The sequence below is a fragment of the Leptodactylus fuscus genome, chromosome 8 (genome assembly GCF_031893055.1).
Source record: "Leptodactylus fuscus isolate aLepFus1 chromosome 8, aLepFus1.hap2, whole genome shotgun sequence".
NCBI lineage: Eukaryota > Metazoa > Chordata > Amphibia > Anura > Leptodactylidae > Leptodactylus > Leptodactylus fuscus.
The window spans coordinates 33,605,560-33,730,267 of NC_134272.1; the positions used below are offsets into that span (position 1 = coordinate 33,605,560).

Here is a 124,708-nt window from a genome sequence, read left to right on the forward strand (position 1 = left end):
TTTTTTTTTTTTTTTTTGTGAAATGCCTTACCCTTAGGTAGTTGCAGGATCCTTCTTTATTATTCATATATCAGTTTAGCACTGACTAATCCTTAAATATTAAATTTTTCCATCTATTTATTAGGTATTCATTCACAATTTTTGGTTTTACTGCGTTTTCTAACATGGTTATTCCTTTTTATACACAGTAGTTATATTACATTTTTTCTTGTCAACTTCATCAGACTTAGACAACGCCAAAATAATAGTGAAGGCGTAGAAGACTGTGGAGTAGTATAGAGAGCAAGGAAAATTGGGTAGTTTATCTCCAGCCCCTTCACTGCCGTGGGATAGTGTGGTTTGATCCATTTAGTGAGAGAAAAAGGGGGAATAGGGGTTAATGAGAAGTGAGTTGTGATTAAAGGAAGAGCTACTGATGATTAACCCTCACCTGTGATGTTTCAAATGGTAGAGTCTGGAGAGTTATAAAGGCCCGGGATGGCTGGAATCGCTGGTGCAGAAGCTGCGCCCCATGCAGGCAGAGGAGGCCGGCGGTGAGTGTTCCGGCGGCACGCGCAGGTCTGCCCGCAGGACGCGTCCCTCGCAGCGTCTTAGCCCTAGTCCCTCTCCCTCTCCCTGCCAGGTTAGAGCGGCTGCTGTGGGTGGGCGGGGCCTGGTTGTGTCGGCGTCGGCTCGCGCTGCTCCTGTGAGCCTGGATGCGGCTCACTTCCGGCCTGGCAGTGACGCGGCTGGCTCCACTTCCGGTCTGGCCACACGTGGTCCGACCGGCCTCCCCCTCCCAGCGCAGCAGTCATGGGTGGGCAGTCCAGCTCATCCTCAGTGTCAGGATGCCCTCCTACCCCCCCTCCGTCCCAGTTACAGGCACCTGAGGTGCAAAGCTCCCTCCCTCCAGCTCCAGCCCCTGGTCCAGTTAGTGGGCTGGCTCAACTTTCTGCCGTGCAGCTAATGTCTCCTCCCCCCTATGGCAGGTGTCTTGGTGCATCCTTCTCAAGCCTCCATAGCTCATCACCCAGCGCCTCCTGCGACCGGTTCTGAGTCCTGCGTCATGCCTGCTCCTGCCGTTCCGGAGTCAGTAGGGAGGAGCAGAGTGCAGCGCCGTTCAGGTTCTTCCTCTGGTTCCTCCTCCCAGGGATCTCATAGGCTGAGAAGGCTGAGGTCCGCTGGGCACAGTGGCGGTCAGTCACGGGATCGTTCCAGGAGCTCCAGGTATAGCCGCAGTTCCAGGCATTCGAGATCGTACAGATGGCGATCGCCTTCGTGCAGCGAAGACTCCTGCAGCTCGGGGGAGAGCTATATACTCCCGAGTCGTCGTCATCGCCAGCGAGAAGTGAACTCGCCTCCTCATACAGCTTCGCTTCCGGCTAGTGCGGTTTCTCAACCGCCCTTGACAGTGGCTCCGACGGCTTCATCTGCAGGTTCCGGTGAGTTCAACTTTGCGGGTGCTTGGGGGACGGGTTCCAATGTGTCATCTTGGGGTCCTGCTCTCCAGGCCTTGCTCGCGTCTGTGTCTGCTAAGCCTGCAGTGCCAGTGGTGGCGAAGTCGCCTCCGGGGGCTAGTGTCCACAAGGATGCTTTCTTTTGTGGCATCAGCCCTCTGGGAGCGCACCTTAGTGATGAGGTTAAACAAAAAATTTGGGATAATCAGTATGTAGATATATGGTCTTTAGTGTCTGTGGACCAGCATACGATCGATCGGGAGAGGCGTCAATTTTCGGATCGCCCGGTTGATCGTAAGCCAAAAGTTGCTCGTACCATGAATAATTGGCTTCAAGCCTTTTGTGTTTTAGGTTGCGTTATGGGCGAGAAACACCCTCAGAGGAGTTCCGAAATGTTTATTTATATGGATGCTATTTACAATGCGTATAAGTCTTATGGGGGTAGTGCGTGCTGGAAGTATGATGATGACTTCCACAGGCGTTTGGCTGCCCAGCCGGATATCGGCTGGGGCGTCAAAGCCACTGAGGTGTGGATGCGTCTTATGCTGTCACAGCGTCAGTCATTTCAGTCCGGGGCCACTGCACCAGCCGCTTCGGCAGGAGCAGTGGCCGTCCGCCGACCAGGGGCGTGTTGGTTGTTCAATGAAGGTCACTGCCGGTTTTTCGGGTTGTGTAAATACAAACATGAGTGTTCTTCATGTGGAGGTCCACACGCTGCCGTTAAGTGCACCAAGCCAGTTAAGCCCGCCGGTTCCCAGTCGAGCTCCCCCTGGTGGGAAAGACCCCGGTGAGTGTGTCCGTGGTGTCCCTGTGGCTAGACCGGTATCCTAACCGGTCCGCTGCAGAGATGCTCCGGGAGGGCTTTACCTTCTGTTTTTTCATCCCCTTTAACTATTCCCCTCATCCCTTGTTTTCTGACAATTTGAGATCGTGCAAGGAGAATCCGGCTGCGTTGCGTGAGAAGGTAGCGAAGGAGGTGGCGTTGGGCAGGTTTGTAGGCCCCTTTGATTACCCCCCGTTTAGTAACCTCCGGGTTTCCCCCCTGGGTATTATCCCAAGGAATGAACCTGGGAAGTTCCAACTGATACACCATTTATCACATCCCAAAGGTTTATCAGTCAATGACGGCATCCCCCGGGAAGAAGTTTCAGTGTCATATGTTTCTTTTGACAAGGCTGTTGCTTTGCTTAGGGTGACAGGCCCGGGCGCCCTTATGGCGAAATCAGACATAGAGTCGGCTTTTCGCCTTCTCCCTGTACATCCTGACTGTTACCACCTGTTGGGTTTGTGCATGGATGGCCAGTTCTACTATGATACTTGCCTTCCCATGGGCTGTTCTCTTTCGTGCCAGCTGTTCGAGATGTTCAGTTCCTTCCTTGAATGGGCGGTTCGTTTGGAGACTAGGTCCAGGTCGATCATCCATTACCTGAATGACTTCCTCTTCGTGGCTCCCGGTGGGGATGATAGGTGCCGTTTTTTGTTGGATTCGTTCCTTTCATTGATGGATGCTTTCGGTGTTCCCTTGTCCCTTGAGAAGACAGAGGGCCCGTCTACAGTTCTGTCCTTTTTGGGGATAGAATTGGATTCCAATGCTATGGCCTTCCGCCTTCCTCGGGACAAACTAGACATGTTGGCGGGTTTGATTGACGGTTTTTTGTCGGTGTGTAAGGTAACGTTACATCAATTGCAGTCGTTGCTGGGTTTATTAGTCTTTGCTTGTCGTGTTATGCCTATGGGTCGCGTTTTTTCTAGGCACTTGTCCTTGGCTTCCCGTGGTGTTTCCTTGCCTTCTCACAGGATTAGGGTCACTCGTGCTATCAAGGCGGACCTGTCGGTCTGGCGCACGTTCCTGGGCACTTACAATGGCAGGACTTGCGTTCAGGCTCCGGAAGTGGGCAACCTGGAGTTGTCGCTCAGTACTGATGCTTCTGGGTCGTTCGGCTTTGGAGCGGACTTTGGGACGGACTGGTGTTCTGCCCCTTGGCCCGATTCTTGGCGCTCGGCAGGTTTTTGTTCTAACTTGACCCTTCTTGAATTGTTCCCGATTGTTGTCTCTGTCGTTTTGTGGGGTGATGCTCTTCGTGACCGCTGTGTGTGTTTTTGGTGCGATAATGAGAGTGTTGTGCATGCTATTAACCATTTGTCTTCTTCCTCCCCTCCTGTTTTTTCCCTTCTTTGTTTCTTGGTGTTGAGATGCTTGGAGATGAATGTGTGGTTCTGGGCTCGGCATGTTCCTGGTGTTCAGAACTCTGTTGCTGATGCTCTTTCCCGCTGTCATTTGCAGGTTTTCCGTCAGTTGTTGCCGGGGGCGGCCCGGGAGGGCCTGCCTTGCCCCCCATTCCTGTGGGAATTGCCGATGCAAGGGTGATGGCTCTGGTGCAGCAGTCAGTGGCGCCGGCTACATGGACGGGTTATGGTAAGGCGTGGGAGGAGTGGTGTGGCCTGATACAAGGTGAAGACGTCGTGGGTTCAGCACAGGCTCGGGTGGAAGTGTCCTTGCGTTATTTATCCTTTTTGCGAGAGGCGGGGGTGTCGGCGGCGGTTGCCCACCGTAGTTTTTCCAGGGTTAATTTTCACTGTCAACTGCAGGGATGGGTGAATGTTTTTTCATCGTGGGGGGGTCGTCCCGTTTCTTATGATCTTCTGTGTCGTATGGTGTCCGTTATGCCGGCGGTCTGTTCGTCGCCTTACGAGGCGGCGGTTTTTACGACGGCTTTTTCTCTGGCTTTTTTCGGCGCACTGAAGGTGGGTGAACTGGTTTCTCCTTCCAAGCATAGGTGGGGTGGGTTGCGTTCGGACGATGTGGTATTGGCTAATGGTGCTCTCTGTTTGCGGATCCGATGGTCAAAAATGGACCAGACTGGTAGGGGTTCGTGGCTTCCGTTAAACGCAGTCGGCGGTGCAGTGTGCCCCGTTCGGGCAGTGTCGGAGTATTTGCGGGTCCGCCCTACAGGGTTGGCCTTCCTGTTGCATTTGTCCAGGGATCCGGTTACGGTTTACCAGTTCCGTACTGTTCTGCAACGTTGTTTAACCGAGTTGGGTGTTCCACCGGGGGAGTTCGAGACTCACTCGTTCCGAATCGGAGCGGCGACTGAGGCGGCCCGTGCGGGATTGTCGGAGGAGGTGGTGCGCAGAATCGGTAGATGGCGTTCAGATTGTTATGCGGGTTACGTCCGCCCAGAACTTTTGTGCTAATGGTTTTTGTCTTTTAGGTGCTCGACGTCCAGTGGTGTTTATCCTGGGCCACGTGTTCTGGGCGGCCCAACGTGCAGATGTTCGACCTGGTGGAAAGGCGCTTGGATTTCGTGACGTGGACGTCTCTTGGAGGGGAATCCAGGGCCTGCGATGGTGTCAGGTTTTGCCCGAGGCAATAGAAATTAGTAGGAGCACTTCTTTGCCAGTCGTTTTAGTGATCCATGCCGGTGGCAATGACATCGGTACTTTGAGTATGGCGGAGCTTATTACTTTAATGAGGGCGGCTATTGATAGAATGATGGGTTATTTTTCGGAAGTAGTGTTGGTTTGGTCTGAGATGGTCCCTCGGGTGAAATGGCAGAGTGCTAAGGAGGCTGCAGCGATAGAGAGATCTTGCAGGGCTATTAATGCGCGGTTGTCCCGTTTTGTCAGGTCTAAAGGCGGTGTTGTAGTTCGACACCGCCAATTAGAGGGAGATAATAGGCGCCTTATGCGCCCTGATGGAGTTCACCTTAATGACATTGGCCTTGACATATTTTTGTCCGGCATTCAGGACGGGGTCGAGCAGGCGTTATTCCTTTTGGGTGGGGGTCGGACCCCTGCGTAATGCAGGGCTCCTCCGTGGCGGTAAAAGTAAGAATGTCGGGATGATGGCGGATTTGCCCACAGGGAACACATCCCTGCGGCCGGCATAGCGCGTCTCCCGGGTCAGCATGACGTAGCCGCGTAGGCGTGGCCTATTACGTCACGAGTTATTTACATAATTTAAAGTTGACGTTGATTGGTTAACGTAAGAATTAATAAAGCTGTGGCCGACCCCGTCCACTTGAGTTTTATATGGTTGTCGGAGTCGTTATTTCAAGAAGGGGGGAGATCGCAAGGTGGGAGGTGGTTAGTCTACACAGTCTGGTGTTAGTGGCTGGTATTTCTTTTTTGTGATAATCATTCCTTGCTGCAGCGCTGTGTGCGGGATTTACATCCTTTTTTTACCCACTTCTTTATCTTTGTGTGTACACTGACCATTGCCCCCCTACTCGATCGAATACTACTCTACTCATCATAGTTCAGGTAACTTTAATGTCAACAGGACAGCATCAAGCTTATTGTGTCTTATGGAAAGTCATGTCAGCCAGCTGCCCTCAGCATCATGGGAGCCCAGCTTGGACTTTAGTCAGACTGGTCCCAAGTGTCTAAAAACCAAAGTTATGACTAGACGCCAGGGACTTTTGCATTAAGGCATGAAAATGCCCATTTTAAGTCCTGAAAGTCAATGGGACTGTGCTGGATCCCATTAAAGGTTTCTCAGGGATAAACTGTTCATTACCAATCCTTTGCTGTTCAATATCAGATATAATGTGTTTGACAATCAACATTTTTATAGTTATGCACTGCCCCCTGGAGAACATGGTCCACAGGTTGAGAATCACTGCTATACACTCTGTGTGTGTATATGCTTTACTGTGAGTAGTTGCCTGTTCTTGACTGTGTATATGAGTGTTGGTGAGGTCACATTTATACACGGACAGCCATATGGTAAGATCCCTGCTCTATGACATTCTGGCCGCCTACTTGTAGACCAGCTGTGGACAGCGCTAGAACCTGAAGAGGTGAGTAACTACTGGACACAGGTTCTGGACTCATTACCATTCTGAAAGGATTCTGTGGTGGGAAAAGAGAGCACACTGTCATATATTTGCATCGAGAATAAACATGTTTTAACCCTATTACTGGCACCGACATCTGTAAATCTGACTGCACATTTGAGAAAATTGAAAGTGACTAAAAGCTTATAGTGGCTCTGTCACTAGGAAAAGTCATTTTTAACTAATCACATTTTTGCATAGCCTTTAGAAAGGCTATTCCACACTTACCTTTAGTATGTAGATTGCCTCAGTGGTTTCTGAATAAGTCCATTTTTATTCATATGCTAATTAGACTGGTGCACGATACATCGTGCACTCCTCTCCTGTTGTTTCTGATGAGCACAGCACAGGCTGCTGCTGCTGATGATGATGATGACTCAGCTTCCTGTTTGCACACACATAGGAGATAATAGGAAAGAGAAGGCTACTGGGAACTTCCTGTGCTGGCTGGTAACTCATTAGCATATGAATAAGAACGGACTTATTCAGAAACCACTGAGGCAATCTACATACTAAAGGTAAGTGTGGAATAGTATTTCTAATGCCTATGCAAGGATGTGATTAATTAAAAATGACTTTTCCCAGTGATAGAGCCCCTTTAAAATTTCCCCAAAGTTGTCAGATTGTACGATGGACAGGAAACATTCCAAAGAAGCAGAGGTTTACAATATATGGAATAACATACTGACTGCTATACATTTTAAGCCCTTGTGGGTTGGGCCCTCTATCCCTCTGTGCCAGTTGGTCATTGTTAGTATTATATTTGTCAAGTATATTTTGTGTACCTTATATAAACCCTCAAATGTGCAGCACCGTGGAATTAATATAATAATGTACAGCACTGTGGCATTAATATAATAATGTCCAGCACCATGGAATTAATATAATGATGTACAGAGCGCCATGGAATTAATGGTGCTATATAAACAATAATAATAATACATTATATGGGATTTATAGTCACTTGCAGCTCTATATGATCACAAAACTCCACAGTGATTTCTAATACTCTTTCCTAATTTAGACCAGGGGATACATTATCCCATATATACTATACTAGCTTTTACCCGCGACTTCGTCTCCGGTGATTTGAGAATTGGGCGGACACAGACGTGTAAAAGTGCTTTAAAAAGTTTGGTGGGCTAGCAAATGTGATGTGTTATATTGTGTATGTAGTGATACAGACAATGTGATGTGTTGTATTGTGTATGTAGTGATACAGACAATGTGATGTGTTGTATTTTGTATGTAGTGATATAGACAATGTGATGTGGTGTATTGTGTATGTAGTGATACAGACAATGTGATGTGTTGTATTGTGTATGTAGTGATACAGACAATGTGATGTGTTGTATTTTGTATGTAGTGATACAGACAATGTGATGTGGTGTATTGTGTATGTAGTGATACAGACAATGTGATGTGACATCACTGCCATTTCTTGAGTTGATGCTTTTGCTGATACTTTCCTTTGGTTGTGGAAAAGCGAACTAGTTTGTGTTACATATCTAGTGATTATTTCCATTGCTTCTTACTGATCTTTTATCAGGGCCCAGTATAACCGGAGCCACCTGAGAACTTAGTTCTCTAATATTCCATCAGATCCAACTTGGGTAACTAAACCATGAGCGCCCGAGAGCTGCGTCAGCTGATAGCTGACAATAATACATGGCTGTGTTGATCGGCAAATCAAGGTAAGTGGAATGTTCTGGGAGAGATAGACAATATTCCCTCACCCTAGGAGGAGCTTTCCTGGGAGGAGATATCCCTGGGGTCTGCTGGGCAATGTTTCCTTGGGGTTGGTTTTACTTTCCTCTGGTTTCCACCCCTGCCTGTGATAGAAAACAGAAGCTCTTTGCAGGTTTACTTAGCCCACTGTTAAACCAATCTATACTGGGATCCCTCTCCCTAGACCCTGGGCTTCATATTACAGATACTGTCACCCCCGATCTCGCTGTGTTTTGGGTTTGAGGGGGGACAGCATCATCGCAGAACCCTTTGGATGTTGCGGTCATGTAGGAGGGGTACATAGGTGTGCAGGCTGTATGTGAGAAAGGAAGGAATGGGGGTGCAGACTTTCTCACACGCAGCCTGCACACCCATGTGCCCCTCTTCCTCACAGCCTATAACCCATTCCTCTCATTGTACACTGACCTGTACAATCCGGGAAGCTCCGCCCACAAAATACACTGAGTCTGTTAGTAGATTAACGGACCGTGGATGACGTCATGTCTCAGGTCCTTCAATCTACTAGTATAGATGCCAGCACAGGGCCTGGGGACAACGGGCAGGAGATAGAAGTTTCTCCTGCCCGCTGTCACTATGCAAGTGCCAGGAGGCAGCAGGGGCGGCTCCTGCTTGGGTACAATAGTAAAGCCAGCAATTGCTAGCTTTACTATTGTTAAAAGATGGACTGTGGAGGAGACAGCTCCTCTCCATCTTCAGGCAGCCCCCGGCGCTGCAGTAAATAGGGCCCGTTACGTGTTGGAGGTACACCAGCAGGTAACGGCCTATTTTTAAAAAAATACATAGCAGTAGCAGCTGTCACGGGGCCCCCTAGTATCCCGGGGCATGTAATTGTGCTGTGTGTGTGATGTACATATAGTTGAGCTGTGTTGTGCATATAGTTGCCTGTTTGATGTGCATGAAGTTAATCTGTGTGTGATATGTATGTAGTTGAGGTTCGTGTGTAGCTAGCTGTATGCATGAACTGTATGTAGTTGAGCTGTGTGTGTAATATACATGTAGTTGTGCTGTGTCTACTAGACAAAGATTCTTGTAATCAAGATCACATTACAATTAGAAATTATCCGTGTACTTATTGTCTGGTACATTGACCTAGTACACACATGATGATTCCTTTACTAGCCAACAAAAGGAACTATTCAAATCTATATTGAATTTTAATTTCCAAAAATACGGAAAATAAAAATGTATGGCTGACATGGCACAGAAGGTCTCACTTCACAGGAACAGCATCCAAAATCTCACACTAGTACACCTGGCTTTACTATGTATCGGACGCTGTCCCTCTTAAGTGAGATCTTTGTCACCAAGGCAATCGAGCAACAATGGGTGCGCTTAAAGCTCTGACTAGAGATGAGCACATCTATTCCTAACAGACATCATTCGTTATAAATCTCCCCAAAAGTTTGGATTCTACATATTGATGACATCATTACTGAGGTCTGTGCTTGGTCTCATTGCTCACGTGGGAGGGAAATGCTCTGAAACTTCAGCATCATCACATCAACATTAACAGAAAGGTGCGGGGAGTTTTGGGGCATGATGATGGGCATTTCTCCCCACGTAACCATTGAGACCAAACACAGAATTCAGCAATGAGGTCAACAATATGGTGGACGAAACCAAGAAGGGAATCAGAAGTTTGGTGACTGCTACAGCGGGAGCTAGAACTTGTGACCTCAACGTAATATAATTTGGGGTCTGACCAGATATTTCGAAACATTATAAATATTTCAGGAAACAATAGATTCAGATAAATTTATTAAGTCCAAAACTCATTTTACACCTAAATCAAGTGAATCTTCACAAAAATATTTGCTTATCTCAAGCACTCTAGCCCTTTGTCCCTAGGATGTGACAATAGCATGAATATGAAGCTAATATAGAGCAATCTAGAAGGCTGGTGAAGGACATACAATTATGATGTGAACAATATAAAAATACAGGATAAAGACAACTGTCTGTAGCTTTAGGCTCGACTGCCCCTTTCTTTGAGTGGTCCCTCAATGTTTTGGAATCGGGCGGAGGACATTGTCTTCATTAGAATGGGCCCCCTGAGGTGCTTTATGCAGTTTGGAGTCTTCCACGACCTGAAGGTCTAGAGGAATAGTGATGTCCGTGACCCTAGACCTGGTGAGGACTCTGTTCTTTACCACCTCATGGCGAACTGTATTTCTAAGTTTAGATTGTGAGCCCTAATGGGGACAAGGAGTAATGTGAATGATGATAATCTGTACAGAGGTGCATATAAGACACTCTATGTTAGTATGCCATGAATGGATTGTAATAATGTCAATGCGTTTTATTAGCAAGCCCTGCCAAAAAGAGCTGACCTGTTAATGGGATGTTCTGAAAGAACTGGTAGTTTCCTATCCAAAGGATAATATAATATTGTGAAAATTATGAGAATAGACATACAATTATGATGTGAACATCATAAAAATACAGGATAAAGATAACCATATGTAGCTTTGGCTCGACTGCCCCTTTCTTTGAGTGGTCCTTCAATGTTTTGGAATCGGGCGGAGGACATTGTCTTTATTAGAATGGGCCCCCTGAGGTGCTTTATGCAGTTTGGAGTCTTCCACGACCAGAAGATCTAGAGGAATGGTGATTTCCTTGACCCTAGACCCGGTGAGGACTCTGTTCTTTAACACCTCATGGCGAATTGTATTTCTGAGTTTAGATTGTGAGCCCTAATAGGGACCAGGAGTAATGTGAATGATGATAGTCTGTACAGAGGTGCATATTAGACTATCTGTGTTAGTACGCCAGTGAGGACTCTGCTTTAACACCTCATGGCGAACTGTATCGGGTCAGTGTCCTCGTCGTCCACCAACTCCTGCTCCAATTCATCCTCCTCCTCCTCTTGCACACTGACGATGGCAACAGGCTCCCCTGATGGCAACTGTGTCTCGTCATCGTCATCACTGAGGGCCGATTGCTGGTCAACAACAACAACAGGAGATGGCGGATGTTCCAGTGTTTGGGCATCAGGACACAGAAACTCATCTGTTACCTCTGGTGATTCAGGACATGGTGGGACAGAGAGAAGGACAGTGAATGGACCAGAAAACAGCTCCTGGGAGGTGGGAAAGGTGGGATTACTTTGATGGGAAGATTGGCCATGTGAGGAAGGAGGACCAGACTGTTGGGTAGGAGGAAGAATTGAGGTAGAGGATGACTGGCTGGTGGAGAATGTGCTGGAAGCATTATCCACCAGCCATTGTAACACCGATTCCTGGTGCTCAGGCCTGGTTGGTCTTGTACCCTGTACCCTACTTAATGTGGCCATCAAGCCGGGGACTGTGGGAAAGCGCAATGCTTGCTGCCGCAGAGCAGTAGGCACGGTAGACGCTGTTGGTTGAACGCAACCTTGCTCCCCATCTGCATTTCCATGCCCCCGTCCTCGTCCCAGTCCTCATCCCCTTGCGTTAGCCTTACATTTTTAGATGAATAGTAATGCCCTTTTTATGGTCTATACACCGAGGAAAGCTGGGTTTGATGTATATAGCAGCCACTAATTGCTCTGTATTCCTGCTATTTTGTGGGGGGAGGGGGGGACACCCCTTGAAAAGATGGGTTGAACGTATACAGCAGCCACTAATTTCTCTGTATTCCTGCTATCTTGTGGGGGGAGGGGGGGACACCCCTTGAAAAGCTGGGTTGAACGTATATAGCAGCCACTAATAGCTCTGTATTCCTGCTATTTTGTGGGGGGACACCCCTTGAAAAGCTGTGTTGAACGTACATAGCAGGCACTAATTGCTCTGTATTCCTGGTATTTTGTGGGGGGACACCCCTTGAAAAGCTGTGTTGAACGTACATAGCAGGCACTAATTGCTCTGTATTCCTGCTATTTTGTGGGGGGACACCCCTTGAAAAGCTGTGTTGAACGTACATAGCAGGCACTAATTGCTCTGTATTCCTGGTATTTTGTGGGGGGACACCCCTTGAAAAGCTGTGTTGAACGTACATAGCAGGCACTAATTGCTCTGTATTCCTGCTATTTTGTGGGGGGACACCCCTTGAAAAGCTGGGTTGAACGTATATAGCAGGCACTAATTGCTCTGTATCCCTGTTTTGGGAGACACACTGTCCGTGGAAAGGTCGACTCCTCTCCCTGCAGTGTATAGCTCTGAAAAGAGCTGTTTTTTTTCTTCAGTTTTTCCCTGCCTACTAGAAGCGAATACCTATCTAGCCCTCAGCAGATCTCTCTCTCTCCCTTTTTTTTATGTAGATTGTGAGCCCCACATAGAGCTCACAATGTACATTTTTCCCTATCAGTATGTCTTTTTTGGAATATGGGATGGAAATCCATGCAAACACGGGGAGAACATACAAACTCCTTGCAGATGGTTTTATGCCCTTGGCGGGATTTGAACACCAGGGCTGTAAGGCTGCAATGCTAACCACTGAGCCACTGTGTGGCCCCACTCTCTCCCGCAAATGAAGATGGCGCTGGCTATTCTTATAAATGGGAGGTCACATGTTTTCAGCAGCCAATGGCCTCCGTTGTCGTAGTTCCTGTCCCACCTCCCCTGCACAGTTATTGGTGCAAAAAAAGCGCCAGGGAAAATGGGAGGGGATACGAATTTTTACTGCGTTTGCCTCGTGGTATTCAATTGGAAACAAATACCTCGAACGGCCTGATATTTGATCGAATACCTATTCGATCGAACGGTGTTCGCTCATCTCTACCGGTGAGGACTCTGTTCTTTAACACCTCATGGCGAACTCTATTTCTAAGTTTAGATTGTGATCCCTAATACGATTAAGGAGTAATGTGAATGATGATAATATGTACAGTATTGTAAAATATGGTGCTGAAATAAATAATAGTCTGTATGTGAGTCAACAAGGGTTGGACCTTGATTGTGATTGACTTACAATGTAATTGTTTAAAAGTTGATACATTCTTAAATAAACTGTTTGTCTTATTTTTTTGTGTCTGAGTTGTATGTGAACACAATGTAGCTTGAATGCACACCACACTCATTCTACACCTATATGAGTTTATGCTGTAACACGAGGAATAGCCCATCACTGCCATGTCTCTAAATATCTTGTGGTTACAGTCTTGTTTTCTTGTTTGGTTGCCAGTGGATATAACCATGAATGCAGGACTTTTATTAGGGCAGAAAATCAGCCTTGATTTCCTTATAGTAGCTGAGATATCTTCTGATACATGAAGTGTCTCTGCCTCATAACCCAGGTACAATAAGAAAATCATGGCTGGGTTCCTGACAAGTCCCAGACCACAGAAAGTTTCTGCATTTGTGGTCGTATCCATTGGCAACTGATCAAGACAACAGACTCTCAGCACTAAGAAAGTTAGAGAAAATCTTTAAAACTCTGCAGAATTTTTAACTACTTATATTTGTAAAAATGCTTACCTTTTAATCATCTACAAATATAGATATGATTATATTCATGGGAATACCCCTTTATGGACACAGCCCAAAAGTATGTTAAGGACCAGGCCTTGTTTTTCAAAATTGACATTTTAAATTTTTCGCCATACAGCGTACAGCCTAACATGTCACCTTTATTCTGCAGGTCGGTATGATTACGGCAATATCTCATTTATATTGTTTTTTTTGTACGATACTAATTTTGCAGAACAAAAGCTCATTTGGGGACATATATCAATGAATTTTGCATCGTCATCTGAGAGGTGTAACATTTTTATTTTTCGATTGACGGTGTCGTTTGAGGGCTTATTTTTTGTGGGACAACTTATTTAATGGTACTGTATTGGGGTACCAATGACACTTTGATCACTTTTTCCCGGTTTTTTTTTTCCCCCCAATGTTCACCATGTACATGAAATATTGCTTCAGTTTTGTTGTACAGGTTGTTATGGACGTAACAATATCAAATATGCATTTTTAAAAACAAATTTTTAGATTTTTTTTTAATAATTCATTTTCTGTAGAAAAAAGGGAATTTTGAGGGCTTTATAACTTTATTAATTTTTATCAACACCCTTTTTTTCTTTTAATTTTTCACATGTCCCCTTAGAACACTTCAATCAGTAGATTTTATCTAGGCGTATAGTGAATAGGCGGATGTGGCTGGAATAGTTTTCAGGTGCCATGTTGCATTTGCAGAACCCCTACCCCTCAAAGGTGACCCCATTTTAAAAATTACACCAATCAAGGAATGTATCAATGGGTATTATTATTTTGAACCTAAAAATGCTTCCCAAAAATTAATGTACAAAGCTTCATGTTGTGTATAGTACAGTTACCATTGGCTTCCCCATACAGCTGATCTGTGTGGGGGCCACCTGTCAACTCCCCACATTTTAGATGTTTATGGCTTATCCAAAAGACAGGCCATAACATCCTGGACAACCCCTCTAAATGTATGGTTTTAACGTTATAGCTAACCAGTATAGATCATGGTAGAGCTCACAGGGAAACCGTTTTAGGCTAGGACAATTTTAGCCGCCGCATCTCCTGTTGCACGACCAAAGATCGCTGTGTCACCTTGTGATTCCTTCTCTCATGTGAGTGAATGGAGTCACATTGTTGTGCTGAATCGTGACTTCTAGGCGCAAAAAAGTTGAACATTGCTCGACTTTCTGGCGATTGTCATAACACCCTCAAATTGCAATGAGACTAACATGAGTTAAGGAGTCGTAGAACAACCCAATGATCGTTGGTGACGCAACAGGACCTGCTGCTAAAGTTGTCATGTGTCCTTAGGCTTAAAATGAATGCCCTCCTCAAAAATTTAGCTGTTTGGAGAAGTTTCACGGTATATTTCCTTAGTAGAGATGAGCAAGTAGTGAAATATTCAAAATTTCTAAATCTGATTCGAGTAGACATCAATATTCGACTATTCGTTCGAATAACGAATCCCATTATAGTCTATGGGAAAAACATGCTTGTTTCAGGGAAACCAAAATTTGACGATTTGGACTCTGGAATGCAACTGGGACAGCAGGGGAAGCATGCCTGGGTGCATCTAACATGCCCAAGTCCCTGTATTATTATTGTTGTTGCTGCTGGTTGGTCGGCCAACCAATGACTGTATACTAGAGATGAGCGAACAGTGTTCTATCGAACTCATGTTCGATCGGATATTAGGCTGTTCGGCATGTTCGAATCGAATCGAACACCGCGTGGTAAAGTGCGCCATTACTCGATTCCCCTCCCACCTTCCCTGGCGCCTTTTTTGCTCCAATAACAGCGCAGGGTAGGTGGGACAGGAACTACGACACCGGTGACGTTGAAAAAAGTAGGCAAAACCCATTGGCTGCCGAAAACATGTGACCTCTAATTTAAAAGAACAGCGCCGCCCAGGTTCGCGTCATTCTGAGCTTGCAATTCACCGAGGACGGAGGTTTCCGTCCAGCTAGCTAGGGCTTAGATTCTGGGTAGGCAGGGACAGGCTAGGATAGGAAGGAGAAGACAACCAACAGCTCTTGTAAGAGCTAAATTCCAGGGAGAAGCTTGTCAGTGTAACGTGGCACTGACGGGCTCAATCGCCGCAACCCAGCTTTCCCAGGATCCTGAATGGAATACACTGTCAGTGTATTCCCGTATACCCGATATATACCCCGATACCCGTTCCAACGGTGTGCCCCCCCACCTTCACCCCAGAAATACCCTGCAAGTCCCCTAGCAATAGAATTGGGGCTATATACACCCACAATTTTTACTACTGGTATACAGTGCCATTGTCTGACTGGGAATTCAAAGAATATATTGGGAATACAAATACCCTCATTTCTTGCTACTGCCATATAGTGCCAGTTTCTGACTGGTAATTCAAAGAATATATTGGGGTTACGTGCACCCACAATTTTTACTACTGGTATACAGTGCCATTGTCTGACTGGGAATTCAAAGAATATATTGGGAATACAAATACCCTCATTTCTTGCTACTGCCATATAGTGCCAGTTTCTGACTGGTAATTCAAAGAATATATTGGGGTTACGTGCACCCACAATTTTTACTACTGGTATACAGTGCCATTGTCTGACTGGGAATTCAAAGAATATATTGGGAATACAAATACCCTCATTTCTTGCTACTGCCATATAGTGCCAGTGTCTGACTGGGAATTCAAAGAATATATTGGGGTTACGTGCACCCACAATTTTTACTACTGGTATACAGTGCCATTGTCTGACTGGGAATTCAAAGAATATATTGGGAATACAAATACCCTCATTTCTTGCTACTGCCATATAGTGCCAGTGTCTGACTGGTAATTCAAAGAATATATTGGGGTTACGTGCACCCACAATTTTTACTACTGGTATACAGTGCCATTGTCTGACTGGGAATTCAAAGAATATATTGGGAATACAAATACCCTCATTTCTTGCTACTGCCATATAGTGCCAGTGTCTGACTGGGAATTCAAAGAATATATTGGGGTTACGTGCACCCACAATTTTTACTACTGGTATACAGTGCCATTGTCTGACTGGGAATTCAAAGAATATATTGGGAATACAAATACCCTCATTTCTTGCTACTGCCATATAGTGCCAGTTTCTGACTGGTAATTCAAAGAATATATTGGGGTTACGTGCACCCACAATTTTTACTACTGGTATACAGTGCCATTGTCTGACTGGGAATTCAAAGAGTATATTGGGAATACAAATACCCTCATTTCTTGCTACTGCCATATAGTGCCAGTTTCTGACTGGTAATTCAAAGAATATATTGGGGTTACGTGCACCCACAATTTTTACTACTGGTATACAGTGCCATTGTCTGACTGGGAATTCAAAGAATATATTGGGGTTATAAATACCCTCATTTCTTGCTACTGCCATATAGTGCCAGTTTCTGACTGGTAATTCAAAGAATATATTGGGGTTACGTGCACCCACAATTTTTACTACTGGTATACAGTGCCATTGTCTGACTGGGAATTCAAAGAGTATATTGGGAATACAAATACCCTCATTTCTTGCTACTGCCATATAGTGCCAGTTTCTGACTGGGAATTCAAAGAATATATTGGGGTTACGTGCACCCACAATTTTTACTACTGGTATACAGTGCCATTGTCTGACTGGGAATTCAAAGAATATATTGGGGTTATAAATACCCTCATTTCTTGCTACTGCCATATAGTGCCAGTTTCTGACTGGTAATTCAAAGAATATATTGGGGTTACGTGCACCCACAATTTTTACTACTGGTATACAGTGCCATTGTCTGACTGGGAATTCAAAGAGTATATTGGGAATACAAATACCCTCATTTCTTGCTACTGCCATATAGTGCCAGTTTCTGACTGGGAATTCAAAGAATATATTGGGGTTACGTGCACCCACAATTTTTACTACTGGTATACAGTGCCATTGTCTGACTGGGAATTCAAAGAATATATTGGGGTTATAAATACCCTCATTTCTTGCTACTGCCATATAGTGCCAGTTTCTGACTGGTAATTCAAAGAATATATTGGGGTTACGTGCACCCACAATTTTTACTACTGGTATACAGTGCCATTGTCTGACTGGGAATTCAAAGAGTATATTGGGAATACAAATACCCTCATTTCTTGCTACTGCCATATAGTGCCAGTTTCTGACTGGTAATTCAAAGAATATATTGGGGTTACGTGCACCCACAATTTTTACTACTGGTATACAGTGCCATTGTCTGACTGGGAATTCAAAGAATATATTGGGAATACAAATACCCTCATTTCTTGCTACTGCCATATAGTGCCAGTTTCTGACTGGTAATTCAAAGAATATATTGGGGTTACGTGCACCCACAATTTTTACTACTGGTATACAGTGCCATTGTCTGACTGGGAATTCAAAGAGTATATTGGGAATACAAATACCCTCATTTCTTGCTACTGCCATATAGTGCCAGTTTCTGACTGGTAATTCAAAGAATATATTGGGGTTACGTGCACCCACAATTTTTACTACTGGTATACAGTGCCATTGTCTGACTGGGAATTCAAAGAATATATTGGGGTTATAAATACCCTCATTTCTTGCTACTGCCATATAGTGCCAGTTTCTGACTGGTAATTCAAAGAATATATTGGGGTTACGTGCACCCACAATTTTTACTACTGGTATACAGTGCCATTGTCTGACTGGGAATTCAAAGAGTATATTGGGAATACAAATACCCTCATTTCTTGCTACTGCCATATAGTGCCAGTTTCTGACTGGGAATTCAAAGAATATATTGGGGTTACGTGCACCCACAATTTTTACTACTGGTATACAGTGCCATTGTCTGACTGGGAATTCAAAGAATATATTGGGGTTATAAATACCCTCATTTCTTGCTACTGCCATATAGTGCCAGTTTCTGACTGGTAATTCAAAGAATATATTGGGGTTACGTGCACCCACAATTTTTACTACTGGTATACAGTGCCATTGTCTGACTGGGAATTCAAAGAGTATATTGGGAATACAAATACCCTCATTTCTTGCTACTGCCATATAGTGCCAGTTTCTGACTGGGAATTCAAAGAATATATTGGGGTTACGTGCACCCACAATTTTTACTACTGGTATACAGTGCCATTGTCTGACTGGGAATTCAAAGAATATATTGGGGTTATAAATACCCTCATTTCTTGCTACTGCCATATAGTGCCAGTTTCTGACTGGTAATTCAAAGAATATATTGGGGTTACGTGCACCCACAATTTTTACTACTGGTATACAGTGCCATTGTCTGACTGGGAATTCAAAGAGTATATTGGGAATACAAATACCCTCATTTCTTGCTACTGCCATATAGTGCCAGTTTCTGACTGGGAATTCAAAGAATATATTGGGGTTACGTGCACCCACAATTTTTACTACTGGTATACAGTGCCATTGTCTGACTGGGAATTCAAAGAATATATTGGGGTTATAAATACCCTCATTTCTTGCTACTGCCATATAGTGCCAGTTTCTGACTGGTAATTCAAAGAATATATTGGGGTTACGTGCACCCACAATTTTTACTACTGGTATACAGTGCCATTGTCTGACTGGGAATTCAAAGAGTATATTGGGAATACAAATACCCTCATTTCTTGCTACTGCCATATAGTGCCAGTGTCTGACTGGGAATTCAAAGAATATATTGGGGTTACGTGCACCCACAATTTTTACTACTGGTATACAGTGCCAATTTCTAACTAGGAATTCAAAATGCGCAAGGCTCCCGGAAAGGGACGTGGACGAGGCCGTGGGCGAGGTCGGGGGAATGGTTCTGGGGAGCAAGGTAGCAGTGAAGCCACAGGGCGTCCCGTGCCTACTCCTGTGGGGCAGCAAGCATTGCGCCACTCCACAGTGCCAGGGTTGCTTGCCACATTAACTAAACTGCAGGGTACAAACCTTAGTAGGCCCGAGAACCAGGAACAGGTCTTGCAATGGCTGTCAGAGAACGCTTACAGCACATTGTCCAGCAGCCAGTCAGACTCTGCCTCCTCTCCTCCTATTACCCAACAGTCTTGTCTTCCTTCCTCCCAAAATTCCGAAGCTTTACAGAACAATAACCCAAACTGTCCCTGCTCCCCAGAGCTGTTCTCCGCTCCTTTCATTGTCCCTCAACCTGCCTCTCCACGTCACGATTCCACGAACCTAACAGAGGAGCATCTGTGTCCAGATGCTCAAACACTAGAGTCTCCTCCATCTCCGTTCGATTTGGTGGTGGATGACCAGCAACCCACCCTCATCGACGATGATGTGACGCAGTTGCCGTCAGGGCATCCAGTTGACCGGCGCATTGTGCGGGAGGAGGAGATGAGACAGGAGTTGGAAGAGGAAGTGGTGGATGATGAGGACACTGACCCGACCTGGACAGGGGGGATGTCAAGCGGGGAAAGTAGTGTGGATGTTGAGGCAGGTGCAGCACCAAAAAGGGTAGCTAGAGGCAGAGGCAGAGGTCAGCAGCTTAGGCGAAGCCAGGCCACACCCGGAATCTCCCAAGATGTTCCAGTTCGTACCCAGCCCCGAAAAACTCCCACCTCGAGGGCACGTTTCTCGAAGGTGTGGAGTTTTTTCAAGGAATGCGCCGAGGACAGATATAGTGTTGTCTGCACAATTTGCCTCTCGAAATTGATTAGGGGCTCTGAGAAGAGCAACCTGTCCACCACTTCAATGCGCCGTCATTTGGAATCCAAGCACTGGAATCAGTGGCAGGCAGCAACGGCAGGACAAAGGCCGCCTGCCGTTCACGCCACTGCCACTGCCTCTGCCACTGCCTCTGCCACTGCCACTGCTGACTGTGCTGGCGATGCACTCCAGAGGACGAGCCAGGACACCACTTCATCTGCCTCCGCCACTTTGTTGACTTCTACCTCATCCTCCCCTGGTCCTGTCTTATCTCCTTCTCCTGCACCATCAAAGGCACCATCAGGCGTTTCTTTACAACAACCCACCATCTCTCAGACATTGGAGCGGCGGCAGAAATACACTGCTAACCACCCACACGCGCAAGCCTTGAACGCCAACATCGCTAAACTGCTGGCCCAGGAGATGTTGGCGTTCCGGCTTGTTGAAACTCCCGCCTTCCTGGACCTGATGGCAACTGCGGCACCTCGCTATGCCGTCCCTAGCCGTCACTACTTCTCCCGGTGTGCCGTCCCCGCCTTGCACCAGCACGTGTCACTCAACATCAGGCGGGCCCTTAGTTCCGCGCTTTGCACAAAGGTCCACTTGACCACCGACGCGTGGACAAGTGCATGCGGACAGGGACGCTACATTTCACTGACGGCACACTGGGTGAATGTAGTTGAGGCTGGGACTGCTTCCCAAACTGGCCCGGTGTACCTCGTCTCCCCGCCTAACATTCCTGGCAGGGACACGAGAAGAACACCCCCCTCCTCCTCCTCCGCCACCGCCTCCTCCTCCGCCACCGCCTCCTCCTCCGCTGTTAGATTGACCCCAGCTACGAGTTGGAAACGTTGCAGCACTGGCGTTGGTAGACGTCAGCAGGCTGTGCTGAAGCTGATCAGCTTGGGGGACAGACAGCACACTGCCTCCGAGGTGAGGGATGCCCTCCTCGATGAGACGGCAATATGGTTTGAGCCGCTGCACCTGGGCCCAGGCATGGTCGTTTGTGATAACGGCCGGAACCTGGTAGCAGCTCTGGAGCTTGCCGGACTCCAACATGTTCCATGCCTGGCCCACGTCTTCAACCTAGTGGTGCAACGTTTCCTAAAGAGCTACCCCAATGTTCCAGAGCTACTGGTGAAAGTGCGGCGCATGTGCGCCCACTTTCGCAAGTCGACAGTAGCCGCTGCTAGCTTAAAATCTCTCCAGCAACGCCTGCATGTGCCACAACACCGGCTTTTGTGCGACGTCCCCACACGCTGGAACTCAACGTTTCAGATGTTGAATAGAGTGGTTGAGCAGCAGAGACCTTTGATGGAATACCAGCTACAAAACCCTAGGGTGCCACAAAGTCAGCTGCCTCAGTTTCACATCCATGAGTGGCCATGGATGAGAGACCTTTGTGACATCCTACGGGTCTTTGAGGAGTCCACAAGGAGGGTGAGCTCTGAGGATGCGATGGTGAGCCTTACAATCCCGCTCTTGTGTGTTCTGAGAGAATCCCTGATTGACATCAGGGATAACTCAGATCACACAGAGGAGTTAGGGATAGCATCCGATCCGTCACAGCTGGAGAGTAGGTCCACACATCTGTCCGCTTCACTGCGTTTAATGGAGGAGGAGGAGGAGGAGGAGGAGGAAGAAGAGTTGTCCGATGATGTGATGGTGATACAGGAGGCTTCCGGGCAACTTCGAATCGTCCCATTGTTGCAGCGCGGATGGGTAGACATGGAGGATGAGGAGGAAATGGAGATTGAACTTTCCGGTGGGGCCAGAGGAGTCATGCCAACTAACACTGTGGCAGACATGGCTGAGTTCATGTTGGGGTGCTTTACAACCGACAAGCGTATTGTCAAAATCATGGAGGACAACCAGTACTGGATCTTTGCTATCCTTGACCCCCGGTATAAAAACAACATCTCGTCTTTTATTCCGGTAGAGGGGAGGGCCAATCGCATCAATGCTTGCCACAGGCAATTGGTGCAGAATATGATGGAGATGTTTCCAGCATGTGACGTTGGCGGCAGGGAGGGCAGTTCCTCCAGTAGGCAACCAAGTTCTCACCGGTCCACACAAACGAGGGGCACACTGTCTAAGGTCTGGGACACCTTGATGGCACCCCCTCGCCAAAGTGCCGCCACGGAGGGTCCTAGTGTCACCAGGCGTGAGAAGTATAGGCGCATGTTGCGGGAATACCTTTCCGACCACAGCCCTGTCCTCTCCGACCCCTCTGCGCCCTACACGTATTGGGTGTCGAAGTTGGACCTGTGGCTTGAACTTGCCCTATATGCCTTGGAGGTGCTGTCCTGTCCTGCCGCCAGCGTCCTATCTGAGAGGGTGTTCAGTGCAGCCGGTGGCATCATCACTGACAAGCGCACCCGTCTGTCAGCTGAGAGTGCCGACCGGCTCACTTTGATAAAAATGAACCACCACTGGATAGAGCCTTCATTTTTGTGCCCACCTGTGTAAAGCACCCCAACATGAAACTCCATGTCTGTACTCAACCTCTCCAATTCCTCCGCATCCTCATACTCATCCACCATAAGCGTTGCACAATTCTGCTAATACTAGGCTCCCTCCAACATGATTTCCCCCAACTCTGCTGGTTAGAGGCTCCCTCCACCCTGATTTCCACCAACTCTGCTGGTTAGAGGCTCCCTCCACCCTGCTTTCCCACAACTCTGCTGGTTAGAGGCTCCTTCCACCATGAATTTGCCCAAACTGGGCTGTTTAGAGGCTCCCTCCACCATGAATTGGTCCAAACTGGGCTGGTTAGAGGCTCCCTCCACCATTAATTGGTCCAAACTGGGCTGGTTAGAGGCTCCCTCCACCATTAATTGGTCCAAACTGGGCTGGTTAGAGGCTCCCTCCACCATGAATTGGTCCAAACTGGGGTTTTTAGAGGCTCCCTCCACCATGAATTGGTCCAAACTTGGCTGTTTAGAGGCTCCCTCCACCATTAATTGGTCCAAACTGGGCTGGTTAGAGGCTCCCTCCACCATGAATTGGTCCAAACTGGGTTTTTTAGAGGCTCCCTCCACCATGAATTTGCCCAAACTGGGCTGTTTAGAGGCTCCCTCCACCATGAATTGGTCCAAACTGGGTTTTTTAGAGGCTCCCTCCACCATGAATTGGTCCAAACTGGGCTGGTTAGAGGCTCCCTCCACCATGAATTGGTCCAAACTGGGGTGGTTAGAGGCTCCCTCCACCATTAATTGGTCCAAACTGGGCTGGTTAGAGGCTCCCTCCACCATTAATTGGTCCAAACTGGGCTGGTTAGAGGCTCCCTCCACCATTAATTGGTCCAAACTGGGCTGGTTAGAGGCTCCCTCCACCATGAATTTGCCCAAACTGGGCTGTTTAGAGGCTCCCTCCACCATGAATTTGCCCAAACTGGGCTGGTTAGAGGCTCCCTCCACCATGAATTGGTCCAAACTGGGGTTTTTAGAGGCTCCCTCCACCATGAATTGGTCCAAACTTGGCTGTTTAGAGGCTCCCTCCACCATTAATTGGTCCAAACTGGGCTGGTTAGAGGCTCCCTCCACCATGAATTGGTCCAAACTGGGTTTTTTAGAGGCTCCCTCCACCATGAATTTGCCCAAACTGGGCTGTTTAGAGGCTCCCTCCACCATGAATTGGTCCAAACTGGGGTGGTTAGAGGCTCCCTCCACCATTAATTGGTCCAAACTGGGCTGGTTAGAGGCTCCCTCCACCATTAATTGGTCCAAACTGGGCTGGTTAGAGGCTCCCTCCACCATGAATTTGCCCAAACTGGGCTGGTTAGAGGCTCCCTCCACCATGAATTGGTCCAAACTGGGTTTTTTAGAGGCTCCCTCCACCATGAATTTGCCCAAACTGGGCTGGTTAGAGGCTCCCTCCACCATGAATTGGTCCAAACTGGGGTTTTTAGAGGCTCCCTCCACCATGAATTTGCCCAAACTCTGCTGGTTAGAGGCTCAATCCACCCTGATTTTCAAAACAAATGTTGGTGCCAACCTCAACTTACTACAAGGGCCAAATTCACTGCTGGTGACAAGCTCGCCTCACTGCAAGTGCCAAATACACATGTTTCAAGGTGTTTTCCTACTGTCAGAGAGGTGGTATTGAGTGTGTAAAGTGTGTAGTTGTTAGGCTGTAATGTTGGGGTAATAGAGGGTCTTTGGTGTGTTAGATGCCCCCAGACATGCTTCCCCTGCTGTCCCAGTGTCATTCCAGAGGTGTTGGCATCATTTCCTGGGGTGTCATAGTGGACTTGGTGACCCTCCAGACACGGATTTGGGTTTCCCCCTTAACGAGTATATGTTCCCCATAGACTATAATGGGGTTCGAAACCCGTTCGAACACACGAACATTGAGCGGCTGTTCGAATCGAATTTCGAACCTCGAACATTTTAGTGTTCGCTCATCTCTACTGTATACGTTTTTTTCCAATGCCTACGTTGTCCTACTTCCTGTCCCACCTCCCCTGCATAGTTATTGGTGTAAAAAAAAAAAAAAGCACCAGGGAAGGTGGGAGGGGAATCAAATATTTACTGTGTGGTATTCCAAGTACAAGTATTTCGAATACCGTAGTATTTAATCAAATACTACTCGCTCATCTCTATTCCTTAGGTATAATATATGTTTCTAGATGTAAAGTAGAGCTGGTCATTCAATATGCACTACATCTTCATGATGGAATGCTTCTTTTCTTTCTAGAGTTGCTGCACAGGTTGATGACTGTTAGTCTTTCTTGACTTAAAGGGGTTGTCCCATCACAAGGATCCTATCTATACTGCTTGTTAATGTGGCTGTAACACTTTTCCTAAATACACTGCTTCAGCAAAACTGCTTTGTTTGTCCACTATCTTACTTTATTCAGTTCATTGTTGACACAGCCCTTGACTTATCTGCTCAAAAGTCAAGTGATGTAGCTGCCTGCTGCCAGGGGGGAGGGAGGAGGGGCTAAGTGCACAGGAGCGAGCCTGTGTATCTAGCTATTCCTGTGTCTGCACCACGTGACCTAGGTCCTGCTTTCAGATAGGGGAGAGGAGCTGCTTTCATTTCTGAACTCGTCTTCTGTTCTCCCAGTTATCAGGCTAGCTAATTCAATTGTGTTCATTATGGCAGGAGACAGGCAGTCTCTGTATGTAACACAGAATGGAGTTGCTCCTGCCTGTACTTCATAGTCCAATATTGTGCATATAGTGTTGTTTGAGGACCTTTGATGACATCACAGGCACTTCAGCCACCCCATAGGATCACGCTAAGCAGTGGGCGGCCCACCAAATGACAGGAAACCAGAAAGATGATTTTACAGCAGTGAAGACTGGTGAGTATGCGATGTGGGAATACCCCTTTAACTTGCATCTTCAAAACTGAATTCACTTGACAGAGCTACAATACCCAGAACAACCACGACAAAAAGGCGGCCATTCTGCGCACAGCAGGTCTTGGCGCACAATGTGAACATGGCATGGGCACAATGTTGTTCAACATGGGTGCAGAGAGTTGGGTCACCACCAAAAATAAAGTGATGTCCTATCTTAAAGTAGTATTCCATTTTCAGACCACATGGGATATCCACAGGGTATGGTCTATTAAAGAGGTGTCCCACTTCCGTCCGCCCTGCTGCTTGACTTTGCAGCTCAGTCCCAATCACTTGACATACAGAAAAATGTGGAGGTAGTGGGAGGACTACAGTGCTATACAGGACTAGTAAACTACCTAAACCAGGGGTCAAGACAGTAAAATCCCCTGATATGTATGCAGAAGTCAGAATGTGGAATATCCTAGAATGAATTATCGTTTCACCAACTTCAATTTCTTGCTAACGGAAAAACAACTCGAGTAATTAACTTCACAGCAAGATTTATTAATACATCCAAAAAGAAAGAAAAGAATCATTTGTCACACTATATACAGATAATACACATTTTTATACACATATTACATTGGGGATTGTATCTTTTTACCCATTTTCCTTTTTTTCTTACACAAGAAAATATACATAAAAATGTAAACTTCTGTATACAAAACCCTTAAACAACTAAACAAAGACCATATAACAAAAGATTTTTTTTTTCAGCTATTTTTTGGGGGATTTAAAAATGGCAAGATGGTACATTCACTGCCAGAATAGTTGTGAAATGATCAGTAACTTGCATTGCAAAGCAAACTCTAGGAAGATTATTTCACACTTCCTTTACAAACAGTGTTATGCAGGCAGGTGCGAAAATGAAAGAGGACACAATTTACATTAACCCCATTCACTGTCAGCATGGAAACAAGCCATTCTCCAATAAAAGACCAAATAAAGCCAAAACAAGCTTTCATAGAATTCTCAATTATTTACATATTTTTATTTAATGCAGTTAAAGAAAGAAAAAAGTGCTTAAAGGAGTTGTCCAAGACGTCAACATAGGCCTCACATCTTTCAAGACGCTGTGGGTTAATACAGGCTGACATAAGTACAGATCAGTGATGTAACAAATCGCTTGGTGCTCACTTAGGGTGCATTCACACTACTGATACGCTGCCTGATTCTGAACGTTAAAACACGGTCAGAATCAGTGCGTATAAAGCAGTTCCCATTCATTTCAATGGGCGCCGGCATACTAGCGCTCCCCATAGAAATGAATGGGCTGCTTTTTTCACTACGAGCACTCCCATTGAAGTGAATGGGAAGCGTTCGCGTGTACAGCTCGGAATGAGCTGAGCTAGCCGTACACGCGAGCACACATTGAAATGAATGGGATCTGCTTTATACGCGCTGATTCTGAACGTGTTTTAACATTCAGAATCAGGCAGCGTATCAGTAGTGTGAATGCACCCTTAAAGGACCTTTTACATAGTCCAATGCAAGTTGTATGGGATCGAATAATCGGTACTACAGTCATCCGTTTGCATCATTGCTGGTAGCACAGGCCCGTTTGCACGGGGAGATGCGCTGCTGGCCATATATAGATGAAGTCAGCCAAGTAGGAGACTACTGGCTTATGTATAAGGCCCTTTAAAGGAAGTCTACATATAGAGCTCTATGCCTGAGGCCTGGGCTTTTGCTTCTTTTTTTCACTTTTATGGACCACATTTTCTCCTCAAAATGAAATTGCCAAAACTTACATTAAAAAAGGTAAAAAATATGCCAGACACGGCAGTGAATGGGTTAAGTAAATACAACCCCCTCACTTAGCCATCTGAATACATGAGTTTTTGTTAGAAAAAGGAAAAAAAAACATTTAAAGATTAAGCCTAAGAAACACCAAGCACATAGCAGAATGGTGCGTAATAGGCTACATCCAGAAACTGAATGGCGACCATATTAACTGCAGCAGACAAGTGTGACATAAAACATGAACCCATTGTGGTGTCCTTGCTACCATGCAGTTATTTCACAGAACAATAAAGACCTAGAAACCTAAACATGCCACTTTTCGTTGTGTGTCTGTTTCAGTGGATTGAAGCAAGTAGAAATTTTCCTTGTTTTTGCATAATATAAAACCCTAAGAACATTAGAAATGGCATAGTACAACGGATAGCAGTTGGGCTAAAACCAGCCAAAATGGAATGGGCAGTTTTTGGTTGAAGTGTTGGACGATCCCCATGATTTCTGCATGCCTCCTAAGCAATAGGGAGATAAGGGCAGAGAATGGCACTCTGGGGTCTGCCGTAACATGAACACTCCAACAGAGAATTTGGGGGATGCAGGCCGACACTCCAACAAAACTGATTCTGGATACACAGTTGACTTAAATGGTTTCCGAGAGTGAAGTTCCTTTATTTCAGGTAAATAAAATTAATTCTTGCTCCTCAATAAGGGTCAATTTATAAGAAGTAACTTTAGGCGTCATCCACACAGCGCGGAGCCTATACAGAGGCACACGAACAATATGGCGGTATATTACAGAGTTATTTTTCCCTACAAACAACGCTACTAGGGTAGAACAACACCATAATACAGCGCCGCAGGGTATGCCACATGTTATCTGTTGGCTACACATGGAAGCCAACAGAAATGAAACCCTCAATATGATAGTTAGGGCATGTTCACACGGCGGAATTTGTATTCTGCGCGGCTAGCTGCAACGTTGGTGCAGTACACCGGCATCCAGTCGCGGCATTCCACTCTGGATTAGGACTGAAGAATGGGCCTAATCAGGAGGGAGCCTTGCGCCGCGGCTAAGTCAGCTGCACAATCCACAGCAGCTCGCTTTTTCCCGCTACTAGCTAGCGGAAAAAAGAAGCGAGCGGCTCCCATTGAAGTCAATGGGAGCCGTTTTTGGAACTGAATTTTGAGGAGGATTCCGCGTCAAAATCCGGTCAAAAAACTCCATGTGAACATACCCTAAGATGTACATTAGGGCCCAGTGCAAGTCTAGGTGAAGTATTATAAGCTATGTGCATGAGGCCTAAATGCAACTGTGCAAAAATGGCGCTGTAACCTATAGCAGCCATTCCTTTCTACATTTTAGATGAAGAATAAAGGCAGTATATATGTAAGCCGATGCTACAGATTAAGGCACTTTTTTCTGCAGTCACCTATGCACCAGTTATAATAAATGCCCCCTGTCTTTAGATTAGGAACATGATCACAGAATACTGCCATGATAACGTGGGATATTTCAGGATTTGGCACATCTATGCAAACAGCGCTCTGGAAATCGCCTTTACAGATCTGAAGTCACATACACACAGTAATAGCTAATAGGTTCACTACTTAACACACACACACACACACATACACAAAATCTATGGAATCCAATACTTGTCTTTTATAGTAAAACATTTCACATACACGTTTTAAAGGATTCCATTTGTATAGCTAAATTTGGGTACAAAAAAAAATAAAATAAAAAACCCTCTCTTTTATAGGTGAAACTTTTTGTTCTATTATTACTCTTCATATATCTCAATTTCCACTAGAATACAACACATTCTTACAAAGCTTCTATATCACATTTAGAATTTGCATCCTTCTGTATATAAACCTCGCTACACCCCTACAGATGTGCTAAAAACTGATCCAAGCCACAAAATTAATGTCATTTTATCAGACTGTATATCCATACGTTGTGATAGGCACAGATTTCCGAAGCAGATCTGCAAGGTAGCAAGGAACGCGTTTACACCTTCGGCGCGGTCTCCCGCCATTCCAGTGTAAAGTTCTATCTCCTCTCTCAAAAGTAAAATAAAAAGCTTGTATATAGATATTTTTAATATAGCTATCAAATACACATATGCAACAAATTCAGTACACTCAATACAGCTTTAGTATAAAATGTATAATTTACGAGGCAATGTTAGCATAAATTAATATAACTTTTTTTTTCTTAAAATCTAATTTAGGTTATCAGAAAGCTCAAGACGGGTGGGGGGACGACGACATACAAGGGAGATCCTTAAATAAAACATTAAAGCTCAGAGGGGAAAAAAATTTAGGAACCTTTTGCTTACATATGTTAACCTGAAATCGAGCAATGGGTAAAAACACAGACACACTATGGACACACTCATACGATTCTTAATAAAAGGACTCGAAAGATTCTTGTTAGCATTGTAACTGCCCTTGTTTCCACCAAGGGAATCCCTGAGACATACTAAATTCTACGGCAGCTACTGGGGCACAACAGTTGGACCATCAACACCCTAGGAAGATGCAGATCATCGGAAAATGGAGAACACAACACTTTGGCCGTGGACAGACAATATTTTGTTGCAAATCAGGAAAGTATTTGACTCAGTGATTCCCATTTGATCTGTATATTAAGGCCATACAGAACTAGCAACGTATCGCCCCTGTCTAGTGTTATACTAGTGCTGCAGCCCTTCCCTCCGGCGGGAAATACTGATCGCCACCATCGCTTCAGCTTGTTCTTCGCTCTGACCAGATACAAGTCTGTCTTATAGGAGATTTCAATCCAGGATGTCTACTGGAATACATTTGTCTTGTTTTTAATAAGTGCATCAATTTTACTGCCATCTAGATTAGGTAATATGAGACAAAAAAGGGCTAAAAATATATGAATAACTGCGATTTTACTGCCTTCAACGTGGAAGCAACGTTGGGCTATGTTCACATCTGGCATCTCTGATGTATCCCATTACAAGGTAAGGGTGCATTCACACTACGGATACGGTGACTGATTCTGAACGTTAAAACACGTTCAGAATCAGCGCGTATAAAGCAGATCCCATTCATTTCAATGGGAGCCGGCATAAGAGCGCTCCCCATTGAAATGAATGGGCTGCTTTTTACTCTACCAGCGCTCCCATTGAAGTGAATGGGAAGCGCTCGCGTGTACGGTTCGCCATGTGAAGGCGCTCGGCTCAGTCCGAGCCGCACACACTTCCCATTCACTTCAATGGGGAGCGCTCGTAGAGTAAAAAGCAGCCCATTCATTTCAATGGGGAGCGCTCGTATGCCGGCTCCCATTGAAATGAATGGGATCTGCTTTATACGCTCTGATTCTGACCGTGTTTTAACGTTCAGAATCAGTCACCGTATCTGTAGTGTGAATGCACCCTAATGGGGTCAGTTGGTTGTAGTTGTTGTCCCCTGTATGATGAATTTAGCACATAGATGTAATTTCCATTATATACATTATTCACAGTGCAGGTGTGAACACAGGCCTACATTGCAACTTTCTTTACATTTTATGAACAGAAAGTATGACCAGAATAGAAACAGGAAAAACAGCATTACGTTCCATAAAGTGACATTTCTTCATATACTTACCATCCTAATGTCATCTCCTTTAGTAAACATTTTATTTGCAATACAGTTAACACAATTTATAAGTCTCCCGCCTCTTCTAGCTGCAGATCTGCCGTGCTGAGGGTTACATGGCAGAAGCAGAACTGCAGGTAGTATGTTAAGCTGCTACCCGTCTAGAACGGACTATGTGCACGAATGTCACAAGAGAAAGGTGTCCTATATCAGCCAATAATACAATTATGGTTCTCCGCTTGTAGATCGGATTCCATTCAAAGTACAATTGTACTAATATAAATGAAGATCTGCCTTTATTCCTTACACAGCTCCTCATAGTTACAGTCTTGGGCAGGAAATGCTATGAAAAAAATGCCTGTTTGTTCGCGCGCCTTCACACGCGGCAGATGGGGATGCAGAAGATTTGAAACTGAAAATTAGTATCATTCATGTGAACGGGGTCATTTAGCAACGCACACCCGGATGGCTCCATTTAGGTGAATGGATTTTCAGCACAGATGTGATACAGATGTGCTGTATTCTACTTGTACAGTACAGGGTATGCTGAATGTTATCAGACAATTACTGACATCATGGGACAGATTTACTAATCAGCGTAAGCTTAGACTAGATAGCCCAAAGATGTGCCCAATTTATCACAGGGGCCCATTGTCAAGCCAACCCCAAATCAAGGAATCAGGAACAAAAGGGTTCAACCACATATCAGTAATGTGCTACAAGTCATGGATGCAAGGGTTTTTTTTTTTTTTTTTGGTAAGGGTAAAGTATTATATGACCTATACACTAGCAGGGTAATCACACTTTATAGTAGGGCTCAATAATTAATCAAATTAATTCTATATTTTAAAGAATAGTGATTATGATATTGAGAAATTGCATTTAGCCCTGCTTTGGGGTCTGATTTCTTTCATTCAGGATTTGTCCTGTAAACTTGGTTTCTTCTTCATTGTAGTGAATAGTTGGGTAATATGGCGGGGGAAGCCTATAGCAAATATATTTGCCACTTCTCCCTAGGTTCAAGTGCATTGATATGGGTCTGAGCCTACAAGGCCTGTGTATTCCGGTTTGAGGACTTGAGGCTCTGGCTCCGCCCACTGCACTTCAGTCTCATTTGTATATTTATTGTGCACCTACTGGACTATCTAAAGGTACAATGGTGCTCGGCATAACGTCTCATACAATGGCTTGCAGCTGGTTTAATATCATTTCCTGGTAGAAGACTCCCTTTCAGGTTTTTTTTTTTAAGACTCTCTCTAATAAAGCGATCTCAGTGGGATAGACTTGGGCTGGAATCTTTGTCAATCAGAAATTTGTTAAATAACATAAGACTTTTGGATATGGATAGTGAAAGAAGGAGCCAACAGTTATACAGTTAGGCAATCCTGCTGGGTTTCCGTCTTCTGCTCGGAGAAACTGAACAGGGGACGGAAACCCAGCAGTCAGTTTTCACACCCATTCAAGTAATGGGTTTGAAAAGTGAGCGCCTGTGAGTGTTTTTTACCTGTCCGTGGCGAAACTGTTTTTTTAACCGGACACAAAAGTTGGACATGCATAACTTTGTGTCCCACCCTAAGTGAAATATAACCTTACAAGGGCTTGATCTTGAATGGGTGGACGGATTCAAAACAACAACCAAAAAATGATCCGGGGCACAGCAGGAATCAAATGCTTCGTCATTTAGCAATGATGATGGTAATTTATGAGCTATTAATAATCTGTTTATCTGTTTACAGCAACAGAAAACCAATAGAGGGTAAAAGACCTTGGATTACGAATTATAAGCTAATAAGTAAGGCTTCTCAATCATTAACACCCCTGACTCTCACGCTTCAGACCGTCCTTTGCTCGCCAGTGTAAGCAATGCCACCAACAAAGAATGGGTGCACTAGGACTGCAACACAATGTTCTGCTGTAGATATCAATCATTACTTACGTATGCATTAAAAGTAACTAAGACACTGAAAAGGAATTGCACATATGCCCATAAGCCATACTATACAACATCCGAAACTTACTGCTAAATATAGAATAACATCAGCGGGATCCCTAACAATTCTTAAAACAAAAACTTTGGATTCAGTTTAATCATTCTAGGATTAATTAAATGACAGTCTGTCACCAGAGCCCAACATATCAACCCAGTCCCACGCACAGATAGGTTAGGGTCACCCGATTCCAAAAATGTCTTCCCTTTGTGACTTGAGGCCTCTGTTGCTAAGAGATCACTATTGTGATTGTCAAGAGGCAAAGGAGCTCTTTGGAGCAGTGGGGGCATTGCTGTTGCTCCAAAGAGATGAGACTGGGCCCCGATTGCTCCAAAAGGTTCATATGCATACTGAAAGATACCTTGGCAACTGGTATCCGCAGAAGGTTCGGGCAGCCTGAATTTAATGACAGGTTCTCTTTAAGAAGAAACTTAAAACCATCAAAATCCTCTTCAACAGCAAACATGAAAGGCAAAAACTTCAGATATCTTCATGTCCAGTTTTAGATATTTCTATTCTGACCCACAAAGCATTGAACGGAGGAACTTTTCCATCAGCAGCTCGGGTCTACCTATTACCGCCATTCACTTGGCTCGGTGAGGATGATTAGACAGATGGAGTTCTTTTACTACAAGTCACACAGCAATACACGCGGCAGCGTCTAATAATAGGAATGATCGCCCTGACTGCCGCATAGGCACAGCGAAGCACTTAAGGTTTCTCTTTTTTAAATAAAAGAATCTGTCCTGGAAAGACAACCTGTCTATAGAAAACCGGTTCTCCCATTATGTGAGAGATGAAGACCGCCGCACCGGACCGCAAAGATTTTCTCGAAAATGACAAATTACTAGATTTTTTATTAAGTATAACGCTTTCAAAAAAACTTCAAAATTCATCTCGTGTCCCGGTGATTCTACTAGGCTTCAGTAATAGTGGAGTCATATGGTTGCCAAGAGGTAGAACGTCCCTACCATCATAAGATCACTACAACCAAAGGATGACACACTCATGGATGGACACGGGGAAATAGTAAATGCACACAACCAATGGGGATTGGGGATGTAAACTGAAATCAATCCCAAAACTGTTGTTTTTTTTTTAAGTTTTAAAAAAAAAATGTGCAAAAAAAATTGAAAAACCAAGTTGAAAATGAACATAAGTGTTTAGCCGACCAAATGTGCACACGGATTGTATGACGGTGACTAGGGAAAAAGTGAAAGAGTGCAAAACATCTGTGATGTGGATCTCAAGGGCTGTAATTTAGGATCTATAGAAGAGAATTTAATGGATCAAAGCTACTTGACTCCTTATGCAAATTATAATTGTATATACAGACAGTAATATTGTGATCAAACGTGAACATGTGTTTTATACTTAAGAACACGAGACAATAACGTGCATCTATAACAATACATCCTTTCTGCACAGCCGATATTGGAGCCAAGGTTGTAGGCGCATGTGTACTAGAATCCAACAAATTAAAATTGTAAATGTATATTCACATGTGCCAGATGTGCTGTAGGGATCGGTTCTATAAATCTGAACAGGTTGTTTCTGTAGACTGTGCATAAACTGTGAAAAGAAAACTAAGCCTGGAAAAATCAACAACAAAAATCCAACACTTCTATCCTTTATCTCCTTCCACATCCCAGTGTCTTATTTTGTCTCATATTACAGTTAGAGGATCTTTCATCACCTCTAACAACTCCAGTTCTTAGCATCCGTTAATCACCTTGCTCCTTTGCTTTCAGTGCAGTTGGAATATTTTCTCTAGCTCCCATCATTCCTGAGCAATAAGTGCAGTTAGTTTTGCTGACATATCCTTTTTAGGCTCCGTTCCCACGGAGTAACGGCTGCGCATTCAGATACGTATACAAGTGTCAGAGTGTGAGCACTCAAATCAGATCCCATTCATTTCAAGGTGTGCCGGCTTACAGGCGCTACACATTGAAATCAATGGGAGGCTTTTTAACCCATTGATTTCAATGTGTAGCGCGCGTGAGCCGGCACACATTGGAGTGAATGGGATCTGTTTTGAGCGCTCACACTCTGACACGTGCATACGTGTCTGAATGCGCGGTGCGTTACTCCGTGGGAATGGAGCCTTTGACTATGTACTGTCTGGTGAGCAGTGTCAGGCAGGGATAGACAGGCAAGGGATGTGACTGAACTCTAAGCAGAGGTAGCCAGTGTTGGGCCTAAGAATCACACCCCTTGTCTGCTCATGCCTTGCACCACAAACCAGACAGTACAAAGCCTAAACAACATACGAGGCACCAAAACGAACAGCACTTATTTCTAGGGAACAGTGGGAGCTGGAGAACAATTTCCAACTGTGCCAGAATGAGTTGAGCGTTGCCTATTAAAGGATGCAAAAACTGGACTTGGCTAACGTGGTGAAAGGTCCTGAAAAACAAAGAAATTTTCTGTGAGTCCCAAGAGCTCAGCCATGTCCCATCTTCCTATTGTACAGACTGTACAATAGTTTTCTGGATTAGAAGCCTCCCTGCGATGTTCCATCATAGAACAAAGCCACTGCTCACTTCTCTCTCCTAACTGCCTTTGAATATATACAGCATAGCCAAACTGATTTTGGGAGATTAAAGTCTGTCTTCGTTGACCGCTGCACTACTTTCTCGGGCATTTGTCAGCCAATGAAACTCTACAACGTGTATTGGACCTTTTGTATCTGGATCTTGCAGAAAATACTACAGATGAACTTTCAGGGCCAACGTATTTCTCCTTTACCTTTAAAAACCTTATCCCGATGTAAGGAACGGTTGAAGAATTTTGTACTAATTTCCCTTGCATGAACATGTCATAGCAAGCCCCTCCAACGTAATCCACCAACTGGAAGGGCAATAGACTATTACACAGCGGCCACCAGAGCTGCAGCTTGAGATGACCCTAACGGAATCCTTTCCTACGACAGTCTCAAAGTCTCCTTAGACCCAATTTGACTACCCAGTGCTCTATAGATATCTTGTTTTCAAGATTTGTCAGATTTCTCCATATTACACAGTGCATCTCACATCATGTACACAAACATTTTACTATCCCAATTTATTTTGTATCTAATGGATTTAAAAAAATCTTCTGTTCAAAGTGAATAGATTGCCGCCATCACTATTTTAGTGATGAACAGGGTGAAATATTGGCTCAGAACGGGTTAAAAAAAACATATACAAGAAGAGATACCTTAAAAGGTTCCCCTGCCACCCCATCCTGACACCACCTGGGGGACCTGGACCATAGGGGAGCCCTGGGCGGATTGGAATAAGATGGGCAGGGGACTGGTGAGGTATTGCTTCACTTATTTATTAAACCGCTGAACACCTTGTTGGTTTTTTTTTCCACAAAAATTTGAGTAACAGTATAAATTATACTATTTTTTTTTTCCATCTCCCTTACTATTAAACACGGGGGCTTGGCGTTTTGATTTCACACTAACTATATTAAGGATTACTCCAACCAGATAAATTTGATCCAACTTATTTAATTGAAAACAATAAATAAAAAAAAATAAAAATAATAATCTTGACTGGTGCAGAAATTACATATTTGAGATTAAACGGGATCACTGGATCTTAAATAAGCAACAAATTTAAGATTATCCAATATACTGATACACAGCAACCACCAATGTCTGCAACCTACGGAATAATAGGTTTCATTACATCTACCAATCTACCATTTGACGACCAATAAATTCAACCATAGACACTATTAATCTGCCATTTTATACCCCCCTCCCCAACATACCCCATGCAGGAACTCCACCTACAAAAAAATTCAAAAGCCAAAAGTTGAATCTTTTTGGCTTTCCATCAACGGAATCAGTAGCTTCCTCATTTTATACATGCGCCAGATATTATATTTCCAGGTCTCGGTTTATAGATAACGGAACCAACTAGTAGAGAATAGGCAGCTCCTGTCAATTATTTAGATCCATTATGCCCTATTCATACAATATCATTCTATTCCACATCATGGTCCACACATTGAGTGACGGCCAACAAAAACATGGAATGGAGCTACCGCAAGCAAAATGTCATGCTGATGCAGCCCAGATCTGCAAAACTTCTCTAGACTTTACTAAAAACATACAGAAACAGACACACTCACACACAAAGGAACCAAGACCAGAATAGCTTAAATTTCAAGAAAAGGACATTGGGTTCATACTGGATTCTCCTTAGTGGCTTAGTCTACCGGCCTACAACCCCTTCCTCTTTGCCCATAACTCGAAAGGAACTATGGGTATCAGGTAGTAAAAGAATGGGGCATTTATCCTGGTATCAGAAGGTAACGTAGGAACCCAATATCGCTCCTCAGGGAATAAAACAGTAAAGCGGACAGACAAGAATAGGAGCACCAGTGCTATTACAGCACAAAGAGGACGTTGTGGTGAGCCAAATCCTCCTTCGAAATGACAAAGGAACATCCCAGGGAAAATGTGGTACGAGCAAGAAGCAGAGAGTGGCAGTCACTTCCCATCCAGCCTGTTCGCTTATGCAACAAGGAAAGATATCAATTAGGATTCGTGAAAGAAGAGGTGGAGTTGTTGGTATTAGTAGCTGTGGCACCTGTTACAGCAAATCCTGCAGGAGGCGCAATTGAGCTATGGCTGGGTTGCAGGTCTTTGGGGATGCCACTATGAGAAGATAGCTGATGACCAAACGCTGCTATGAATTGAGGGAGCTGCTGTTTGGGTGACGTGGAATCCATGAGTTCTGTAGAAGGGGGGCTTAGGCCGCTGAAACTTGTCTGCGGTAACCCCGGAAGCATGTTGGAGCTATTAGGGGTCACAGTGGAGAAAGTAGGTTGTGTAACCTCTGAATGAGAGGCAGCTTGAGGAGTGGACAAAGACGTCGAGAGTAGGTGCCCATCAGAAGTGATGAAGGTGCTAAATGTTGATGGATCACTAAGGTTCACAGGAAGATTTCCCCAGTGAGTTCGGGGATTTACCACCCCACTTAGAGGTACATCCAGCTGGGTGGTGAGCAAGTGTTGAGCAATAATGGGCACCTCTGAAGAAAAGGTTAAAGTTAAGCCATCACCAGAGAAGGAGGTGGCATGTGGGGATGTCGTTTGGTCGCTATATGGTGATGGCACATGCTCACTATCATAATGGCTTCCATGGGGGGATGAATGTGAATGGTCACTGCTATATTGCTGTTGCGAGGCAATTCCATCTTCTCCCTTGCTCAATATCTCTCCTGGGAGAGGCCTCTGAGACGCATGGCTGCTTTCTTGTAGTCCATGGTATGAACCTGTGAAAGGCCTCTCCTCAAGAGAGCTGTGGCTTATTAGAGTGGTAGAAGTAAGGCCAACATTGGCAGAGGATGAAAACTGCCTCTGAACATGCCCGCTCAGAGGTGCAGATGAGCTAGATAAAGCAGCACGACCAAGGAGGTTTTCATCCAATTCCAGACTGGTAAAGTTTTCATGGACCATTCGCCCGTTGAGTAGCTCTCCAAGATCCGTGTGATCATCTCTGGTCAACTGCTGGATTTCTGAGCTTCCAGCACCTGAAGAGAATGATGTTAGGCCACGGTCTGAGAGGTCATGGCTACTAACACTATCTGCTTGGGCCAGCACCGCAATGGAACTCAGACATTCCAGAGATGTAACAGCCTGAAGGGCCCGCTCCAACTCCTCTGCCTCTTCTGTAGTAGGGAGAAGGTCTCCGTTCTTACCTTTTTAAAAAAAAAAAAAAAAAAAAATAGATTACAATTGTATAGTTACAATACACAAATTATCATTCCAATAAAGAAGATTTACTTTGTTCCCCAACCTTAATAAATTTGGTGTAGGATTTTTATAATTGTTACACATTTTGTGACTCCACAAGACATAAACCAGGATTGAATATTGACATATTGGACTTCGAACACAAAATACATATTCTGATTAGAGATGAGCGAACACTGTTCGGATCAGCCGATCCGAACAGCACGCTCCCATAGAAATGAATGGAAGCACCTGTGACGCCGGCCGGCCGCCGGCAAAGTCAGCGTCACAGGTGCTTCCATTCATTTCTATGGGAGCGTGCTGTTCGGATCGGCTGATCCGAACAGTGTTCGCTCATCTCTAATTCTGATCTTTACATACTTTTCTTTTGCAGTAGAGACAGTTTATAAAAAAACAAAAAAAAACAAAAACAAAACCACAAGGGTTGTATGCTTTTATCTTATTAAAACTGCATGTGATATCAATGGAACTGTATTTAATACACTGGACTGATTCCACTGATCAATGTGATTTTACACAATAAGTAAGCAGTACAGAATGAATACATTGCAGAACAATACCTTCAAAAAAATCAAAGTCTTGCAGATCATCAGGCAAACGCGGGAGAACATCAGAGAAGTCCTCCTGGTTCAGCTCCAAATCGTGGGGAATGTCAGTAATCTCACTAGTGATGTCATCAGGTAGCTCTTCTGTGCTCAGGTCTGGCGTGGATGGACTCCTATATAAAAGCAAAATACACATCTTGTATTACACTGAAGATATAACAATCTGGGCTCAAACATTACATTACATGTATAGACGCCCTAAGACTGTGCTTGAGGACTAGCGACACTCTTAGTATGACAGAACGAATGATGAATATGCGGTCATTTAAAGGGATAACTCCTAAACTGCACAAATTATTCTTACAATAAAAGCTGGAAGGAGAAGAGGCTTGAAGAGCGTGAGAAAAGTTCCGACACCATGGAAATAACCAAGCGGCTGTTAATCCTCTAGTGGATCCCTAATATATTTAATCCAGCACAAGGAACTTTGCAATACTTCTAAACTGATATATAGCATTATTCCCACAGTAATTTTGCCAAGCATTAGGCCCTGTTCACATGATAGTGTCTTGGAGCCAAATCCAGAAGCAGAGACTACACAGAGAGATAACATTTCAATGGAAAGATTTACTTACTGCTGGTTTTGGTTTACAAAAACTGCCCCAGAATACTGTCAAACACACTATAGTGTGAATAAGGCTTTACTCAGGTATTTTTTAATGTGGGAAGAGGGAAGCAGATCATGTATACCTTTCCTAGGAATGCCCCAGAGCATTGCTCCCTCTTAGCGGTGTGCTCTACAAATGACAGTGTTAATCTACTACACCCATCAAACTGGTATAGCTGGCACTCGGCTCATAGACTGTAGTAATACAAGTGTGGCTGGAGCCCAGAGTGCCAAGCTTAGTGGGAACTCAGCCTCAGAGTAGAGATGTTTTAAAATATCTTATAAGGGTTCACATAGAGATTAATAAAATAATTAAATCTTATTTTATATACAAAGTAATGAAGTTATAAGATAATTCAACTTCCCAACTTTACTTATAATTAAGCTGGCTTTACATCAGAATATCCTATCCTAATAATATTATAAATGTAAAAGTTTGTGGGTTTGGACGTGTGTTTGAATGGATTTGAAGTAAATTTGGCACATAGATAGTTTGTAACCTCGATTAACACATCGGCTAAAATGTGCATAAACTGCAGGAGATTTCAGTTATTTGCACTTTGTGCTGATGAAGCCTGCTCTGTTATCTGTCTAAGGGAACTCAGATCATTCTTTGATCTGCAGAAGTCTTCTGTGTCCTGTTCAGCCAGAGGGAGGAGGGGGAGACAAATACAGGAAGTGAGGAGCAGACACTCAAGGTAGCATGTTCAGATACTGAGCTTGGAAAGCCCTTTCAATCCAAATTGACGGTTTCCCAAATTTTAAACATGCTGAGAAAACGAAAATCAAGCTTGTCGTAACATTAGTGAAAAACTAGATCTATGAAGGTAGCCAGAAACCAACAGACTTCTCCTCAAGTGGAGCTGAGAAGGATTGGGTAAGCTAGGTGTCAAGCGGCTCTTATGCTTTGCATATGTAGAGATGTAGCAGAGCTGGGTATGCTGTAAATACGTACAAATGCCAGGCAACTGTAAAGCTGACCATACACGAGATGTGTCAGCCAAAATGGCTGATATCAGTCAATTCAGGTGATCCAGTATAGTTGGTAATGTTGATGCTGGGATTGTTCATACAAACAAACCCACCATGGATCAGAGGCATCATGGCTGACTTTCAATCCATGGACTTAAAGGGAACCTGTGAGATGGGAAATGAGGTGCGCTCTCGCTGTTCTATGTTGTTAAATCAAGGAGTGGGTCATATACGTGACTGCCAGCGGTCTCTGTATACACAGTCATACAAAGAGGGGTTCCTCTCAGTGACTGACAGCCTCCGCTCTACACAGAGAAAGCCGTCGGTCATTGTTACGGCAATGGTGCACATTTATTAATATCTACACCACTTTTGTCAAGCAACAAAAGTTGCAAAACTGCTGCAAGTGGTATATTTACACTGCACTCATACGTTTCCTGAATGAGGGCGCTAAGCGGGTGCGACCACTGACCAATCCAATTTATGATTATTTATGTCAGGTTACTGGTGTAAATGATGATCGAAATCTACGCCAGCAAAGATCAGTCGTACAACCAGTGGATGTGTGACTTATGCCTCAACATAAATGAAGTACATCCTCCGGCAACGCAGGCAGCACCAAGGGCGCACTAAAGATTGGTCTTGTTAATCCCCCAATGCTTAGAATATTTGGTTTGATAGTATAATATGGAGCAACCCCCTGTAAGACGTAAACAGTAATTCTCACATACAATCACTAAAACCTTCAGGTGAAGCTGCTTTATAACGGCACAAAAGAATTAAAGACTAGATGTAAAAAAAAAAGTGAGTCCTAAAGCAACAAGCTCTTTTCAGACATGCCTTGTATAAATGTCATTGTCTCTCTGTTAGAAGACTTTACCTAGCGGCTACTGCCAGCGCGGACGTGATATGGCAAATGCATACATGCCAGTAATGTTTAGCTTCAATCCACCAATTCTACATAAAATCCAAATACTGACCTTATACTAGTGACCTCCACTGGCAGTGATAGGCTGCTTGGCATACAGAGGTTGCCTTGGGGCACTGCAGGTGGAATGGGTTTTTGAGGCCTTCTGGGTCCCCGCCTTCTCTTTTTCTTATGTTTTTTGGTAAGTGCAGGAGGCTTGGTCTTTTTCCTGGGTTTCCTCTGCTGCTGGTGCTGAACTTTGCGTGAATTGTCCCCGCGCAAGAAGTTATCCTAAAAGGGCCACAAAAGGCAAATATTATACATTTAACAATATAAGAAATGCAATGAATAATTTAATATAAGAAATGTAATAAGAATTTTTAAAATATTTTTTAGGAATTATTAAAGACGACCAGTCACCACCTCCAGCTTTGCATCCCTTTAATAGGTGCCGACCTGCTAATTGTGGCACAACACCCAATATGCTAATTAGGTCCTTTACAGTCAAGTGGACGGTGCCTGTTTGTCTGCTCCAGCCCAGGAATGCTCACCTGTCTGTTATTAACATAATCGGTGCTGAAATGAACAGCACTGATTGTTTGGGGACGGTGGGGGCTACAGGAAAATTTCCGTCAGCATCGGAATCAGTGAAGTGGCCCCTACTGGCAGATGCAAAGATTTGGCGGAAGTGGTGAACAGTCCTCTTTAGAAATAAAGAAGTTTCAAACTATATCCTATAATTTCTAACATTATATTGTGAGAGATACTTATATAATATATACCGTATAGTGAGCTCCGAGAGGACAAAGCATTACAGTACTAAAACAGCAAAGCTGCGGTTTCGGTACAGTATCGGCCAGTCAGGATTTCAGCAAGTTATAACAGACTATGATGCCATGGTCAGTCCAGGAGATGCAGCTGGCACATGGCCATGTGAATTAGCCCTTAATCCCCTCTTTCCCTTCAATCCTATTTGGTCCCATCTCAGTTTCCTGATGGATAGAGATCACTGAGACAAATACCCAATTTGTACTTATTAAGAAAAGCTGCCCAAACCTCATTTAGCAATCATGGGTTTGTTTTTTCATTTTTTTTAGTTCTCAAATGGCAACAGATATTCTGAAATAGTTGTTCTTTTTCCCGTTTACTTTGTAGTATGAATGCCAGAACACCAAATAAATTTTGTATTTTAGATCTTTTTTTCAAAAAATATATTTTATGGGAAAAAAACCCATAATGCTTGGAAATACCTAATTTCCCAAAGCATTTTACCCAGTAAATGGTACACTCACTGGCAACCTATTAAGCCAGGACACTGACATGGTCTAAAAGGCAGATACCGGTGACAGATCTTGGGGCTTGCCATGGTGAGCAGTCTATACGCCACCATTCTCTGTCAAACACTTTAGATGCCACGGCTGCCATCCATTGTAACATATAAGGTTAAACTGCAGGCCAAAAGCGAGGTCTATCTTGGTAGTTCTGCCATAAACTCATGGACATTGGGCAGAGGCCGTGGATATATCTAGCACAATGTAGGTATTAGCATCCCTTTGTGACAAATATATCAATTATAGGTCATTAAGAGGTTAAGAGAGCATTGATGAACCCAGAAGCCTGACAGACCGGGTTGATAGGTTTGATTTTTACAAAGTCACATAGAAAATGGTTCTTGGTACAAATGTCCACATGCACCGTGTCTCATTACTTACCATTTTCTTGGCATGTTCTTCACATAAAGGGGTCTGATGAGTAACGTCAAAAACAGGTACAGAGCACTGTTGTCCATCTGCAAATTTTGCTGTGCAGCTGGTGAAAAGCTGTTGAGAGGTGTTTGACAAGATATCTGGTCTTTTATTAAGGAAACTGCAACCAAAAGTATTTCAACATAGAGTCCCCTAAAATACTCAGTACATGTGATGAACAACACAAGACAGATATAAAATGTGAAGTACTGGCAGCTGTAGGTTGCCCCAACAGAGAGTGGATCCAAATGCGAAAACATATAAGAATAATCATGCATTAGTATGCAAGGGAACCTCCAATGACAAAACAGGAGTCTGATATTGTAATAATCTACTAGGGCATCCTATGTTGTAGAAACTATACCGCCTCTCCAACTGGAAAGAAGCAGCAAGTGTGTTGAGTCACGAAAAGAGAGCCAAAAAGTAAAAAAAAAAAAAAAAAGAAAAAAAGCCTTATAAAAGGCCTAAGGCCTCACATTTTGGAAAAATAACTTTTTATGTTGTAAATTTGGCTGTGTTTTGTTTTTTTGAGTAGAGTGGTTACAAAACGAAAGGGAAATATATAGGAAGCTCTTCTATTTCTACCTACTGCTCAATCCATTCCTGGCTTTGGCTCGAAAAAACGGTAGCAAAATCCGCAACATAAAGCAACTTTATCGCAATGTGAAGCCAACCAACCCTTAGGATAGGTCATCAATATTAGATCAGTGGTGGTCGACTCTGATCAGCTGAGTGAGACAGGCACAGCTTTTTTTTTTTTTCTTTTTTGTAGATATAGAGTCACATATAGTGATCACAATGTACTTTTTTTTTTCTTCCTATCAGTACGTCCTTGTAGAATGGGAGGAAATCCACACAAACACGGGGAGAACATACAAACTCCTTGCAGATGTTGTCGAACCCAGGACTCCAGCACTGCAAGGCTGCAGTGCTAACCACTGAGCCAGCGTGTTGCCCCTCAGACAGACACAGCTTTGTGCATAGTGGCTATGAGTGATGGTGCAGCTCTCTCCAAGTCACTTGACCTGACTGTTAACCAATAACCTGCTGTAAACTGTCTAACCATTTGCCCTATGTATCTATGCCAGCCATCAGCTACGTTGAATCACAGAGCATGCAGTACTGAATAGAATAAGATCTCTCCTGTATCTTCCCCATTGACGCTCCACTGATCTATAAATGCAAAGAAGTAACAAGCATAATAGGCGTATATGAAGGTGTATCCCACCTCCGACCAATCTGATTCTTGTCTTTCACAGAGCTCCAAGATTAAAATACAAACGTCTCTTCCTAAGAAAAGGATACGCTGAAAACAGTGTCTTGTGTATGGGAGGGCTCTGTTTGTACAAGACACACTTCTCACAGTGGCACTGCAAAGTGCTGCTTCTGTTCCTCTGAGCTCTGGTTGAATCGTTCTGCAAGAAAAACAAAATGTTCATGTCAAGTTAAACTGTACAAGCGCTCACAACAACAACAAAAAAAAGTTTATTCAGGTGTTTCTTAGTCACATCAGTCACTAAGAAAGCAGAGTGACAACTAATATACCAATATTACATACACACACACAGCAAATCTGTCTTGGTATCTATACCCATTAAACTTTAATTCTCTATATCACAAACACTCCTCACTTTCCATTCCACTCTAATAACCTAATCTTACAGAATAAACATGTCTACTTGTGGGTTAAACATTTTGCCTTCCGATTTTCCAGTAACTAAGTCCAGTGTGTCTAATAGCCTAGTGCCACATCAGGTAGAAAAAATGATAGGCAAGAATGTGACTCCTTACCTGGACCTCATGCGCGCAGCTTTGCGCCATTCTTGCACTAGCTGCCCAGCTTTCTCGGGTTCTCTGATGGCTGCTTTCTGCAAATCTTTCCGGAATGCATGGCGGTATTTCCGCTGACAGGATTCTGCTCGCTCCAGGCGGCAGAGGTGCTTATATTTCTGTTGAAAATAAGTGCAAAGTTGTGCAACCCTGGAGCTCCTGCTGTGTGCTACCTCTGCGTCATACCTGAAATCACAAGGCAAACTACACATGATATTACATTCTGTAGCACATACATCTGTCCATCTTTAACTTTCCATATAGTTTGTGAAGAATTCCAGCTTCCTACTAAACAAACTTAAATAATGTAAAGCGTTGCAGAATATGTTGGTGCTATACAGGTAAAATAAGTAAGGATTTACTAACATTTAGCAATACTGTTCGAGTGACTGCAATTTACATCACAACCCCTCAGAGGACACATAATAAGTGCATTTTGTTAATTCCCCCCCAAAGAAGGTCATGTTGCTCCGTGTATTGCAGAATATATTGAGCCAGGAAAATAGACAAGGAAGGAAGTATCAGTACTCGGCTCATACTTACTTTTTGCAGTCATGTTGAAGACTCTCACGGAATGACCATGCGACTTGGTAAGGAGATGCTTGATCAGAGTCATCTTGTTCCTCTCCGCTATCTTCTGACCAGTCAAGCCCTATGTAGTACAAGAGTCAGAACCATTTTTTACGGTAAGGAAAAAGCTCTGTATTTATTGCAGAATCTGCTGTGGGATTCAAGAGTGACTTCAATAAGGAATGAGAAATATAAGGGAAGCTCTGCTATAGCCACAACAGGGTTCGACTCCAAAACCTACAGCAAAATCTGCAACAACAACAAAAAAAAATCCCAAACTTTTCCGAAAGGTGTGGCCTCAGTCTTGGAAAGGTCCTACATGTTGTAAGTCTCTGGTGGTGATCTACATCAGGCTCTATTCATGTAATATCGGAGAATCATCATCATTACTAGTCAGTGAATAAAGTGAGAGACAAGTCATTAAAATGTGAAACAGATACTTAGAGTCCAAGTTGGTTTTTTTTTAGCATAAGGACACACATCCCCAAATGTAAAGTAACATGGAATTAATGGTGCTATATAAATAAACAATAATAATTATTATTATTATTCAAGCTTTAGCAAAACCGTATTGGAGCTAAAACCATATATGAATCATAAAGGGTCAGCTTTAAAAACTGCATCAACAAAACCAAAATACGTTTTCTTACCCTTACAGAACCTACAACAGCAGATCACAAACCTCAGTCTTAGATGTCAAGACTTCAAATTTAAGTTCAAGAATCCACTCAACTTCTAACATAGCTCCTATTTTTCCCAAACCAGACTAAAGTCACTGCAAAGAAGCTACATCTAACAGTATATTTAGGACGCACAGGGTTAAAATACATTTATGTGTGTTACCTACACTAAGAGAAAAGTAACTAAAATCATCTGAGCCCACAAATCCACAGATGACCAGATTGTCATAGCACAAGGTGTTTGTGGTTTACAAAGCTTCAATGTAATTATTAAAGTCACCACAAGATGGCACTAGCTGCTGCCAAAGTAAAATAAATAAAGACAACTTAGTGTAAAATACAAGCACTATTATCAAATAGCAACCTAAGCTCAATGAGTCTATTCACATGTGGCAGATTTATTGCAGAAATGTATGCGAGTATCCCATTCAGCTGAATGGAGCTTGCAGAAATTCATGTGCTTGTCAACAATATAGCACTATTAAGATGGATGGAACGGATGAATCTGCCACATTAGCCATATACTGACGAAGTCCAGCTAGAACATTAGATTTGGAGAACTGCTTACAAAGCGCGTGCATATTGCATGGCTTCTGTCTGATAATATAAGGAATACACAGAAATGTGCATACAGATATCTACATGGTGGTGCGATTCATTATTTCACCTCCATGTACTTTTCTGGTACAAATCACAATATGTGTCTTTTGCAAATAGACATTATCTGGATGCTTACAAACAAATATGGAAATGCTCTAGAAGCTCAAAAAAATATTAAAGTTCAGACAAACAAACCATAAAGCCAGGGAAAAGCTAAGCACCGCTACACCAAAGCATTCAATAAGCCATTGTAATACTATGGGGGAAAAAAAACAGCGCTATAGGCACTGCTGTGAAGAAGGACGTTCCTGACTGACTGTCAGGAATGCCCTTCTGACTATGAAGAGCTACGGTACCGGCACGGATAGCTCTTCAGCTGGGGCACAGATCGTGAAAGCTTTCCAGGGGTATATAAAACCACATGTGCCCCAACTCATGAAAGATCCTCTTTAAGTCTCCCTTCTGCTCAATCCAATCCTGGCATTGGTTCAAAAAACCAGCCAGCCTTAGGGTGCATGCACACTACGTAACGCCGGGCGTGTATGAGAGCCGTACACGCCGGCGTTACAGCAGGGCTGCCGAACACTTCCCATTCACTTCAATGGGAGCGCTCGTAACAGCGGCGTTTACGAGCGCTCCCATTGAAGTGAATGGGAAGTGTTCGGCAGTCTGCTGTAACGCCGGCGTGTACGGCTCTCATACACGCCCGGCGTTACTCAGTGTGCATGCACCCTTAGGGTGTTTTTTTTTCAGGTGGTGACACATTGTGTACCCAGATGCAGCTATAGCAACAGTATTGTCACTTTCGTGTAAGTGTGACACCTATTAATTCCTGGCTGTGGTTTTGCTGTTACCCCATCGCCAGAAATTGTCACTGAAATTAGTCCGTGTTACACTTACAGAAAAGTGAAGGTAATGGCGGTCGCAGACCAGTTGCAGCATCCAGGTACATAGTGTGTCACCATCCTACAGGTGTCACCTCTCTCTGCTTCCAGTCACATACATTATCACTAATTACCTGTTACACATGTACTTACATTGCTTCTAATGGAAAAGAACATGTATATCCAGGCAAATAGCAGTAAACGCATGTGTCTAGGAGCACCCCTATGTTACGGTTTGTGCTATATGACTTTAGTATAGGGGTCGCCAGCCTTACAATTTTTGACCGGCACTCCGAGGACCTCATCTTTGATTATTTTAATTTAAATTGGGACACTGAACATAAAAGGTTGCCTACCCCAGCCCTAGAGTATAATAGTAGTTTATGGGTGGCGAGCCACACGAACTACAAGTAGGAGCAGGGGGAGCTCTCACAGCGGCATATACCCCAGGAATACGAGTACTGCATCTTGAGAACCACTGCTTTAGATCAATGTCACATGGACGTAATGGGAATGACAGAGATAGCAAGTGCTATAGTCGGTTTCTCTGTCAGTCCCCTGAATTTTGCCTATAGGAGGAGTATTGTTCACAATTCACGAAGTAATAAGTGTGTTTTGTGGACTTACCCAAATGTGGAAATAAATCTGAATCTAGTTGGTGTTTTTGTGTGCACAGTTTCATTAGTCTCTGCAGCCGGCTGACACAAGATGAGTACGTTGGTAAGGCAGAGGCTGTCACCTGAATCCTGTCTGAACGTGGAGGATCTGTGGAGGGTGGTGGGGCAGGAAGTGGTCTCTTATTAGACAGAGTCTTTATTTGTGCTAACGTGTGCGCTATGGGTGACGCTCCCTGTACTGGTAAGCTGGTATTCTGAGGTTGAGGCGACGTACAAGCCAGGCTCTGGGTTAGCCCAGTGGATTTCAGTGATGTTGGCGCTGGCTGCACCAGCATCTGCGGCTCCTGAAGAGACAGAGGTTGCAGCTGAGAAGGTGCAGGTTGAGGGCTAAAGTGCTCTTGATGAACTTTTAGAATCTCTGTCTCTTTTTGTCGCTGTCGATTCTGGGCCAACTTGCTCTGTAGTTTCTTCTTTATGGATGTTCCTTTCTTAAGCTCTTCTTCCTCCTCTTCATGCGTGAAGGAGTCATCCAAGTCTGTTTCCAGGTAGTGAAGAGGAAGCCTGGCTCCAGGAGGAGAAAGCGTCATACCATCTAGTCCATTGGGCATCTTCAAGGCCAAGGTGGGCACAGTTAAGCTGAAGGCCACGGTCTCCATTTGATGCCTCGCCTTTACTTCCTCCAGTGCATCGTTCTTTTTCTTCCTTTCTTTTTTGGGGATAAAACCCAGTACCTGCAGGTGACTGTTGCAGTACCTTGTAAAAAGAAAAAGTCATAAGCATGAGACTTAAACTAAAGCTTAAGACAAAACTTGACTCTAGGCTTTAGACCTTCTAAGAAAGATCCCGAGGCAGATTCTTTAAGACTGGCATATTATACTGCAATCTTGATGATCTCTGCAGCGACTGAGGACTTTACAAAAATTGATGCCAGCTTAAAGAAAAGTTATGGGTGGCATGAAAACTCCACTGCAATTAAAATAGCTGCAAGTGGTGTTAAAAAAATATGCACCCATCGTTTATTTTTTACAGTTTTTAACCCCCATAGTAATTCTCACTTACAGCACAGTATTCCCTTAGTATTTCTTTAATCTATTAAACCAAATGGCTTATTCAGATACACCCCAAAGACCAACCAGCACTATGAGCTCCCTTCTATTAGCTGCAAGGCCAAACAAAAGCACCCATATCAGCACACAAACTTATATCCTCTCATATAATGGGCATTGCTATCCTATCATTGTGCTAATAAAGCTTTAATGGCCTTCCCTGTAGATAGAACATTAAGGTTAACGTCTCCTATAATCCACAAGAATACTAATATAAAAGTATAACAGACCTCTTTTATATTACATTTATATTTTATATCACAAGTACACACAACTTTGCAGAAGACAATTACAGACAGACTTCACTGTAATGGCAATCCCGGATGAGCCACATACCTACGGTCCTCTGATTTCGGGATGGGATTAGTGCAACGTTGGCTATTGTACTTGGCCACATATTCACATTGCTTAAAGGGGGCTGTCTTGTCCTCCAAAACGTGTCGGATACAGAAGGCGTAGCCGTTGAGTCTTCTCTGCTTGCAGAGTTTGGGACTGTAGGAGCATAGGGGCTTATTATCAACCTCAGAGAAGTGTATGTGTTTGCCTTCATACATCACGTGACTCTGTTCCTTGTGAACATCAGCTGGAAAAGAGAAAGAACAATGGAGTCAACAGTCGGTTCATTCTGTGAAATGAGATGTCCTGAGGGGTTTAACTTCATGCACCATATGATACTGCAGCCCTTAAAGAATCTGTCATCTTAATATGTTGTGCTATATAAGGACATCATATTATATTTACTAGTTCATAAGGATAGTGGCCAAAGTAGCACAGGCTATATACTCGGCCGCTGGTGAACACATTATCTGAAATTGATGGGGGCTGAGCTGTAACTGTGTCTCAGCCACTGCACAGTGTATCCTACTGTATGCTACAGGATCTGTATATTGTGCTCAGAACAGCGGCTCAGCACGGAGGCCAGGCGTCGGACCCTCACCAACCCCAAATTAATAACACATACTAAAGATAGGTCATTCAGTTTTCACCTTGGATAAAGCCTTTATCCCAGGTGGAAGAGTAAGGTGTACGCTGTAAGCAGTGCTAGCAGTCAAGCAATGCAACATTTTTGTGTGCAGTTTTGACAACTGGTAGTATACACCCATAGCGAAAACAAGCTTATATAGATCTACTTAAGGGTGCATTGACACAGAGAAAAATGGCGCTGAATTTGGAGCGGAATCTGCCTCAGAACCAACGTGGAATAAAAAAAAGCCTCCCATTGACTTCAATGAGTTCCTTTTTCTAGCACAAAATGAGCCCATTGACGTTAATGGGAGGCTTTTCTTTCAGTGCTGAAACTGATGCGGATTCTGCTCCAAATTCAGCGCCATTTTCCTCCCTAAGAAAAAGGCCACCTTACCTGATCTTAAACTCTCTGCATTCTATCTGCTTATTGGGTGTTGTGCCCCTCGGGACGTCTACAACTGCAAGCTGCAAAGGGTTTCCTGTAAAAACAAAAAAGTGTGAAGAGAATAATAATAACTTTATTTATATAGTGCCAACACAATCCATACAAAATCAGATGAGATGAAGTAACAGGTTAACCAACATATCAAACAATAGGAACGAGGTGTTACAATCTATGAGATCACTGTATTAGAGAAAAACAAGAAGTGTATTAAACAGTGTGCAAATGGTGGCGTGTACAAGTGTCATGAAGTAGAAAAACAAGCTACATTTACACTGCCATCTGTAGTATCCATAGAACGTATGCACTAACAGGATGTCCTGACATATACATGAGATAGACACCACTGTATAAATATATGGTGACATTCATCACCCATACGCACATACTGTATTTAAAGAAAAAGCAGAAGAAAAAAAAGAATACCATAGCAAACTTCGCACCGCCAAGTGAATGAGAAATTTCCGTAAGGAGACATAGTACAATTGTGTCCACACATACTAAGGCTTTATCAGCAAATTAAAGGGGTTGTCCTGGATAAATGACAACCTAAGAAATGGGAGGGGAAGTCTGTTCCCTCCCGTGCCTGGACCGAAAGTGAAGATGCCGGGGAATCCTCTATTGATATATCAACACAGCACAAAACATGACCACTGAGGCCAAAGATAGGTCACAGCAGTCACCCAAACCACTTCTGGCCCAGCCAATCCAGGTACTGGAGAGAACTGTAGACGCACTGACTGAATGGGGGACAGGGGTGGCCAAGTATCACAGCTTACACCACCCCGGGCACGCCCTGAGTTTGCCATGTATCCTGGGCAACCCCTTTAACAAGAAAAAGCCATGCAGAAAATGTGTGCTACTCTTAAAGGAGAACTTTCTAAATGGGGTTATGATCCCATGCTCATTGTTAGGCTACATGTGCTGGCCGCAAAAAGGTATCCGTATTCCGCCATAAAAACATGTCCGCATTGCAGAGAGTCATCTGCTCCATAGTTTCCAAATAGTTTCTACCACCTGGACTCACTAAAAACAGCAAATGAGTGAATGGGACCATAGAAACAAATGGGTCGGTATACTATCCGCAATTGGAAAGTACAATATACTGAACACATTGGAACAACTAGGGTTGCGGGCATGGGGCCTTACTCACATATCAATGATCCATGATTTTTGAGCCAAAACCGGGAGGAATAATAATAGAAGGATTTGTTCTACTTCTGGTTTTTTTCAACCTGTTCCTGGTTTGGACTTAAAAAACAAAACACAACACAGATGTGTGAATAAGGTTTCAAGGGAGTCAGCATAACCGGAACCCAATATATAGGTTAAGGTCACCCGAATTAATGTAACAGAGTCCTTCCTTTGTGAATGCAGTGCTTCTGTTGCTGAAATATCGCAGTATTTTTTTCAATATGCAAATTAACTCCTTGGAGCAATAAGGAAGTTGCCGCTTACCTCTTTGGAGTAAGGAGGGTGTTGTTTTTGCTCCAAAGAGCTAATTTGTAAATTCCCAAAAATGGTAATGAAGACAACGATGGGGATAAAAACTTTGATTCAGGTGACCCTAACCTATGCATCTATGGGGCTTGGCTGATATGTGGGTTCTGGAGACAGACTTCCCTTTTTTTCTTTGGGTTCCCAGTCTTCGTTGGCATTCTGCCCACATACAAGCAATACAACAAGTCAGGGGCGCCGCGGTGCTGGGGATGATCCATTTGAGCAGAGCATCACTGTCAGCCGCTGACCTGATGTATCGCTCATGTGCAAGGTTAGGAACACTGCAGACTTCAACGCAGACCCTCCTCTGGATTCCTGGACGAACAGAGTATATATACACAGTGTATAGTGACTGTGGCTGTAATCCTATCCTATCCTACTTCCTATACTATCCTATCCTAATATGTGAGAGTTTGGATGTTTGTTAGTCAATCACGCAAAAACGGCGGAAAGGTTTGAATGAAATTCGGCAAATAGATAGATTATAACCTCGATAAACACATAGGCTACTTTTTATCACAGTAAATGACATGGTTTCACGACTGTTATGAATTTATGTTCACATACTATATTACATTACTCTTGCAGCAGTTTATCTCAGGTCCAAGGTCTGTTATCTCTCTATGTAAACACTCAGCTAACCTTCAGGGATTGTGTACACACATCTGCATATTATCTGATCTGCTCCAGTCAGAGTGCTGACACACCTTTAATCCAAATTGGCAGTTTGCTACTTTTAAACATGCCTGAAAAAGAAAATCTAATTTGTTGCAAAATTGTAAAACCATGAGAGCTATGAAGGTAGCCAGAAGTCACGGAGTTCTCCTCAAGCCAAGCTGAGGGGGATCATTGACGCTACCAACACACTCACGCCGGAGCAGGCAAACCATCAACAGCAGCAATTTGCTGAATATAGGCGGATCATCGACACCAACGTGACGAAGTCGTGGGAAGACACACACACACACACAAGCGACATACAAAATACATGAGTGCAAAACTGAATAATACTTATAGGGCCACTACACAAACAAAGAATGAAATATACCCGTGCAAAACCAGGTCCTCCTGCTAAGATATATGGAAGCCATATATATATATATATATATATATATATATATACACACATACATACACATATATATATATATATATATATATATATATAATCTCATGGACAGCAGGCATGGAGCAGTTGTTGAGAGCCCATTGTCTGCTGCTCCCACACGACGCATAAATTACACATGGAGAGGGGGGAAGATGGAGCAAGGTTTGGCTAAAGGAACAAGTTACCTCAGCAACAATCAATGGATCAATTGCCATTTCAAAAAACAATGGAACATGGTCGTCGGGGGGGGGTATTTTTTTTTACAAGGATCCAATCTAAAATAATGGATGTATATAATGATCAAAAAATACCAGACTGCACCTTACTGTGCCCAGACATATGAAGCGGTGATATGCCACTGGTCCACGCTTTATAGAATAAGATCAGAACTTTATCCTACTGGATAGTACTAAGGGGAAGTTATATGGAATAAAGTCATTTTGTGTTACTGTAAATTGAGATCCTTCACATTTTTATTCGTCTCCTATGATGCCTATATGGCACTCTGTAGCACTGTACATATCACATAACCATGTACAGACCATGATCCGTGTTGTCATGTTTCACACACACTTATACATTTCTTAGCTTTCTGCATACATGTTCTTTTTGTATCATTATGTGGAAGAAACGGCATAAATAAGAAAAAAAACTAATTTTTTTTTTCCTTTTACTATCCATCATTTTTCCCTGTACTGATGTATTGATGGAGAATTCACAATTCAGCTGTCTCTGAGAATAAAGGGATAGAAGGAGTGACAGCGTGACATTGGAGTAGGAAGAAGTCATCACCTTCCTTTGTGGCAGCGACCCCGGCCATACACTTTACACTCGGGTGCCTTTATTCTATGGCTGGCTAATCCACTATGTAGTAATGGAGCAGATGGGATGGCTACTATAATAATGGACTGGCTAGGACACAGGGACAGAAGTCATGAACAAGGTCTATAGACAATACTAGATCTACAGGAAGCCAGCACACACTATTCTGATTTCCCTCAACCCGGTATAAAGAAAAAATCCTATAAACAGGCATTAGTATTATAAAAACTATCACAAAACAAGAGAAGACAAGACCCATGGTATCTTAAAGGGGCTTAGAGAAAACATGTCTTCTTAATTCCACAAACAGCGCCACCCCGTCCCAGGGTGGCATCTGGTATTGCAGCTCAGCTTCAGTGCATACAACATGCAATCTGCAGATAGGTTTTGCACTGTTTTAGGAAGAAAGAAGCCACATTTTTCTAATCTTGTAGTTCCCAATGACTTCTACTGCTAGAAAGTGTCATTTACAGATTCTTTTTGAAGAAATTCTACAAAAACCCACAAAACTATGAATAACAGATTAATTAATTAAAACATGCGAAGCAAAATCACGTCTACATTGCATTCGATTTCTGGTTGAGGTCTGACCAGTAACCTGGCTGGTTTCAATACTCCATTCATCAACCATTGATATACAGAGGCAACACACACAACACAAGGGCCTGTATGACGGACACGGAGTCCCTCCTTATGAGATGGTGTTATATAATGCTTCTGTACTGCTACATCCAATGAAACCAGAAGCATAGGGAGGTATAGCAGGTATCCATATACTTTTATGGGGGTCACAGCTCTATACAACAGACACTGCCTTATGCCAGAGCTATAAGAGAGTGTTCACACTACCGTTGTTAACGTCCATTGCTGTTTTCAGTCATAGGATGACAGCAATGGACATTAAACTGTTGCAGAGATCGGTCACAGATTGATTCTGTGTTTGTTCCCATTGACAATAATGTAAACAGGACAGACGCCATCTTCCGTCATATTTGTTTACCTTTGTAGCTTTCTGCATGCACGACTTTTTATTCCGTTACAAAAAGTAAACAAACAAAACAAAAGATAGCTTTACATTAGAGTCAACGGGAATGATACAATCAGTCTGTGACCGATCCTCGCAACAGTTTAGTGCCCATTGCAGTCATTATATGACAGAAAACAGCAATGGACATTAACAATGACAGTATGATTGTCAATAAGATTGGGTTCACATAGCTTTCTTAGGAGCAGTTTTGGAGGCTTTTCTGTCTCAAAAACCACTCCAAAAAATGCCTGAAAAACTTTCCCAACTATCCTTTTTGAAACAGAAAAAAAAACAAAAAAAACAAAAAACACTTGGGGACATTCTGAAGAGAACATGCCAGAACAATTTGGGGCACTAAGGGCTCATTCACACAGGGCAGGAGAGGGTGGATTTTGACGCCGAATCCACCTCAAAATCCGCCCCCTCACAATAGAGATTTATGTAGAGCTGCCCTTTCTTCAGGCGGATGGCGTACGCCTCGCGACAGCACCCTCTGGACTAGGCCCATTCATTTGGGCCTACTCTGGAGCGGCTATTCTGACGCGGCTTCCCATGTCAAAATCAGGACCAAAATACGCAGTCACTAGGCGCGTGTGAACTAGCCCTAAATCACACAGGAGTTCTTTTAGACCAGAGGTTTAGTGACCCAAATTGTCCCGTTATAATGCAAGTCACATGTATCTATATGCAGATGGGTGCGTGTGCAATGACGCAGGGGTGTACATTCCTGCCTTCACTGTAGAACAGTGCAAGTGTCAGCAGCACCAGAGATGGCTCCTGTGTAGGCAAGTACAAAACCTTGTTATTTTTATTTCGGCCACGGATTGCTTTATAAAAAGTCAGTTTTGGACACTAAATCTGCAATCCACAAGAACCTGTTGGTGGTTTAGTGTCCTAAAACACACTGACAGGTTCCCTTTAAGGAGGACCTTTCATGTCCTCGGGCACATGCAGTTTTAGATTCCGCTAGAAAGCATACAGTGCGCTATTCAGCGCATTGTCTGCTTTCCCGTCATGTGCCCCGATGTAAGAGACATCTGTGTCCTTATGAGATTGCTTCACCATCAGAAGGACGTTCCTGACAGTCTAGCTGGGCTGTGAGGAATGCCCCTTCTGATAGTACTGTCCATATCACTATACTGTCAGAGGGGGCGTTCCTTACCGCCCAGCAATGACACTGAGGAACGCCCTTCCCCCCCAGTACTAGTCTATGGGCGAGTACTGCCCTCATGGCTCAGCCTCTGATAGGAGCTCTAAGTCTAATCCCCTGCCTGACCCTGCCCTTCTGACATTGTAGAGCTTAGACAGCACATCAGGCACCCAAACTATCTGCACTTGTTGCTCAGGAACGTAACAGGGTAGAGAGGAAATTCTAACTGTGTTGGAATCAGTGAGGTGACGCCTATTAACAGATGCTAAGAACTTGAACCGGTGGAGGTGATGAAAGTCTTCTGTACCACCAGTGTGCAGCAGTTCTGTCCCCAGCCCATGAATGTCTGTGCAGGAACCAGAGCCGCTGCATGCCAGTGTTAGGAACTTTAACCGATGACAGGGTCTATTAACGTGTTCCTTAAAAGATACTGTAATCTTCCCCTTGCCAATACCAACCGCACTATTACTTTGGATATTGGCATTTTAAATAAGGCACACACTAAGAAGCACAACTCTCTGAACGGGAGCATTTAGTACATCTGAGGCACCCCAATATCCTCCTCCAAACCAAGCTCACGCTACTTAATATACGTGAGCAGTATGACTCCCATGTAGGAAGATCACAGGAGCTGTCCAGTGTATATGACAGCCGGGAACCTTCTGAAGACCCCCCCACCTGTTATAAGAAAATAACCATGGATTCTACCATAGACTGCAATACAGTTACATTGCAGTCTATGATAGAAGTGATCTAATGACAGCAGGTTCTAGCCACCTGTGTGGTACAATGGCGCTGACCCAAACAATGTACGCTTGACCAAATTCTGCACCTGCCTTTCTCTACCTCTCATTCACTTCAATGGAATCCACAGGTGGAATCAGTCTGAAGATGAAACATAATGCTTATTATTTCTGCTACCTGAAAAAATCATCTAGAGGGAAATGATATATAAATATACATATTATATATCAGTATTCGCCTCCCACTGAAATCAATGGAGTCTGGATTCAGGCGGAATTTAAAACCGATTTTGTGGTGACCTAAAATTCAGAGCCAGATTTTGCTGTGAACATTCCCATAATATAGTGAAGCAACTTTGTCTAGCCATGCGCTAAATCACACCCTGTAAAGCCGATAACCTACCTCAGTGCTGGGTGTGATTCAGTGCAATGACTGCTTGACTGGATGAAGCTGTGCCCTGACCCCAAAGCTGGTTAAGATTAAGGTAAATTGGCATATGCAGATCTAAGGTTATCTAAAAGCTTAAAACCTGACCTCCGTTCAACTTGATACGGTGTCTGGGGTCAGTTTAGGGTGGGAAAAGCCACCTGACGGGTTCCCTTTAACAATGGGACTCTGGAGAACCTCCTTATACACATGTTGCATGGCCTTCCTAAAGCAAGCTCAATCTCATGAATAGAAACACAGGTGTACAAGCATCAATGACACCGAAACACAAGAGACACCCAGAAATGCCGCACTATTATTGCTGTCAAAAATCAGACACCTGGTAGAAAAGGTTTTGGCTTTGTTTTCTCTCCTTCTTCTGTTAAAGTCAACAGCAGATGGATGGGATGCAAATGAAAACCTTCACACTTCTATCTTATCATATCTGATCTCATCCTAACATGACCATCCACAAGTGTGAAAAAGAGTCTTCTGGAGGGGTGATGATCTCAAGGAGGAGGCCGCAAGGCAAATGGTATAAGGGATGTGAAAAAACAATACAGAGGTGTTAGCAGGGGATTCAATGTATGGTATCAAGGTTTTAACATGGATGAGATACCCTTAGGTTGGGTCATCAATATCAGACCAGTGGAGGTCCAACACTGATGGGCGCTTCTCAACAGACGCTGAAACGACACAGTGGACAAAGTAGAAAGCGCCATACACTCTCATGGCGAGCCAGGTTACTGCAGCTCAGCAGCCACTCACTTGGTCCACCATGTGGATCCAGTGCTAGCAACTACCTAGATCAGCCAAGGGGAATGACAAATGTCAGGCGTCTACTGACCTCATATTCATGATCTATCCTAAGGACACATTTAGTCCAGAAAGACCGTTTAAGCTCAGACTGCATCTAGCCAAAAACTGCAAAAAAAATGCCATTCCATTGCTTTTTAGCGTTTTTGCATTTCTCAAATAAACACTTCATTCTCTGCAAAATGTTTTTCCAATATTGTGGGAATGAGATTAAAGGGCTAATCCCATCTCAAAAGTGTATTATTTGATAGTGCTGCTGGGGGCTCGTACCCTCTGCCTGGGCCTATGTTTGTAGCACTGGCAGCTCCATTCATTTGTATGTCCAGGCTGTTTGTGCCAGGTGACTACTGCATCCAGTCATAGGCCTCAGCAGTTACGTCTTCACAAACAGCACTATGAAACACTAAAACAAGGAGTAAGAGGGACACCCCTTTAGGCTGGGGCTCCACGGGACATAAACGTCGCAATTTGCCCGCAGTGGAGACGCTGCGGGAAAAATTGCAGCATTTTACAGTGCAAGCAAAGGGGATGGGATTCATGCGAATCCCATGCCCACTTTACGGAAGAAATCGCAGCATGTCAATTATATCTACGGAAACGCCGGCGGCTTTCCTGTAGATATAATGGGAAGAGAAAGTCCGCAGATGAAAACTCTGTGAACTTTCTCTTCAAAGCGCTGCGGAAAGAACCGCAATGCGATCACGCAGCGTTTTTTTCCGCAGCGCTTTAGCGCTGCGATTACGGCTCGTGGGGCCTTAGCCTTAAATAGATTCTCAAAGTCTCAAACGTCTGCCTGAAATCAGCAAATGAAGACGTCTTGCAATGAGGACTTTTTTGTCTCCTGCTTTCAGCTTTAAAACCACTGACCCCATTATGGTCAATGGTGTCCCTCAGTCTCTGTATGTAACACTATTGGAGCGTTCCTCTTACCCATTGTTCTCAGACGGACCAGAACACCACAAGAATGAACGTAGTGCAAAGAACAATTAATTTTATTTTTAATGATTTCTTGGCATTACTGCTATCATAAACATACAGATCTGTATTGGGACTGTACATTTTACAACCCTCCATACATGTAAACACAGTTCTTCCTATAGCCATGTGAATTAGCCCTGCCAAGTCCATGTGTTCTGAGGCTCCATTCACACCTGAACCGCAAAGTGTCCACATATTGTGGATCTGCCCTGTAAATGATCCCATTACAATATGTTCAGGAGAACCATTCTCCAATGGGTGTTTGTATGAAGGAGAAGCCAAATATTTCCACTAGAGATGAGCGAGTATGTTCAGATCATCCAATCCGAACAGCACGCTCCATAGAAATGAATGGATGCACCTGGTATTTCCGCTTTGACGGCGGCCGGCCACTTAACCCCCCACGTGCCGGCTACGTCCATTCATTTCTATGCGAGCGTGCTGTTCGGATCGGCTGATCCGAACAGTACTCGCTCATCTCTAATTTCCACCACTTCCTAATGGAAACAATTCCGCAGTTTATTTCCCACAAGTGGTCCATTAGGGTCCATTCACACAGAGGAAAACGGTGAGGAATTTGGTGTGGAATTTCAGCGCTGAAAAAAAAGCCTCCCATTGACTTCAATGGGTTCCTTTTTCTACTAAAGGAAACCATTGAAGTCAATCGGAGGCTTTTTTTTAGCGCTGAAATTCCACACCAAATTCCTCACCATTTCCTCTGTGTGAATGGACCCTTAGGGCACATTAACAATACGACACTACAGCTAGTAGTGCCGCACATTCATTTCATATGGACGTGAGATGTCTATTTTTTTTTTTTTTTTTTTAATGTAGATTGTGAGCCCCATATAGGGCTCACAATGTACATGGTTTTTTCCCTATCAGGCCTGCAGGATCTTCTGTCTGGCAATTTCTGACAGACACTGTGAGGTAAGACTAGCCATAATAATTGAAAGAAGAAAGTCACTGACGCTGGGTTCACACTAGCGCCCGAAGTCAGTTCTCAGCTTTCTGTCTTCTGCATGCAGAAGACGGAAAGCTGTCAGATCGGATCCGGCTGTGAGCACCGGTGAGCGTTTTATGCTCTCCGCCGCGAAACCGTTTTTTTTTTAAATCGGACACAGAGTACTGCATGTCTGACTCTGTGTCCGATTTTTTTAAAAAAAAACAGTTTTGCGGCAGAGAGCATAAAACGCTCACGGCCGGACATCTTTCAAACCCATTCAAATGAATGGGTGAGAAAGACTCCTGCAGGTTTCCGTCTCCTGCTCAGTTTCGTGCAGGGAATGGAAACCTGCAGAACGGAGACCGGGTGCAGATGTGAACGAGCCCTGACTTGTGTACAGACATTTCACCAGAACCAGCAGTTAGTGTACACCTCAATGTACACCTCAGACCTGGTTTAGATTCATATATATATATATATATATATATATATATATTAGCCACAGCAATCGTTTCCACGGGGCATGAGGAGGCGGATTCTGACGCCGAATCCGCCCCCTCACAATAGAGGTCTATGGAGACCGCTAGCTTCCTGTTTTCTGTCAGCAGTATGTTCCGGCTCACGGAAAAAAAGAAACAAGCTGCCCTTTCTTCAGGCGGATTCCACGGCTGAGTCAGCCCCAGCGTCGCCTCCCGACAGCATCCTCAGGACTAGGCCCATTCATTTGAGCCAACTCCGGAGAGGGAAGCTGCGGCTGTCGCATTTGGTCCTATTCTGTCACGGCTTCCCGCATCAGAACCAAAATATGCAGTCCGGTGCCAACGAGGTCTTAAGAGACTTTTACGTTTCTGTCCGTTTATCTGCAGGACAGGGAAATGTCAACGTCTACACTTTCTTATTACCTAAAACAGACTTTTTTTATTTATTTTTATGCCCTTTCCATGGCATCCATTTCCCACTTATAAACAGATGCACGAGCAGTACAGAAGGAAACAACGTGCGCACCTAACGCTATAGAGATCTGTCACTATGTGGCGGGGCTTCTATTCATGGAAACCACAATACAGATGTGAACAGAGGCTAACCACAGCCCCACTGGAGACAGGCAGAGACTATGAGGGAACCATCATCCATATACTGAGGTGTCACTATGGTCACACTGGCATCACAGCCCCACTGGAGACAGGCAGAGACTATGAGGGAACCATCATCCATATACTGAGGTGGCGTCCTGTCACTGGGGTCACACTGGCACCACAGCCCCACTGGAGACAGGCAGAGACTATGAGGGAACTATCAGCCATATACTGAGGTGTCACTATGGTCACACTGGCATCACAGCATCTCTCATGGCCATGGCAGGTCTACTGTGATCCAGTTGTCATCTGTTTCCCCCACACTCTCCTGACCATCAGAGGAAACAGAAACCTGACAGTACCATGACTACAGTGTGCACAGAGTCCTATGTTTCTAATGTCGTTGACAGGAGGCCTAGCGGTCACCCAGCTTTCCCAGACTCCTGGACAGTAAATATGCAGTGCACACTGTACAAGCAATCTATAGTGCAGGGCTGTGACAACCCTGGTGGGTACCGGAATGGTGGTCATGCTGACCGGTCACCCAGCTTTCCCAAGGACAGATAACTAAGAGATAACAGACTGACATTATAACAGGGATATCTATATACCAATGTCTGAGGGTTATTGTATTTTGGACGTGGTTATAGGTAACTGGCAGTGAATGGGCCTCCTGTATACGGAGCAGGACTAGGACGTACTAGTAACCCCGTGTATATCAGTATATAGCACATTATTCAGTCACAGCGGTACCGGAGCAATGTGTACACTAATGGACAGTCCAACATCTGATACACAAGGCAGCTTGTGTCTGTTCACACCTGCCGGCCGGGGCTGGGCAGTCACCGGCCGGTACCGCACTACTCAGTATAGCAGTGCGGCCACTACAACCTGCCGCAGCCCCGGTAATTCCGCCGCTTCTATCCGATCTAGAGCCCACAGGATAGGCTTCAGCTGCCGGGGCAGATACATACCGTTCTCCCGGGGAGGCCTCGGCCGCTCGGCCTAAACCGGCTGCTCTACCACAGAGGATATCCGGATAAATACAGGTCCGTTACCGGCTACAACATCACCAGAGACCAAGCGGAGCAATGTGGCAAAATTCGGTAAAATTCCCTTTCTCCGGCCTAGTGAGGCCTTCAGGAACCCCGAGCTATCGTACACTCCGTATCCGGCACTAGTGCGCCGCCAGCCGGCCCGATTGCCTCACTGCAGGTCGAGGCATCGGTTGTGGCCCTGTGTTCTCCACTTACCTTTTCAAGCTGCTTTTTTTTCTCTCCTCCTTTCTCCCCCCTTTTCTGTTTGGCTGTCAGATCCCAGGACCTCCCCAGCCGGCTGCGATCAGGACCGGGGGCGCTGTGCCTCTCTCCGGATCTCCTCCTTCCAGCCAGGACCCCCTGTAATAACTGTACGATCCGAATTAATTTCTACGGGGGGGAAGGAGGGAGGGGGTGGAGGTCATAAAAAAAATCTCGTAGTAAGAGAGCAGGGGGGTCGGTGCCTGGGAATCCCTGAATATATTCTCCAGCAGTAGCGGCGGCGGCGGCAGCAGCAGCAGGGAAGGCTGGGCTGCTCCTAGTGCTGCGGCTTCATGAGCCTCCTACAGCACCACTACCGGCGCACAGAGGACATGACACCGGGGCTGCTGCTCTGCCCTCCAACAACAACTGCTCGACCATCTTGGAGATCCTGCACTTCTAACTCTATGGACTCATAGATAAGAAGACTGAGGGGGCTCCAGGGGGCACTGAGGGCAGCTGGCACCACATGTCACCCTGCGGGCAACTTCATGCACACGCAGGCTGCACAGGACTCTCTGGGATGGGACCATGGACCAGCGATCCCCTCCTGTCCTCAGCACTATCACATATCATCAGGATTATTATCAGCCTCATTAATATTATTATTATGAATTATTATTATTCTCATCTGATCTGCAGGACACCTGGAAAGAAATATCACCAAGTGTCTCATGCACTGACTTCCCTCTGCATTCACTACAGAGCTGTCAGGGTCATGGCTACATGTATGTGATATGTACTTAGTGCTATGGAGGGTCTGACTGGCTGAGACATACAATATACACATGTATGAAGAAGTGGATCTATTACATAAGGAATAGACTGAACATAACTGATTACAAGATCACAGATCTATACTATTCCAATACAAACCAAATTATTATTTTTTTTAGTTTTTTTTGTTTGTTTTTGTTCTTCCCAAGACATATATATTTAGTACTATAAACCCTATTCACACAGTATCCACCTTCATTATAATATTTAATCTAATGCTTTGTCTTGTAATATGATGACAATGACATAGTGACAGGACGCCGGGCTCCCCCACCTCAGTATATATGTATGATAGTTACCTGCCCAATATACAGGATCCAATGGACGACTTACACTGCACACTCCAGAGTAACACAAGCAGTAGCTCATAGTACATGTTCACATTTGGATAGATAGATAGATAGATAGATAGATAGATAGATAGATAGAATATATTTTTTTAAATAATTTTTGGTAACATATAAGGAGTATATAATAACTAATAACGTAGTCATAGGTCTAAGTGACAGTAGTATTCACCAATAGCAGACCTATACAATGTATATACAATGTATATACTACCTACATTCACCTACAGGATAGGCTCCAAGTCTCTGATCACTGAGGGTCCCACTGATCATGAGAGTAGGGGTCCCCCAATGTACCCTGTACCTCCAATTAAAGTCTATGGGGCTGACACAGAGTCATTTTTAACCCCTTCCTGCCGATGGCATTTTTTGATTTTCGTTTTTCGTTTTTGACTCCCCTCCTTCTAAACCCCATAACTTTTTTATTTCTCCGCTCCCAGAGTCATATGAGGTCTTAATTTTTACGGGACAATTTTTTCTTCATGATGCCACCATTAATTATTCTATATAATGTACTGGGAAGCAGGAAAAAAAATTCAGAATGGGGTGGATTTGAAGAAAAAATGCATTTCTGCGACTTTCTTACGGGCTTTGGTTTTACGGCGTTCACTGTGCAGCCAAAATGACATGTCCCCTGTATTCTGTGTTTCGGTACGGTTCCAGGGATACCAAATTTATATGGTTTTATTTACATTTTGACCCCTAAAAAAAATTCCAAAATGGTGTTAAAAAATTTTTTTTCTAAAAGTCGCCATATTCCGACAGCCGTAACTTTTTTATACATAGGTGTACGGGAATGCATAGGGCGTCTTTTTTTGCGGGGTCGGGTGTACTTTTTGGTTCTACCATTTTCGGGAAATGCTATTGCTTTGATCACTTTTTATTCAAATTTTTATCAGAATTAAAACAGTGAAAAAACGGCGGTTTGGCACTTTTGACTATTTTTCCTGCTACGGCGTTTACCGAACAGAAAAAATATTTGTATAGCTTTGTAGAGCGGGCGATTTCGGGGGATACCTAACATGTATATGTTTCACAGTTTTTAACTACTTTTATATTTGTTCTAGGGAAAGGGGGGTGATTTGAACTTTTAATACTTTTTATATTTTTTTTATATTTTTTTTTTATTTTTTTTTTTGCATTTATTAGACCCCCTAGGGGTGTTGAACCCCAGGGGGTCTGATCACTAATGCAATGCATTACAATGCTAATGCATTGCAATGCATTGCAAAAAATCATCATCTCTTTTGCAGGCTGTATACACCAGCCTGCAAAAGAGAGAATTTGCAGACTGGCTGGGAGCCCTTAACAAGGCTCCCGGCTGTCATGGCAACGGGGGGTCGGCCCTGGAGCATGCTCCAGGAGCCGGCGATCCCTGCCAAAATGTCGGCGCCCATGCGCTGCCGGGAAGATGGCGCCTCCGGCGCCTTTGACAGCAGCGCCGGAGGGGTTAATGCCTCCGATCGGTCCGGGGACCGATCGGAGGCATTAGAGCCGGTTGTCTACTGCTTAAAGCAGTAGACACCCGGCGGCTATGACAGCCGGGCGGTCGCCATAGTTACAGACCCGACATGCGCCGTACTATTACGGCGCATGTCGGGAAGGGGTTAATTCCAATGCTTTCACCTTTAACTAAGACTGGAATCACAAGTAAATTCTGAAAGGGGGAGGGAAGGGTTGATACATTTTTGAGCCAAATACAGGAATGGATACAAAAGTCTTTCCTTCTTTTTTTCCCCAGTTATTCACATTCTGCAGGTTGGAGCTCTGTACTACTCCATAACTATGAAGAACTGTGGGTAGCTGTCTCTTATAAGGGTCACTTTTCATGGAACGGTGATAGCTGACATAAGTGGATCGACTGTACATATGAAAAATGTACTAAAACCAACAGAGATGCAAAGAAAATGTAACAACTTTATTAAACCCCTCCAATTTACATTGCAAGGGGTTTCTAGATTTTAGGTGTTCACAGGACTTGTGAAACCAACCACTAGCATCAGTGCAGTAGAAACTTAGTTGTACACAATGCGGTATACTACTATAAACCGGTAGCTTGTTGCCATTAAGATGTATCAGAACTAACCTGAACTTCTTATCACAGAAGACAAGAAAAAAAACTATGAAAAGTCACTGGGAAATCATTTTTCAAGGACTTTTCATTGTGTTTTGTCTGCAGCAATTTAACCAATGAAAGAAATTCAGGTTAACGCTGCTGCATTTGCATATAGGACTCAATAAAATTTGCCACTAGGGCAGTGTTTTTTCCCGCAGCGTTTTTCACAAAAATCTGCAGTTTTCCTCTGAGAACTTTCTGCTTCCATAATACTTATAGGGAAACTGCCTGTGTTTCTGTAGGTATAATTGATATGCTGCAATTTCCAAAAACATGGTGGTTTTGGAAATCGCAACATTTCTGCTGCAGGTATTTTTATGCAATGTGTGGATGGGATTTGCAGGGACTGTAATATGCTGTGGCCTCACGTTGCACAAACACTGCTTTTTTGTTGTAGATTTTGCTGCGTTTTTTTGAGCCAAAGCCCGCGGTAGATTCAGCAGAAGGTAGAAGTATAAGAGTTTCCTACATATTTCACATTCCATTTGTAGCCATTCTTGGCTTTGGCTCAAAAAACTGCAGCAAAATCTGCAACAACAAAAGTTGCGTTTCCACAACGTGGGGCCTCAGTCTTAAGGCTAAAGCCCCATGTTGTGGAAACGCAGCTTTTTTTGTTGCAGATTTTGCTGCGTTTTTTTGAGCCAAAGCCAAGAATGGCTACCAATGGAAAGGGAAATATAACTGAGGTTCTTATACTTCTACCTTCTGCTCAATCCACTCCTGGCTCTGGCTCAAAAAACTGCAGCAAAATCTGCAACAAAAAAAGCTGCGTTACCGCAACGTGGGGCCTCAGCCTAAAGCGGTTTTCCAGTACTAGACAACTTTACAAACAGTACAGATCTGTGCTTGCTATGTCGTGTGTGAAAATTCTGCAGTCAGACCCCACCAATCTTTCAGACCTTCTATCCTAAGTATAGGCCATCTGTTGTGTAGTGGTAAAAATCACCTTTTAGGCTAAGGCCACAGCAAAAAAAAAAAAGTGTTGCAGGAAAAACAGCAACTGTAGCCTATCGCAGTTTTTCCCGCAGGGCTTTTCATAGAAAGTCTGCAGAGGTTTCCTCTGAAGACTTTCTGCTTCACTTATACCTATAGGGAAACCGCTGGCGTTTCCATAGGTATAACTGACATGCTGCGATTTCCAAAACCGCAACGGCTACATCTCACATTCACATTTTTCTTGTATAGCGGAGCAGCAGCAGACCCATCTGCTAGTTGTGTAAAAGTTAACCATCATCCTGTAGCTAGAATTATTAAAAGCAGCTTTTCTGATAATTTATGACTATAAGGCCCGATTCACATCAGCGTTCAGTCAAGCAGAACTTTTCTCTCTGCATGTTTCATGTGGAAACCACAAGGATCCCATTATAATCCATGGGGTCCACGGGTTTCCTAAGGTAACCGCTTTTTAATGCATATAGAAACCCAACCGCTGATGTAAACCGGGCCTTAGGCAGATCTGAAATAGAGCAGTCTTCTCTTTATATTTGTTTTTGCATGCACTGCACATTGGCTGAAAAAACTGAATTAAGGGTGCGTACTCCTAGACCAGTAGCAACATGCGTCTGAAAGCTCGCCTGCATGTGGCTCCATAATCATATTGTATAACTGCGTGTTCATTGGTTGACATAAGCAGGTGGGGTTCTGGACTGTATGTAGCTACTGCTCAATGAACCCCAAAGGTATGTGTGCACAGCTTTTTCAGGCAGATTTCAACATGGAAAATACATCATATCTGCCTCCCTTTGTTTTCAATGAAAATCAGTGACTGACACATCCTGCTTCACAACTCACTGAATATAAATTGGCATTCTGGCCAATAGCGGCATCAAAGAAGAAAGCCAAGGCCCAGCTAGCACTCTGGCTACATGGCAAAAATACTCATTGAATTTTTCCTACTTGTATTTTATAACGTGAACATAATCTAAGGATGGAATAACACAAGAGGGAATGAAGAAACAAAAAGAGGGGAGTGCTAATACTTCTCTGCACTTTTATATCTGCTCTGCTGTGCTTGGCACATAAAACTGCAGCAAATACTGTAAGGGTAAGTTCAGAGTTTTTTGGTCAGGATTTTGAGGTCGTATTTGCCTCAAAATCCTGACCAAAAAGACAGGTCCCATTGAAATCAAGCCGGTTCCCGGAAAAAGAAGCAAGATGCTCATTCTTCAGGCCGTTTCACCTCGCGATTCGGTCTCATGACACTCCCTCCTGCCGACTAGGCCTAATCCGAAGCAGAGTGCGCGACTGGATCCTGCTGCAGTGCAACGGCATTCAGTTGCAGCTACCCATTTTATGGACTGGAACCCGAGGCAGCCTCCTCCTCAGGTCCCGGTCCAAAAAACCCAGTGTGAACTTACCCTAAGGGTGTGTCTAAACCAAAATTGAGCTCAGACAAATTAGTTGCCAACTTAAGAGACCTCTCCTATCGGCTCAATGAGAAGGCAATTCCTATATGAAGGAATAAAAAGCAAACAGAGTAAAGAGAGGAAGGAAGGAGCGAGGGTACCTTAGGATTAGGATTTTATCCCGATATGAGACCAACTAGACCAGATCATCAGCAATCCACGCAGCTAAAAAAGTCAGAGACACCAGCAGCATACGTAATAAACCATTTAATAAGATTACAAGTCGTTTGTACACACGATTTTGGATGTGTGGTGTGCCTTATGTTATAAATTGCTTCAAAACAAGCACAGATGAAAAGCCAAAATCCTAAATTGCTCGGACAATGGTCCTACAAAGAGCAAGTAAGTAGATCGCTTTATTTAGTTCCTGATATAAATCAGTAGTGATTGCAACAAAGATCTTAACATGTGTCTGGATGACAGTTTAGCAGATGGAAGGTTCTTCTATCGCTTGTGCTCCTTCAGTCACAGCTTTTACACACTTGGCCATAGTCTGTGATGCACGCGTTATTGAATCTGCAGAGCAAAATCAATAGCAAACAATGAGGATTACATCTAGGGAAACAAGACTAGAATATATTTTTATTAGCATGATACAGCATTTGTTTTGTATAGATATTTAACAAGGTATATTCTATGTTCTAGCTTATTTTTTGGTCATCACAATAGTCTATCGTTAATTTGATAGATTTAATTTAGTGTATCCAGTTTGGAATTAACACTACAGAAATGAATACTTTTCCACTATGAAGCTACGTTCACACCAGCGCTTGAACTACTTTCTGAGTTTCCGTCCCCAAACCTGCTTAAAAATGCTAGAAGCACTTTTCTCTCTGAAATTTTTTGCCCATTATAATCTATAGGGTACGCAGGTTTCCATGGGTAACCGCTTTTTTAAGCAGATTAGGTTTCCATTCGGGGTGGGCTCCCAAGAGGACCCCCCCAAACGGAAGCCCCAACGCAGGTGTGAACCCAGCGCAAATAGGACTGCAAAAGTAACCCAAATTACAGGAGAACGTTATTTCCTATTCAGGCTCCGCTGGGTTTAGGCAGACCGTCACTGGCATTTACTGCAAATGTGTATTAAACATTTACCTAGGTGACTTAGTTAATTTATTACTAACTATTATAAATATGTTAGTCAAGTATAAAAATATCAGTCCATTTGTTCATTACCTGTCATATAGAAATCCTTAATGGACAGCTGAGGAGCAACCAATGGATCAGCAAGGAGCTGTTGGTTTGCAAGCTGAAATAAAGGAAAAGAATAGGATTAGAGAGATCTGGAACATTCCTACAAGTCTTTATAGCGAGTGTGCCATAAATAGGGAGATTACCTGCGAGAGCTCGGCTGCTTGCTTGAAGTAGTTTGCTTCTTCCACATCATCATATCGCACCAAGTTTGGTGACACTTCATGTAATCTATTCCTCACAGCATCAATGTCGTCGTATGGGAGTGTAAGGCCAGCTAACTGGAGAAGAAATATAACGCATTGTAATAATATTAGCGGTGAGCATAAGCACGTCCTCCATAACCTTCTATGTTTATCACTTGTACCCGCATGCTTGTATTCCCAGAAAATAACAATTATGGTACATGTTTTTTCATAACTTTGCATCGTGTTATATCTTGGTTGTGCCATTTAATTTAATTATCTATATTTTGTTCTAAATATATCTCCATGTCAATAGTTTGTGTCCTTACATAATTGGGCCCTGCCAGCACAATGTGAGATTGTGCAGGGACACGACTCCAATTAGTAACACTTGGCTGATAATTTTGTGATAAATTGACAGGAATATTAGCAGAGGAACTGCACAACACGGAAGAAAAGATGCTGCAGAAAAATGCATTTCTAATGTACATGTTTAATCGGAGTCCTATAAATGTGGCACAAATCTAAAAGACAGATAAAATGACCTATCCGCTGTCCTTGCCCATCATGCCTATTTTAATAACTACTTGCATTCTCCATAAAGTATTATTACACTTATTATATCCATATTCTGCCAGGAAAAGCTTTTATTTTGGTTATTGTACCTCTGACAGGGCACGAAGGATTTTCCAGTCTTCTCTTGCCATCCCAGGAGGACTCACTGCAACATGTGTTATCTGTGATCTGCCTTCTGTGTTGACATAGGTAGCCGACTTTTCTGTATAAGCTGCTCCTGGAAATATCACATCCGCCATAGGAGCTCCAACATCTCCATGGTGACCTGTTATAAGTCAGTGACACATATGAATATATGAAAAACTCTAATGTATCCTATCAGCAAAGATGAATATATAGCACACACTATATTTGGAAACACTATGAACGTTGAGGAGGTTCCTGAACATTTACATTAATACAATACTAGCCAGGAGGAGAAAGATGCAGTGGCAATGTAGGAAGGAAGCATGTGATCAGTCTGCGCACACACGTATAAAGTGTGTATACAATATACATAACAGGACAGGTGCGACATAATGCAAGTCTCAGAAACTTACCTTGGTAGATAATAAAGGCGCCTTTTGGCAAGTCCTGACGAGTGATGCAGCCGGCATCTGCACCAAGGAGGAAGAGAACTTTTGGAGGATTTTTGCGTATGGCATCCACCCCTGGTTTATAGCCCAGATCTAGGGCAGCAACTTGACTGGCCACTCTGTTGAGACATTGAAGAGTGACAACTGATATAGAATAGTATACACCGATGTGGATCGTCTCCTGACAACTCCTTCAAAGTTGAACTGTTATGACAGTTGAGGAACTGTCCATAAGTCTGGGCAATTAATCATATAACTAAAATCGATCATCAATCCGCAAGATGAAATCAATCATTTATACAGTTAGAATGCTCAAATAGTAGTGGCTTTAGTTACATACCCAGCTAAGACACAAGTCTATAGAGAGGGGAGGAGCAGGCTATTAACTGATTTATTGCCTCTTTCTGTGCACTGGAGATTTAATCTGGAACACAGCAGTGTTAAAAGAGTCCCCCGACTCACAGAGCAGCAGAGCTTATTAGTTGTAGTTATTTTCCAGCAACCTCCTCCTCCCCACTCCACAAACTTCTGGAAAAGTAACCCTATTACAAAGTTTCTTATATTCACCTGCACTATTCATTTATGAAGAGATGTATTATAATTGGAGGTATGCCATTACTAAAGCGCCTCAAATGTGTTAAAGGGGCTCTATCATTGGAAAAAGTCATTTTTAACTAAGCACATCCTTGCATAGCCTTTAGTAAGTCTATTCCACACCTACCTTTTCTATGTAAATTGCCTCAGTAGTTTTTGAATGAGACAGTTTTTATTCATATGCTAATTAGCCTCTTGGTGCACCGCGGAAGTTTCATTGTGGACCCTGTGCCTATTCTTTCCTATGTATGTGTTCAGCACAGGCTGCTGATGATGATAATAATGATGATGACGACTTCCTGCTTCCTGTTTGCACACATAGATAGGAGAGAATAGTAGAGAGCAGTGCTGCTGGGAACTTCCTGTGCTGGCTGGAAGCTAATTAGCATATAAATAAAAACGGGCTCATTCAAAAAACACTGAGGCAATTTACATACAAAAGATAGATGTGGAATAGCTTTCTAAAGGCTATGCAAGGATGTGATTAGTTAAAAATGACTTTTTCCAATGATAGAGCCCCTTTAAGACCAAACACTGCCATAAAGTGCAATAGCGCCAATTATGAAAGATATTGTACTACGTGACAATTCTGACTTCAGAACTGTATGCAAGTAACAATTCAGGTTTATCTTGACTAATCATGATCATAGTCAACTATATGAAAAAACAGTTCTACAGGACCTATAACTTAGTGTTCAGGGGTTTAACTTACTCAAATGATTTTGAGATTGTTTTTTTTGTGACACACAGTACTTCATGTTAGTGGTGACCATTGATCAATATTTTTGTATTTATTTAAAAATTGGATGTTAGAAGGCCTACAAGTGTAACTGCTATTTTCCAGACTTACAAAAAAAATTCCCAAACCCATTTGTTAGGGACCATTTTCAGTTCTGAAGTGGATTTAAAGTCCTATATATTAGAAATTGACAAGGTGATTCTGAGCTTTGACATTGTCCGCCTCTGATTGGCGCTATGAATCACTGCCTTGCCTGCTCCTGCCTAACATTGCCCACCTGACTGTACAGAATTTAAAGGCGCTCTATCAGCAAAATTATGCCGATAGAGCCTTACATATGCGTGAATAGCCTTTATAAAGGCTATTCAGGCACCGCTAAACTTATATTAAACTCAGGTATTGCTGCAGTTTTACCACGAAACACAAGCATCTTTGTGACACATGTGGCCCTAGTCTAACCACTAGTATGTCTACAAGCACATGCTGTATTCACATTATCAACACTTCATCTAAGTGAATTTGATATGTTGAAACTTTACCTGTGCAGAATATTCAGAACCTTCCAGTTCTCAGGGACTCCGCTACTGCTCCTGACATTTTGTGCAAGAGAAGATACAGCAGCATGGATAGCTGGCCCATCTTTGCGTTGCAAGGCACTGCTGCCTACCACAATCATGGGCTTTTTGGCCTGGCTAAGAACCTGCAACAAATTAAATTTATAAACAATGAAATTCATGTTACAGAAAACTGATGACAAACAAGAGTGCATCCAGGCAATTTATATTAAAAAAAAAAAAAAAAAAAAAAAGTATCCTAAACCCAAAATCTATAAAATTGCACACCTAAGCTATAGAAGACAGGAAAAATTGCAAAGGACATTGCCAATTTTAAAGGGAACTTGTCACCAGGAAAATTAAATCTGCAAACAGAGTGTTAAAGAGCAGTAGGAGCTGAGCAAATAGGTTTGTGGGTGAAGATTCAGTATAAGCTGTCATTTACCTATAGGAATCTCTGCTCTTTGACATAAAGTCATGTCGGAGGTCACGTCGGAGTGATTGACAGCCACCCCTCTATCACTAGGTATACAGAGATAGATGTCAATATCTGATAAGACAAGGAGGTGGTCCTTATATCATATAACAAGCAGAGATTTCAATAAATAATATATAAATGATACAGAATCTCTCCCCACAAACCTATTATTAATATGCTCAGTTGACAGTCTTATAATGGTTACTTTGTGCCGAGGTTGGCAGGGCAACAACTAAAAATGCACATACGGTTTTTTGAGCCTAAACTTTGATCACTTCCTTTTGCTGAACACTGTACGACATGCACAACTTACCTTACTGAACGGATGCTTTCCACTTGCAATATCCTTGATTATCTGAGGGGAGTCTCCCAAATGATCATAAGTGTAGGTCAGATCAACAGGACTTCCTACTACAGCTACCTGGAGGTCATTGTGAAGCCAGCTGAATAGGAGACACACAAGATTAATCCATTATGAGAATGCTGTGATTCAAGTGATACTAAAAGAGTGTAAGATAGAGAAAACATTTATCAATGGCAGTGACGAGTCTGATGACATGAATGTGCCTTACAGGGGTTAGCAAGGCACCCTGCATCACCTGATTGGGCCCAGCAACCATACCAAACAAATGGCTCCCAAGGGTAGGGTGTGGAGCATTTGATCACCAGAGACAACCCTTTCCATGAAGTGACCTCTCAAACAGTTCCAACATCTGAGATATTAAAGTCAATGACTGGAAAGGTGCTCTGGAAGATGCAGTCGTGCCCAGCTTATCTGCATATGGAGTAAAAGACGAATTTCTAAGCAGTAAGATTTCACAAGAAAGTGATGTGCAGTATATGAGTAAATGCCCCTTCAACAGTATATAATTGGTCTGGTGGTAGTAGACTCCCTTTAAAGGGGCTCTATCAGCAAAATCATGCTGATAGAGCCCCACATATGCGTGAATAGCCTTTAAAAAGGCTATTCAGGCACCGTGAATGTTATATTAAACTACCCCCCCCCCCTTCCCGTTTTAAAAAAATAACCTAAAAAAGAATGTGCTCTACTTACGGATCGTGCACGCTGGGCGGGCATTCAGGGTGTGTCTTCATCTTTATCCACGCCTCTTCTTCCTCCGATGTCCTCGGGTCCCGTCTTCTTCCAGCGCTCGCTCGCGGACACATATTAAAAAACGGCCTGGGCACATGCGCAGTAGCATGCGGCTTCTACTACGGCTACTGCGCATGCGCCCAGGCTATCACTGTCCGTTCGCGAGCGCTGGAGGAAGACGGGACCCGAGGACATCGGAGGAAGAAGAGGCATGGATGAAGATGAAGACACACCCTGAATGCTTGCCCAGCGTGCACGTTCGGTAAGTAGAGCACATTCTTTTTTAGGTTATTATTTTAAAACGGGGGGGAGGTAGTTTAATATAACTTTTATGGTGTCTGAATAGCCTTTTTAAAGGCTATTCACGCATATGTGGGGTTCTAGCAGCATGATTTTGCTGATAGAACCCCTTTAACAGGCAGCAGCAACCAATGGGGACATTTATGGCCCGATCATTAAATATAATATAACAAGGATGTAAAATCTTGTAGAGATAGAAACAAACCTCTTGCGAATTCTTGCATTAAATAGTGGAGCTTCATATCGAGGATTGGTACCAATAAGCAGTAAAACATCAGCCTCTTCCACACCAGCAATCCTTGAATTCAGCAGGTAATTTGACCGCAGGTCTGTGCTATACATTAGAGGAAGTAAATGATAAAAATTAACACTGTATTAATGGACTTCAGCTCAGACATCAGATAACGCTGCAGGATTGTATGAAGTTAGTTTAAGAAGTTTAAAAGGGGTGTCTGACCCAAATATATATAAAGTCACAGAGAGCGGGTCGTCTGTTCTGGCTCCATGGAGGGTCCTGAACAAAGAACCCCTCTGAATGGTTATCACATAATACTAAATCTTCTTAAGTGTGTTCTGTCTGGCTGCCGCTTCCCTTGGCAAAAAAAAAGGTATTAGTTCACCTGATACTGCTTTGGTAACTATCAGAAAGGGATTGTGTCCAATAAGGCAACCAAAAATAATGTATAATCTATAATAGGGCTGGATGATGATGACCCAAATCAAAATCACAATTAATTGAAATTATATTAAATAATTACTTTAAGACACTCCCCTTTTTATATGCCATGTCATGCTACTGAATTTTGGTTTTGGCTATTCACATATCTGCAGTCCAGATTAGATATTGTACAGTTAGTGACATATACTTTTGTCAATGGCAGTGTAAGACAGGACGGCATTGATGCTAAATAATTGATGTCGTCAGCAAAATACACCCATCTTTCTGAGGTAGCTGAACAGAATCTCTTCATGCTGGCTGTCTCCACCAGAACCCATTGAAGAGCTCTGTAGATAGATTTCAGATCTGTAGACTTGTTTACTATTAGGTAGGCATTTGTAGGCATTTAAGTAGCTGAAAATAGTGCTGAAAGAAAGGAACACCCTAAAAATAGCTCTTAGATGTCAGAGGCCAATTTCTCTTGAAATTGTATCTGCATTTTTCAGCCTGTAAAATATTCCATGTGAACATAGATGGATGATAGCCATCAACACTGACTCAGCCCTAGTACAAGCAGGAAGTCTCTGTCTATTGTATGAGCTTCACTGACAAGAAACAAAGTGTAAACTTTCACAATTTATTATTCTTTTACTTAAATATAGCTAGTCACATGTAAAGAAGAAAAAACAACAAGGCAAAAAGTCAACAAATGGATCTTGTCCGCATAAAGATGATCATCTCTTAGTACTGGCAGAAGGAATTAAAGGGTTTATGTCAAGCTTTATCTATGGTTACTATCCTCAGCATAGATCATCAATATCAGATCAGTAGGGTCTATTACCTGACATTCTGAAAAACAGTAGAACACGGAGTCCTAAGAGATGATGCCCCAGAATTTTCCAGTTATGGGGAATCCAAGTATTTACTAAAACAGACATGTCAGGAGCAGGGACAGGTCCTCTAAAAAAAATATATGATCTATGTATCCTTTTAATTAGACAAGTAATGTAAAGTCTCTTACCCAGCTCCAGAGTTAGGGAAAACTTCTTCAGTACACAGGTTATCTGAATTCAGACGGTTCAGCAAATCTTTAAGAGCAACAAGTGACTCAGCATCCACCAAGCCACCAGCAATAGCTGCTATATCTTTGCCCTGGACACTTTGCAACTAGAAAACATATTCATTTGTACAATGTGTGAAAGTAGTTTTTCCACAAATAGCCATAAACATTTTGTGAGGTTATCCCATCTGGAGAACTTCATTACCAAATCATATCCCGTAGCAATCAGCTGATCACCCTGGTATCAGCAGCTGACAACCCTCTGAAGCTATGGGAATCACTGACAACAAAGCTAATACTGATCTACAGGACACAGCATAATATGTGAGTTTTTGTCTCACTGCATTCTAGGAACCAAGACACATATCTATCCTTTGAGGTCTGTCTGGGAGTTGCTTTTTGCAGTGGCCCTCTACTTTGGTTAATAGATAAGGCCAGAACCCCCACCACCACCTAATGACAGCCAAATGCCCTAAAAGAGCATATAAACAAGGCTTGTTCTAACAGGATAATCCCTTTAAGAATCAGTTACTTATATCAGTTACTACCGTGTTTCCCCAATAGTAAGACGTAGCGGGGGTTTTAGGGAGGTCGGCTAATGTAAGACATACCCCGAAAGTAAGACATAGTGGGACTTTCGGGGTAAAAATAATGTAAGACACTGTCGCTGACGCTGTGCTGTGAGAGCCGGGGGGGGAACGCCCCCTCCCTCCCCGATAATGCTCGTCTATGGACGAGTACTGCGAGCAGAGGGAGGGGGCGTTCCTCCCGGCTCTCACAGCACAGCGCTGTGAAGAAGGACTTTGCCGGCGGCCGTTTAACCCCCCGCGTGCCAGCCGCTTCTATTCATTTCAATGGCACGCTTCCATTGAAATGAATGGAAGCGCTCGGCACGCGAGGAGTTAAAGGGATTCTTCCATTAAAAGAAGTTCTTTCCACTGACCACGTCGGAACAGCCTTAAAAAAGGCTATTCGTCTCCTACCTGTTGCCGTAGCCAGCGCCGCCTTCTTCCTCAGCTGCGTCCGCCCCGTCTATGTCCCCGTCGGGCCTCATGGATGACGCATGCGCAGTCGGCTCTAACAGGCTCTCGCAGCCAGAGCCGACTGCGCATGCGTCATCCATGAGGCCCGATGGGGACATAGCCGGGGCGGACGCAGCTGAGGAAGAAGGCGGCGCTAGCTATGGCAACAGGTTAGAGACGAATAACCTTTTTTAAGGCTATTCCGATGTGGTCAGTGGAAAGAACTTCTTTTAATGGTAGAATCCCGTTAAGCGGTGGCCGCCGGCAAAGTCTGCCTGCCGCTTCCATACATTGCAATGGGAGCGCGCTATTCAAATAGTAATCGCGCATCTCTAACTTCAATTGTAAGAAGTTACAATTGAAGTTAGAGATGAACGAATACTATTTGAATAGCGCACTCCCATTGCAATGTATGGAAGCGGCAGGCAGACTTTGCCGGCGGCCGCCGCTTAACTCCTCGTGTGCCGCCGCTTCAATCCATATGATTGATGATGATGGGGGGGGGGGTTGGTTTTCCCAATATAAGACATACCCCGAAAGTAAGACATAGTGGGACTTTTGGGGGTAAAAAGAATGTAAGACACTGTCTTACTTTCGGGGAAACACGGTAAGTGTTAGTTTATCTATAATACTCACCACTCCAGCCACCTTAGTCAGAACATCTTCCCAGGAAGCCGGAACCAGATAACCTTTATCATCCTTGATCATTGGTTGGGTAAGTCTTTGACGCTTCAGACCATCATAGGCAAATCTGTTTATAGAGAAATTACTTGTGACTTAATGGACTTGCAGATATAACTAAGTCTGCAAAAACGAACAGTACATGTAAATCTTAAACTTTGTAATATATCTTATTGGTCTATGAAAACGGGAGGAGGATTCGGCTGGCAAAGGCATTCCAGTAATTGCTGCTTGCATATTCTTCTACACTGTAAGAACAGCACTTTACATTTTGCTATATTTTCCAACTATAACACTACACAGAATGAGGCAATAATAATGAGGCACAGCAGCCTCCTCCTCCATAAAGTCCTGTGTGAAAGGCTAGGTAAGGAGACCGATCTCTACACAAACCAACCATTTCATTGAAGTTATGGAGAAGGACCAACTTTGGACACCTTCTACATTTACCAAAGGTGTTTTATTAATCATTATTTTTATGGATTGCAGCTCCATCTTCATGAAAATTAACTGAAAATGACTTTAGGGGTGTGTGTTCTCTGTTTGGACTTCACCCTCTGCCCTAGATCAGGCTATGAGTAAGGAGCCCCTATAGCGCTCCGAAACGCGTCAGCCAGACGCCGTCTTTTTCCTCTTGCCATCATGGACTTTTTTTGAATACCAACATTGATATAAATTTTATTCTGGATTCTGATGAAAATAAAGGCTACGTTTTATTAAAGTTTGTTTGCTGGATTCATCGTTTGGCTCTGCCCTAGATGACCGCCCCTGCCGACCTGCTCCGTCCACACTTTGTCTGCAGTTAGGGGCTATTATCTAGAGCAGATTCCTTGCAGGAGAAGACACGCCCCTAAAGCACTTTTCAGCTAATTTGCATACAAATTAAATGTTGAATTTCATGAAAATGCAGAATAAAAAAAAATATATCTTTGGAAAGCGTAGAGGCCGCTCTACAAGGTACTATTATTAATTTCATTATGACTGACTTTCTTTAATAAGATATATTATAAGGTTTGATATATTCACATGTACTATTCATTTATGAGAAGTGACTTAGAACTGGAGTTACACTTTAAATATTAAAAGAAAGTTGGTGAATTCAGTACATGCACAGTAGTGAAAAGTTAGCAAAATCTTTTTATACCTGGTTTTATCAGAAATCCATTCCTCATTAATATCCTCATGCATTTTAGGCAATATTCTCATTACTTCTCCACCTCTCGTGCTGACCACAATGTTACTACCCAGAGCGTCCAGGACATCGATGGATTCGGTTTTCCTGTGTACAAAATCAGATGGGGAATTAGGACCTTAACCGACTAGCAGATACATTAATATTGAAAAAGCCCTCCTGAAATGGTCACACTTTTATTGCAGATTTTGAACTTATGGATGAAAAAAAATAACTCCTTATGTGTATTTTAACCCTTTAGCAATCTAACACATTTTAGTCTTAACAGGGTTATCTCCTTAATATTGATGGACTATCATCAGTGGTTGGACACCAGGAACCTCTGTTGATCATTGGTACAGAGACAGAGCACCTCTTGGTATTGTATACATACCACACGACACGCTGCTCGCTCAATATACAAACTGTTGCTGTTGTTGTCTCATTGTAATGTATGGGGCAGCACTGTAATACCTACACTCACCACTGACTTGCAAAATGTCAAATATCTGTTTTATTATCTGTGTATCAGCTACTGAGAGAAACTAAGCAATTAGATATTGATGACTCTTTAAAGTCAATAAAATAAAGAATGCTAATTCTAACAAGGCTTTATCCAGAGATTAAGGCTATAAGCAGATGCTGCAAGTCTCCCCCTTACAGAAATTAACATGTGGGGTTTAGTTTAAAATCCAAAGCATGGCATTGCTTTGTGCAGATTTTCACTGAGAGTTGTAACGTGGATTTTGCCGTTGTATATCCACACAACATTTTTACGTGTGCGTGTGGAAGCATACCAGCCAAAAATACAAACTTGTCTTGTCTTGCCTCTACGTACCTAGTTTCCCAGGGTCGAGCAGTGAATGCATAAGGTTTGGAAGTTAATGCTCCAACAGGACACAAGTCTATGATGTTACCAGACAACTCGGACATAAACATTTTTTCTATGTAAGTGCCAACTTGCATGTCATTTCCTCTACCAGTAGTTCCAAGGTCATCAACACCAGCAACCTCACTGGCAAATCTAAAATGAAAGAAAAACCCATACATACAATTCAGACACCACTGAGCAGTACTTTAAACCCTTCCCGCCGACAGCATTTTTCGATTTTCATTTTTGACCCCCCCCCCCTTCCAAACCCCATAACTCTTTCATTTCTCCACTCTCAGAGCCATATGAGGGCTTAAAGAGGACCTTTCACATCCTCAGGGCACATGCGGTATAATACACCGCTAGAAAGCCAACAGTACTGTGAGATGGAGCGTTCCTTACCACCCAGCCATGACGCTGAGCGGTGAGGAACACTCCCTCTTGACAGTCCTCATCCATAGACGAGTACTAGGGGGGCGTTCCTCACCGCTTAGTGTCATGGCTGGGCGGTAAAGAACACCACCTCTCAAAGTACAGCGCAATAGACGGTACTGTGAGGAAGGACGTTCCTGACAGACTGTCAGAAACGCCCTTCTGACACTTAAGAGCTACGGTAACAACACAGATAGCTCTTCAGCGGGGGCACAGAACGGGAAAGCCTGAATTCAGCGCACTGTCGGCTTTCTAGCGGTGTATTACAGCACATGTGCCCCATGCGCCGCCAGGAAAATGGCGCCTCAGTCAGCTTTGACCGAGACGCCAGAAGGGTTAATGCCCACGATTGGTGCGGGCACCGACCGTGGGCATTAGCGCATAATGTCTGCTGTATGAAACAGCAGACACCAGGCGGCTATGGCGGCCGCCATAGTTAAACACCCTGCATCCGCCGTAATAGTTCAGCGGATGTCAGGAAGGGGTTAAAGAAGTTGTCTTATCCCAAGGATAAGTCCAGCAGAGTGGAAACAGCTCTCTTTACTGTGGCCCATAAAGAGAAGAGCAAAGAAAGGAATACCTCTCCATAATAACCATATCAGATATTACCTTTATGAGGCAACCTCTCTAAATATGAAGAAATAGGGCTACTAGAGAAAGAAAGACGATTTACTGCACAGCTACTATAAAAGCACAGTAACAATTACCGAATACATCTGGTGCACTGAATGCAGCGGGTCATGATGGTCTTAACCAAGGGGCCAAGGTTTTTGTCCTCCACTGCACGTTTTCCTTCTGTAAACCTGCTCCTATCACTACCAAACATCATTGACTGATCCTGCAAGAGTAAAAAAAAAACAAAAGAGCTGCCTAATACTGCTGCAGAACTGAACGCCCACACAGTAGCTCCATTACTGTAGGGTCAATTCATTATATAACACAGATTAGACACATGGAACTCAATGGACGTTCCAACTACGTACACAAATTTACCTGCAAATCACATTCTCCTCCTTGATCACAAATAGGACAATCCAAAGGGTGGTTTGCCAGCAAGAACTCCATCACCCCCTCTCTAAGTGAAACAAAATGATATAAGTCACAATATAAGTATCGACTACTGGAATGCAGTTGATAGTTTTAGCTTTTCCTTGCATTTAATTCTGCAAAGACATCTTAGAAAACCATTACAAATTCTACAGCTACAATAAGATTGTGCAGCTGCAGGAGTGGACAGACAGCAGTGACAGCTACATTCCCTATAGAAAAGGCAGAGGCATGTGGTGGCCAGTCACACTACTGAGCTTCATTTTGACATGTTTAAGGACATTACATCAAAGTTGGATCAGCCTGTAGTGTATTTTTCCGCTTTAATTTTGGGGATGACTCCAAATCCAGGCCTCCATTGGTTAATACATTTGATTTCCATTGATGATTTCTGTGTGATTTTGTTGTCATCACATTCAACTTTGTACAGAACAAAGTATTCAATGAGAATATTTCATTCATTCAGATTTAGGATGCGTTATGTGAGTGTTCCCTTTATTTTTTTGAGCAGTGTATTTACATCTGAGCTATATAGGTGCACTGATATGTGTGGAAACATCTGAAATACAACAGCTCAGTTCACTGTATAGATATCAACAGTGGGAGAGTCTACAGTCCTCCCCAGATTAAACCAAGTCTCAGATGCATATGTATTAAAACATAACCCCCCCCCCATGCCCCACTATTGCTGTGATATGAAAGCCACTATGATGCTTCCTGGAGTCATGTGATCACTGTGTAGCTGCAGAAGCTACTGGGTCCTAGTAGTCCAAGATCAACAGTCTATATTCCCCCTTAAATCCGCATATAGGGTCTCAGTTTTCCATACCTTGCTTTCCTGCTTTTCTCTGAATTTGTCAAGATATTCCAGCCTTTCATGACCGGCATAGCACAAGCAGCTACAGGCTGAGAAGAAAGGGACAAGTGTATCATGAAATTCCTTTAAAACCCAGAAACATCTTCCCTGTTCACCATATTCTAGAAAGTGAATAAATATGTTCTATATTCACTGAATGTGTTAACATATAGAAGGGAAAATGAGAACAAATCCCTTACAAATACTGTATAAAAAAAAACACCTATTACTTCTATAAGGCCATAAAGATACAGATATAGATATTAGGCTTGATCGTTTCACAAACCTTGGGGGCTTTCTCTATTTCCACAAGACACATACGACAGTTTCCAGCTACTGACAACCGTTCATGGTAACAGAAGCGAGGTATCTGTACTCCCACCTTCTCACAGGCCTGCAAGAGAACGAGACTGAAGTTCAGATTTTAATTATATTTAATACTAGTAATACTTTAATACTAAATTATGTTCATATAATATGCAGAATAAGATTAAGATAATTTGAGGTTCCTTTCTAGATTTACTAGAGGGTTAAGGCAAAGAAACTGAGACATGCTTGGTCTCTGTTACAATTGTAAACATGATACAAAAGACAACATTAAAGGGGTATTCCCATGTACATAACCATGTTTAAAGGGATCCTATCTTTTAAACACATTTTTTCCTCCCTAACATGTCAGAATAGTCTTAAGAAAGGCTATTCGTCTCCTACCTTTCGTTGTCTTCTCCGCGCCGCCGTTCACCTGCAATCCCGTTTTTTTTCGGTATGTAAATGAGCTCTCTTGCAGCACTGAGGGCGGGCCCCAGCACTCAAACAGCACTGGGGGTGTCCCCAATGCTGCCAGAGAGCTCTCCAGCGCCGCCTCCATCTTTTTCGGGAATGAGGTCTTCACCGCATCTTCTTACTTTTAAGCCTCAAGCCTAGGGCAAGCTGACTGCACACGCCCACGGCCACAAGAAAAATGGCCGGTTCCACATTACTGTAAGCGGCCATTTTCTCGTGGCCGGCAGGCATGCACAGTCGGCTTGCCCTAGGCCTAGAAGTAAGAAGACAACGCCGGAAGAAGACGCGGTGAAGACCTCGTTCCAGAAGAAGATGGAGGCAGCGCTGGAGAGTTCTCTCGCAGCTTTAGGGCCGCCCCAGTACTGTTTGAGCGCTCGGGCCTGCCCCAGAGCTGCAAGAGAGCTCATTTACATACCGAGAAAAACCGGGATTGCAGGCGAACGGCGGCGCGGAGAAGACAACAAAAGGTAGGAGACGAATAGCCTTTCTTAAGGTTATTCCGACATGTTAGAGAGAAAAAAATTGTGTTTAAAAGATAGGATCCCTTTAAATTTGCAGATAATTAAAAGTTAAACATTTTGAAAATAAGTAATTAAACATTTTGCAGAGTTTTAAAGATTCTCTCTGAATAAATATATATGTATTATAATAATTATAATATAATATATATAATATTATATAGAACAATATATTAAATATTATATATATATTTATACAGGACCTTTCTAACATAAGAAAATCAGCCATGATCTCCTTATTGTGGCTGGGATATCGTATAATACATGAAGTGTCTCTGTCTCATAACCCAAGTGCAATAAGAATATCATGGCTGGGTTCCTGACATAGAAAGTTTCTGCATTTGTGGCCGTATCCATTGGCAACAGAGTAAGACAACAGACTGTCACCACTAAGAAAGTTTCAGAAAATCTTTAAAACTCTGCAGAATTTTTAACTACTTATATTTGCAAAAATGTTTAATGTTTAACTATCAACAAATATACATGATTATGTGCATGGGAATACCCTTTTAAGCAAAATGGTGTCAACCGTATTTTTTTTCCCATTACTTTTGTAGGGTAAAATACGATAAAGTGAATTTGCTTTAAGTCTAGTTTACAGTACTTCTGACAGACATATACATGGTAATACCCCTACAGTTATCTATAAGCCATTGTGTTTTTTTTCTTTTAAACACAATTTACTCTGAACAAATAGGATCCAAACACTCAGATCTACTAATCAGGAGAACGGAGGACGGTTCTGAGTGGAGCGGTGGTGAGGCAGTCACCTTAAAGGGGTATTCCCATGATGCTTGTTCACTAACCTGCAGGCTGTTGTGCTCTCTTCACTTCCTGCTTTTTTCGGCACATAGGTGGGCGGGGTTTCACTTGCGCAGGATTGGTTGTAAATGAATTACCACAGTGTGAAGCTGATGTAGCAGAGCTGGATTTGAGTCAGTTTGCATTACATACAGAGGTATTGGACTCCCTATCTCAGCTCTTATCTGCCAAATTCAATTAAACCGACTGATAAGAGCTCAGAAATCCCAGAGCTCTCTGAGAAGCTCAGCTACTTAAAGAGGACCTTTCACCATTTTTCCCAAAGGCAGTTCTATATACTGCCGGAAAGCTGACAGTGCGCTGAATTCAGCGCACTGTCGGCTTTCCCGATCTGTGCCCGGTGTAAAGAGCTTACGGTCTGGTACCGTAGCTCTTCTATGGTCAGAAGGGCGTTTCGGACAGTTAGCCAGGAATGTCCTTCTGCCTCGCAGCGCCTATCGCGCTGTACTGTGAGAGCCGGGAGGAACGCCCCCCTCCCTCTGCTCGCAGTACTTGTCCATAGACGAGCATTATCAGGGAGGGAGGGGGCGTTCCTCCCCGCTCCACAGCACAGCGCGATAGGCACCGCGAGGCAGAAGGACGTTCCTGGCTAACTGTCAGAAACGCCCTTCTGACCATAGAAGAGCTACGGTACCGGACCGTAAGCTCTTCACACCGGGCACAGATCGGGAAAGCCGACAGTGTGCTGAACTCAGCGCACTGTCAGCTTTCCAGCAGTATATAGAACTGCCTGTGGGAAAAATGGTGAAAGGTCCTCTTTAAAAGACACAAACAACTCCGAGCTGCTCCCAGCCCCCCCCCCAGGGAGCAGGCAGCTACATCACTTGTCAAATGAGCAGATAATCCCAAGGGCCATAGAAACGGAGTGTAAACAATGAACTGAATAAATTAAGAAAGCAGCCAAACAAAGCAGTTTTGATAAAGCAATGCATTTAGGAAAAGTTTTAAATCCACATAAACTAGCAGTATAGATAGGATCCTTGTGATGGGACAACCCCTTTAAAGGGGGCACCGGACCCCAATAATCTGCAAATTATCTCCTATCCTCATATCAGTATCTATATCTCTGGCTGGCTGAGATGGCTGGGATTACAGAAACAGCCAAACATAGCTGTCCTATGCTGTTTACTTAAGTTCCAAAGAAGTAAATAAGAGTTAAGGAAAAAGTATAACACAGCAAGTCATAGTAACCTGAAGTTCCCATTACTTGAAACTATTTAGTAACTTCGAGCCACATATTGCCAGATCACAACTGGCTTAGGGGAGGAATATCCCTTTAGCAAAAGTCCAATACAATGGAATTGCAGTTTAGAGACATGTATGAATTGATATGCCATATACCTTTGAATTAGGTTAGGAAAAGAAGAAAGAAAAAAAAAAAAAAAAAAGAGGCCGACCTCCCACAAGATTGAATGGAGAAGTGTTTTGCATGTGAAATGAATCTTAGGAGTTTCTGCCTGCCAAGGACTATGTATAAAGATGGAAACCTCTAAGCTACACACAAAAGAAACCTCAGTTGAAGAAAACCCTTAGAGCTAGTACACACGGGGCAAAATTGGTCAGGAATTTGACGCGGAATCTGTGTCAAAATCCTGCCGCCTCCCACTGAAATCAATGGGAGCCGGTCATTTCCTTTTTCCATGAGCAGTTTGTTCACACTCGTGGAAAAAAGAAGCAAGCTGCCCGTTCTTCAGGCGGATTCATTTGGGCCTAATCCGGAGTGGAAAGCCATGACAGGGTGCCAGTGCACTGCATCGACATCCCGTCGCCCTGTGAACTAGCCCTTATGGTAAAAAAAATAGGCAATGTAATTGTAAATATCCATATCAAAAACTTAAAATAAATAAACTGTACCTGCAGCACTGTGGTGCCAGGCTCAACCATCACTGGTTTGCCATCCACAAAGACTTCCAACAGATTGCTTGCAGCGGTGCTTGTTGTTCGGACTGTGAATAACAGAAAAGTAAAAGAAATTGTTATCCACAAACAAAGTAAAATCTGCATGTAGGCTAAAAGTTTATTACGGTATTACATAGCAATACGATGTTGGGACAAAAAAAAAAGGATTTCATATAAGAGAGAATAATAAACAGTGAGGAAAGTTACTGTCGAAAATGTGATAATGGCAGCGCTACAAAATCATAACATGAAAGCCAAGCAAACAGCTAAAGCTAAATTCACACTCGTGTTCAAGTCTCCATCCCCCATTCAGCTTAAAATCGCCAAAGATAAAAGTTCTGTAAGGAGGATTTTTCTCTCTTCCATTTTTGGAGCAGAGCCTATTATAACCTATGGATTCCAGGGGTTTCCACATGTAAACGCTTTTTAAGGGGATAGGGTATCCACCTTTCAGGTCCCCAAGCGGACTTGAAGGACAGAAACCCGCAAGCTAATGTGAACCTAGCCTAAGTCTATCATTTACAAAACACTTCTAGAGGTAACACAAAGGCAACAGGACAAAAATATGGATCAATCAGAATGCCAAGCGGGGCAATAAATAATCAGTGTATGAAATTGTGACAAGTACTGTAGAGTATTTACTAAAGCCAGTGCAAAGGAAAGATGTTCAATTGTCTATAGCAACCAATAAATTCACCCGGACACTTGAGAAATCTCCGACATACATGTATAACATTCATCTCAACCACATACTCACCATTGTTTATGGTGGCACTTGTTAGAGCCCTGCGAACAGCGGGGAAAAGCAGCATGGTGCTGAAAAGAAATAGAAAAAGGGATATATAATACCAGGGTCAAATTCTGTATTTCATGCTAACAAAATCACATCCAGGCTACTAGATTTTCAGTTCATGTGAGATCTGTATAAATGTTACCAAAGATAATAACTGGCCCCATCAAAGGAAAGTAACAAATGTAGGTTTTTCTACTCTCCTATGTTGAGACCACTCTTGTTTTTGGCAATACACATACGGTAGGCACTTTACTATAATATTTTTTTTATTGTAACCAATATGTGAAGGTAGCGCAGATGTGATCAAGCACCAAGAGAAAACCTTCAGTAATGCCCATGAAAAGTGGGGAAAAGTAGACTGCATGCTTATCAGTGATGGCACAGGTCTAAAGTTGATAAAAGACTTATGTCCATCACCTTCAACCAAGGGATCAGTGGTCATGAGTTATCCGCAGCTCAAGACTTTGCAGAACTGATGCCATTCTCTTGGATGCCAACTATCCGACCACTTGCGCATTTCTCTATTATGGCTACAATTAATAGTCATGTGTAAGATATCGTGTAACAGAAGAGATGGGCTAGATCTATGCAGGTAAGAGCAGCAATACCAGGTAGCCCCTCATATAGCAGAAGGCAAAGAGGAATACACCTATAGACAGTACTGATCTATACGTCCTGTGTCATCCTGGCACTTATAGACGTCATTGTCTAGAGGGGGCAGCCACCTGGGTCATCCTGGCACTTATAGAAGTCAATGCTTAGAGGGGGCAGCCACCTGGTCATCCTGGCACTTACAGAAGTCATTGTCTAGAGGGGGCAGCCACCATAACACTTATAGAAGTCAATGCCTAGAGGGGGCAGCCTTTGTTTTCAGGTCACTACTGCTCATCATCATGTCCCAGATCTTCTCATACATAAGTGTAATATATGGGCACAGGCCACTGCTCCTCAGCCCCTTCCCTCCATGCCCGGGTGATGTGACCACTAGCAGTGCAGTCCGCTGCAGCCATAGCTGTCAAGGGCATGAGAGTCACCCTGCTGCGCATGATACCTGCTCCTGCCGGAGAGCTTCTCCCGCACCCCGCCTCACACAGGTAAGTGCCCGCCATACCCCACTCCCGCCTCACTCACCCCGCTGACTTCCCTTCGGGGATCTGCAGCTATTTGGCCTTACAGCCCACAGCAGCGTCAACCTGCCCCCGGACAATATGGCCGACTCGGTAATCTTCGGAGTCGCTCGGAAATTGTAATGAACCTTCGGAGATTTCCGGCAAGTGCTACAACAACTTCCGGCAATGCAGCGCGTCACCCTAGTGCGGGTGAGAACCGGAAGTCTACACTGTATGACTAGCTGACGGGATTTTGTCATTCACTTTATTATCACCGCGCTAGGCCGTTGTGTATTATCCCCTATTATAATCGCGGGCTAAGACTTTAGCCATTTACTGCGACTGTCAAACGCGACACCTCGAGGCTCCTCCCCGGATCACGTGACAGATGCGGACGTCATGGCTATAAAAGGCCGGGCGCCGGGCCTGCAGTTCTCTTTCACTCTCCTCCTCTCTGTGTAGTAGCAGCTATGGGTTTCGGAGATCTCAAGTCCGCCGCCGGCCTGAAGGTCCTCAACGAGTTCCTGGCCGACAAGAGCTACATCGAGGGGTCAGTGACTGAAGTAAATATCTCCGTACAGACTGCGGTATATGACCGAGCGCTGCCCATTGTTGGCTGCATGCTGCCGGACTGACACGTGTGCGGTGACCGGCGCCTCTGCATGGGCTAGGCCGTAGGAATGGAACCAGATCTGTCCCCTGACAAATGTGCATGCTTGGATCTGCCGAGAATGCATGTGTATTCCTGAGGTGTGGCCATAGACCTGACAGGGGTTTCCTAGAAGAACAGCAGCGTGCAGACATGGCTGACTACATAACCCGGCTGACTACATAGTGAGTTGGGGGTTAGGGGCTGCTCAATGACTTTTTTTTTTTTTTTTTTTTTTTTTTTTTTTTTTTTGTTTCCCCAGACAGATTTTGAGTACGATTCTGCCTTCACAATGCCCATTGAAATGAATGGGTGGCAGAGAGGCCCAAACCCCCCTCCCCCCTTCCCTTAGCTTTAGAGGGCTTTGTAAGAGGGGATCTGCCTGAAAAGTGGAGGGGGGGGGGATCTGTTACTAACTCCCATTGAAATGAATGGGGGAGGTGGGTGGGTTTTTGTTTTATAGGTTCCGTCTCCCACAAAAATCTGCCTGCAAAGAAAGTGAACTTCCTCCTACTGACTTTGACTTTAGCGTAACCTTATATATTATATAATTAGATCCATACTGTTTCATAGTATTCAATCACTGGCTTTTTTAGGGAATTAGGTTGGTTTTTTCTGACTTTTGACTGACTGTGGCTCTCAGCCATTTTTGAAGTCGAGCTGTGATGAAATTGATAGCAGGTTACCCTACCAACTCCACAGCCCTGTCTGACACTAAGGCAGTGTGCACACATGAAGGAGTTTCCAATGGCTTTTCTGTCTTAGTGCACACATTGATGTATTGTGGCTTTTTTTTTTTTTTTCTTTTAACATCTGGCCTGTTGTCATGAGCTTCATTACTTGTAGTGCACGAACTCATTCACTACCATTAGATGTATCTTGACAGCATGGCCTTGTGGGGGTCACATAACTGGCTGGCACTTTGATCCTGGTGCAGCTGTCGGCCTCTTACTGTGCAGCTGTTATACCATCTGCCCTCTGGGTGGGGTAATGCCTAAAGACGGCCTTAAGTATTACACAGAAGTGGGCAGAGGCAGCAGGACTGCTTATTCTAGACTGGATGTAGTTCAGACTGGTCAATCGTATTCTGTGACCCAGATGTTGAAGAGACTTTACGGGAAGATTCGGAGAATATTCTCAGGAAGTTTTGCTCTGAATGATCTTCTGACTATCAGATGACTATTTAACAAAATTTCCCATATGATGTTGGTGTCATTGGTCAGCGTCAAACTGCTTGTTAAATGCTGGCCCTGATATCCTTAGTGATGTGGCTATTTACAGTCTCTCCTATAATGTTCCACTCTTGTTCTCTTCAGGTACGTACCCTCCCAGGCTGACATTGCGGTCTTTGAAGCCCTCTCTGGTGCTCCCCCTGCCGATCTCTTCCATGCACTTCGCTGGTACAACCACATTAAGTCTTATGAAAAGCAAAAAGCCAGGTAAGTTACAGCAGCGTCTTGACTCTTGGTATAAAGATGTGTAATGGACAACCCAAGCTGGTAATGTGATGAATTAACTAAATCACCATCTTTCGGCTGATAAGTGATGAATTTGTTCTTTCTGACTTGACCAGCTTGGGTTGGCTACTAACCCCTTGCACACAGTATCTTGTCTGTAGTATCTTGCTGTGAAGCTAAAGGTTATGTGCAATGTTGGTGTCACTTCTCATATGAAACGAGTGACTAGTCAGAGGTTTTGATTGAGTGCTGATGCACCCATCACTAAAACAATCTCCCCAAAGGGGCAGGATGTTCAGCAGTGTTGTGCCCCTTCAGCTTTGCTTGGCCCACTCAGTAAGCAATGCAAGAATTGCATGGGCTTTTGCAAAGCTTCTTTGCAATTACTTTGCATGTTTTAAGACCATGTAGAAAACTTTCATATGAGTGTCAAGGGATTTTACTGGAATTTAATAACTTATGGCAAAAGTAAAAGGTTGCGTCTTACTTGCAGCCTCCCCGGAGTAAAGAAACCCTTGGGAAAATATGGCCCAGTGAATATTGAAGACACAACAGACAGTGCTGCTAAGAATGCTAAAGATGACGATGATGACGACATTGACTTATTTGGCTCAGATGATGAGGAGGTAAGTGCTGGTAGTCTCGCTCTTTCCTTGTGCATACCTCTACATTTTCCCATGGGGGTGTCGCATGTCATATTCTTAAGGGAGATATTTTATGGGGGACATAGTTTCATGATTGACACACTTGGTGTCTACAAATGTAATACTTGTGTCCTGGGAGGCTAGTACCGTTTTTGAAGTGAAATTGACAATTTTTGCATCTTTGATAATTTAAAAAAAAAAAGCCAAATATAGACGTTTCTCTATTTCCCCTATATTACTTAAGGTATGCTCTAAAGAGTAGCTTCATTTGTGGCTTACTAGCTTCTGCCTGCGACTTCATCTGTGGGTTGTTGTTGGCAATGAGACACTTATAATTAGCCAAATGTGGTTGGTGGTGATCCGCCTGCGTCCGCGTGTTGGCTCTGCTACATCTGCACATATGTGAAGCAGCCCCAGCTGTATGGAGAGCAGAGCAAGCTGTGGTACCGCGCTGCCTCAGCTCTGCTACATCGGGCAGTCTGAATGTCCTAGCAGTGTCTGTGTTAGACAATGCTGAATGGCTGCTGCTGAAATGTACAACAGTTCTCCCTCCCCCATCTGAGGCAGAACAGATTCCCAGTGCTACTTACTGAAATTTTACACCCAATATACTCCTCTTGTCCAGACCAGCCTGTATGTAATTTAGTCTCCTGATCTTCTGAGTCCGTTTTCTTCACCCTTCACACTGTCTGGCTCCCTCCTATTTAGCTCCACCCCCAAATTAGCATGCATCTCCATCCACCACATAGCATGATCCTATGGGATGGCTGAAGGGCCTGTGAAGACATCATCAAAGGTCCTCAAACGTAGTGTGTATGTAAATTCGTGCTTAACTGTGATGTCATTTACCGGGATAAAACGTAGCCTATATTTTAATCGCGCTTCCTATATTTTAATCGAGGTTCCTATCTGTACCAAATTTCAGCCAAATCCATTCAGCCGTTTGTGTGATTGAGTAACAAACATACAAACTTTCACATATAGCATTAGTATACGAAGAATAGGATATGGAATCTGACACTGCACTGCATTTCAGTTGTTTTGTCAATTTGCAAATTCTCTATGCACCTTGCAGACCTTTTCCTCAAGTGTGTGGTGTTAAGACAGACTGGTAACATGATGAATGAACTAAATCACCATCTTTCGGCTGATACGTGATGCACATGTTCTTTCTGACTTGTCCAGTCTTCACTTGTTGCATTTGAATTGCTGAAGCCGGATTCCATATGTTATCCTTAAACATTTTGTTACAGGAAAATGAAGAAGCCAAGAGAATCAGAGAAGAGCGATTGGCACAGTATGAATCAAAGAAATCAAAGAGTAAGTAACGTGTATTTGGCTGAGTCCTAACTCTTATAGCTCCTCAGCACTTATAATGACCAGACTAATATCTACTCTGCTACCTCCACTGTTGTGATATCCAGAGCCAATCAGTCTTCATGAAGTTGTCCACAGATACTGGTCTGGAATTGTGTGGCTTTGTGGCAGTTCCAGCATTCCTCCTGTGGCACAGGAATGTGTTTTACAGACTCTTCCTTTCACTTGCTCTGAAGGGAGCCATCTGTAGAACAAACATGTCAATCATTAGAAATTTCAGTTAACGTGGAGTTGGTGAGATCAGGTATAACTGAGTTCTTTTTCCTACAGAACCAGCACTTATTGCTAAATCTTCCATCCTGCTTGATGTGAAGCCATGGGATGACGAAACAGATATGGCAAAGCTAGAAGAATGCGTCCGAAGCATCCAGATGGAAGGTTTAGTTTGGGGAGGATGTAAGTACTCATTGGTGTACATCAGACACTGGACAGAACTTGTGGCATACATGATGAGATAACTTAATCACCATCTTTCGGCTGATTGTAATGATGGATCACTTATTTTCTGACTTGCCACATAAGATCTAACAAGACTTCAATGTGTCTTGTAGACTTATTTCTGTCTCTGCATTAAGCTAGTGGACGTATCATGTGAATGCATTTTGTTATATTTGGGAGGGATGGTGTCTGATATATTTAATTAGATGTATAGCTTGCAAAAAGTAATAGAAATTTGGTTATTTGGGGACAGGTCACTTATGGCTAATGGCTAAATATAAAATAAAATCTATTTGTTACTTTTAAAATTTTATTCAAGCTTATTGTAGCTTAGATTCTGTTCTGAGATCTGGCATCGGGGGTGGGGGAGCAGTTGGGTAGATCTGCAGAGTTCCTTGCCCTACTGCAAAACTACACAGTGAAGAAACTTCATGACTTGTGGCAGGAGGGAAAAGCCTGTATATAACTGATACTCGGAACATATAAATAACTCAATCGGCAGAGCAGGGATAACCTACTTCATGATTATGATGAAAATCAGAAATCTAGTTTGCAGAGATCTCGGAGTTGTTGTTAACGGGAATTTTCCAGGGGTAATGGTTGAATGATATCCTATAAGAGTGTATTCTTCTCAACAGCCAAGCTTGTTCCAGTTGGCTATGGCATCAAGAAGCTGCAAATCCAGTGTGTTGTGGAAGATGACAAAGTTGGCACAGATGTCCTGGAGGAGAAGATCACAGCATTTGAAGACTTTGTACAGTCCATGGATGTTGCTGCATTCAACAAGATCTAATTCCACAACGCTTTAGTACTTTATGCACTTAATAAACAACTTGTTGTAACTTGGTTTACTGTTCTTTGTATTCATCTTCAGTCTCTAAAGCTTTTTCATGCCACTGTTAAGCTGCAATGTTTGAGCTTTGTTCCAGTTCGCACTGCATATGTGCCTAGAAAGCTCTGGCTACATATATGAAATGCCTTTAAACACTTGCCTATTTGTGTTGCAAGTCTTGCTTTCTCCTGCCTGACACAGCCCATATGAGCTATTCTAGGAATTTCAGGATAATTTTTAAAATCCATTTTCCGATCCCAATACAAGTCAATGGGATTTTTTTAAAATAATCAGATCGGATTTTAAAAACTATCCTATTCACTACACATTTTTGGACTCCACGCTGTGTAGTGATTAAATCCCAACCCCTTTTTGTCAGCTTACCTGCACAGCTGCAGCTCCCAGTTCTTGGTCCAGTCCTCTCTCCTTCACAGGCTTTCAGCACGTCCTGCACCCTGCTCCCCCCCCTCCGCCTCCCTAGACTAGTATTGTAGAGATGCAGGGAGTAGGGGCTTGGTGCAGCTTAGCGTGTGGGTGGGGAGACATGAGTGCATCAGTCATGTCTCCCCTCCCAGTACCTGCAGCAGCAGTTCTGAGTAGGTAAAATGAGTGAAGTTCACGAGTAGATATTACTGTACATTGACTTGTCTACTAGATGGACAAGTCAGTGTACAGTAGTATCAATCTACTCGTGAACTTGCCTCGTCGTCCTCACAGCAGCACACAGTGATTTACTGCAGCCTGCTCTTCTGCTTCGTCTCTGTTTTACCGTATATTCAGCTAAGTATACAGTAAGACAGCGATGAAGCAGAAGTGGCAGGCTGCTGTAAATCCATAGGAATGAGTGGACGCGGCAGGCAGGGGGTTAAGCGGACAGTCGCTTCCATTCATTCCTATGGGTGCTAAGCTTTTCCCACAATGCTCGGCCAGTTCAACCCTAGTTATCACTGACCTTATTAGGGGATAAATCAAGAAGCATTATTGGCACGTCCAAGTACATTTAATATTCCCAAAGCAGATTGGTTTGAGGGGAGAGTGGTGGGTATATTGGGGGGGGGGGGGGGTATGATTTGAGGTATAGTTCTTGGGGTCTTATCTTCCCCCTCATTGGGTGGTAGGTGGACACATATTGGTCAGCGATCTTCACAGTAGACTCCTCCCAGTAGGATGTAGAGTTTCCTCTTAGCTACAGATGTGAAGTCTGGGATGTGGGCAGAGTCTTTGGAAGTAGACTGCCCTCACAGCTGAGTATTTGGTGCAGTGTAGCAGGAAATGAGCCTCGCCTTCTAGGGACCCTGGGTACAGTCTGTTCTCCGTGGCTTATACGTCTGCCTGTGCTGCCCCATCTCCAGGCTGTGGGCTCTCATTCTGTATCTGCTCAGGGTCTGTGTGTTTGGGATGGTGTATTTTCTGTTGGGAGTTTTAGCTTGGCAAGTGGCTGTTGCTCGTTAGGGGGGTGCTGGGTCTGCTCCGGGCTCTGTGGCTTAGCCAGGCTTGATGGTGGTAGGAGCCAGGGATGTGCGCCTGGAATGATAGTGCCCTTTTCTGCATGGTGAGCCATAGAGGGAGCCTGGCAGGTTCTGCCCGGCATGCTATATTTGAGGTGCTGCGATGGACATTGCATAGCCGCCTGCGTGAAGATTCAGATGTCTAAGACAGGAGAGGTCCTGCTCAGCTTCCCTTCCCCCACCCCCATAGGCATATGCATTATATGAATCCATTTTCTTACACACACCTGAGTTATTAAGGATTACTATTCAGCCTTCAACAGCATTGATTCATTTAATGATGTAGACCGCCTTAATCTCTATAGCTCTCCTCCTCCACCTACCCTCTCCATATACCACATTGTAAACTGAACACTGAAGAGTTTGGAGTAAAATCCTTCTGATATGAAGTATAAACTGGAGTGATGGTTAAGAAAAGTTTTTCTAAGTGAACGATACTGAAAATATACACAATTATCCAAGTGATTGCTGTAGTGGGGAAAAATCAGAGTGGTCACATATCTATTCTTAGGTTTGTCCAAATTTGCTGTTTATACATAGAAAACATGTATAGTAATTTCTCTCCATATATAACAGCTCCTTAACATAGTGTGCTTATGTATTTGCATTACTTCATACACCTCTTTGCTGAAAAAGTACTACTCAGAAATGCTAAGAGCAGTAGTCTTACTTTGGGGGGGGGGTGTATATATATATATATATATATATATATATATATATTGCTATAAAATATAGTGTGACCTCTGATTTTATATACCATTCTAGAACGAAACATTTTAAAAGATTATAAAATGGAAAGGAAGTAAAATGAAATCCATATATTAGAAAACTACATTTAGCACCACAATGATATATGGCATAAAATATTAATACAAACTGTATTCCTTGTCATAAAATAATTTCATATATTTAAAAGAAAAAAAAAATAATCTACCAGGTTTGTGATATGGCATATACTATCCTGGCTTATGGTGTCTTCTTCCTGCAGTTCCACTAGATGTCGCAGCAGCACCTCGCATTCTGTCAATACACCCTCTGCTGGAAGAAAGCTATATACAGTATAAGCAATCATTTCTGCTTCCAGTATGCATTGTCATGTTTCTGCACAAGTATACACAACACTGACATTATCTGTGACCATCTCTGCTAGAATACATGGAGCCACAGGCAAGTGACCGTCACAGGGTGAAAGCACCTAGAAACAAGAAGGTCTGGTAGGTGACAACTTTACCAGGGACAATCAATCTCCTAGTCAGCATTGCAAACAGATTTTGTTTTGCTCTGACTTTAAGGGGGTCTCCATGTCCTTCAAAATTGGGAACATTCACATGAATAAATTGAGATATAATGTGTTAGCACTGCAGTGTACTATATTAGTGATCCGACCCCAGGGAGTCTAAAAACAAGTTATAAAAAAAAATTCAAAAAAGAATGAAAAATTTAAATCACCCCCTTTCCCTAGAACGCACACACACAAAAAAAAAAATGCAGATGTAATATAGTTTAAAGTGACTTCTCTTCAGCCTCATATCTCAATATACGAACAAGGGAAAGAATTAAGAAGGGCAGAATTTCATAGAAAGGAGCCAAAATGTATTAATAAAGTGAGAAGCTTCTATGTACTGACGTCATGTCTAGACTTCACCCAGTTGTAGCAAGCATTAGGTTTCTCTGTCAATATCCAAGAGGTTTTCGTGTTATTCCAGCAAGATGACCACTTCATTATACTGAAATGGAGTAATAGGTGGGGGTCATATTGTGTCACATTTGCCTCTAGTTATTCCTAGAAATATTAATACAGAACTGCAGCGATACCAGCTGATTTCTCTGCACTCAGGTCCATACCAGCAAGCTTTCCAATGGTATATAATACTGCCAATGAGAAGAGGACATGAAAGGTATGAACATATGGAGCAGAGGTACAAACATCTACAACATAATATATCACAGAAGACAACAAAAACCACTGAAAAGTAATAGAAAATATTTTTCCAATGATTTTTCATTGTCTTATTTTTGGTTTCCTTGAGTTCAGGTTAACTCTGCTACATCTGTATTTCTGGGTCACAAAATGGGCCTTTAAACCAACTCGAGCAGAAATCAGCAGGACAGGAATACTTTGAGACCAGGAATATTGGGAGACATTGGAGCATCGGGGACAGATGTGTATGAGTTTTTTAATTTTATTTTATTCACCTTCCCTGGCCTAAAAAAAAATGTAAATTATCCTGGACAAACCCTTTAACTTAGGGGTTTTGCTCAGAGTTTGTTTTTTGTTTTTTTTAAATACACGGAATAAGGTAAAATATCTTCACCAGCTCTTGAAGCAATAATGTATTGTGTATATGTATCTGCCACTGGTTAATGAATGCATGTCATGATGGCATAATGAGGTCAACATGTCACCATTGTAACCCAGGAATGGCTGGTCTGGTCCCTTATAAGTGAAAATGTAGTAGGGTTCATGGGAGGAATATGCAAATCTGTCTCCCAAGATGTAAATAGGGAGACAGTGCCTCTGTTATGCTGCCCTCTATAGGATGCACCCTGAACATCATGCCCAACTTTCCCAGAAGCCTTTACTACATAATGTGGGATTTTTACCAAGTCAATTTCTCAGCTACGGACGGCCATTTCGGTCTGGTTGAACCTTGTCAGTGACGCGTAGAGAACTGACTTGGTAGAAGTGAGAGGCTGAGAGACCAGATTATGGGGATAATGTTCTTCCTTAAAGAGAAACCACCTATTAGGATCATGGGAGGAATATGCAAATAAGTCTGGTTTCTCTTTAAGAAGGGACATTATCCCCATTATGGAATAGGGTACAATGTATGAAGATTCTTCTTATGTGCAGCGCTGGCGGAGGATGCATCTGATTTATGAGACAGCCTGCACTGTGCACCTGTAATCTTTGCCATCTTTCATAGGTCGCACAGCCTTGAGGAATCATTTACACCAGTTCTCTGGTGTAAATAATAATACATCTCACAGGCCAGACACTTCGTTTACGCCATGTTTCTTGCCAAGCCCCCTTTTGGTAATTTTTGTGTTTTGTTTTGGGTTTTTTTTTGCAAAATCCTGACTTATGAAAACAGGCATAATAAATATGTTCCAAAAGAAGAATGTGCATGGATAGGAATTGAATCTGAAAGAAATTGACATTTTTGTGACATACTTGCAATAAATTTGGATCATTTGCACAATTTTACTGTAGAAGCTATTTTGATAGAAAAAAAACACAGCATAATAGAGAAGTGATATTTAAAGAGGGAACATGTTTAATAATAATAAAAAAAACAATGTTTCCCAACATAAACACGAATCGAGTCCTTATTTTATCAGAAGTCAGTAGTTGCTTGAAGCTTCCCGATTACAGAAATGAGTCCAGTGGAGAAGCCCAGCATAATATGGTCACTAAAGCCTTAGTAATGCCACTATGGTGCTCTTATTTATCAATTTAATATATTTATATGTAGTTAATTTACTATATTACATGGCTTTATATTGCACTTTTATATTGGCACTGCTATCTTTGCATTGATACCACCATATGTTGTTCTATCATACCAATACTAGAAAACTATTTGTATTATTCTCTAGATAATGCGTAGTCATAACTCAGTTATATCGGTAATATTTAGCAGCACAATAGAGCCACCGCTCCTTCATGATCTACTCAAGGTGGCGCCTACATCTTATGCACTCGAAAGTGAACTGACTTCCTGAGAAGATGATGGAAGGAAATAAAAGTCACTTACTGATAGTGATACACTGATCCAGAGCGCAAAACAGACCATGGACTATAAAACTCTCCCAACAGTCTGCTATTACCATGGACATCGCTGTAGGTCGGCCATTCATATGACTGTACAGTCCATTCAAATGAATACCGTGGCATGTTTCATTAGAACATGTTTGCATATAAAATGCAATTTATGTGATTCTTAAGCTATCTGATTGAATAGAATCTATAGATTTATATAATATCTGTATATATAGAATACTATCTTGCATTTTGTATTTTAAGACATTATTTCACAGAGTGTGTAGTTGTTCTCTGTGAGCACCACGTCATCACTTTTAATGCCTGTCTGACTGATATCTCGTATTGTGTTCTTAAATATCTCCGCCACTGAGGCCTCTAAATGTGAGCGGAATGCTTTGCTTATGAGAACATAAAGGATAGGGTTTATACAACTGTTAACAAAGGCCAGGCTAGTAGAAATGGGGATTCCAATCCTAAGCCAGTCACTATATGCGTCACTGTGGTGAATGTGCAATTCCAATAAGCTAAATATGTGGTACGGAGTCCAACAAAGGAAAAAGGCCACCACAATAGCCAGGACCATCCAGAAGAATTTATTGTTTGTCTGTGTGCTTCTTCTCTTCATTTGGATGGAGAGGATGGTATAACATGTAACCATAGTTAGCAAAGGGAAGAGATAACCAATGAAGAACTTGACCAGCGTCAGCGAGGTATGGATCTTCTGGATAATGGAATAATCGGTTTCATGGAAATGGTTGAAGCATATGACAGTAGACCTTTTCATCTCTGTGTCTCTGAAGTACAAGGAAGGGCTTGCAATAAACATAGCTAGCAACCACACAAAGCCACTTACAACTCCAGACATCTTCATTGTCCGAAGTCTCTGGGAAATACTTGGCCAGACCAACGTCATGTATCGGTCCAGGCAAATTACTGTTAGAAAGAATACACTAGCGAACATGTTAAGAATAGCAATGAAACTATTCAGTTTGCAAAGCAGCTTCCCAAACGGCCAATGGAAGTCAGAAGCCACATAAGTGATGTGCAGCGGCAGAAACAATACAAAGATAAAATCAGCAATGGCCAGATTGAGAAACCATATAGTGCTTACGGTTTTCTTCCATTTAAATCCAGTGAACCAGATAACCATGACATTGCCTGGTACGCCCAGAAGAAACGCCAGCGAGTAAATAACAACAGTGACCACATGGAGGGCGTGAGTTTGTTTTTCATTGTGAGAGAGGTCTTCCAAATCGTCATAGTCGTATTCATAGTTGTACAGGTAGTCGACCGCGGAGTCATTCATTGTCAGGTTCATGTTGTAATTTGTGTAGCTGGGGAGAAAACAAAAATTAGAGATCATGAAAACATTAGAAATATTGCGCACATTTACAGTGTGTAAAAGTGAATTGACCATATGGATGGTTATTTTTGTCTTGTATTTTCAGGAAATGGCTTTCATAATTGTAACTTAGATAGGCTTGGCATTAATGCTAGTTCCTAGGGCTCAGCCCTAGTGTGTATGGATGCTACAGGTGAACTGGAACATGTAAAGTCAAACAAGGCAATGGGTTCAGATGGCATCCACCCAGCGTCAGTAAAGCTCTCTGATCTGTGGTTATTGGAGATGGTGGTGTGGATATCACCTGGATTTCAGCAAGGACTTTCACACAGTGCCACCTAAGATAAAATACTGAATATTGAACTTGTTCCCTGAATAGTTCAGTGGATTTTTAGTTGGCTCTATGGGTAGATATCGTATGTGTTCATGGTGTGCAATCTGAAGAGAAATGAGTTACATATGGTGACCTACAAGTGTCTGTCCTGGGTCCTATTGACCACCCAAAAACCAGAAGCTTGTTGGATCCAAAATCACGTGGCTTTACTGATGACAGACCACGCCAAACAAAACTTACTGATTTCTTCGATACAAGTGTTGGATGAAGGCAGCAACATGGATATTGCCACATAAAGAGCAGACGACTCCGTAGACAGTGTTGCAGCCATGCTGTTCTATTGCAGCTCCTATTCAAGTGAATGGAGGTTGAGCTGTAATGGTAAAGCGTGGCCACAGTGTATAGAGCTTTAGATTTCCTTGGTTGATCGGTAGTGGAGCCAGATTCGGCCCAACTGATATTGATGACTTATTCTTAACATAAAAGCCATTAATATCTTCGTTTGGACAGCCCCTTTAAGTATTAAAAATGATGATCAAACTATTATATTGATACAACTGTATATAATTTAATTAAGATATAAGAGGAGGAAATATACTGCAAGCAATACTGATCCATTGTCGTTGTGTGACACACTTTACTATGCTTTGTGGCTACATTATATTAGTCTAACATCTCAGTAGTAAATGTAGGCGGCAGCTTTTGTCATTCTGGTAAAGTTGCAGTATATAATACTATACATTGAATACATATTTAAGAAAAAAATATTTTAGCCTTTGTTTGTTTGTATGGGGTTACACAACATGCAAACTGTGGCTTAATGTACACGTTGGTGGCCAAAAGATTTGAGACTGTCACGAGTTTTTGATTTTGCTGTTTCAGTGTTTTCAGATCGTGTAGTCAGATGTTTCTATGGTATACTGAAGCACATTTATAAGCATTTTAAGTTTCTAAACTTTTATGGATAAATACATCAAGATTCTGCGAAGACTCACTATTTACAGTGTTGACCCTTATTTTTCAATACTTTTGCAATTTCCACTGGTATGCTGCTTATCAACATTTGGGCCAAATCCTGACTGATAGTAACCCATTCATACCATTGTTTTGTTTCCACCCCCCCACCCCCCTTTTTTAGGATTGATCACAAGTTCACAATGGGATTGAGATCTGGGTAGGGTTGAGCGATCGGTATCGGAAAAGATCGGATCCCGATCGGCGATCGAGTAAATTTCAAGATCGCTATTGGGTTTCGATCCCGCCTAAAATAGATCAGGAACGGATTTACAGGACTCATGGTACAGCCTACCTTATCTCCACTAGATGGACTATGTATCAGGCAACTACTGTCAGGATTCTCAATTCAGCTGCTATACCTTTAAGGTTACTGTGTCAACCTGGGAAGATTCTGCAGTTTCAGAAGTTCTGTGGGCTTGTCCAATTAGCAGCTGAAGAGGCATATATAAGACCTCTACCCAGTGCTTAAATTGGAAAAAAAAAATTTAGGGGGAACTCTGGAATAATGGCTCCGCCCCTCTCAAAACTTCGCCCCCCACCGCAACCCCACCATCCGCGGACACATGCATTAATTAATAATACCGTGTGAAAGGGCCACTTGGAGCATATAATATCATGTGTGCACGACTTTTGGAGCATATTAATACGCATATTATATGCTCCAAGTGGCCCTTACACACCCATGAACAACCTGGAGACCCAGGGCCCGGGAAGGATACACAAAAACACTCAGTTAGTCAACTTTCCCTGACTCCCTGCAGATCACATCACAACTAGTAGCACATATGAAAGATGTCTGTAATCTGGAGTTCCTGACAGAATCCTTAGGGCTAGTTCACACGTGGGCAAAGGGGAGGTTTTTGACAGCGGAATTCGCTTCAAAAACCTCTCCTTTAACATGGTGGTCTATGTAGACCACTAGCTTTTTTTTTCCTCCTAGCGTTTTCCGCCTGAAGAAGCGACATGACCTTTCTTCAGGCGGAAAACGCCTGAAGAATTGCATAGAAGTGAATGGGAGGCGAAAACCGCGCGGTAAAAAACCGCGCGGTTTTTTGCACACAAAACCGCGTGGTTTTTTGCAAAAAAACGCGCGGTTTTCGCCTGCAGTTTCTATAGCACATATAGGAAAAAAAAACCCTAGCGAAAACCGCTAGCGAAAACCGCGTCAAAAACCTCGTCAAAAACCGCGTGGAATGCAAAAAACAGCGTCAAAAAAACTCCTCGAGGTTTTTTACCTCGCACAAATAAGCTAGGCGGTTTTCACGTGTGAACTGACCCTTAAAAAGCGAGGTTGAGGGTTTCCAGATGATCTGGGAGCCTTGGGACCGATACTGTATCATGCAAGGCCTTTAACCTCACCTCTCATGCCTCTCCTCCCTCCTCCGATCTTATTCGTCTCTTCATCCTGTGATTGTCCGCAGATTGTCAGCCAGGTTGTATAGTTTCATATACATTTATCTGGTATAATTTTTTTTCTGTGCTGACATTGTATGATCGCATGTTATTTCTATCTTTTTTGTACTTTGTACATATTTTTTTTCTGAAAACCGTTTAATTAAAACTACAGTCAAAAAAATAAAAATGCTGGGGATAAAAAAAAACCCATAAAAAAACAAAACACATTATGTTTTTCCTGCGTTTTTCTTTTCCACAACGTCTTTTAGCTGTGTTTCCCTACGTGGGGCCGAAACAATATTCTGGATACGTCTGCTGGTTACAGATTGTGGACTCATTTCCTAACATATACTCTGAACCTAGGGAACGCAAGATATGAAAAAAAGAATAAAGCTTTACTGAAATGTCCATGAATCATTGAGATTCACAAACTGGACACACTCACAAACTACTTTGTTCCAATTCATAGACCAAACTCATCAATTGAAGTCCTTGGGTCTCTGCAAAACAGTCAGCCACAAATAAGAAATGTCCTAAATCTGGACCTCTGTGAACTCAAAACGCAAATGCCAAATGGTCCACATTTTTCCAGTCATGGACTGAGGCCTATGAAAGTCAATATTCATCTATTTATTATGAGCCATGAATTATTTAATTTAAAAAAGTGACAGATACAAAGTTTTTACATTGTATCAGCAACGTGACGTATATAAATCTCCTCATACATTGTTTTAGTAACAGAACAGCTTACTGCACAATAGACTTGTTGCACCGTGACGGTGTTCCTGTACATATCCATGTATACACGTTACAAATGATTCATGTGGGACACGCTGAGATTTCTTTTCCAGGAAAAAAAGAACTGAAACAGAGAAATCTGACTCATTTCCTAATGGAATCTAAACAGAGCAGATTTCACAATATTATATCACTTCCAGATTGTTGTCAGTTACAGGAATCCTCGGATGCCCGGTAGGTATGGATATTATCAGTACCTGCACAAAATAAGAATTCTTCAATACTGGTTTATATTTATTATAGGACAATACGAAGTTTGGATACATTTTAGTGAATGAAGTTGAAAAGAACTTCTCTCTAATAAATATACAAGTAAATATAAGCCTTGGGTTGTCGCTTCCTTCATGGCTGTTTCTAGATTTATTGGAGGATGATTATTTTGGCTTCTCATAGGGGACGTCACCCAGCTTTCTCGAATGGCTTCTATGTATTATGCAGAGAATATATTGCCATACTTATAGGAAGTATTCCCATCACGGAAACCATAAGTGTATCTACAGAATATGTCATACGTGTCTAATAGATGTGAGTCCCACCTTTAGGACCAGCACCTTAGAGAATGTGGTTCATCCAACCCCGGTTTTGCTGTTCATTCAGAGCTTTATTATTTTAATACAAAGGGAGTTCCAAAAAAGTAAGCATGCTTGGCTACTATCACAACCATCAAAGAGCCACCTCTATTTACAGAGCACATAAGATGTGTGTTAAAGGACTCCCATCCTTGAGATAAGTGCCACAAATGTCTAAAATGCAAACACCCCTATAAAAAGTTTAGGAAACCTGTGGCAGAGGTCATGTCTATCATTTTGGTATTCACACAACTTTTCAGGAACACATATAACAAAATATCGGTCATTTATATTGTGAATGAGGCAAGAACTTACCAGAAGAGAGTTGTCCGTGGGCACTTGAGCAGGGTGTAGTCAGTGAGAAAATATAAAGCTCTGGATCCTCCCTTCAATCTAATTACACAGAAAACATATTCAGTGCAACACCCAAACACTGCTGGACTGGAAAATCTGACTTTTATAAGAGGAGCGATAGTCTAATGTTTGCAGCTGATCTCAAGTTTTACTTGGATGCGCAATGTGCAAATTCATGTATTTTTAAGGTTAATTGTGTTTATCTTTAGAAACCTAGAATTTGTTTCCTACTTGCATATACAAATACATGAAAACCAAATATTACTGATATATGGAATAATTCTAGGAGTGAATTAGGCCAAGCAAACATTGCCAAGAAAAACTCTCTCCCCCTCTATTAGTAGTCCTGCGCTCGAATTCTGGAACAGTGAATCCTTTTTACAGGCGTACAGAGTTCTTATTTTAGCTGTAGCTGCTAAATTGAGGAGTAAGAAATGAAGATCTCTCATAGAAATCCATCACAGCATGGAAGGGGAACATTATCATTAAGGCCAGGCATACAAAGTGAGGGATAAATAGAAATGCCCAAAGTCAGTGTCACATAGTAGTATTCTCATTCATTTTGATGGGAGATAGGTGTGATATGCTGCAAGGTCAGAGTGTGATGTCCGGAGCAGACATCCCAAAAGCAGCTGCTTTCTGCTGCAGCTCTAATGGGCAGTTTACCTTTCTACTAACCCAGGTTTCAACCTTTGCAAAGTAAATATCTGCGACCAAACATGCAGCAATAATTGACACGCTGCACATTCGCAAAATGAGCACAGGACCCTTTGCTATATGAGATTTTTCTGCAGTGTGTGGATGGGATTTACTTAAATCCCATCCGCTACATTTCAGGCTGCAGTCAGAACCTCTCCTATATAAAATTGGTGTTTTATAAATATATTTTTTTTTTAAATCTTATTCTTTATGCTCTAGATCCGTGATGGTGAACGTATGGCACGCGTGCCAGAGGTGACACACAGAGTCCTCTCTTTGGTCACCCATCTGTGGAACAGATTATACCATGGTGGGGCAGATTGTACTGTGTGGGGACCACTGTGGGGTAGATTGTACTGTGTGGAGGCCCCTTCATTATTTAGATCACACATTTCTGTTTTATAGCAGACGTGATATTAGTACAGACTATGATAAAATTGCACAGTCTCTATAAATCAGATCCTTTGCGATGTAAATAGTGAACATTAATTGATCAAAATTATGCTAAATGCAAATTATTAGCTTTCAGTACAAACTTGATTTGTATCATTGAAAACTCAGTAAAGCCCCAATCACACAGCTATATTTTCTGGGTCACAACTGTCCATAATTGTGGATACACACAGTATTAAAGGGATTCTACCATTAAAACCCTTTTTTTTGTAGATAAGACGTTAGATAGACTTTAGAAAGGCTATTCATCTCTTACCTTTAGATGTGATCTCCGCCGCGCCGTTCCTTAGAAATACCGGTTTTTACCGGTATGCAAATTAGTTCTCTCGCAGTGATGGGGCGGACCCCAGAGCTGGAAATGCGATGCAGGCTCCAGCGACGCCTCTATCTTCTGCTGGATCCTTCTTTCGGCGTCACCTCCGACGCCTGCGCAGTTGGTTCTGCCAGTAAGACACTAGTAGAGCCAACTGCGCATGCCCGCGGCCATAGTTCCGACGCTGCAATTGCGCGCATGCGCAGTCAGCTCTACTAGTGTCTCACTGGCAGAGCCAACTGCGCAGGCGTCGGAGGTGACGCCGAAGAAAGACGACGAAAGAAGGGGAGGATCCAGCAGAAGATAGAGGCGTCACTGGAGCCTGTTTTCGAACAGCAGTGGAGACGCCCCCATCGCATTTCCAGTGCTGGGGCCCGCCCCCATAACTGCGAGAGAACTAATTTGCATACCGGTAAAAAACGGTATTTCTAAGGAACAGCGGGGAAGATCACAATTAAAGGTAAGAGACGAATAGCCTTTCTAAAGGCTATTCCGACATCTTATCTACAAAAAAAGGGTTTTAATGGTATAATCCCTTTAAGGATAAATCGCCATGTTGACACTTTGTTATAGATTAGTAGGTTTTGGGTTGCAGTTTGGGCACTCAGTTTTTAAAAGGTTCTCCATCACTGCTCTAGATCATGAGACTCCAAAACCTAAAGTGCTTATTAAGTAATAGAATGGATAGAATGGCACTAACCTGGTACAGTTGTTGAATAAATAGGCACAACTTTGTGAAAAGCTTTTGGTCAATGGCAGCTCTCACTGGAAATGAACAGTAACCGGCTCTAATTGTGGATGTGTGACTTTATTTAGCTACGATCTTGCAACTCCAAGATATTCAGGCTTTTGTCTTCTTCGAGAAGTTTGCAGCACCATCACTGTCTCTACATCTGAAAAGGAAATACTTGCGTTAAGGGAATATTACATTATTAACATGACCAGATGGTTCATTACACTAACACAATGTCCTGCTATTTCCATTAACTCACCAAGGCAGACAGGGACAAGTCTAAATCAAAGACAATGAAGTAATACTTTGGCTGGGAGAATGAACTATTTTTTTTTTCTCTTCCTGCAGATTCCCTAGTAATAAGATATATTATATAGCTGATGTAGAAAGCATGTATTGCATGCATTTTGTAATACTTCAATAAGTTTTTTACCTTTTGTCTAGCTCCATTAAACAAAGATACAGCTTTAATGGCCTCAGTGGCAGACAACATGGTTAGTAAATAGAATGGACAGACAGTAGTTCCCAGAAATCAGAAAAGTTGTGGAAAAGCTGTTTTTCTGTTGAAGATTTTGCTGCATTTTTTTGAGCCTAAGCCAGGTGTGGACTGAGCAAAAGCAACAAGTATAAGAACTTTCTTTGTATTTCATATTCCTTCTGTAGCCACTCCTGGGTTTGGCTAAAAAAAACAAACAAAAAAAAAACCCACAGCAAAATATGCAGCAAAAAAAAAGCAACTTTTCCACAATGTGGTGCTTTAGACTGAGGCCCCACATTGCGGCAGCTTCTTTTGTTGCATATTTTGCTGCAGTTTTTTGAGCCAAACCTAAGAGTGGCTACAAAAGGAATGGAAAGTATACTGTATAGGAAACTCTTATCCCTCTACCTTCTGCTCAATACACTTCTGACTTAGACTCAAAAAAATGTAAGAAAATCTGCAACAAAAAAAGCTGTGTTTCTGCAACGTGGGCCTTCATCCTTTGTTTGGAAAAAACACAACCTGATAACTATCTATACATAAAATAAATAGTCACAAAATCTTCAACAAATAAGCTAATATACAAAACCTAAGAAAAATTTCATATCAGAGAAAATGTCTCTCTCTACTCATCTGGCTTTTTTCCTGCTCTCCCCCCTCTGCTAAAATAAATTCCACTCTGAACTCTCTGCTGACTTTTGTTCTGCTAGAGCAACAAGGACAGAACTGGAAGCTATATCAGTTGACTAGTATAGTGCAAAGATGTCAGCTCACATTCCAGCAGACTCCTAGACTCTGTCCACTCTATAGCAGTAGTGGTGGAGTACTCCAGCTTTGCTCCTATTAACTGAACAGGATCTGAGCGGTTTCTGCTCCCCATCTGCTAATATAGTTTATGGTGCCCAATGGCTTCCAGAGGTAGCCAGAGCAGTGGATCTGTGTGGGGTCTGGGTGACGGACCCTCACTGATTATATACTGATGATAGCTAACTTATGATGAAAACCCCTTTAAAGGCTGAGGCCCCATGTTGCGGAGACGCAGCTTTTTTTGTTGCAGATTTTGTTGTGGTTTTATGAGCCAAAGCCAGGAGTGGATTGAGAAGAAGGTGGAAGTATAAGAACGTCTTATACAGTCCCATTGGTTTTGTAAAAAAAACTGCAACAAAATAAACTGCATTTCCGCAACATGGGGCCTTAGCGTTTTACTGCTACATAAAGTGCACATGTACTCGTATGTACATCAAGCGGTTTTATAGTTCAAGTATGCAATCATAGACCTCTGTGAACATACATAGCATCCATAGCCAAGGTATTCATTCCTCTGTGTATGTGAAATACAGTAATATTTATGTGATCATTATTTTTCTCTGTATCCCTTTTATCATATTTTTTCTGACAGTGATAAATCAATTTGTTACTTTATTCCAAAATATTCAGCATGTGTTAGCACAAACACCAATGCAGGATTCCCAGGAAAGGCTGCGCTGCAAACTAGAATGAACAAGAATGTCCCCATTCACTAATCCTTCATTATTGAAAAGCTGAAGAATTCAGCTGGTAAATGAAGCAGAGCATTTACGCCATGATGGAAGGATTCCAGACTGTTTTAGCATACTACATACCAGAGTTAGAAAAACCGTATCACAGGAAGGAAAAAGGAGGGATGTGTGAGGGTGCAAGTCACAGAAACCTATTGAAATACCCTAATTAATAATACAAGCAAGACCTGCTTCATGCTCAGATAAGGTCTTCCTGTGATCTTGTGTTAATCACACTTTCCTTATTGGTCTGGCTATACTTTATTAGTATTGTACAATTACATTATAAATCATGAATAAATACTTGCACGAAAGGAGACATCCTGTTTTCGTCACATTACAATAAAGGGCAGTGTACGTGACTATTGGAGTATGACCTGTTAGTCATTTATAAAGGGAGTCTGTCAGGTCCAAAATGCTTCCCACCACCAAAGGTGCCATGTAGGGGCCTTTATTAGGAACAGAAATATTCCTGCATGGTCACAAACCAATGGAGCAATACAGAGATAAGCATCTTTTTTATAGATATGAAAATCAGCCTGCAAGTGCACAGAGGGCGGAACCAATTTGCCAGATTTGTCTACAGACAGCTGTGATGCAGGCAGAGCCTGAAATGATCAAATGGGCAGTGCTGGGCAGAAATACCAGAGGACAAATGGAGGACTTGTCGCGGTCTGTACAGGACAGTGCAGTGAACTCCACTTTTCAATACACAGGTCCATACAATATATATTTCTCTAGCCTTCACCTTTCTCGAGCAATAAATCAATGCTGTTATCTTTGAAGTCACTCACATACGTTACCAGTTCCTAATCACCCTCAGCGGTCAAGTGCGGCAAAGGCCTTCCACTGGCACAGGCACCAGCGCATGTAGGACTGGACAGCGGTGGCAGACAATGGAGCGTCAGGGGCACAAGTGAAAATCTTTCCCTTTCCCCAGCCTCCTCCAGGGTTTCCAAAATTGTGGACAACCCCCTTTAACCACTTCAGTACTGGGCCAATTTGTCGTTCAGGAACAGACACATTTTTGTGTTTTTTTGTATGTGTGGTTTTGAGGGCTGTAACATTTTTCTAATTTGCGTTATTCAACTAATTTCTGTGTTTTTTTTCGGTGACACATAGGGCTTTATTGTTATGCTGTATTTATTTTTACATAACCAACTCTAAGGCTCGTTCACATCTGCGCCCGGGCCTCCGTTCTGCAGGTTTCCGTTTCCTGAACAAAACAGGGCAGGAGACAGAAACCTGCAGGCATCTTTCAAACCCATTCATTTGAATGGGTTTGAAAAGTGTCCGTCCGTGAGCAACGGTGAGCTCTCTGGGAGCTCTTTCTCCTGGCGCTCTCGCTGAAGTTATAGCCGGCTCCCCATTTCAGCAGCTGCATGAAATTAACTGTGCTTGTTGCTCAGGAATGGTGGGGCATAGAGAAAAAAATTCTGACTGTGCTGGAATCAGTGGAGCAGCGCCTACTCGAATATGCTAAGAACGTGACTTGGTGGAGGTGGTGAATGGTCCTCTTTAATATATCACACAGAGCAAGCAAATCAAAGTATTGTAATATCTAGAGCCATGATGGCAAACCTATGGCATGCATGGGAAAAGTGGCACTCAGAACCTTCTCTGTGGGCACCCATCTTTAGAACAAATTATACTGTGCGAGGGCCACTTTGCAGCAGATTGTATTGTGTGGCGCCCAGAGTGGAGAAAATTGTACTGTGTATGGGCCACTGTGCAACAGATTATACTGTGCAAGGGCCACTTTGCAGCAGATTGTACTGTGTGGGGCCCACGGGAGAGCAAATTGTGCTGTGTATGGGCCACTGTGCAGCAGATTATACTGTGCAAGGGCCACTTTGCAGCAGATTGTACTGTGTGGGGCCCACGGTGGAGCAAATTGTGCTGTGTATGGGCCACGGTGGAGCAGATTGCACTGTGGGGGCCCTTCACTATTTTTATCACACAGTATCTGATTTATAGCAGGTAAGTGATATTATTACAGACTATCTGTAATTGTCCACAATTATGTATCCGCACAGTATTACGGTTAAATTGTCGTGCTGGCACTTTGTGATAAATTAGTGGGTTTTGGGTTGCAGTTGGGGCACTCAGTCTCTAAAAGGTTGGCTATCACTGACCTAGAGCATAGATTATGTCACTATACTATGTCTGTAACAGAGCAAATCTTCCAAGACTCACTTCCTCTTTCACGCTCTAAAATCTTTTTCTCCTCAATCGCCAACCTGATGAATCAAGTCTGATATTTCTAAATAGTAACAATGAGCTAGTCATAGCTGACCTTCTGTTTTTATTGACAGACACAGCACTTTATATTTAGAAAGGTAAACTTCCGTTTCTCCTTCTGATTATACAGTAAAGTACACATTTATAGAGAGACTATACAGTCCTATGAAAAAGTTTGGGCACCCCTATTAATCTTAATCATTTTTAGTTCTAAATATTTTGGTATTTGCAACAGCCATTTCAGTTTGATATATCTAATAACTGATGGACACAGTAATATTTCAGGATTGAAATGAGGTTTATTGTACTAACAGAAAATGCGCAATATGCATTAAACCAAAATTTGACCGGTGCAAAAGTATGGGCACCTCAACAGAAAAGTGACATTAATATTTAGTACATCCTCCTTTTGCAAAGATAACAGCCTCTAGTCGCTTCCTGTAGCTTTTAATCAGTTCCTGGATCCTGGATAAAGGAATTTTGGACAAACAATTCAAGTTCAGTTAAGTTAGATGGTCGCCGAGCATGGACAGCCCGCTTCAAATCATCCCACAGATGTTCAATGATAATCAGGTCTGGGGACTGGGATGGCCATTCCAGAACATTGTAATTGTTCCTCTGCATGAATGCCTGAGGATTTGGAGCAGTGTTTTGGATCATTGTCTTGCTGAAATATCCATCCCCGGCGTAACTTCAACTTCGTCACTGATTCTTGAACATTATTCTCAAGAATCTGCTGATACTGAGTGGAATCCATGCGACCCTCAACTTTAACAAGATTCCCGATGCCGGCATTGGCCACACAGCCCCAAAGCATGATGGAACCTCCACCAAATTTTACAGTGGGTAGCATGTGTTTTTCTTGGAATGCTGTTTCTTTTTGGACGCCATGCATAACGCCTTTTTTTTATAACCAAACAACTCAATTTTTGTTTCCAAAATGAAGCTGCCTTGTCCAAATGTGCTTTTTCATACCTCAGGCAACTCTATTTGTGGCGTACGTGCAGAAACGGCTTCTTTCTCATCACTCTCCCATACAGCTTCTATTTGTGCAAAGTGCGCTGTATAGTTGACCGATGCACAGTGACACCATCTGCAGCAAGATGATGCTGCAGCTCTTTGTAGGTGGTCTGTGGATTGTCCTTCACTGTTCTCACCATTCTTCTTCTCTGCCTTTCTGATATTTTTCTTGGCCTGCCACTTCTGGGCTTAACAAGAACTGTCCCTGTGGTCTTCCATTTCCTTACTATGTTCCTCACAGTGGAAACTGACAGGTTAAATCTCTGAGACAACTTTTTGTATCCTTCCCCTGAACAACTATGTTGAACAATCTTTGTTTTCAGATCATTTGAGAGTTGTTTTGAGTAGCCCATGATGCCACTCTTCAGAGGAGATTCAAATAGGAGATCAACTTGCAATTGGCCACCTTAAATACCTTTTCTTATGATTGGATACACCTGGCTATGAAGTTCAAAGCTCACTGAGGTTACAAAACCAATTTTGTGCTTCAGTAAGTCAGTAAAAAGTAGTTAGGGGAATTCAAATCAATAAAATGATAAGGGTGCCCATACTTTATGCACCGGTCAAATTTTGGTTTAATGCATATTGCACATTTTCTGTTAGTACAATAAACCTCATTTCAATCCTGAAATATTACTGTGTCCATCAGTTATTAGATATATCAAACTGAAATGGCTGTTGCAAACACCAAAATATTTAGAACAAAAAATGATTAAGATTAATAGGGGTGCCCAAACTTTTTCATAGGACTGTATAACCACACTGTAATGGAGCCCATTGTTACAACAATTATTATGATAAAGTGGGCATTAAAGTGCTTTGGCTAAATAAATCCCATGACTTGCTTACAAACACTTCCCTAACAGATGTCCTATTGGGCATAAAGGCAGACTTTGTTTAGAAGGGGAAGAGTCCTCTACACGGAAATGACCATTATTCTACAATGTAGCGCTACATTGATCAGCCGCAACATTAAAACGAGGGAGTGTGATGCTCTCTGCAATGTTCTGGCATGAGAATGTGGATGTTACTTTGACATATACACAGTGGCGTAACTACCGCCATGGCAGCAGAGGCAGCTGCCACAGGGCCTGGGACATTAGGGGCCCGGTGACAGCCGCTACCGCTGCTATCACTATACTCGGAGGGGGGTCTTTTTGGACCCCCGAGTATAATGATTGGTGGACCAGGAAAGGTAAGAAACATAAAAAACACTGTTAGATACCTCTCCACGATCCGTGCAGACTTCGGCCTAGTCGTCTGACGTCTCATGACCCCAGCCTGCGTCCCAGGTCATGTGACATCTGACGTAATTGAAGATGGACTACTTTGGAGGCCGACTGCGTAGGAGACGGGAGATTTTTTTATGTTTTTCTCCCCCTGGGTCTCTGATTATTATACTCTGGGGTCTTAAAAGACCCCAGAGTATAATTATTGTTTAGGGGTGTCCACAGTGGGACATAATACTATGTACTGGGGCCAGTATGGGGGATAATACTGTGTGCAGGGGCAACTATGGGGTATAATACTGTGTGGAGGGGCCACTATGGGGGATAATACTGTGTGCAGGGGCCTCTGTGGGGGATAATACTGTGTGCAGGGGCCACTATGGGGGATAATACTGTGTGAAGGGGATACTATGGGGCATAATAGAGCGCGCAGGAATGCGTAGGAGGGGGTCGGTCGAGGTATTCGGCATCGGTCGGGGGGGGTATGTCAAACGTTCGCCACGGGACCCCGCCATTCCTAGTTATACAATGCAAAGCACTCAGGAAGAGGGTGAGGAACATGACAAAGATTTCAACAGGTTGACTCTCAATCCTATGGAGTATGTGCAGAATGTACTGGAAGAACAAGTCTGATCCATGAAGAACAAAACCATATCACAAGTTACAGAAATTCTACTAATCTGCTACTAATCTTATGGTGCCAGATAAGACAAGACAACAAGTTCTTAAGAGTCCATAATTTGATCACAGATGTATTAGCTACACGAAGACAACCTGCACAATATGTAGGTTGATTACATAGGATTATGTATGCTCAAGGGTAAGAACACTGCGTCTGAAGTCCCCCACCCACAGTTGTCAATGAATATACGCAGTGGTGGGCAAAAGTGTAGGGTGGACCTGTGTCATAATACATATCTCCAAAATCCTTGTTGGTTCTGATTTATTGAAGTTCCCATGAACCTTTACTAGGTAAACCAGATTATTATGTTTTTTCTTTTTATTCTCACTTGGAGGGGGCCCTTATTTACCCATATATATATTTTATCTATAGTATGATTCAAATTTGAGTTTTAGACTTATTTTTGACCTGCCCTTATACAATGATTAGCAACACAGACAGGATCACAGATTTGTATTAACGATCACACTATTGTTTTTGACATATAGTAGATGCTACACTGGACACATTATGTGAACTCACACAAAGCGTTTTTATGGCTGCACTTTTTTTTCCCGTTGCACTTTTTCTTGTGTGATTTCTCTATATTTTTAACGGAATTAATTAAAAGGTTGAATTTTATAAGAGTGTTGCAAGCCGTCATCTCTCTTCACTTTGCTTAAAGCCTATCTGTACCTCTCCCCTCTGTACCAAACTGCATTAAAATTCACCTTAGAAGCCCTACTGTAGGTCTTGACATTTTCTGGAGTTAATTATAGTAAATATACTGAGTGGCCTAGTCCCTGTCTGCACTATATTCTTATAAAGTGGTGACCATGGTTAAGGCCCTCTTAAAGATGTAAGTTTGTTTTACAGTAGGTCAGGGGCACTATCACCTTAACAGTAGCTTTCTACTGTCTATTAGACTAAGTAAATGCTCAAGCGAATGAACTTCATGGTTAACAACTAATAGTGGGTTTTAAGAAAGACATAAAGAGAATATTCTATGTTGAGATACTGCAAAAAGGGGTTTTATTCATATACAAATGAAGGGAAAAGTGGTTTGTCGGGGAATATATAACTGAGACCAAAGCCCAGAGAAGCTAAAGCACACCCAAAATCACTTTCTGCTCATTTGAATATGAATATAACATCTCTACAAAATGCTATGACTATATATGTGATGAATTTACAGCTGACAGACTCCCTTAATAAAATATATTACAAACTTGCATCTTTATTATATATATTTATGAAAAAAATTTTTATAATGACTTTAATTTTGAAAAATACAATTCTCTAGAATAAGATTACAAGGGGTTCAGCATAAACCTGTAGATACAACCCTAGTGTTGTTCACCACCATTCCTCTTTCACTAGACTTCACAGATGGCACTATAATCCCAGATTAGACTGGAAGAAGATGAAGCCTGAATCGTGCCTGCAAAAGACATGTTCCTACTGGTGAGAGCAATAGTCATAGCCTAAGGATCACTTGTTTGGCCCATTTTTTTTCTGCCAGGCAAGAGTGGAATTTGACACGTACCCATGGCTTTATCTATGCAAGTCATTGTTCTCTCATCTTTTCCAGGTACAAGAACCAAATTATCATGCTAAATACACAATGAGTCTCTGTATAACTTAGATTAGAAGCGTTTTAACAGTCGAAGGACTAAAAAGGCAATGGAGGAGGGAGCAAGTCTGCAGATTTATAGCAAATACTGTTGACATGTCAACACGTTGTGAGTATATTGGTGCTCATCCTATAACAACGTCTTCAACAAGCAGTATTTATGTGATTTATATCTCTTTGGTTCATTCACTTCATTTTGTTAATAGATAAATGTAAACTATTAACCCTTCTATTTCCACAAAAGTCTGATCAGATGTGATTTTTTTTAAAGCAACATTTGGTGCAAACGGTATTGACATGGCGCAAATATTGTGATGCTACTTCTTGCAAATACTATGCATAAAGTTTTTACCTACATGAAAGTGCTAGAATACAACTTTAGATAACAAAGCTTACATAAGTGTTATATTATACTGTATATGACGCATTCCTCGCATTGTGACATTGTCCATAAAATATACTTTTGATGCGTAACTAAAAGAAAGATGTACTTAGACAGGAGCGCTGTGAAATAGCGCATTGTGTGACATATCTACATAAAATATACCACGACATTCACTTTCACATGAGAACACTAGTGATTTTTTTTTCTGTTACATCAGTTTGACTATAATCAATATTTCATTATTGTAATAATTCATCAATATGGTTTCTGGGTTGAAATACATATTTTTCATAGAATTACTTGTACGCTGGTGTAAAATCATTGATATGTCTCCAATAGGTTATACACATATTAGAATAAAGTCAGAAGGCTATTATTTTCATGATACAAAAAATACAATTTATAAACTTTCCTACATCGTCTTCAACAATATCTATATAATTTTCAAAAAATCATGCAAGTCTTTTCACTGTATTTTCTTACAAAGATATCCATTCCCTACAAATTGATATAAAACTTGGTCAATGTGTACTGTTCTCTAACTTACCTGGCTCTCTGACAAATTCTTGGCTATACATCACTCGCATTAAAGACTATGGAAAGTTGTGAAGGAGAAAGATAATATCTCTCCACTCTGATACCAGTACGGATACGTTGTGCACATCTTCTAGAATTTGGAGGACTTACCTCAGTTGTTGTTGCTGCTGCTGCTGTCACACATGAAATGAATTCATCTGCAGCTGTTGGGCAGAGACAAGTACTGTGGATTCATTCTCTTCTGAGGGGCCAGCACGTCCTGCCCTATGGGAGGGACAGTATAGTGCTCTCATATGCTGAGGATGTGACTGCTTACATCTGGGAAACAATGAGGGACATACAGATGAGCTGAATGACTGGCAAGGCCAGACAGGGGCGGACAAGGGGATTACGCAGATCTTTTGAAGAAGAATTATTGAGGTCCACCACTCCCCACAGTGGAGAACATTCATGGATCACAGAGTTGAGGAATGAGGCTGGATTCACACATACATACACAGTTCTGATGCAGTTCTCCCCAAAAATATAGGAGATGTATCAGTCTTTTCTTTACATAGATACATACATACATAGATACATTTTTGAGGTTTCAGTTGTGTAGTCTGCAGAATAATCACAATTATTCTACAAATTCTACAAAAATTCCATGAAAAGATAGGAATCATATAGCCCTGCTAACCTGGACATGTTATAGTTAAAGAGGACCTTTCACCAGATCTAGAAAGCCCACTGACATCCATTATCTGGTAGGCGCTGTCACCATAAGCATTTGGGGTTTGTCTAAAGCTATTCATCCAGTCCAAAAATATAAGCCCTTTTAGGGTAGATAAAAATTAGGTTATACTAGCCAAGTGGGTGGTGACACTGAATAATATACAACACAGAGACCCCGCCTCCAGAGACACCACATTGTTCATCCTCCTGGAGTAGCCAAGTGGGCGGCTTCATACCAACTTTGCTGGACCTTACTGGGCCACGGTATTAATAACAGGAGAGGACAGTATCTCCAGCCACAGTTACAAGGTCTCCATCTTCTGTTCTCCCAGTCTTACCAATTGCTTCACCTGATCTGACTGTTTAGTCCTCATTGCTGATAGTCTGTTATCAGACAGTATTAGAGGATTGTGTATACACATATATACAGCACACACTCACTGTTGTTCTCTGTTATCACCAATTATCAATACATTGTATCCATATTTACTAAATATTATACACAGTATATACAGCTACTTCAGGCCATCACACTGCAGGATTTGTGGCCATAATATCACTAGAGATATGGCACATATCACGCCACTGCAAAGTAAGCCTTTACCTGGCACAGTCTCCAGGACGTAAAGCTTTTATTTTGACTATTTTTATTACTCACGTTTTTATTTGCCTATAGCAGGTAGTGACTTTACTACACAATCCTGCATGGGAATGTATAGGGAAGAGTTTGCCTATACCAACCAACTAATTTAAAAAGGGGAATTGAGCAGATGACACCACCAAAGTACAGACACAGGAACAGCTTAGTTATTGTATTCTTTTATTCTATATAGATTTTCATGGAGAGAAACTATACCAACATGGCCAACCTTCCATGGAGAGTATCAGACGCCTTTATTCTTGCAATTGTTACGGTTCCTCCAGTTGATCTTCCAGCCAGGAAACATTTATGGCAATACAAAAAAGACATGCAATGGGAAATCTTTTTAAAGAGGACCTTTCACCATATCCGGGCACAGGCAGTTCTATATACTGCCAGAAAGCTGACAGTGCGCTGAATTCAGCGCACTGTCGGCTTTCCCGATCTGTGCCCGGTGTGAAGAGCTTACGGCCCGGTACCGTAGCTCTTCTATGGTCAGAAGGGCGTTTCTGACCATTAGCCAGAGACGTCCTTCTGCCTCGCGGCGCCAATCACGCTGTGCTGTGGAGCCGGCGTTCCTCCCCGCTCCACAGCACAGCGCGATTGGTGCCGCGAGGCAGAAGGACGTTCCTGGCTAATGGTCAGAAACGCCCTTCTGACTGTAAAGCGCTACGGTACCGGGACCGATAGCGCTTTACACCGGGCACGGATCGGGAAAGCCGACAGTGCGCTGAATTCAGTGCACTGTCAGCTTTCTGGCAGTATATAACACTGCCTGTGCCCAGATATGCTGAAAGGTCCTCTTTAAAGGACTTAAGAAAAATGAACAAACTATTTCCTATGATCATGTGTTAACATTCTTATTTTTTCACAACAGTTCTAAAAATGTATTGCAGTAAGATGGTATAGATGGTAAAAAAGGAAGAACAATAAACATGACATTGTTTTTATCCCGGCAAATCCTGTTCCATATACTTCATTGTTTTCTTAGCTTCAACCTTCATTTCCCCTCCTGATTCTTACTCTTCCCTTAGGATGTTCAGCTCTTTTCTCTATCCTTCCTTGCATTTATTGTGTACATACGATCAGATGAAAACTCCAAATGGGAACATAAAATTAACAAATGCTAAAATATATACAACAATTGCTAGCTCTGCTTGAGACAGGATCCTAGAGCATAATCCAGAGAGTTGTACTGGCATAAAATTATTGTGGTAAAAAAAAAACTACTATTCTAAGGGTGCATTCACACTAAGTATACGCTGAGCTGATTCTAAACGTAAAACACGTTCAGAATCAGCGTGTACAAAGCAGATCCCATTCATTTCAATGAGAGCCGGCATACGTGCGCTCCCCATTGAAATGAATGGGCTGCTTTTTTCCCTATTGGTTTCAATGTGATATGCGCGTGTTTTACGTTCAGAATCAGCTCAGCGTATACTTAGTGTGAATGCACCCTACTGTTAAATCAGCGCTTCTCCCTTACATGTTGTGTGCCCACAAAGGCTCTTTATTAATGTATGGTAAATTAGTCCTCCTTCTTAGGCTCTGTTCACATCGAGTTTTCAGCCTCCTGTTGGAAGCATACATCAGGAAGACTTCAGATGAATTCCTCAGATTGATGGCTGAAATATTGACCAGATATATATTTTTACATGACAACACAGGATAGAATATGGTGTTTGGAGCAGTCTCATGCTTACCTGCACACTTCAGAACCTAGCTAATCTGAGAAGCAGCAGTTACGCAGAACTTTGTTTCTTGTTAGGAACATTTTCCCCTCCAATACTGAGATATTCATTTACTTCACAATATGCAAATGAGCAGTCTTCAGCTCCATTGCTCCAAACTACTACACAACACACTGCTGTGATACACTGGTGTAAACATGAGAATACAGGGCCGGGCAGAATTTCAGCATTGCTGGCTCTGTCACTGAAAGACGGAAGGAGGGAAGCAGGGTACTTATAACAGTATGGGGCATGAAAGTTCGAAGTAATGGAGATGCCCACGGTGCTCTAGACTACTGGATCCTAGACTACCTGACAAACCGCCGTCAGTATGTGAGAGCCCAGGACTGTGTGTCTGACACTGTGATCTGTAGTACGGGGGCACCACAAGGTACAGTTCTTGCCCCATTTCTCTTCACACTGTACACTGCTGACTTTAGGCACAACTCATCCAGCTGTTACTTACAGAAGTACTCCGATGACTCTGCTATAGTAGGCCTTATCACTGATGGTGACGATAGGGAATACAGAGACTTAAACCGGGATTTTGTTGAATGGTGCCAGCAGAACCATCTCAGGATTAATGCTGGGAAGACCAAGGAGATGGTGGTGGACTTTGGGAAACGGAGGAGTGCTCCAACCCCGGTGGAGATCCAAGGAACATGCATTGAGATAGTCAGAACCTATAAGTACCTGGGCGTGCTCTTCAATAATAAACTAGACTGGGCTGATCACCTGGAGGCACTGCACAGAAAGGGCCACAGCAGACTCTACCTGCTCAGGAGGCTGAGGGCCTTCGGAGTCCAGGGGCCACTTCTTAGGGCCTTCTTCAACTCTGTGGTTGCCTCAGCCATCTTTTTCGGTGTGGCCTGCTGGGGGAGCAGTATATCAACCAGGGACAGAAATAGACTTAGGCTGATCAGGAGGGCCAGCTCTGTCCTGGGGAGCCCCCTGGACCCAGTACAGGTTGGTCGGTGACAGAAGGATACTGTCCGTGGTGACCTCCATGCGGGAGAACAAATCCCACCCCATGTATGGGACCTTGATGGCACTTGGCAGCACTGTAAGTAACCGTCTGCTTCACCCCAAGTGTGAGAAGGAGCGCTATCGCAAGTCCTTCCTTCCAACCGCGACCAGGCTGTATAATCTACATCAGACCAAGCGGAGACACTCCGCACAGAGAACTAATGATTATGAATGTCCTCCTTCTTTTTTCTCTGTTCCGTAGCTGCTCTGTTCCTTAGGACTCCTAGTATATCTTTCTCAGCATATGTGTGTCTACTACTTCTGTAATATTTACTGTGTATTATCATGTATCTGTATTACTATGCAGCTGAAACATACTGAAATTTCCCCACTGTGGGACTATTAAAAGATTATCTTATCTTATCATTTGCATATTGTGAAATAACTGAATATGTCAGCAATGGCGACATGAATGTTTCTGGGGAGAAGGATTTACATTGAATTGAGCCCGATCTATAGAACTGTGTTGCTGGTTTAATGTGCTTCACCCTGGTGACAGAGTCCATTTAATAGCTATAAGAAGACAAGATGTGGAGAAGGATAAATAAAGGAATGTTTGACTCATTTTACCACAGAACCTCAAGATTCACTGAGTAGTCTGTTACTGTAGTGTCAATACACTTCACATAGCCGACATGTGAAAGCTGTTTATGCGCCACTTACAGCTTAGTGAAGGATTAGAATACCCACAGTTATCTACCTAAATTACAGGTTATGGCTCTAGATTATGACTTCAGTGTTATATAGATATTTCTTATTAACCCCCTTGCTGCCCTGCACCATAATACTGCATCTTCATGAGCTTGTTATTTCTGGAAGCCACACTACTACTACAGCACAGTGATAAATGTGAAAGTTTGTGTGTGTGTGTGTGTGTGTGTTTGTGTGTCTGGATGTTTGTTCCTCAATCACGCTGAAACAGCTCCAGGGATTCGGCTGAAGTTTGGCACATACATACTTTGGAACCTGGAATGACAGATAGGCTACGTAGTCTGGCGGTACATGCCCACCACAGACGACCACTAGCCCCGAAATCGCCGTCCGGCAAGGGTACCGGAGCCGTCGTCCGCTCTACTTCAGCCGCTTTCTGATAGGGCTGCGAGATTGCGTGGGCGGCGCAATCCCAGAGGGTACGCTGGAGAGCAGGGCGCAGCGGTCCCTACATGCGCAGCGGTCCCTGCAGTGATGTTCACGCAGCTATGCCCAGCAGCCCTTACACCTCACACGGCCAGAGTGAGAGGAGGATTGCGGGGGGGTTGAGGTCCCGGGTAGTGGGAAAAAAAGGGGGCCCAGTGTCGCGGGTTCGGGGGGGGGGGAGAAGAAGGGTGCCCGTCGTCCCGCAGTGAGGGGGAAGGCAGAATCAGGGGCCACGGGTAGGGAGGAAGCGGGGGGCCAGGGGGGAGCTGTGGTAAAGGGAGGCAGTGGGACGCAAGGTGGGAGGCCGGGGGACCATAGGTGCAATGGTGTTGGAGGGGCCCACTGCGCCCGCAAGGGGAGGGGAGGGGCCGCACTGCAGGTGGGTCACGCAGAGGGTGAGGGGGCCGCGGACGAAGTCGCGGGTAATGCCTATTATATAAATTGTGTCTGCACTATTACTTGTGGGTGGTATTATAGAGTCGACACCCCACTGTAATGAGATTGCTCCGATCCCTGCTGTCTAATCCCCCAATGGTGACCGTCAGTAGTGTCCGTTGCAAGGTTTTAGTAACAGACACTAGCTGAACCGTCACAAATCCGTTAAAGGGGTTCTCCCATCTCCCTGTTTCAACTTTGCCTGCTGTCTCTTTTTCTCACTTCCTGTATTCCCCCTCCCCCAGCTTACTGAACAGGACACTATGAGCTATCACAACACTTATGCAGATCAGATAATATGCAGATGCATCTAGAGAACGGATTCAGTGTTATCGGTGTGTTTACATTTAAAATAACAGACTTGGCTTTATTAGCAAACTGCAATGAGCTGAACTGATTGACCTGCCGAGAGAGAGAGAGAGCGCGAGAAATCACTTGTCCTATCTCAAAGGTCCATGGTTATGGAAATGCTGTGTAAACAATGGGAAGAATAAGTTCACATACCAGGAAAACAAAGCAACATTTCTAAAGCAATATATTTAGGAAAAGTCTTCAATTTACATAAGCTACCGGTATAGATAGGATCCTTGAGATGGGAAAACCCCTTTAACGAGATTCTGTCAGCAGAAAAATCAGTACGTCTTCCTTATTCTGTATTGCAGCTTCATTTTTATGAAAATCTGCATTGTATTCTGAAGGAAATTAGCTGAAAAGTGCTTTAGCATTATTACTTCTTCTGCCAAGGCTTTGTTCTGCTCTAGACAAGTGGCTCTGTCTGTGGCTGCCTCTGTCTGAATCCAGCCTCTTGCACTTCCACGTGCAGCAACACCTCATCAGTCATTAGTATTGTGAGTACTGAGTTTGCCATGGGCAATCTAGAGGATGAGCACAGGGGGAAAATGTCGCTCAAGCAGAGGAGGTGGAGCAGTTGGGGTTGTTATTTAAAGGGATCCTATTCTAGCTGACACGCCGGAATAGCCTTAAGAAAGGCTCTGGTGCCTGCGCAGTCAGCTCTGCCTTCGGGACGCAAGCAAGAGCCGAGTGCACAGGCCAGCCGGCGGCCATTTTTTTGGAGGCCGCTACATGCGCAGTACGCACCTGTTCTCCATAGAGCTACAGGAGTGTACTGAGCAGGCGTGCGTAGCGGCCTAAAAAAAATGGCTGCCGGCCTGTGCACTAGGATTTTGCCTGCATCCCGATGTCAGAGCTGACTGCGCAGGCGCCAGAGTGTGACCCCAGCCAGAAGAAGACGCAGAAGAGTCGGTTGCTATTGAAGATGGAGGCGTCGCTGGAGAGAATTCTCTGGCAGCATTGGGGACGCCCCCAGTGCTGCAAAAGAACTCATCTGCATACCGTTAAAAACTGGTATTTCTACTGAACGGCGGGCCGGAGGCGTCTGATAGTCTTTCTTAAGGCTATTCCGACGTGTCAACTAGAAAAAAAAAGTGTTTAAATAATAGGATCCCTTTAAAGTGAAGAGCAAAATCTTGACAAGAGAAGAAAAGCCCATAAAGCCCTTTTCAGCTAATTTGTAAAAGAACACAATCTAGATTTTTATGAAAATGAAGCCGAAATGCAAAATCAAAAAGGCATCATTGGAAAGTGTGGAAGCTGCCCTACAAGATAATGTCATAGGTTTGACACAGCTTTGTTTGCTGACAAACTCCCTATAAAGGGGTTGCCCAGGAACATGGACTTTATGACCTATCCTTAGGACAGGACGTTAACATTTGATCAGTGCAGGGAATCAGCCATGTACAGCTGAATGGTGCAGGGGCTGCCCTGTTAGATGTTTATGGCCTATCGTAAAGGGGTTATCCCAGTGGCGTAACTACCGCGGAAGCAGCTGCCACAGGGCCCGGGACATTAGTGGGCCCGGCGACAGCCGCTACCAACGTGGTTCTTTCTTTTTTCTTAATAGGCCGTTACCGGCTGGAGTGTGAGGGGCCACTAAGGGACATAATAGAGCGTGCAGGAATGCGGAGGAGGAGGTCGGTTGGGGGGGGGGGGGGCACAAA

At 43.1% G+C, this 124,708-nt stretch overlaps 4 protein-coding genes and 2 non-coding genes across 7 annotated transcripts; 3 read left to right on the forward strand and 3 right to left on the reverse strand.

The window, feature by feature from the left end:
- Window positions 1–35,189: 35,189 nt before the first annotated feature.
- INO80D (INO80 complex subunit D) lies at window positions 35,190–63,191 on the reverse strand. Of its 2 annotated transcripts, none has more exons than XM_075284277.1 (11): window positions 62,912–63,191; window positions 51,018–51,102; window positions 49,994–50,240; window positions 48,562–49,304; window positions 45,744–45,852; window positions 45,162–45,386; window positions 44,676–44,785; window positions 43,338–43,471; window positions 41,699–41,916; window positions 39,095–39,252; window positions 35,190–38,479 (listed from the first exon to the last, which is right to left on the reverse strand). In XM_075284277.1, the coding sequence occupies exons 3-11, from the start codon at window positions 50,209–50,211 to the stop codon at window positions 37,311–37,313; spliced, it is 3,084 nt and encodes a 1,027-aa protein (XP_075140378.1). In that variant the 5' UTR covers window positions 50,212–50,240; window positions 51,018–51,102; window positions 62,912–63,191; the 3' UTR covers window positions 35,190–37,310. The 2 variants fall into 2 exon arrangements, with proteins under 2 accessions (XP_075140378.1, XP_075140377.1); XM_075284276.1 differs by having other exon boundaries at window positions 45,162–45,404.
- Window positions 63,192–68,792: 5,601 nt separating this feature from the next.
- NDUFS1 (NADH:ubiquinone oxidoreductase core subunit S1) lies at window positions 68,793–88,783 on the reverse strand. Its single transcript, XM_075284293.1, has 19 exons — window positions 88,631–88,783; window positions 87,464–87,522; window positions 86,662–86,753; window positions 82,971–83,078; window positions 82,658–82,734; window positions 81,775–81,856; window positions 81,489–81,619; window positions 80,317–80,502; window positions 79,452–79,586; window positions 78,263–78,377; window positions 76,566–76,711; window positions 75,092–75,220; window positions 73,807–73,936; window positions 73,001–73,161; window positions 71,093–71,247; window positions 70,643–70,818; window positions 69,939–70,073; window positions 69,778–69,850; window positions 68,793–69,117 (listed from the first exon to the last, which is right to left on the reverse strand). The coding sequence occupies exons 2-19, from the start codon at window positions 87,516–87,518 to the stop codon at window positions 69,026–69,028; spliced, it is 2,178 nt and encodes a 725-aa protein (XP_075140394.1). The 5' UTR covers window positions 87,519–87,522; window positions 88,631–88,783; the 3' UTR covers window positions 68,793–69,025.
- A 237-nt stretch (window positions 88,784–89,020) lies between these two features.
- On the forward strand, window positions 89,021–94,019 carry EEF1B2 (eukaryotic translation elongation factor 1 beta 2). Its single transcript, XM_075284357.1, has 6 exons — window positions 89,021–89,158; window positions 90,574–90,696; window positions 91,208–91,340; window positions 92,612–92,678; window positions 93,006–93,131; window positions 93,812–94,019. Exons 1-6 carry the CDS (start codon window positions 89,079–89,081, stop codon window positions 93,964–93,966), a joined length of 684 nt encoding a protein of 227 aa, XP_075140458.1. The 5' UTR covers window positions 89,021–89,078; the 3' UTR covers window positions 93,967–94,019.
- Window positions 90,754–90,830, forward strand: LOC142217767 (small nucleolar RNA SNORD51). Its single transcript, XR_012717413.1, has one exon. It is a non-coding gene; the product is annotated as a small nucleolar RNA SNORD51 (small nucleolar RNA).
- LOC142217768 (small nucleolar RNA SNORD51) lies at window positions 92,467–92,543 on the forward strand. The gene has a single exon (XR_012717414.1). It is a non-coding gene; the product is annotated as a small nucleolar RNA SNORD51 (small nucleolar RNA).
- A 4,689-nt stretch (window positions 94,020–98,708) lies between the features above and the next one.
- On the reverse strand, window positions 98,709–117,350 carry CMKLR2 (chemerin chemokine-like receptor 2). Its single transcript, XM_075284348.1, has 4 exons — window positions 117,159–117,350; window positions 107,254–107,446; window positions 105,050–105,127; window positions 98,709–100,613 (listed from the first exon to the last, which is right to left on the reverse strand). Exon 4 carries the CDS (start codon window positions 100,595–100,597, stop codon window positions 99,536–99,538), a length of 1,062 nt encoding a protein of 353 aa, XP_075140449.1. The 5' UTR covers window positions 100,598–100,613; window positions 105,050–105,127; window positions 107,254–107,446; window positions 117,159–117,350; the 3' UTR covers window positions 98,709–99,535.
- Window positions 117,351–124,708: the final 7,358 nt, after the last annotated feature.

Bases quoted from the DNA above. Each gene is read 5' to 3' on its own strand.
- CMKLR2 (XM_075284348.1), bottom strand. From the start codon at position 100,597: ATGAACCTGACAATGAATGACTCCGCGGTCGACTACCTGTACAACTAT.
- INO80D (XM_075284276.1), bottom strand. From the start codon at position 50,211: ATGTATGAAGGCAAACACATACACTTCTCTGAGGTTGATAATAAGCCC. The intron at 45,853-48,561 runs GTAAGTCCACAA...TGTACTACATAG, and splicing joins AGATTTATTTCCACATTTGG to GGCTTGACTGGTCAGAAGAT. The intron at 45,405-45,743 runs GTAAGTATGAGC...TATCATGTGTAG, and splicing joins CTTCAACATGACTGCAAAAA to TTTGCCTTGTGATTTCAGGT.
- EEF1B2 (XM_075284357.1), top strand. From the start codon at position 89,079: ATGGGTTTCGGAGATCTCAAGTCCGCCGCCGGCCTGAAGGTCCTCAAC. The intron at 92,679-93,005 runs GTAAGTAACGTG...TTTTTCCTACAG, and splicing joins TGAATCAAAGAAATCAAAGA to AACCAGCACTTATTGCTAAA. The intron at 93,132-93,811 runs GTAAGTACTCAT...TCTTCTCAACAG, and splicing joins AGGTTTAGTTTGGGGAGGAT to CCAAGCTTGTTCCAGTTGGC.
- NDUFS1 (XM_075284293.1), bottom strand. From the start codon at position 87,518: ATGCTGCTTTTCCCCGCTGTTCGCAGGGCTCTAACAAGTGCCACCATA. The intron at 75,221-76,565 runs GTAAGAGACTTT...TCTAATGTATAG, and splicing joins TTCCCTAACTCTGGAGCTGG to CACAGACCTGCGGTCAAATT. The intron at 73,162-73,806 runs GTAAGTTGTGCA...AATTTGTTGCAG, and splicing joins GAAAGCATCCGTTCAGTAAG to GTTCTTAGCCAGGCCAAAAA.